This window comes from Zootoca vivipara, chromosome 9 (assembly GCF_963506605.1).
Source record: "Zootoca vivipara chromosome 9, rZooViv1.1, whole genome shotgun sequence".
Lineage (NCBI taxonomy): Eukaryota > Metazoa > Chordata > Lepidosauria > Squamata > Lacertidae > Zootoca > Zootoca vivipara.
In genome coordinates this window covers 60,770,079-60,892,995 of record NC_083284.1, presented here as the reverse complement: position 1 = coordinate 60,892,995, position 122,917 = coordinate 60,770,079, and the positions used below count along the sequence as shown (strand labels likewise).

At 43.3% G+C, this 122,917-nt stretch overlaps 1 protein-coding gene across 1 annotated transcript; it reads left to right on the top strand.

Moving 5' to 3' along the window:
• Positions 1 to 22,912: 22,912 nt before the first annotated feature.
• GABRA4 (gamma-aminobutyric acid type A receptor subunit alpha4) lies at positions 22,913 to 83,055 on the top strand. Its single transcript, XM_060279140.1, has 9 exons — positions 22,913 to 23,004; positions 23,229 to 23,347; positions 52,976 to 53,043; positions 55,205 to 55,425; positions 55,525 to 55,607; positions 57,200 to 57,343; positions 59,941 to 60,093; positions 71,882 to 72,141; positions 82,484 to 83,055. The coding sequence occupies exons 1-9, from the start codon at positions 22,922 to 22,924 to the stop codon at positions 83,015 to 83,017; spliced, it is 1,665 nt and encodes a 554-aa protein (XP_060135123.1). The 5' UTR covers positions 22,913 to 22,921; the 3' UTR covers positions 83,018 to 83,055.
• Positions 83,056 to 122,917: the final 39,862 nt, after the last annotated feature.

Here is a 122,917-nt window from a genome sequence, read left to right as displayed (position 1 = left end):
GAGGCCATTGTGAGGACTGAAGGTCTCTGCCTTCCCACAGTTCTCTAAGTCTCTTCCTGCCTTGGTTCCTTCCCAAGCAATTTGAGACTCCTCACTCTCTTCGTCCCTCTTTAGGTTCTGAGACACCAGTGGGGAGGGGAGATAGTCACCATAGGAGGGGAGACAGCCTGGCTTCCTCACTAGTCTGACTCATTGCTGCCTCTCCAGCCTCTGCTTCTGCCTCTGGTTCTGGACTGCTCTCTGCCACAGACTCTTCCTGCTCACTAAACCTTGTTACCTCTTCAGCTTCTGACACCTCCTCCTGCTCTCAGTCTGCCCCTGTGTCTCCCTCTGACCACTTTTCTTCATTCCACACCATTCCCCTGTCTCTGAGCCTTCTTCCCCTGGGGGTTCCCTTGGGGGTCCCCCAGCTGATGTTTCATTGCCACTCCTCTGCATCCAGCCAGTCCATGACACAAGGACTGCCTTTGCCTGTATGAATCCTATCAGATCCCTTATATCAACATTCAAGGCCCTTCTCTGTGTGCTTTTGAGAAATGTTCAGAGGGTGGCAATGAAAAAACAGGGTTTTTCTCTCTCTGGTGGTCCCCCAAATTGTGAAATCGTCTTCCCAAGGAGGGCTGCCTGGCACTGATTTTGTCATCATTATGATTCTAGACAAAGACTATTTTATTCTCATCGATGTTTTGGTCGTTTATTTCTGCTATTCGTTCTTACGCACTTTTCAGATCCATCGATTTCAATATTGCTAAAATGAATAGGACTTAAAAGTGTTGGGCATGGGCTACATTGAGCTCCTCATATTTTCCTCTTAAATATAAAAAAGGGTTAATAACTAGCCGACGGGCTATATTATTAATAGAGCACGTAAACTTCTGAAGGCAAATGCAGTTGTCCCCATATGAGAAAGTGTGTCACACTTCTATTTAGTCCCTGCCCCAGATTTGTTGTCCAAGGCTGATTAGCAGATGACACATTGCTTCCTGAGAAGGCCTGTATTACTCAAAGTATCACTTGCAGAGAGATGTCTCCGACATAGCAGTCGGAAGCTGGGGTGCCTAATAGAGCAGACTAATATTATTATTTTTTGCCCTCGAAAAACTGCAATTAGAACATCCTCTATGTCAGATTTATCCATCTTGAGGGATACTAGTTAAAGCTCCCCAGCTTTAACTGGGATACCCCAGTCAAGCAATCAGCTGGATGTTGTGTGTCTTTCATTGGCTCCCTATCAAGCTAGTTAAAACAGAGAACATAAGAGCATAGGAAGAACATAGAAAATTCCATCTAACCCATCAGCGGCGCAGCATGCTTTAAGAGTGCCTGGGTTGCGTGCACACTGAGGTGGTTGGGGCATAGGGTGCGGAGGGCGAAAGGAGCGCACTGCTAGCCAGCCCAGCTCTTGCTGCATCGACACCAGCTCTGAGTTGCTTTGCGAGGCTGGAATGATCCCAGCCTTGCGAAGAGTCTCAAGGAGGGCACAGTGGGAAGGACCCCATGCGTCCTTCGATCCCAGCCTCACCCTCAAGGGGCTGGGATTGAAGGGTGCATGGCTCATGCATTCCTTCTCACAACGCGCTCCCCAAGCCGGCCCCACTTTGCGAGGTCAGGGTCCGGGGAAGGCAATGTGAGAAGGACACAACAGCAATGCGACCTTCGATCCCAGCCCCTTGGGGGTGAGGCTGGGAACAAAGGGCAAGGGCGTCTTTCTTAGGCTGCCCTCCCTGAGCCTGCCCTGTGCCATTTTGCCAGATCCCAGCCTCGCAAAGTGGCTTGGGGAGGGCAGCATGAGCTGTGTGCCCCCCCCAGGAAAAACGTGCCTGGGGCTATCGCCCCAGCAGCCTCCCACACTACACCACTGTAACCCAGCATTCTGTTCTCAAAGTTGCCAACCAGAAGATTATAGGAAGCCTGCAAGAAGTACCTAGGTGCAACAGTGTTCTCCCCACTTGCAATTCACAGTGACTCATTAGCTATTTACTAGTCAAAGATTCAGGTCCAGCCCTACCATTAGGCAGTGAGACAACCATCTCAGGCGATGGATGCTGAGTAAGCATGCAGGGGCAGCGAAAGGTGTTGCAAAACAGGGCTGTGTGTGCCACATGGCCTGGCCTGTATCCCTTTAGGTAGCCTGCAAGTATGGTGCTTGAGGGGATTGGCATTTTATATCAAAAGTTGGTAAACCTACTGACAGGTCCATGTATGCAGGACTCTGCTGTGCTGTTAAAATTCATCCTGTTAAAAGTTCGCCCAAGGCACTTCTAAATGCATTTTTTAAAATAGATTGGCATAATTTACTTGTCCTATATCCAGTACCCTGTGATTTTTTTCATCCAAGAGAGAGGGAGAGAGAGAGAGAGAGAGAGAGAGAGAGAGAGAGAGAGAGAGAGAGAGAGCAGCCAGCACCATTTCTTCTATCTCAGCAAGCCAAGTAATCAGCGAAGTGGCAGAGTGTTTTCTTCTTGTGCAGGCAGCCTGGTGACTAAGCCGTTCCAAGTCTGCCATTTCAGCCCAAGACAGTTTATTTCCTTGCACAGCATTAATCTCATGTGCTATGATGGCCTATATCCATATAAGAAATGTTTAGAAAGCCGATTACGGATTAACCAACCAGAGGGATGGCACAAAACTCATAATATGGAGAGTTTGGGTTCAATACCGACCTATATGGTAATAATGACCGTTCCCCATATAAAAGGGGTGCACATTTTGCGCGGTCGCGCGCAGCCCCTGGGAGCCCTGGGACAGCCCTCAGCAGTTCGGAGGCTGGCACCACCTTCCTGGGCTGGATACCTGTGGTCTCCACCCACACAGCCAGCTGTCCAATCCAGCCAGGGAAGGTGTTGCCAGGGGGGGATTGGCCAGGTAGGAGGAGGTAACCACCCAGTGCACACAGCAGGAGGTGAGACATACCTGGGAAGCAGCTGAAGGTTCCAGAGCTTTCCCACCCTCCACTCCCAAAATTAATGCTTATATTACAGGTTAACCCCTTTTCTTCCGCAGGCGAACACGCACGCAGGCGCTGCTACGACAAGGCCGCTGTTGAAGGGCCGGAAAGCACTTCCCCTGCATTGGCAGGTTTCGCCTTTCCCGTAGCAATTTGTCACAACTTTGGTGGTTGCAGGCCTTGGGCGGAATCCTTTTGTCATTTACCAAAGAGGGGGGGCGAGGGGGAGGTGACCCCTGCCCCTATTGCGGTGGGGATACCAGGGTTCTCATTAAAGGGGTCTAGGGGGGAGGCATTGACCATATGCCCAGAGGTTGTCATTGCCCTCTCCCTCCAGTGGCGGTGAAAAGGGGGGTGGGCTATCTGCTTGAACATATGTTCTCCAGAACTAGCCCAACCCCCACATATGCTGGATAACCCGGAAATTACCCAGACCCCCGGCTGGGGGCTGGGAAGGATAAACTCCCAATGCCTGAGCCAAGGTCTCCCTATATCTGAATCTTAATAAAGTTGTAGCCAGTTTTAATCCCATAGAAAGTTGTCTGGTGTCGTTATTCCGCTCGGGGGCTGCCTGGGGTTTTGGGGGACTCCGCCTGACCATGCAATATTCAGCATTCGTAAAGTGCCTTACATGTTCAAGTCACTCGACAAATATCACATGATTCTGATTTCATCCGCATCCTTACAAATTATGTAAGCATAGTTTTCGGTCTCCAGTTTGCAACCTGTAGAAAGCCAGGCATAGGTTATGGATTAATTGAGCACTCCATCAACACTCTGACATTCTTGGGCCACTGCTGTGGCCTCAGCACATTGGTAGGTTCCATCACTGGCCCCTGCCAGCCTAGCACTTTAAGCAGAGGTAGGTAGGTGTCCAGTTCCGGCTGCCATTTTGAAATTCCCACAATGCCTCAGTGAAACACTATACCGGGAGTCTTGTGGGAAATGTAAAGTTTGCATAGATGCAGCTGCCCAGCATGTTGCCATCCCAACCAGCTAAGTTGTCCAGAACCCACTGATGAAGAAAAGGACCCACCGTAGAGCACTTTGTTCAGGATGCCCTCAAATCTGGAGCCAGCCCTAAATTGACTAGACATCTAAATTGACTAGAGCAGGCAAACTTTTACTATTCTTACTGGAAATATTAGGCATTTGAGATTGTATCCAGGGGTGGCTTTGCCCCACTGGAAAGCATTTCTGCTCAATGGACCTCAGGTTTCTGGAACTCAGGGAGACTGAGGCAATACAGTGGAACCTCGGTTTATGAACACCTCGGTTTACGAATTTTCGGTTTACGAACGCCGCGGACCCATCTGGAACAGATTAATTCACTTTCCATTACTTTCAATGGGAAAGTTCACTTCAGTTTATGAACGCTTCAGTTTATGAACAGACTTCTGGAACCAATTACACCCATGCTTCGGGTTAAGTACACTTCAGGTTGAGTACTCTGCGGACCCGTCTGGAACGGATTAATCCACTTTCCATTACTTTCAATGGGAAAGTTCACTTCAGTTTATGAACGCTTCAGTTTATGAACAGACTTCCGGAACCAATTGTGTTCATAAACCGAGGTACCACTGTACTAACCGAGGGAAGTGCCAACACAACCCACTGATGTGGATGGGAAACAGTAAGATAAAGCTCAGTTGAAAGTGTTCACATGTGGGTGGATGTACACATGGAAAAAACGGATCTTTTGCAACACATTAACACTCAAAGTGCTCAGGAAGAAGTAAAGAGTCTGCTCTGGTGCATCAGAGTGAGCTGCTGACATGTGTGGGAATGTTAAGGAAGGTACGGTAGGAGAGGATATATTGTTTTGATATCATCTCTCCTCACTCACGCTAGTGAGTAAACAGCAGAGCACACCCCCTTTGCAACTTATTGTAAGCAAGTTGATGATTCATTAGTATCCTTTAATTAAGCAATCCAGTCTGGATTGTTCGCCTTTATTTCCCTCTTAAAATAATAATAGCACAACACAGTCTTCTTTAAAAGTAAGAATAAAGTTTTACTCACATTCCGTTCACAGCAGTGATCTGAAGGCAGGCTTAATCTTGAGGTTAAAGTGAAAAGAAGTCTGAGCTACATCTCAGACTTTCTGCTTGTGGGCTCCATCCTGTGTGAAGGTTGAGCCATGCGCCGGCTAAGAGTCAGGAGATCAAGAGTCCAAGAGTAAGAGAGTAAGGGTCCAAGAGAGAGATGGTTGCATGGCCACTACTTGTATCTGCTCGGCTAGGGTCACACCCTTCTACCTGGTTGCACACAGGGGGAGGAAGCTTCAGAGCAGGTATGACAGGAAGTCCTCCCTGCCTGGAGCTACATTCCCCCCATGTGTCAATTCTAGGCAACAGGAAAATGTTGTACTTGACTGCTCTAGTAATAATACATCCCACAATGTGAACATCGGAGCACTCCCTCTGTGTCCCAACTGTGCCAATGTGCTTAGTTCCTGGGAATGAAAGAGGACAGTGCCAATGGCAACTGCGTGCAACAGGCACCACCTTTACATACTAGGCTTGCCATATGTCAGGAAAATTCCTGAGATGTCCTGGTTTTCGGGTTTAAAAATGGCGCCTGGGGAGAATTTCGCTGAAATGGCAAAATGTCAGGGAAACCCCGGATGTATAAAGAAGGCTGATCGCCGAAGAATTGATGCTTTTGAATTATGGTGCTGGAGGAGACTCTTGAGAGTCCCATGGACTGCAAGAAGATCAAACCTATCCATTCTGAAGGAAATCAGCCCTGAGTGCTCCCTGGAAGGACAGATCGTGAAGCTGAGGCTCCAATACTTTGGCCACCTCATGAGAAGAGAAGAATCCTTGGAAAAGACCTTGATGTTGGGAAAGATTGAGGGCACTAGGAGAAGGGGACGACAGAGGACTAGATGGTTGGACAGTGTTCTCGAAGCTACGAACATGAGTTTGACCAAATTGCGGGAGGCAGTGGAAGACAGGAGTGCCTGGCGTGCTCTGGTCCATGGGGTCACGAAGAGTCGGACACGACTAAACGACTAAACAACAACAAATGGCAATGCAATGGAAAAAGCAGCAGAAACATCTCAAAAAGCTTAAAATCACTATTTTTGGGGTAGGTTTCCCCCAAAATGTTCAATTTGGGTTTGTTCCTCCCTTTGCAGGTGTCAGGAAATTATACTTTTTGAAATATGGCAACCCTATACATGCTGCCAAATACACTGTCAAATTCATAAATGCCAGAATGGGGGAGGAAGACCTGCCCTGTGGGTCAGCAACCTACAACTGTGGGCTTAATGTGACCTAAATTCCAAGCTTCTGTCAGGAAATGCAGGAGACACATTTACTGAGTCAGATCCATTGGTCTCTAGCAAACTCAGTACTGTCTATGCTAACTGGAGCGGCTGTTCAGGGTCCTAGACAGGATACAATTCCTATCCCTACCTGGAGATGCGAGGAATTGAGTCTGGGACTTTTTGCAAGGCGGATGCTCTTTCACTGAGCTACCTACATTGACTTTTGGCTGCCTTGCACCATCACCCAAAGCCTTCTATTTTGGTATGAACGTTGATCACAATGAAGCATGCCTTCCATGCTTCACATTTCCAACTCAGTGTGGGGGAAAAACAGCCTGGGGGCCTAATTTATTAACTGCAGCCCAATTATTGAAGATTGCTTAATTTGCCTTTAATGTTCAGTGACTTCATGGCAGAGGGTTTTGGTGCTCAAAAAACTTCGCTGCAAATGGTGAGCATGTTGCAGGATCTGTTCAGAACCATGCTATATCATTACTTTATGCAACATTAAATTAACAGCCTGGTGTTCCTTAATTGCATCAGCATGTTATTGGCTCTCTTGGAGCACTGGAGATGAGGAAGCTCTTCGGGGAATCACAGCTGATTAATGAGAGTGTGTCAAAACTTGTCAGAAGCCAGCGACCCCAGTATGTTTCCCCTATGGGTGGAGATGATAATGAATGAGATATGAAGAAAGGAATGGGGGAAGGGGCTATAAGGAAAAACTGCTCACACCCTTATCTAATGCATGCTTATTGGGAAGCAATTTCCCCTGAGTTCAATGGGATTTGCTCCCATCCAAGTGTGTGTATAGTGCCCTGGCTCAACCAGTTGAGAGAGTGTTCTGGTAATGGATACTAGGAAAAGATGGTTCAGATGCTGGAAGTGTGGGGTTTGCAGCCAAATCACAAATGCATGTTTTGCTAGACAAGCACGGGGCTAGTACACAGAGACTTCTCTCTTTTTTTGGAATTTAATCTTTATTGATTTTAAATATTAAGTCCCTCCACCACAAAAAGAAAAACAAAGCAGATCCCATCAAATACAAAGAAAATGTTACATATAAAATAAAATTCATCCATATATTGAGACTTCCGTCGTTCTCAGTATGGGTCCTTCGTTTTCTTGTTGACTGCATATTTGTATATTCTTTAACTTAACACAACTTATCCATTGTACACAGAAAGTTCTTAAACTTCCTAGAGAGGATCCTTTGTGTGGCCCACTTCCCCTGCCTCCTCTGGGTGAGAATTCTGTAACAAACAAGATAATCCTTTACACTTCCTTCTGTCTCTCTTTCCACCATGCTTTCAAGCTACACAGACATGTTTTTCTGATGCTCCTGGCTTCAGCCAGTGTTTCTGAGACTACCAACCTTTATTTTACTGTAACTTAGAATTATTTTTCTGCATACGACTTTTTATATTTGCTGCCTGCATTGAAATGTAAGTAAATGTGTTTTTGTTTATCATGCCAAAATGGTGATGAAGAGGGGGAGGTCAGCAGACCACAAATAAAAGGGCATAAAAGGGTGTGATTGCCTAATTCCATGTTTTAGTAAGGTGCAAAGCTACAAGTGCTTTACTCTGCTAACAGCCTTCAAAACCCACTTACTTTTTGTATGTCTCCCACACAGCTAAGAAAGGAGGTTTACATTTTAATCTACAGATATAATCCTCAATCCATTTCCTACAGGAAGTAGATGTGGCTGAAGCTTGAAAGCAGCAAGGAGTTACAAAAAGTTACACTCCATCTTTGTACATTGCAAGGCGCGGTTACACTGGAAAATCATTATGCCACCTGGCAGAATTTTATCTTGTAAACAAATAAACCCTACTTAACAATAGCAACTTATATTGCCTTCCCGTGAGATCTGGAACTCAAGAGTTAACTTTAATTTTTGAATACAATATGTGATTTGTGCCATTCTTTGTCCCTACGCTTCCTAACTGGGTTTCTCTTTCACTCTCTTTGGATCTGAAGGAGGAAACACCAAAGAAAAGATAGTAATCTATTCTGGCACTTTGGGGACAGGGAAGTGTGAATGGAGAAAGTTGGAGAAACAGAAACTGGGCTATTGGCAAAGCAATTAATACATATTAATAATATGTCTGTGGAAGAGAAATCCCCAGGAGCTTAAGAATTGGTCTAAGTAGAAAGAAGGACTGGTGGATGCACACACACACACACACACACACACACACACACAGTTGGATTGATGTACCCTTGAGGAGTAAGACAAAAAATGGGATAAATTTGATTTTAAAATGGAAATATAGTTAGATAATATTCAGCTCTGTATTCCAGCATATGAGCATGATTCCTTTGTCTGCTTTTTGAATTAGCTGGTGCTTCAGCTATCACATCCCCAGTTTAAAACTGGTTTGCTTGGGAATTGAAGTAATGTGATTAAGCAACTCCTGTTTTAATAGACATTTTGCAGATCTGGCTTGAGGTTCCTTGTGCTACTTGGTGGTCAGTTTGTCACCCCCCCTTTTTTAAAAAAAATAGGAAGTAGGATCACCTGGATGGGTGGATTCAGACGACCAGTTTTCTTCTACGAAGATGTACTGACTTTTGACGTCTTATTGTATTTGAAATAAAGGAACACAATGCATTTCAAGGACCCCCTCTAGAATCCCGGGAACTGTAATTTACCCATCACAGGGTTACAATACCGAACATCCTTAGCAATCTACAGTTCCCATGTTGTTGTTGTTTTTTTGGGGGGATGTGCCTTAAATAGGTAGTGTGTATGCTAAACAATTCATCTTATAAGGTTGTGCCAAATCCTCTGCTCAGTTCAGCTATTGAGGGGTGTGAAGGATTATTGAAAGGATTATCTGTCAAATGGAGAATTACCGTTGTGATGGCAGTGATCCTCTCCACTTCATTCCCCCCCTCCCTTTCAATCTCTTTTAGTGCCCCAACCAACCAACTTCAACACTGGGCATGCATGTATGTTTGGGGAACAGCTTAAGAGTACAGGTATTTATGGGGTGTGGCCAGCAGTCCCAATAGATTTGTCTTTCCAAATCCATGCAGCCAAAATACCTTAACCCACCTCTCCCCACCCAGGGCCGGCCCTAAGGCAAGGCTGGGTGGCGCAATGCACCAGGCGCCAGGCCGCCAGGGGCGCCGCGCCCGCCAGACAGCCGCGCTGCTCCCGCTTCGGTCCTTTCCCAGCAGTGACAGCGGAGCTTCCTCTGCCGAGGAGCAACAAGGAAGAGGAACAGGGCTACCTTCCACCCACACTCCGCGGAGCATTGTGGGGCAGCGTTGTCTGTGCTCGCTGTGACTTGAAGGAGTGTGGGCAGGCGCTCTGTAGGCAAACCTTCTGACGGGGCGGCAGCTAGGGCTCCCTGGACTGCAGCCCCGCTCTGCCGCTTCGGCCGAGCAGGTGGAGGCGGAGCACAGCTGGCAGCGTCCCTACCTGTCACGCCACGCCCTCCGGCTGCCCACTGCGCCTGGCCCTGCCCAGCGGAGCGCAAGGGGTGCTGGAGGGATCATCGTGCCACGGCACCCGATATACTTAAGAAGGCCCTGTCCTCACCCCTATTCTATACTCCTTTAATTTATTGTTGGAATGGCATTTTATGTGTATTGTTAAAAAAAAAAGTTTTAACAAAGCAGGTATTTTACAACCCTCAGAATAGCCTTGTAGGATTACCATTTTACAATTTTGCAGCACTGCAGGTGGGATTAGGGCATGGTGATTTGCTATTATAGGTGAACAGACATCTGAACCCAGGCAATTGTACACCTGAGTGCAATACTCCATTCAATGCGTCCTTTCACCATAGTGGGGCTGATCATTATGCACAATGTTGGGGGGGGGGAGGAGGAATTATTTTATTTTGTAGTGAGGACCATGTAGCAATCATTGTAAGCTGGAAATCAGACTCACAAATCCCATATTGAGTCCACTATTATTGTGAGCCGACCACACCGCTGAAAAATGCCGCCGCTGTTGTTTTTCTGATGGGATACTATAATGGAGTTCTTTTCAGAGCTACATTTGCACACACTGCTCTGTTCAGTAACCAGCAGATGGTAATCAAGAGCAGATTGGAAGCATGTCCGTTGAGATTTAAGCACAATACTTCTGTGGCATACTGAGCGTTTGCCAAATGAAGTTACAGTTTACAAGTTCAGTTCTAAATGCTGGATTGCTCAGCTCTTTCTAGTTCATTGAAGTGTACGGGAGTCTGAATTGTCTGGCCTATTTGGAATTACAGACCTTCCCCCCCCCCCCGGGATGTCAAATAAGTTTACATCTGCTGTCAAAGCATCCACTCTGTTGCAAAGCGAACTGATTGCCTGTCCCGACTGAGGGATGGCTTGAATTTGAGAATGCATAACATACATTCAATCACGAACAACTTATAAGAGGTAAGATTTTGGGCTGGGGAGGGGGTCCTTCACTACAGGATGCAATAAATGTGATAGTAGTCATGCTGGTCCAGTAAACTGGTGAGTATTAATGGATACTGCCAGATATAAAATAGTGGCATTAAATCTTAAGATGTAAGATTTAGAATGTTGTAAAGGAATTGGGCTGTGTTCTCAGAACACTCTTAATGGAGATATGAACAGTGTTTACTTTCTAAAATAAGGGATTCTGGTTCTTGGACCTAATATGTTCACTCAGAAAATGTTATTTGAAGCCATATGGTAAACTATCCTAATATATAGTGTTTAAAATCCGATGTTCCCCTTTGATATAGCAAATTACCTTGGTTAACCATTATATACACTGGCTGTGTGGATATTTCTCCTTGACATTTTGTGGTACTATCCATGGAGCTTGGTCCATTAGGGCAAGTGGAGAACTGCCCCATTGACCTCAGTCTGTCAATCTTCCTGCCTGCCAGTCTTCCTCTTCCTTGGCCTTGCTGTTGTCCTTGTAGAACTCAAGAGAGAAGTGGATGTAGGGTGGGTGGGAATTAGGATCAATTGACTCTCCCTGTCACTGGGTCAGGCTCCACCTACTGTTTGGGTTCCCTGTATTCCACACTACGAAGCTTAATAGACACCAGCTAGAAGGGGAAGAAATGGAGGCAGTGAGAGATATTACTTTCTTGGGCTCCATGATCACTGCAGATGGTGAGAGCAGTCACGAAATTAAAAGATGCCTGCTTCTTGGAAGAAAAGCGATGACAAACCTAGACAGCATCTTAAAAAGCAGAGACATCACCTTGCCGACAAAGGTCCATATAGTTAAAGCTATGGTTTTCCCAGTAGTGATGTATGGAAGTGAGAGCTGGACCATAAAGAAGGCTGATCGCCGATGCTTTTGAATTATGGTGCTGGAGGAGACTCTTGAGAGCCCCATGGACTGCAAGAAGATCAAACCTATCCATTCTGAAGGAAATCAGCCCTGAGTGCTCACTGGAAGGACAGATTCTGAAGCTGAGGCAACAATACTTTGGCCACCTCATGAGAAGAGAAGACTCCCTGGAAAAGACCCTGATGTTGGGAAAGATTGAGGGCACAAGGAGAAGGGGATGACAGAGGATGAGATGGTTGGACAGTGTTCTTGAAGCTACCAACATGAGTCTGACCAAACTGCAGGAGGCAGTGCAAGACAGGAATGCCTGGCGTGCTCTGGTCCATGGGGTCACGAAGAGTCGGACATGACTAAACGACTAAACAACAACCACGGAATACTATTTACCAACTATGGACATAGTGTAAACTTAAGCACTTATAAGGGCAAAACTATATCTTCCATGAAAAACAGGGGGTCTTCAAGAACCCTAGGCTGCACTTGTTTGCAAGCCTCACAGGTGAGTGAGGAATGGATGAGCATGGTAAGCTCATCTTAAATGTCATTGTTTAAAGCAAGTAGCCTCCTCGACTTATGGAGGCTTTCTGCTTCACACAGTCACCCTGCATGAGCTGGAGGGTCATGGAGATAGCAGCATGGTATGTTCATGTGTGAGCTCAACATGCTCGTCTCTCCTCATGGCTAGGGTTTACCTGCAAGCAGAGTGCCCAAATGGGGATCTGGATTGCAGACAAACTTGCTGGCTCAAATAGTGAAAGGTCCCTTCCAGAGGAGCGGCACGAACATTGTATGGAGGTTGGATGACCTCAGCTATTTATCAAGCATTCGTCTAATTGTTCTGTGGGGAGGCTCTAGATGGCTTTAGGCAAGCACAACCCCACACTTTCCAGTGCAGTTCCTTGTCCTTGCCCAATCTTTGCAGAAAGCGGGTTTGTTGCTCAAGAGTGCCCAAATCGATTGAGCAGCCTGAGATTGTCAGAACATGATTGAATCCCAGCCGTAAGTGGCAACAGCCTGGAAGCACCTGAAGCCACCATATTTTAAGAGTTTGGCTCAGAATGGCACATGATCTGGGGTGACTGTTTCTATCCATGGAGTGTGAGCAATAATGTGCTCCCCTTGCTAAACTTCCGTGAGAATCAAAAGCTTTGCCTTTATTGGTGCATTCTGGAGTTCACATTTCAGGTGCGACTTCCTCTAGTCTAGGGAAAGGGGAGCTGGGAGCTGGGTTGAAAAGTCTGGAGCCGCACCAGTTCTTGCTTTCTAGCTGAGGGCAAAGGCGAACGCTAGGTCTTTGTTTGGCCCACTCTTTGCTCTCACCTTCATGGCCACAGAAGGAAATGTGGCCTTTTCCCTTCACTGCCTCGCCTCTGCCTGCCAGCCCCTTTTCCACAGCCCTGCAGCAGTGTGTGAAAACTGCAGAGGGATTGTAACAGTTGCTCAGGGCAACAGGAATTTATGATACGTTTTGCATCATAATTTAGAAGCCTCGGAAGGGGAACATTGTGTGCTGAACAGCTCTCCCCAAGACTCCTCCCAAACACCCTAGCCCTCCCTCCCTCCCCCACCTCTTGCTGCAGGCTATCAGAAGTCGAAATAGCCATTTAAGAAACAGCTGGGAGAAACCAGGAAGTAGACAGGACGCACTCTTTTAGGCCTCCTTTGTTTCATCTGCTTCCTTCTGTTTCTTATTTGTTCTTGCTTCCCTGAGCACTAGCAGAAGAAATGATCCCCTGCTCTGGATATTGCCAAGCGTATTGCATTATCTTTCAAACAAACAAGCCAAACAAAATATCATCTAATGGAACTTTCACAGCAATCCAAGATGGAGACAGATGCCAAGCTACCTTCCGCTGAAGATAAGTCTATATTTCCACAGAGGTTGTATCTGACATGACTGCCAGCAGTGTTGAGAGGTACCATTGGATCAAGACTTAGGGGGCAGAGGTCCAGAGCCCCACTCAGCAGAATGAGCAGGAGGGACCCTGGACACAGCAAGGCTGCGTTTATGGATGGGGGAAGAAATCTGAGTCAGTGCACATTCATAGGCAAAAATAAAAATCAACTGGATCTGCATTTTCTGAAATGGTATGTCAACAGAAACACAGCAATCCTTCAACATCCACAGTTCTCTAAGCTTGCCATGGAGTTTTCTTACCAAATAATGTGTGCAAAAATGCATATACTCAGGGAGTGTGTTCATAAAGGTGTATGCTAGGGAAAATAACATTATATTAGGGGGAATTGCTTGCAAAATATGCATCTTAGGATAAACTGCATGCAAAAAAAAACATTCATAGGCAAAAAATAAAAATAAATAAAAATCAACCGGATCTGCACTTTCTGAAATGGTTTGTGAACAGAAACACAGCAATCCTTCAACATCCGCAGTTCTTTAAGCTTGCCATGGAGTTTTCTTACCAAATAATGTGTGCAAAAATGCATATACAGTGGTACCTCGGTTTATGAACACAATTGGTTCCGGAAGTCTGTTCATAAACTGAAGCGTTCATAAACTGAAGCGAACTTTCCCATTGAAAGTAATGGAAAGTGGATTAATCCGTTCCAGGCGGTCCACGGAGTAACCGTTCATAAACTGAAGCGAACTTTTCCATTGAAAGTAATGGAAAGTGGATTAATCCGTTCCAGACAGGTCTGCAAAGTACTTAAACTGAAGCGTTCATAAACTGAAACATGGGTGTAATTGGTTCCGGAAGTCTGTTCATAAACTGAAGCATTCATAAACTGAAGCGAACTTTCCCATTAAAAGTAATGGAAAGTGAATTAATCCGTTCCAGATGGGTCCACGGCGTTCATAAACCGAAAATTCATAAACCGAGGTGTTCATAAACCGAGGTTCCACTGTACTCAGGGAGTGTGTTCATAAAGGTGTATGCTATGGAAAATAACATATTAGGGGGAATTGCTTGCAAAATATGCATCTTAGGAAAAACTGCATGCAAAAAAAATGTGCGTGTTTTTTTTTTTTAAAAAAAAAAAACCCCACAAATTGCTGCTGGAACGTGGAGAACTCAGTTTAAGAATGGGGAGAAAAACTGAGAGAAACTTGAAATTGATTCATCCCCGGCTACATTTAAAGTCAGTGAGGGCACATCATCATCTAAAGACCCCCTCTCATAATTCTTTTGAGCCCAGAGCCCAAAACTACCCACCTGAAGTACTAGTAAAATCTCCAGGGCAACTTTACACAATCCATTTCCCATGGAGTAGAAAGAAGGCACAAAAATAGCATGTGGTGTAATAATCCTTTAGTTTGAAAGACAGAGACTGAGCAGCCAAGCAGCCAATCTTAGTCCCAATCTGCATGTGGCCCATAAACAACAGTGCCATCCCTTGGACCCCAAGGCTTTGAAAGTTTAGAAAAGCTTTTGGGGTTGTTTTTTTTTAAAAAAAAATATTGACAAACCTCAATTCCTAAAACAGTTCCTTCCATTTTCCCTGGCCAGCCTAGGTGGTGTGATTCTGTTGCCTGCCACCCCAATCTCTCAGCGATGCAAGATTCCAGGGGTTCCAGGCTCTCACCAAAGGTTCAGTTTCATCGGAATAAGGGACAGCAGAGACTGTGGTATCATTATGATATATGGTTTATTTACATACATATATACAACTTGAGCCAACAATGGAGAGCCTCACAGCATCAAGACCCCAAGAAGGTCTTGCTTCTCCCATAGCCTCTTAGCAGAAATCAGGCATGTCTCTGTCTCTCAAGTGCCCAGCCTGCTTCTAGCCTCTAGTTCACACACTTCAGCCCTGGCTTTTGTCCTTCTAACTAGCAGCTTAGTTGAAGGAGGGGCCCCCACCCATATTTCCTCTGACATGGAACCACTTCCTTTCTTACCTTAATGGCCCATATTTAGAGGGCATTGCCAAGAAATGTGTCTTGTTGAATTCAGAAATTAGAAGGCACTCAGGGGTACAGTCTCTCCCCACACCCCCAAACTCACAACACTATGTTCAGTGAGCAGGATCCTGAGGTGCACAGTGCAGCCATGATCTGAAACAAAGTTTTAACCCCACAAATTCACCACAACCCTCAGCCCAGCATGTATTCTGATGTGAGCACTCAGGGCTGATTTCCTTCAGAATGGATAGGTTTGATCTTCTTGCAGTCCATGGGACTCTCAAGAGTCTCCTCCAGCACCATAATTCAAAAGCATCAATTCTTCAGCGATCAGCCTTCTTTATGGTCCAGCTCTCACTTCCATACATCACTACTGGGGAAACCATAGCTTTAACTATACGGACTTTGTCAGCAAAATAGTTTTGCCAAATATGTTTTCAGTACATTAAAATTAATGGGTGTAGCTGAAGAACAGAAAATATGAACCCTATGACTGATTTAGAATTAGAGTGACTTGGACGCTGAAAGGTGGAGCAAACAGAGAGCCCACGGCCTTTGGAAGAAGCATGAGCCCGAAACCAAACTGAGGTATGTAACCTGAAATGGAAGAAAGGGGAAATCACTAAGGAGGAGTATACATGAGTTGCCAACAGTTGCAGGGTGAATGTCAGGTGGGCTAAAGCTCAGAAAGAGCTCAGGCTTGCAAGAGAGATTAAAAATAATTTTAATAGGTTTCTTTGGCTATGGTCAAAGCAAGAGGAAGAACAAGCAAGCGATAGGTCCTCTGCGGGGAGAAGATTGAAAATTGCTATTGGGTGACAGACAGAAAGTGGAACTGCTCAGCACCTACTTTGCCTTGGTCTTTGTGGGATGGAACACTGGTGTCACGGTCCGGTCGGCGGGCGTCAGGACCAGAGGCAAGATGGTGGTGTAGGAGCAGGAACAGGTGCAGGGCTGAGGGTCCAGCAGCAGGCAGTTGCAGGGTCAAGGAGCAAGGCAGAGACGAAGGTCCATGGGGCAAGAAGCAAGGCAAAGGCTCAAGGAACAAGAAGCAAGGCGAAGGTCCAAGGGTCGAGGAGCAAGGCGAAGGCAAAGCAAGGGTCCAAGGAGCAAGGAGCAAGGCGAAGGCTCAAGGAACAAGAAGCAAAGCAAGGGTCCAAGGGTTGAGGATCCAGGCGTCGGCAAGGCAAGGGTCCACGGAGCAAGAATCAATGCGTCGGCAAGGCAAGGGTCCAAGGAGCAAGGATCAAGACATCAGCAAGGCAAGGGTCCACGGAGCAAGGATCAAGAGGCCAGATGCAACCAGGCAGGGAAAGCATTGCTGTGGCAAAGAGCTGAAGGGAAATGCTGAGCTTTTATCCCTCCCAGCTCCTGCCACCAGGTGCAGTGAGATAACAAGTGGCCTCACCTGAGAGACTACTCCTTGCCTCTCCAGCACAAGCTGAAATCTCCACCTGTGTGGCCACGCCTTGCTTCTCCAGCACAAGCTGAGGCAGGCCCCAGTCCTGCAAAGCACCACAGGCCCCAGAGCCTGACTCCTGCCCATACTCCTGACAACTGGGGCAGACAAGTCACAACAGTTCCTAGAGTGTCCACTAACAGGAACTCACCTGGAGGGACACCTGATTAAGTTCCTGTTCCTCCAGATATGCAGATGAGATGGATTAGCTGGGACAAAAGCCCCTAGCCAGCAACCATTCTCTCTCTTAGCCTTCTCTCCTTCGATGGGAACACATCTCCAGAGAATCTCTAGTTAGGATGGTTCTCCCTCTTGGCCTGCAGCCAAGAGAGAGACCAGATAGAGCCCTACTTTACTAAGTAGACTCCAGATGTATATACTTGTAACTTTTCTAAGCAAGCCTGCCTTTCTGAGATTATGCTGTTAACTCAGGATGAAACTATAAGTAAACTCTATCTTATTTTATAAACACTGTGTTGTGTGTTTCTTTTAAGAGGGACAAAGGGGACTTTGCCAGGAAGTATAATATTGTACAGGTTTCAGCAAACCTGAACGCACATGCTTTTGCTGCGCACAAAAGGGGAATGTCACTCTGCTGATATTGGAAGCTTGCTAACACAAGCTTGGATAGGATCTATCTAGTAATATATCCTAACCTGCATCCCTAACATTCCCACAGTCTTCAACCAAAAGGAAAGCGATGCCCAACATGGTGATAAGAGAATAAACAACCTAAGGAAGGAACTGCAGCCCAAGAGAGGAAGAGAGGTGGTAAGGGAACACCTAGCTATTTTAAATGAATTTAAATCTCCAGGGCCCGGTACTAAAGGAGCTTGCGGATGTAATCTCAGAGCCTCTGTCTATAATCTTTGATGATTCTTGGGGAACAGAGGAGGCCCCTGCAAAATGGACAAATGTCCCTATCTTCAAAAAGGGGGGGGAGAAAACCTGGGTAATTACCAACTGTTGTGCATGACAATGATACCAGGGAAGATCCTAGAACAGATCATTCAACAGTAAGTTGGAAGGTACCCCCAAGGTTCATCTAGTCCAACCCCCTGTAATGCAGGAATCTCAACTAAAGCATCCATAACAGATGGCCATCCAACCTCTGCTTTAAAACCTCAAATGAAGGGGAGTCCACAACCTCCCGAGGGAGTCCATTCCAATGTTGAACAGCTCTTACTGTCAGAAAGTTCCTCCTGATGTTTAGTCAGAATCTCCTTTCTTGTAATTTGAAGCCATTGGTTTGTCTTCTACCCTCCAGAGCAGGAGAAAACAATCTTGTTCCCTCTTCCATGTGACAGCCCTTCAGATATTTGCAGATGGCTATCATATATTCTCACAGTCTTTTCCAGGCATAGCAACCACAAGGCCAGTAGCAAGTTCTTCTAACATCATCAATCAGGACACCTCCATACAATATTTAGTGCTGAATTAATCTAGCACCACTTTAAGGAGAGTTCACTGCTTCCTCCCATTATACAGTCTATGGGTGAATTTGTGCATTACAAAGGCATTAGGAGCATTTCAAAGGCATTAAGAGCAGTCACTGTTGCAGCACTTGCCTTACGGGAATCCTTTCCTCCTGACCTTAGATAAGCACCAACTGTGTTAAACTTCCTTCAGAGTTTTCTGTTTCCATGGCCTTTCTCTGAAATGTGACCCAAGCAACATGCAACATTGTTCAATGTGATTTTATTTTATTCTGAATTTCATGTGGCATATTGCATTCTTCCGTTGTATGCGGCTCTGAATTTTTAAATCTGTGTAATTAACTAACTAAAATTATGGTTTTTATTTAATTGCACCTTGTGAAGTGCACATGTGTTTGATGAATGTACTGCTGCATTTTTCTCTATATGACAGAATCCAGTATAACAATGTTATATGCCCTTTGGTTGTATCTGAGTTTATTTCCAGTAGACCTCGGTACACATTTTTATTTTTATTTTTTTGTATTGATGGGGAAATCTTTGGCTATGATATCTATCACTGGAAAACAGTCACACCGGTTTATTGTTTTGGGTACAGAAAGGATGGTACAAGAAGAGGAAGTCAAAATTAGACATTTTATGAACAGGTGGGGCTTTCCTGTTAGCTGGAGGTGCAGTATGTCAATATCTGAAACAGATACACAAGGATGCAGGCCACTGCTTTCTCTAATTCCTGAATGGTGTAAGTGTGTGTGTGCATGACACACACACAGAGAGAGAGGATCAGGGAAAGCTATAGGCAAGAGAACAGAACCGAGTCATCTGGACTGCAGCAGAGCAGAGCAGAGCACCCCCTTTGCTTTTGTGATGAGAGAAGGATTGTGGCTTGTTGAGAAGGTCTCTCTCCCAGCTCATCGGACCAAATGATCAAATAACTCACAGCATTTCCAGACTGCCACTCTTCCCCTATTCAATCACATACTGGCAGGTTGCACAAGAAAGTTGATTTGGAACTCTTGCGTAACAAAACCCACCCGCCTTTTTCTCTTTTTTTTGCAATAAGGAAAGTGATGGCGAAATGCACTGGGGAGCATGAGATGATAACATTTGCTCGAGGCAACATTGTCTAACCTCCCTGCAGACAAATCAGAATGAATGGTTGATTCAACAGCCATTCCTGTCACCCTTGATGCAAGCAGAGCAAGATGACTGCTCAATAAAAGGTTGCTTCCTTTGCCTGTCTAAAACTTACAACATTCAGTTTCACTGGATGGTCCCAGGTTCTAGTATTATGAGAGAAGCAAAAAAGCTCTCCTTGTCAACTTCTCCATACCATCCATGTATAAATTTATACACTGCTATTTGTTCCCTTCCCTAAACTAATAAGCCCCAAATATTGTAGCTTCAGACTTTTCCACACAGGGAAGTTTTTCCAGCCCCTCGGTCATTTTAGTTGCCCATTTCCCGAACTTTTCCAAGCTCTACCATAACATTTTAATGTGCAGCAGTGGCCCCAGAGTGAACTGCTAATCATTTCTGTTGCCACCCATTACTCTTTCCACACCCCTCTTCACTGGAGCAGAAACAGGCAGGCCAGATTTGGTCTTAGGTCCTCCAGTTGCTGATCCCCAGACTAATGTGCATCCAGGACTATAAGACTATAAATCTCTTTTCCCTGTTTTGAATAATACTGATACACTTCCATATAGCAGTAACAGAATTCACACAGAATACTGTATGCAATGAGATCAAATCTAGATGGGACCTAGCTGAATTTCCTTTGAAGGAGGAGGAGGAGGAGGAGGAGGAGGAGGAAAGAAAAAAGAAAGAAAGAAAGAAAGAAAGAAAGAAAGAAAGATGCAACCAGAGCAAATAAACCTGCAATCTTCTCAAACTCAACCAGGCCTTTGTTTTAAAGAGTTGCTTATCTAGATGGAAGCCCTTCGAATGAACAATAAAGTGAAGTAAATTTTAAGTACAGCATCACAGAGTCTCTCTCTGTGTTCTTTATCCAAAGGACTCAGGAGGGCACCTTTAGAGGAACAAGATCTGAAGTGCAGTCTGAAAGAATTCAAGGGTACAACAGTACTGAAGATAATCAGATTCCATTTCAAAGGCAAAAAAGAAAAGAAAAAAAGTAATGAGACACTCATGTGAACTGGTTGGTGATGCAGGGATAAATGAATCATTTAAGCTGTAGTTCTCTACAGACCTACCTGGAAGGTTAGCCTTACTCGGCTCGGTGGAGCTTACTTCTGAGTCGACATGCACAGGATTGTACTATTCAAGTTCTACCTCTCTACTCCTGTATTGAAATAACGGGTGGCCTGCTGTGGGTTTGGCTGGTTCAAACTGTTTGCATGAAGCACATTTCCCAGAAGAAATCCAGCAAGCTCTGAAATATTTCTAAAATGGATCTGGGAAAGTGTCACCTAATCCCTTGGTGCTGGTGTGATGGAAATTATTTGGGTCACCAAAACCAGGGCTTGATTGTGCCGTTCTAAAGGCACTTATCTCATCTGACTACCACCCTCTCTGAAGCTGACATCTCTCTGTTGAGTGGCCAGGGATAATTAGCCGGATTATATGCATTTGGTAGGGAGAGCACTGTTTCATTGCAGTACACTGGGAGGGGTCGTCTTTCTCTAGCCCCCTCCTCTTTAATTTTGTGCCAGGATCTCTGTAGGAAGAAATTGCCTTGTCACCCAGCCTCTCCTATCAAAGGAGCGCACATGTGTTCAACCCAGCTCTTTATTCTCCCCTGGTTTCATTGTCTTTTTTTGTCCCGCCCTCCCTCCCTCCCTCCAAAAGACAATCAAGACAAATGAAGACTTCATCACCATGATCACGGCCAGGACATCTGGGAAGGAATGGGAGAGAGACAGAGACATGCACAGCAGAATAGCTAGAGAGAAACTGTGACAGCAAGTCTGCGTCATTCTGGGATGTGGGGTTTCGAAGCAGAAGTGAAAGTGGTAGCCTTGCCCGTAGGCAATGAGGCTGGATAATGACAGGAAGAGGAGGGTGAAGGTCCCTGGGGGCCATTGTGATGGAGGAAAGGGAAGACAAAAAGAGGCAGTTGATAGGTGTGTGTGTGTGTGTGTGTGTGTGGTTTGAGAATGGGGGTCCTTGCTGGAATTTGCAAAATGACTTTTCTTCCCAATTGCTATGTGTGTGCTCTCTTCTCTCCCATAGGAAAAAAAATGCTCTTGAGGGATACTACTGGCAGTTTTTAATCCACATTAAGGAAGGAAAGATTAGTAGTGCTGTTGCTGATCAGCTTGCGTTTTCTAAGGAGTCTGAAGCCTGTCCAAAGCGTGTGGCTTGGAAGTCTTTCCTACTGATCCCAGATGTGTAAAAGTTGGTCATTTTGTATCCATTGCTTGTGAAGGGAAGATGCTAAGCATATGCTGAAAGCCACTCTTTTCTGGGCGTTTCTTATGTTTCAGGACACATGACGGCCACGGGAATAGACTTAATAAGGAGATTCATGTTTAAGCCTAAATGGGATCTCTGGAAAGTCTTCAGTTGCAAAGAAGAGAAGCTTTAATTAAACCAGTTTGCAAAGGGAGTCCTTCGGACTTGATGGTAGCGTAGCTCACAGGCAGAGCACAATGCGAAAGGTCCCCGGTTCGATCCCAGACATCTCCAGTCAGGGTTGAGAGAGAGAGACTCATTGTCTGACATCCTGCCGCCTGTTGGCAATACTGAGGCAGAAGAACGAATAGTCTCCTCGCTATAAGCCATCTCCTTATGTCCCCAAGTGGGAGGGCATAGCACTTGGAAGAAAAGGCGCTCTGTACACACTCCGAGGTGCAGGATCATCAATATGTCATTACCATCGCTTAACATTTCCAGAGAATAAGGAGCCCCGGGCTGAAAAGAGGTTCTGGGGCGGGCCTCTTGACGGAGTAGCTGTTCGACTTGCCGCCGCCCCAACTCTCGCTAGAGAGAGAAAAGTACAGCATACACCCACAAGAGGGGCCCTGAAATCATGTTGCAAAAATAATAAAATAATAAAAATCCTCCTGGGGCGGAGTAGCGGGGCGGAGTCAGCCAGGAGAAGGAAGAAGAAGAAGAAGAAGAGGTGGGGTTTGGAAGCCTGTTGCCCCCTGGAGTGGAGGGATAGGGACTTGAGAGCGGTGGCAACTTGTGCGCGCGTCCTGCGTCTGAGCGCGCCAGGCGTTTGGCAACCGGAGAAACCGACGCGATGTAGGATTGGGGCGGCGGGGGTTTGGCTCAGGGGATCGGGGCCCCAGCCCAGCCCAGCCCAGGCTCGCCCGCTCACCTCCTCCTCTGCTTTTGTGGATTGGCGTATGCCAGGCTCCCTCGCTCGCTCTCCAAGGCGAGCAGCAGGCACAGCGGGCGTGTGGCTGGGAAGAGCGGGTGCGCCGGTGGTGGTGGTGGTGGGTTCGCTTCCCTCCTCTCCACTCCACCCCGCTCCTCTTCTCTCTCTCTCTCTCTCTCTCTCTCTCTCTCTCTCTCTCTCTCTCTCTCTCTCTCTCTCTCTCTCTCTCTCTCTCTCTCTCTCTCTCTCCACCCCCACCCCGCCCGCCCGCCTCTCCTCCTTTCGCGGCTGTGTGATCTCTTCTCTGGACAAGGCGTTTAGTGACGGGGGAACGTGCTACCAGGCTTAAAGTATGGCAAGCAAAGATGGTTTCTGCCAAGGAGCCAGCGATCGCGATGCCTTGGGGTCTGTCTGTCACCTTCCTACACTTCCTGTGCCTGACGACCTGGTGAGTAGCAGGGCAGCATTCCCCCCCCACCCCTCCGTCCAATTCCCTGGCACCCCTTACCTGATGCCCCGGATTTTGGAAGGGGAGAGAGAGGAAGAAGGTGAGTTGGCGAGGGCTAAATCAGAGCTACCACCTCTCTCTCTCTCTCTCCCACTCTCCTCTCCTTTCTTCTTGCCTCTTTCCCACTAAAATGCTTTTGTGTTTCCACCCCCACTCCCTTGTAGCCTCACCGTGCTCCCGGGACAGCTCAAAAAGGAGGAGAAATTATGGCCGGAGAATTTCACGCGCATCCTGGACCGTCTCCTGGATGGTTATGACAACAGGCTGCGTCCTGGATTTGGGGGTATGGTTACTGTGTACGGTCCCTGCTGTCTGTGCTGAGTCTGCCTGTGTGTCTTGTCTGTGGGGGAGATTCGCCTAGGTATGCTTCTGTGCCTTTCCGAACCAAAACAAAAACAAAGTAATGATGATGGTTGATTTTTCTCTTGTTGTGTGCCTTCCACAAATCGTGTTGAACCCATTTCCCTCCTCCAGCTCTGCTATACTGTATCTGATCACTTGGATGGGGAAGGGGGAGGGGAAGGGGAAGAAAAGGGAGGGAGCGTCTTCTGATTCTTGACATCCCCCCCCCTCTACAAAAAAAAGAGAGAGAAGAAGACAGAACCACATTCCAGATTGTGGCACCCAAAGCTGCTCCTTCGATGCTCAGAAACGCCACAGCCACCCACTGGTTCTAGCACAACTGCTCAGACCAGTTTCCTGGGTCCTGTTTTGGATTTCGGTGGCAGCTTGTCAATCAAAATTCCCCTACATGCTTAACATGAGTAGGAAGTTTTGTCTCCTCCTCCTCCGAGTTCACATCCTTGGTGATCCAGCAGTGGCAAGGCGGCGCTGGGGAACATTCCTCCCTGCCAGTTTTGGCTACCTCCTCTCCCCTGCCCCTCTCTGATTCCGCCACATTAAGCAGAGAAAAACAGGGATTTAGCAGCTGGGCCCCCATTCCCCCCCCTCCCAACCTCATCTGCAGATTGTGTACATGGTGGTAGGAGAGAAGTTGAGAGTTGGTTGCCTGGATCCTGCCACTTTGGGGGCAGCAATCGCTTGGCATTCTGTCAAAGGAGAGCAAATGCAGCTGTGGCTTCTCGATTAAAAACACACCCGCACACTCTGGCAGTGAGGCTATGGGAGGTTTTTGTTTTTTAAAGAAATCTTGCACCTGCATCTGATGATCTTGGCAGCAACGTTCACATTTAAAGCCCCATCCTTTGCAGGCGATAGCAGCAGAAAGTGGAACGCCCCCTTCTTCAACTCGCATTTATGCCCCCCAACCCCAATACATGGGGACCTCCACATTTTGTAGCAGCCTCTCATCTTGGCTTTGCTTAATTGCTGCCCTCGCTGTGTTCATTATACTTGTTCATTTTTCTGGTTTAGCAGGTTGGGGGGCTGAACTTTGAGTCAACCCATGGCCAGATTTGTGGGTGGAGGTATGGGTTGTATTTGTGACCTAGGAGGTGCAAAAAGTCCCACAGGATCAAGCAACACTCCGCCTCCCCCTTTGCTTCCATGACAAAGTGTTGAGGGCTGGCTGCAGCTCTTCCTTCTTGCTGGAAACGGGCATGTGTCAAAATGTAGGATGAGGCAATGGAGTTATTTCTGAGGCTACTATGCAACCAGCACTGAGCAAAGACTTTGCTGAGGCTTGTTCTGCGAAAACATTGTGCTTCTTTCTTTAAGTGCTTAGTTTAGACATGTGATACACCTACGCTGGCATCTATGCCGGTAATTTCCAGATATGCTGTTACCCAGTGCAGTCCTAATGGGAAGCAACTTGGCACTATCAGCTCCTGCTGATTTTAGACATCTTTTCAGTAGAGTTTGGCTGCTCTGAGTGAGGTCTGTTGAAGAACATGAAGCGTAGATGAACCTAACCTTATGAAAACATCACACTCACTCAGCAACACAACGATGGTTTTCTAGTCTCTTTTAGACATTTCTCTCCAGTGTGCATGCACAGATATTGCCTGACCCCAAATCATATAGAGGTTTTGCATGTGTTTTTGTGAGATGATAGTTTTTACTTTATCCTCTTTGGTTAGCGTAAGGTTCTGAAAACTTTTGAGCTCCAAGAGAAAACTTTATCAAGAAGATTAACAGCAGCAAATTTTCTCTAGCTCAGCTTCAGAGAACCATGGCTCAATTTAGTCATAAAGAGAGCTTTTGGATTTGTGGCTCTCGAACAGCAGCTCCCCATGTCACATGGCAAAGTCCTTTTGAAAATGAGGGAGATTATAAAAGTGGTTTGGGATATGGCATGCAGGACTACTAGTCTGAGATATTTGCTGCCTGAATCCAAGGACAATAAGATGACCAGAATGGTAAAAAGGTAAAGGTTAAAGGGACCCTGACCATTAGGTCCAGTTGTGACCGACTCTGGGGTTGCAGCGCTCATCTCGTGTTATTGGCCGAGGGAGCTAGGTTGGCAGGAGCTGGGACTGAGCAATGGGAGCTCACCCCGTTGCGGGGATTCGAACCCCCGGCCTTCTGATCGGCAAACCCTAGGCTCTATGGTTTAACCCACAGCGCTACCCGCGTCCCAGACCAGACTCGTAGCTGGATCTTATTTCCAGCACTGGCGATGGGGCATTATGCTTCCATAGAGAGCAGCAGACTAGCTTAGGGAGTGCAGGCTGGGCCAGGGAGCAAACACATCTCTGCCCCCCCCCAGCACCTTGCTGCCACTCCCTGGCTCTCATGATTGGATACCTGAGGAAGCTGCCCCACACTATCCAATGGTAGGGCCAGTCCTGATGGCATAGGAGACTACAATTCAAAGGGATGGGGAGGAATCAAAAATTATACTGGACCCAACTGCTTAGGCACAGTATGAACTTATGCATGTTGCTCAAAACTAAGTCTCGCTATAATCAGTGGGGGCTGCTGTCAAGTAAGTGAGTTTAAGACTGCAACCCTAAAACAGTTCTTTTGCCTATAGGTGGAACAAAATCAGACAACTGCGTGTAACGTTTAGAATATTTTCTCTCATCTCAGCTATTTAATTGCTTCAAACATGCATGTTTGCTTATTGAATAGCATACGTGGCGCTTAAAGAGTTTAAGGTCTTTGAGTTATATAATACTACTACTACTAATAATATATTATTTATACCCCGCCCATCTGGTTGGGTTTCCCCAGCCACTCTGGGCGGCTTACAACAGAAAAATGAAATAAAATAATCTATTAAACATTAAAAGCCTCCCTAAACATATGATGTTCTACTGACCCAAGAACTAAAATGAATTGCTTCCTGCTAGTCTGTCCCCCGGCCATGTATCTCAAAAATGTTTAGAAGGCTAAAAATGGTGTACACACAGAGTTAAGTCCAGTCACGCCAGAAGCGGTTTAGTCATGCTGGTCACATGACCTGGAAAGCTGTCTGAGGACAAACGCCAGCTCCCTTGGCCTGAAAGCGGAGATGAGCGCTGCACCCCAAAGTCAAATTCAACTGGACTTAACCATCCAGGGCTCCTTTACACACACCCACACACCCTCAAAGTTATAAGCTTTTTGTCTCTAAAGTGAAGCAAACATTTGCATTAATAAGCAACTAGAGTCCCTACATGACTGAGAATCAGCTACTGAAGTGTTGAATGAACAGATGTATCAGCTTGTGGCACCACAATGATGTGTCCCACAAACCATAGTTGGCCCGCTAAAATGCACGATCTCATCTATTTTACATCTTGTGCAGATTTCATAGTCAGCTGAGAAAGAGGCTGTTGATCTTTCTGGAATAAATGCCAATTTTAGGGTCCCGTAAATGATTATATGTTACTTTATCTATCTGAGGTTACATAAAGTCATATAATTGAGAGGTACCCTCAGGGGCCATTTGATGGTTGGAGAGTCAGTGGTTCAGATAAATAGGAGTATTGCTACACAGGATTCACACTGAGATGAGTCTAGATTGGGGTGGGATTCCTGTGACAAAAAGATTGCCTGTCTGCCTAATTTCAAAGTAGGGCAGCCATCATCAACAACATCAAGAAAAAGAGCAAATGCATAACATAAAAATAAAGGACATAGATTCACATATAATTTTCATGGGCTGATATATATGCACAGAGCCCATTTTAGAAATAATTGCTATAATTTAAATACATCTCACCAGAATGGGGAAAACTGTGACCAGGTGTCTTGTTTACTTGCTCATCTTCTCTCCTAATGATAACTGCTGATGGACAAGTTCAAGGCTTCTGCCTTCACTTAAATATATATTTAAATTGGGTCACACTGGGCAGCAGGGGTGCCATCTTGAATAAAATATTGGGGGTAAGGCCTACCTCACATAATCGATCACAGGACGCGATGCATGCACACCAATTGAATGGCAATGTCCATTAAGTTTGGGGTCCACCCCGCCCACCTCAAATGTTTTATTGGATGGGGGGGGGGCAAAGGGACCTTGGTCCCTAGGAGTTGTCTCCTATGCATAGGAGGGTGCTTCCATATAGAGGCCTGCCACATGGGCGTTCTCTGTCAAAATCCCTCTGCAAGCAACCTGTTCAAACCTCTGGGAAGAGTGATCTCTTCCTCACCAGTGACCTGCTAGGCATGGGGTAGAGGAGGGCTGGCAGAAAGAGAGAAAAGTGGATGGCAGAGAGAGAGAGAGGGAGAGAGAGAAGGGGTGGTTTGATCCATTTTTCAGTTCCCAACCCTACTCACTGCTGGCTTTGACCCCACCCACAGTTGGCTTGCAGCTCCTGTAAGATGGTGACCCTTGAAAGGAGAAAAGGTTGCCCACCCCAGTCCAACATGGTGCAGATAGTGGATATTTGGGCTGCTTCAACAATTACAGTTATAGGCGTACACCTTAAGAAGAAATGTGTGTAAATGATACAAGCATGTGTTTGGGAACACTTTGTCTCATACAGGTATGCCCGCTTGAGAGGTAAAAGGGTATGTTTGGTGGCAAGCCCGGGTTATAACTCCATCCCTGTACTTTGTAGGCTTGGTAGGCCCCACTCCAAGGGGCTTACAACCTCAAAAGAGACCCAAGCCGAACAGCAGAGACAGAGGAAGGAAATTTAGGTAGGGTAAACATGAGAGTAAAGGTAAAGGTAAAGGGACCCCTGACCATTAGGTCCAGTCGTGACCGACTTTGGGGTTGCGGCGCTCATCTCGCATTATTGGCCAAGGGAGCCGGCATAAAGCTTCCAGGTCATGTGGCCAGCATGACAAAGCCGCTTCTCACAAACCAGAGCAGCGCACAGAAACACCGTTTACCTTCCCACCTATTTATCTACATGCACTTTGACATGCTTTCAAACTGCTAGGTTGGCAGGAGCTGGGACCGAGCAACGGGAGCTCACCCCATCGCGGGGATTCGAACCGCCAACCTTCTGATTGGCAAGCCCTAGGCTCAGTGGTTTAACCCACAGTGCCACCCACGTCCCAAACAGGAGAAGTATGTGCAATTATTTCAAGTGCATGTACTTATTTTAGGTACATGTGACTTACAATGCAATGCTAGACATGCCTTCTTGATAGTCGGTCCCACTAAGCCTTATTGCTGGACGGGTGTGCATAGAACTGCAGTCTCAGATACAGTACTGTAGTAGGGTATTGTGAATAGGGGTTTGTTCCAAAGGCTTTGCAGAAAAAGAAGAGTTCTGAGGAGGGATCTGGAGGAAGTTAAGGTAGTTGGCCTCATAGGTGTAATTCTAGAGGTGGATTCTAGGCAGCATGGGAGAAAAGACAGAGGAGTTTTGGGGAGCATTTGGACAGCTAAGGGTGGTGAAGCTGGGTAAGTGAAGGTTTGTTGGGATACAAGCGCAGAGAGATGAGGACTCTAAAGGTAAGAACAAGACACTTGTGCAAAATCTCATTACCAACAGGAAGCCAATGCAATAATTTAAGGATGGGCTTTATATGGTCTGAGTGATGAGGAAGGTGGAAAGTTTTGATAGCAGAATGATGGATGGACATAATGAACTAAGATGACACAGTGGAAGACCACTTCAGGTGTGGAATGGGGCAGCTGTTTCTTGTTGAATGAAGATCCAGCAGCAGACCTGGGGTTGCTGCCATGTAAATGAATGAAGCAACCCTGTAAACTAGGAATGTTGGAGAACTACCATGCCTAAGATAGGGTTTACTTTATGTTCACCTTTGGAATGGAAGGTAAATTCAATGAAAGCCCTAGAAAGAAAACCTTTGAAATCCAAGTTGGGTGTTGGACCATTTTTGTTGCTTCTTTGTCCAAGCTCAAAACAGTGAACAGTTTTTAAAGCTCCTAAGAAGCAGATTGAATAACAGACTCTGATTTGAGGAGAAAGTATTGTCCTGTATTGTCCATTTTTGTATAGTAAAGGCCAGGGCCGTCTTAAGCATATCTGGCGCCCTGGTGCCGTGGTGTGAAGATCCCTCCGGCGCCCCCCTGTTTCCCAGCGCCTGCCGCGCGGTGCCCCCTGGTGCCCTGGCGCCCTGCGCCACCCAGCCTTGCCATAGGGCCGGCCCTGGTAAAGGCACCTTTCTGCTGAATTAGAAAGAACTCATATTATGATTTAATTGTGATTGTATGGCAGTGTACAAAGGTTTGTTTCTTTGACATAACTCAGAGTAGCAGCAGCTGATTAATCATTAAAATATTCTTTTTCTTCTTTGTTGTTGTTGTTTTTTGCTTTTTTGCTGACAAACTTTTATGCCAAAAGTGTTTCACTTTTTCCTTTTTTTTTTTTGGAAAGCATGTAATTCACCAATGAACACATAGTAAACAAATGTCAGAGACCATGGCAAGATTCAATGAGAAGAGAACATTTAATGTTAAAGTTGTGTTCCAGGTTGACAAGCAATGGAATATTTAATGTGGCTGCTGAATTATGTTCTCCAGTACATTTAGCTCTGGTTAAATTCTGTACAGATTTCACAGAAGCTGGGTTGACATTGCCAGATTCTGTGAAAGTACCTGTGTGGCAGTTGTTATTATTCATAAAATCACAGAATCATAGAATTGTAGAGCTGGAAGGGTCCCTAAGGGTCATTTAGTCCAACTGCCTGCAATGCAGAAATCTCAGCTAAAGCATCCATGACAGATGGCCATCCAACCTCTGTTCAGAAGCCTCTTCTTAAACCCTCTTTTTAGTTTCATTTCATTTCATTTCATAGAATCATAGAGTTGGAACAGACCACAAGGGCCATCTAGTCCAACCCCCTGCCAAGCAGGAAACACCATCAAAGCATTCCTGACAGATGACTGTCAAGCCTCTGCTTAAACACCTCCAAAGAGGTCTCCTTGGCACCACACTCCTTGGCAACAAATTCCACCGTCAAACAGCTCTTACTGTCAGGAGGTTCTTCCTAATGTTTAGGTGGAATCTTCTTTCTTGTAGCTTGAATCCATTGCTCTGTGTCCGCTTCTCTGGAGCAGCAGAAAACAACCTTTCCTCCTCTATATGGCATCCTTTTATATATTTGAACATGGCTATCATATCACCCTTAACCTTCTCTTCTCTGGGCTAAACATACCCAGCTCCATAAGCCGTTCCTCATAAGGCATTGTTTCCAGGCCTTGGACCATTTTGGTTGCTCTCCTCTGGACACGTTCCAGCTTGTCAGTATCCTTCTTGAACTGTGGTGCCCAGAACTGGACACAGTACTCCAGGTGAGGTCTGACCAGAGCAGAATACAGTGGTACTATTACTTCCCTTGATCTAGATGCTATACTCCTATTGATGCAGCCCAGAATTGCATTGTCTTTTTTCATTTTAACTTTCTTTTATTTAGTGTTAGGGGACGGGTAGTAGCTCTTGTTGGGGACACATTGTGCTCCTTCTGGGGGAGTTTGTCCACCTTTGGTCCGTACCCTGCACTTAGCTTTCACCTGTGACTCCTAGAAGCTGTAAGCACACCCAATATCAAAGAGCAGACTTATCTGCAAGGGCTTAAGACCTATATGTGGTTTTTTTAAAGAAAAGAAAAGGTGAAAGCACTTTCTTGAGGGGTCTGGGAGAGACTACCAATGAGGCAACTTTTCCACTCCCCATCTCTCTCTCTCTCTCTCTCTCTCTCTCTCTCTCTCTCTCTCTCTCTCTCTCCATTGGACTCCAACATTTTACCTCTATCATACTTTTGCCTGTGTCCATTTAGCTTAGTTTCAATCTCTCCATCCCAACCCCTATTAAAATCGCACTGGCATGAAACATGTAGAGGCTGAAACATAATGGGTCGACTTCTGCTGTTAGACACCTTGGGTAGGATCCGGCCAAATTTTAAGTCACTTGGCTTTCCTGCTGAAATTAACGGGCCTTATATGTGTTAGCATGGCTGGGCTGTGCCCCTTGCGAATTATAAATAAAACCCAACCAGTTTATTATAACAAATCGGCATGTAACATTCTTCTTTCTAGGTTAGAGCAGAATGAAGTGTAAGTGTCTGCTGAAGCCTGGATGTTTTCCAACCTCCCCCCTCCCTCCCCCAGACAAACATTTCCTTATCAGTAATTTTGTCATATAGTTTTCCTGGAAAGTGGAGATACTGTTGGCTTTCTGCTGATCTCCTAAAGATGGCATGTACCCAGATTCAAAGAAACCTGAAACTGTCTTGGCTTCAGTAGAGATTTCATCAATTGCACCATTGCCTCTTAAAATTAGTCCCAGTCAGTACACTTCTTAGCATTTGTAGGGTAAAAGGCTGAAAAATGAGTAGGAAGTGCTACCAGCTTGCTCATCTAGAGAAGGGGATGTGTACCACCCTGCTTTTTAAAAGTGGGTGTATGAATGGTTCTAACAGCCACCAGCCCAACCCCGAGGCACTGTTAGTTCTAGCCACCCCTGGTTATCCACCCTCTGCTTCTTCTCGGAGTTCATACCCAAAAGAGGTATTTTTTACTGGGAAACAGAGAGAGACAAAGGCATTAAAAGACAGTCAATACAGAAAAGAAACCAAATGATAAAAAACACCCTAACTTCTCTTTCGGCTCTTCATTGATAGTAATTTGCTGGGCTGGAACTTATAACTTTGGAAGTACTGTATGAATGTCCATTCAATTACAACAGGATTGGAACCATGATAGGTATTCTCCTCTCCAATCCTCTCTCCACCCCCCCTCTTCCTCTATGTTTTAGAGGTGAATTTTACTTGATCAGTCAGACCAATGGGTTGGGCTTTGTGTGCCCAGCCACATACCCATCACCCCAGGAGCCAAGGCCAGGAAAGACAAGACACAATGCAGTAGTTATGGGATTAAAATTAGGCCACAACGTTATTAAATTTCAGGTGTAGGAAACCTTGGCTTAGGCATTGGGCGGGTATCCCTCTCAGCCCCCAATTGGGGACTGAGGATGGGCAGGGGCAAGGCAGGAAATATGGGGGAGACTGCAAAACTGATGTTTATGAGCTGCCCCCCCACTCCTCCAGTTCTGGGAGTGTGACCATACACTGAGCACTCATGGCCAGTGACTCCCTGTGAAAGCCCCTCTAACGGGGCCCTACTAAAATCACTGTGCGAGGGGTGCGTAACCACGCTACCCCTCCATTCCGCTGATGGACTAAAGAATGCCACACAAGGCCCAAAACCACAAAAGTTGTGACAATTGCTATGGGGAAGGCAAAACCTGCAGAATCTGGGAAACAGCAACCATTGTGCGACTGTCGCAATGCCCATGGACCTGAAAAGGAAAAGGTTAACCTGCAACAACCTTAAAACAGTTAGAGTTAGGGTACGGTGGGTGATGCTCTGCACCAATGGTGGGAGCCTCCTTATCTGGCCCCAGCTCCCCTGGCCACCACCGATTGGCTAATTCAAACCAGGGCCAGGTGACAACCCTACAGCCTTTGTTGCCATCCCAGGGGATGGAGCAACAGCCAGCCAGCCAAGGTGTGTCTCCAGGAGCCTGGGGAGCCTGCGGCGGGTCGCAAACGCTGTCTCCCTCGATGGGCAAGGTGGTGAGCACTCATTACTGTTACTTGCAGTGACCAACCAGCGTGGAAGTTAACTTTGAAGCTGGACCTTCCTTCTCTATTGTTAAAAGGGAAATGAAGCAGGAAAAGAGTCATTGTCTCTCAGGACATAGAGATTCCTTAAGATCACCAATTAACTGGGCATTTATTCATCTGGCAGGAAGTGTATTGTGATGGAATGAGCAATGAGTGTAAGACAGCTCTCGAACCACTCTTTATTTGATTTTTTTGGAGTAGGTGACTCACCCATGTGATCCTAACAAGCACTTTGGATCAGCTGTTAATTTATAGCTAGATAGGATCTCAAAATGTAACTAAGTTGTGTTTTCTCTTCTGCACTGTTACCTGAAATATTTTTGTAATGTTGATGGATAGTAGTGATTGGGATTTTCATGCTGTAGTGCAATTACAGTTCTACTATAGCTGGCTACCTATTTGGACATCTGGAGGGCTTTTATCATAAATTCAATCTTGGATGGAAGTACTGCTTCATATTGTATTATCAATGTGAGCTTGCAGTGTTTATTGGCACCGTGTATTTTTCTTTCCTTTTTTTTGTTGTTGTTTAGTCGTTTAGTCGTGTCCGACTCTTCGTGACCCCATGGACCATAGCACGCCAGGCACTCCTGTCTTGCACTGCCTCCCGCAGTTTGGTCAAATTCATGTTCGTAGCTTCGGGAACTTTTTTAATATCATGTTTTCTTGGTCTTTTCTTTCTTTCTTTTGTTCAATTTGTTTTAACCCAGTTCTACTATAGTTGGTGTAGGTGGGGGAATGAACCCACCAAGAGTTCTGAATCTGTGATTTTCAGGATACCAAGGAGGGATTTAGGCTTGTGTTTAAAGCTATACTTAAGGAAAAAAACTACTGGATAACTAGCCAGAATATAAGCTGATGCAGGCCATATGATAAAGATAAATCCACGTGACTCCTGTAAAATGTTGTCAATCATAGCTCCTGATCTCAGTAAGAAAGGAATTCAATTTGCTGTAGGTCTCTTTCAGAAACACACATAATTTCTGGCTTCTCCTTCAACTGTATATGTTACAAATGTGAAACAAATGCCAGTCACTGAGCATGACTAGTTTGGTAATTTAAAGGGGGGGAATTGAGACTTGATGTCAAATATTAAAAAACAACTATGTTTCATATTTAATTATCAATATTTGATAGCCTATATTTTGTAATTGCATACCAGTTGCTATTTTATGTTTGTAATCTGAAAGCTGCTGTTCCTTAATAGTCATTAATTTATCATGTAATAGTAATTCTTTAAAATCAGCATTGGTTTGTGCTAAAAAGAGTCGCATTAGTTCTTTGCAACATCTGGAACAAACTCATTTATATCAGCCCTTCATTACAACACTTTACTGAAATACAGAAACATGGTCCTAGTTCGTTCACCACAGTAAACCATGCCGATCCCTGCCTGATTTGATCCTCCCCACTGGTGGGTGGGAGAAACAAACCATGATCCCTGGGCTTAGCATCATAATTTGTTTCATTCCAATCAAACCTAAATCTCTAGCCAGAGTTTGCTCTCGATTCAGGGTTTGTTTGGAGTGAAACAAATTATGATACCCAGTTTGAAGGTAATATTAAGCCAGGGATTTTGGGTTTGTTTCTTCTGCACACTAGTGGGGAGATGCAGGGCAAATGAGATATGTACATTCACAACAAATCATTAACTCTGGTTAACCATGGGGAACAATATTTATTGGCCACCAGCTATATTTCACCCAGTATTAAGGAAATGGTTGCATTTATGAAAAAAAGAGAGAAGACGAGATAAAATGAAAGACTTCTTGACATCAAAATCTTTGGCTTAACAATATTGCTTTGGAAGAAGTTGTTATCTTGGTTTGCCTCAAATATCTATCATCTATCATCTATCATCTCTTTCTCCATCATCTATCTATCATCTATCTATCTATCTATCTATCTATCTATCTATCTATCTATCATCTACCTACCTACCTACCTACCTACCTACCTACCTACCGTATCTATCTACCATATCTATCTACCGTATCTATCTATCTATCTATCTATCTATCTATCTATCTATCTATCTACCTATCTACCTATCTATATCTATCTACCATATCTATCTATCTATCTATCTATCTATCTATCTATCTATCTATCTATCTATATCTACTGTATCATCTATCTATCTATCATCTATCTATTTAAATAAATGTGGCATATTTCACTGAGACAGGATGATGCACAGCACTTGTTCATTAGCAGAACGCCTGACACTACATTATTCAAATGTGTAAAAGCAAGTCAGACTCTCGCCAACTACATTATATGACCATGAAGTATAGCTGTAAGTTAGAAAGAGTGAGTCTCACTCAAATAACTTAAGTGGAATAGTTTGCTGATAGATTCCTGCCAATGGGCTGCTCTTTCCTTGCATGAAAGAAGATACTGTATCCTCGCGTGGTTGATTCTGTGCCTGGTGCAGGGACCTGCAGAAATAGCTTAGTTTATGGAGCTTCCCCCGCCAGCTCCTCCTAGTTAAGAACTAGGGGAAATGGAGCTGTCCATCTTCTGCTGATCTTCTGTATAGCAAGATTTTGGAAAAACCTTTCAGTACCTTGGACAAGGCATGTATACAGACTGTCCGAAAGAGCTTTATTTACCTCTATAAAAAGAATAGGTATACTCTTTGATTTAGGAGGGCATTTATGAATAAAGAACTTATGCATTGTGAACTGGGAAATTTCCTTTTTTACTGACTGCAGAATTTACAGCCTCTGTATTTTTTTTAAAAACTCCATTTTATTGCATTTTGACTATCATGCTAGCAGTTTGATACATCAGTGATGCTTTATTATCTTTAATTCTAAAACACTCCAAGCTTCTCATCATGAATTTAGAGGGAGAATATGAATGTGGGAAACAAACAAAATGCCCCAAAGTCTCCAGGATTTGCCATATATTTGGAGTTGGGAGAGTCAAGACAGATGAGGCGAGAACAAAGATCATGAATTAACATGCTAAAGTGTCTACTTTAATATATTAACTCATTTTCAAATGACTCGCAAACTGAGCAAAAGTTCCTTAATCATTTCTCAGACCCTGTGTTTGATTTGTAGTGGGAGCGGTCATTAAAGTCAGTGGGAGTTGAGCCCACCAATTTTTGCGGGGGGGGGGGATCATATTTATAGGCGCCATGTGCACAGATGTATTGATTGGTCCTTGAAAGCCTGGCGTCTCAGCAGTCATTCACTGATCAGCCATATCTCTACCTTAGAAGCAGGGGAGGGCTATAGTTCAGTGGCAAAGCAACTGCATTACATGCAGAACAACTGAGATAGACCCCTACCTGAAACCCTGGACAACTACAGCTGTTCAGTCTAGAGTAATGATATTGAGTTAGGTAGACCAATGGGTTGACTTAGTATTTTCTTAAGAGCCTTTAACTACAGCTGTTCAAATTTACAATGTCACAGTTAACTTTCAGAATGTAATTCTATGGTTCCTGGGTGGGCACCCCAGGGGTCATAGCATTTTGCTGATCTTCCTCTCCATTTGCCGGTGGGGCATGAGGTCTGCTCGTGGTTTCCCCAACACATTCCTGAAAAGGGAGGGCTATAAAAAGCTCAGCAAGACTTGGTGGTTCCACCGTCTTCAGTTTTCTCTCTCTCACCCCCTTTGGATTATGCTTGAGTGCGCGCTCACACGTTCATCAGTTCCTTCCTCATAGCTGAGATATGCCACCATCTCAAAATTGATGGCTAACAAAATTGATGAGCTCTCAGTAAGGAAAACAACAGTCATCTTGGGCCAATCTCCCTATCAGAAGGAAGGCCAGTCCGTAGTAATGACAGAAAGAAGCAGAAACGTCAGGGTTATTATTCTAACAAAAAGGTGCATCGAACAATTAAAAAAACAACAACCCAACACTTCAGCAATGGATGTGTGAGGAGCAAATGGGGTAGCCATTTTGTGGCCGTGGTCTATCTATATCAATTTAGGCTGCTGGCCTTGTTTCTCAAACACTCACTGTATGTTGGTTGTTCAAGCTCATAGTACACCAGTGTTATAATTCCACCTGCTTATTTGGCTCCTTACATTCCCCATTGCTCAGTTTTAGAATGGCTACCAAATCACTGCATAGTACAACTTCTTGTGTTGTATCCATACTTCCCAATGCTTTCCCAATATTGGGAAATATTGGGATATTGGCAATATTGGACCCCAGTTCCCCTCAGACATAGTCACCATGGTCAATGCTAGGGAAGATGGGAATTGGAGTTCATCAACTTTGGAGGTACCCAGGATCTATACCCCTGTCGTACTGAATTAGTCATACCAAAAGTTTCACCTGAGCTGTCGATTTACTAGACAAGCCGCTAATAATAATAATAATAATAATAATAATAATAATAATAATAATACAGACCAACCTTCTAGGGTTGTTGTAAGAACTACAAAGATGTTGCATGCGACGCACTTTGCCCACTTGAAGTTTGATATATACCTGCCAAGAGTGATTATGGATTGGTTATTCTATAACTATAATTAGGTTTTTTTTATGGTTGATTTAAGTGTTAAGTGTTCTCAGGTTGGATTTGGTGTCTGTTCCTCACAGATACTGATTAAAGGATGTAGCCCTGACACGACTTACAAGTTTGCCTTCTCTTCAATGGGATTTGCAAGCTTGTAAGTATTACCCAGATGGTTGCCTTAATCTTTAACATGCCATTTTAATTGTTACTAATTTAATGCAACAGCATAGCTTATCCACTCCCACTTATCACTAGAGTTTGCTGTTCTTTCAGAAGGAAATAATCAGGGGGACTGCAGTGATGCTTATAGCCACACACACAAAGCGCTCAGTAATTTCTAAGTGAAGGATTTGGGACAAAAAAAGGATGGGGGACTGGTACATGAAAGCAAACTTAACAAGAAAAGCTGAATGTGCACTTTAAACCACACTCAATTCACATTTAAAGCACATGGCTCCTCCCCCCCAAAAAATATCATGGGTGCTGGGAATTGCAGTTCTGTAAGGGTACTACAGTTCCCAGCATTCTTTGGGGGAAGTAATGCGCATTGGATGTACTTTAAGCGTATGGTGTAGAGAAGGCAAAAAAGGATGTGGATTTAGCCCTGCTTTACCAGAGAAACCTAGCTAGTCAATGAGCACACATTTCACCTGCCAGGGAATGATCCCTTGTGATATGTGGGAAAGAAAACTGGATAAGAATGATCTACGGTGAAGTTCAGTTTGTGTTTACTCAGAAGCAGAAACATTTTCTCTAAGGAAAACTGTCGTTTTTAGCGGAATTCACATTGTGGTATGCCTAGGATTGCTAAGCCCCACTGAACACAACGGAGCTTCCTTCTGAGTAGGCATGCATAGGACAAATGCCGAAATACAATGTTGCAGTCGCCCAACCCCTATCTCATAAAAGCAGTCTAGGTGTTAGGCGCAAATGAGCCTTGAAAAGCCTCTGCATTCTTTTATTTGAAAATGAAAAACATTTTTGGAAAAGGCCAAGTCTGGGTGGAGGGGTAATTATCCTGTTTTCTGCTGACTGGTATTCTGCTCCACTTAACTCCCTGCTTCCCCCCCTCCCTTCTTATCTATTTATTATTTTGAAGATCGTTGGCAAGAAGTTATTGTGCATACTGGGAGTTTTGCCCCCAGTCCTGATCCATAATATGGGTTTAAATATACTGACCTACCTTAAAGGCTTCTTTTAACAATTACCGTGATGATATACACGAAGTGCTTTGACAGCTCAGAGAAAATGTAATAATTATAATACTCCAAAGAACTTCACCCTTTGGAAAACGTGACTCCATTTACCCTGGATCAAAAGACTTTCCTCTGCAGGAGTTCTAACCCTTTTATTTATTTATTTAAAAAATATGATTTGATCTTAAGTTCCTTCGCCAGTAACCAGACAGATAATTGCAGCAGGGGTGTGTACGTGGGTGTAATGATAAATATAATGAGGGGCTGGTTCAGGAGCTTGCGAACTGGGAAGCAACTACATCATTTGATGCTGATTGTTTTAAACTTTTTAAAATGTTGTATTTTGAATTGCTTTCACTCGCTCTGGGATGCTAGAGTAAAGAATAGGTAGTAGTACCGGTAGTAGTACTAGTAATAATAATAATGCTTGTAAAATGTTTTGTGTGGGCTATTCATCACCTGATGAAGCCTCTAGCCAGCTTTTGGCCCAGTCATATTTTAACCTGCCCAAGAGCTAATGTCATATATGACATGCAGTTGCCAACACAGGGGTCCTTTTGGACCCAGAAGAGGCTGGAACTGCAGGAGGAATGGGGGTGGAGCGGAAGGTGGTATAATGGGGGTGGGGCGCACTTATATGCACTCCACCGATGTGCATGTGGGCTGGGAACGGAACCCCCATGTGAAATGCTCCCCACACCTGTATTCAACGCAAGCTTTGATTTAAGCCTTGAGAGCTAGCCTGTCAAAAAGCAAGAGAAAAATGGGAAATGCAAAGAATGTGGTTTTCTACGATTCTTCAGAGATAATTTCCATACAACAAGTGTTCCAAAAATTCATCCATACAATTGGCTTCATACTTTTGTTATAAGCTTATTCTGCTTACCTGAAAAACAAAATTGTCAGTGTCATTTAAGCTACGAAGTGAAGCTGATCGGTTTTCCAGGCAGCTGTCCAAATGGCAAAACTGGATGACTCAGATGACTGCTAAAAAGATATGGGACCAGTATTTACCTATACATTGTCTTTCTTGATTTCTTTCCCAGGTTGGTAGTGACTGAAGTTATTACCATCTGTCTACTGCTCAGTGACCTTGGCAAAATTAGATGGTATTCTTAGCACTGTCCCCAGTGGACAGGTGTCCTGCTCACGAAATTGGCCCCAGTTATCAACCTTTGTTGGCATCTTTCGCTGATAGGCTGAGTGTTGAATAACAGTGAAAAGCAAATCACCTCATAATTTCTTCAAATGACCTTATTTGAATCAGGAAGACGTCATAGATGTGGTTGTGGTCTTCAGTATATCTCCTCTAGAGCAATGTTTTCAAACTTCTTTTCCTTGGGGGATGCTTTCTATGTAGACATCATATTTTTTTGTTTATTGAGGTGTCCCATGACATACCTGTTGTGTAACTTCTGCATGTGGTGGCCAATGAGGTGCTTTACAGATGAACTCCCATCAGGCCAATGGTCAGAGATTCTAGTCCAACAACATCTGCAACCCAACGCCATGCTGGCTACTCTTGCTTCATGGGATTCTGGACAGGTCCTCGAGCATGGTCTCAGCTTGCGAGGGGAACTTCGCGGAGAGGTTGATATTTGCCTTAAAGGTAAAGGTAAAGGGACTCCTGACCATTAGGTCCAGTCGCGGACTCTGGGGGGCTGCAGCGCTCATCTCGCATTATTGGCCGAAGGAGCCGGCGTACAGCTTCCGGGTCATGTGGCCAGCATGACTAAGCAGCTTCTGGCGAACAGAGCAGCACATGGAAATGCAGTTTTGGTATTTCCTTGGTATTTGTCTTGGTATTTCCTTTTGTAATTTTAATATCTAATAAAGGTTTATTAAAAAAAAAAAAAAAGGAAATGCAGTTTACTTTCCCACCGGAGCAGTACCTATTTATCTACTTGCACTTTGACGTGCTTTCGAACTGCTAAGTTGGCAGGAGTAGGGACCAAGCAACGGGAGCTCACCCCGTCGCAGGGATTCGAACCACCAACCTTCTGATCAGCAAGCTTTAGGCTCTGTGGTTTAGACCACAGCGCCACCCGCGTCCCAATATTTGCCTTACCATCATATTAAACACCACACACTTGTCTGAGACTACTCACTGCAGAAAAGAAAAACCAATAATGGCATACAAACTCTAAGAAGAGGTTTCTTATGACCTTCCTCCCTAAGGAATATGCAGGGCCCGCAGCTTCAAAACCATACCAATAAAGTAGATCTTTTTGGTACCGCATAGACTATTCAGCAGCAGGGCTAAAGAGCTTCTGTGATTCTGAAGAACTGCCATACAAGCATACAGTTTGACTACAACCTCCTGAGAACTGCAGTTTTCTTTTTTTAAAAAAAATGCAAAACCAGATTCCTAGGTAGTGTGGCTAAAGATATATAGGCTTGAATGTGTGTGGAGAAACCATTTCAAGTCTATTTTTGCAGCTATGCAGACCAAAACATCATTTTAGACAAAGCAAGCAGAAAATACGTATACGCTGACTTCATAGTTTTGCGGCTGTGGCAAACATTTGCTCCTCTAGTGTGTGTGTGAGTTCCTTTTGCATATAAGCCATGCTCAAATCGATGCACAGGTTCAAAATCCCATAGAAACACTAACAGCAAACTGAAAGATTAAAAACTTAAATTTAAAAAGGGGAGATCGGAGAGCACCATACTTACATCCTAAATAGTTGGGATCAAAATACTTCCAGGAATAGAAGTGGTTTCATTAGGGCAAATGAGGTATTGACCCACCAATTTCGGTGTACCCTCAGTAAGCCCCAGGCTGCCTCGTTTCTTGCTTGCGCCCAGTCAGAGGGTGGCTCTGCCTGTCATTGGCTGTGGTGCTCCCCACTGCTGACACCTCCCTGCCTCCCATCCTACCAGCCCAAATGGGCACCAGTCACTACTGTCTGCCCACACCGGACTTCTGGGGAGCTCTACTTGATTCCCCTCATTTGTCTGCCATACATGTTGTTGGAGGGGATTCAGGAAAAGGCCGCCTCTGTGGCAGCACCCAACTGATAGCACTCTCTTTCCCAAGAGAGCTGTCTGTGTTGGTATATTGCACAAAGTGAATTTTGTATGTTTGTGCATGCTGGCAGGCCTTTCTGGTTACTGAATGCTAAAAGTTTATCTTTTTTATTATTATAAAAAATCTGCTCTTTCTGTAAGCTTGTGTCTCTGTACGTTTGTGCTTTAAATTCTGGTGATGTTCACCACCCTGGCATCCTGGAGACGAATTGGGGAAGCAGGATATAGACATTTTTGTGTGAATTGAATGCATTACGAAAAAAGGATAAGTACCATACCTTCTTAGAGAAGTCCTGACTTTGCCTAGCGCCAGTAATGGGACATGGTGCAAGGTCACATTCAAAGAATTATAAATGCTAAGTGTTACTTAGTGCTTTCAAGTGCTCAAAGAGATTCAGATAGGTTATATAATCCTTACGCATCACTAAGCGACACCAGTTCTTGAAGAACAGGAAGCAGCATATTAGAGATGCCCCGTAAGGTGCGCAGGACAAAGGCTCTTGCAGGCTTTCAAGAGCAGCCCCTTGAATTGGGCTGAGAAACTAACGAGGAGCTAGTGCAGGCAAAGAAGACTTGGAATACTAATGAATTGGAAGTCTGTCGCTGCTCTTGAGCAACCAGCCTAGATATGTTGAGCAGGAGAGAGAGAAATGCAACTGTCTCTCCCCTCCCCCCCCAGTTAGCCCACTTATAGAAGCATTTTATATTCATAAATATTTATTATCAATTTAAAGACGCAATTTGCTGGGAAGTTACAGATCTGCCTGCTCCAAATGGCCGTGCTTTTCCACACCGAAACTGTCCTTTTCCTTCTTCTTCTGTTCCCAGTTTGCTTGTTATAATCTCAGCTGAAAGTGAGAGGCACAGAGTGAGGCTTGGCAGCCACCGTGAGATGGGGGGTGGGGTGGGGCAATCACTGGACACTCTCCCTGTCTGATGTGAAACTGAGTAATAATTGGATTTTGCACTCAGTTGCTTTCCATTCTTTGGAATGTTTGTTCCTCTGAGCTGTGATTCATACTTGACAGTGCCCATTGCAGTGTGTGTGTAAAGCTCCCCTACTATTTAGCTGACATTAAAAATGCTCACCACTGAATCTATAAATAGTTCCTAGAATGCAAGAAACGGGGATTTTTTAGAAGGTCCACCAAGAAGCAGCTTTTAGTTTTCTCCAACCCAGCATTTGCTTGCTCTTGTGTAATAACTGTATACCCTAGCATCTGAATGTTCATCTCTATTGTGAGCAGATGTTTTCTTTCTCTTTTTAATGTGATAATAAAACCGTTTCCCTCAGGAACACCTTGTTGCGCCACTTGGCCTGGGTACGTTAAGTTCTAAACCAAAATAAATTTAGGTATTAAGGATAAGCAGGTCCTGACTGGCATTTCATGTTTGCGTCTCACACTTCAGCATGCAAGCTGGCACCCAGGGTGTTGTGTACTGTCTGAAATGGTGTTAAATTCCTCTTTGAATTCCTAAAAATTTCTTCACTACTTTTGGTCTCACGCTTCAGAGTATGGGTACGCCCTTAGGAGTAGCTTGGATGTTTCCCATTGCTGGTTGTTTACTATACGGGTTGCATGCACCGGGGTGGTTAAAAGTATATTATTATTATTTAATTTTCATAGTGCTTTTATGACACATGAAATTCTAGAGAACAACACATTAAGAAAGAGAGAGCAGGTCTCTGCCAAAAAGAGCTCACAATCAGTAGTGCAGGAAGCAGAGGGAGGGAAGCAATAGAAGGAAGGTGGGCTTTAAAAAATGTATCTATAGAGGCTTTAATCAGTGTTTTTTTCAGTTGATGTGCACTGAAGTGCAGTTCTGGCACCTCTCTGGCGGGCGCCATTGCTGGCCAGCACTCCCCACCCGCTTGTTGCCTTTACATACGTCTGAGAAGCTCAAAACGGACATTTCAAGTCAAAACGGAAGCTGGCCAGCTTGTGCAAGTCTACACTTTGTCAAGATCTATGACTCTACCTAGCTCCTAGCCACATTTGGGCAAGCTATGGGGTGGAGCCAATTTGTATATTCCTTTTTTTTTTCATTCTGTCTCATACTATGTAGCACTGGCGAGTTTTAAGCTTTCCAGCCAGGCCTCTACCATTGCACATGTTTTCTTCTTTGGAGATCACTCGTAGCTGAGTAAGATTGTCTTCCATGAACATGGTCTTAACAGTGAGTCCATAAGTGACTGTGGAGGCCAATTCTGGATCCACACATCCAGTGGCGGAGCTTCATGCTTCGCTGGCAGAGCTTCATGCTCCGCCACCGGGGGCGGAGAGCAGGCGCACTGCCCCCAGGGACGTGGCATGCATTCTGGGGGCGGGGCGCACGTTTTGGGGCGGGGCGCGCCACACACAGGGGTGGGGCTCACTTTTTGGGGGCAGGGTGTGCCGCCTGCAGGGGCGGGGCACCCAGCATGGGTGGGGGGGTAGCCGCAATGGCGCCCCTGGGATCGCACTGCCCGGGGCGGCGCGTCCTCACTGCCCCCATCTTCCTACACTACTGCACACATCCTTCCACAGTGGGGACATAGGTTTCCGGGTGGGAGTTGATCATAGTGAGGGTTTGCCAAACGTGCCTTCCTCTTAGCACGTTTCTTCCTTTTGTCCTGAGTTTGAGCATCTTCAAAGTCTATGACACCTTTGGTAAAGGCTGTTCTCCAATTGGAGCGCTCGCAGGCCAGTGTTTCCCAGTTGTCAGTGTTTATACTACATTTTTAAAGATTTGCCTTGAGAAAGTCTTTAAACCTCTTTTGTTGACCAGCAACATTACACTTTCCATTTTTAAGTTCGGAATAGAGTAGTTGCTTTGGAAGACGATAATCAGGCATGCGAACAACACGACCAGTCCAACGAAGTTGATGTTGAAGAATCATTGCTTCAACACTGGTGATCTTTGCTTCTTCCTACACTAACATTCGTTTGCCTGTCTTCCCAAGTGATATAAAAATCTTTTCAGAGACACCGTTGATGGAATCTTTCGAGGAGTTGGTGATGGTGAGTGGCGGAGCTTCATCACCACCAGGGGGGTGGAGAGCAGGTGGGGGAGGGGCTGGCACGCCGCCCGCAGGGGCATGGCACGCATCCTGGGGGCGTGGCACCCAGCGCAGGTGGAGGGCAGCAGCAATGGCACCCCACTGGGATTGCGCTGCCGGGAGCGGTGCGCTCCCCCCCCACTCCTCTTCCTCCACCAGTGATGATGGCGTTTATAAGTGGTCCATGTTTCACAAGCATACAGTAAGGTTGGTAGTACAATAGTTTTGTAAACAATCATTTTGGTTTCCTTGCAAATGTCCCTGTCCTCAAACACTCTGCACTTCTTCTTTTCCCCCCAAATTTTTTTATTCATTTAATAACATCACTAAATAAAACACTACACAAATAGATGCTACACAAAACAATACACAACATTGCAAACATACAAACAAAGGGTAAAAACAAAAATCTCTTAACAATTCTTATTACGGTATTTTCTTAACCATTTTAAGGTGACTTCCTCAAATCCCTCCCATCTGTGCTTCAAATTAATTCAATCTTTAGCAACTTCTATATTTAAAACTCTGTACTATATTATTAACTTACTTTCCATAATTTCTATATTTTCACTCTTCAAATCATCAAATCATGTTATCTTGCCCTTATACCATAATTTCTAAAACTACAACCTATACTACTTCCAACTCTATCTCAAATACTCAAATATTGCAGTATTTCTTTAAATAGTCTTTAAATTTCTTCCAGTCTTCCTCCACCACCTCTTCTCTCTGGTCGCAGATCCTCCCGGTCAGTTCAGCCAGTTCCATATAATCTATCACTTTCATCTGCCAATCTTCAACAATTGGTACTTCATGCGTCTTCCAATTCTTAGCTATCAAAATTCTCGCTGCTGTTGTGGCATACAAAAATAAAGTAACATGTTTCTTGGGAATTTCTCTTCCGACTATGCTCAATAAGAAGGCTTCTGGTTTCTCAATAAATGTGTTTTTCAACACTTTCTTCAATTCATTATAAATCTTTTCCCATAAGTCTTTACTATGGGGCAAGTCCACCAAATGTGGTAAAAGGTTCCTTCTACAGCATTACACTTCCAGCATTTATTATCATGTGTATGATAAATTCTTGCAACTTTAACTGGTGTTAAGTATCATCTATACATCATTTTCATCATATTTTCTTTCAAAACATTACATGCTGTAAACTTGATATTCTTTTTCCACATTTTTTCCCAATCCTCCATCATAATATTGGGCCCCACATCCTTTGCCCAGTCTATCATCACTGATTTCGTTTGTTCATCTTTCGTGTGCCACTCCAACAGCAATTTATACATTTTGGAAAGATTCTTTGATTTCGAAGCTAACAATTCCATTTCCAATTTGGATCTTTCTGTTTGAAAACCAACTTTCCTATCCATTTTAAACATTTCATTAATCTGATAATATTGTAACCAGTCATCAACTTGATCTTTCAACTGTTCATAAGATTTAATTTTAACTTGGTCTCCTTCTTCCCACAACAAACACTCAAAATTGGGAGAAAGCCCCACTCGCAGAGCTCAGGCAATGCTGGATCTCGGCATCAATGTTGGCCCTTGTGGAAAGATAACTGCCTAGGTAGGAGAAGTGACCAGCATTTTCCAATGTTATACCACTGAGTTGGATTTGTGGCACTGCAGAGGGGTTGTTTTGTCCTTGTTGGTTCCACACTTGGGTTTTTTTTTGGATGTTGAGTGATAGGCCAAGCTTTTTGTAGGCTTCTGCGAATATATTTAGAATGGTTTGGAAGTCATCCTCTGAGTGTGTACACACTACATTGTCATCAGCATATTGAAGCTCTATGATGGAAATTCTGGTAACTTACTCTTTGCTTCCAGCCTACTCAACTTAAAGAGCTTTCCATCTGCTGATATATGATTTCTACCCTGAGTTTCCCTTTGACAATGTGTAGGATCATGGCAATGAAAACAATTAATAGAGCTGGGGCAATAACACAACCCTGCTTAACACTTGATCCCACTGTGAATGGTTCACTTTGAGAGCCATTGTTATCTGCAATTGTTTCTATCATATTATCATGGAGGAGCTGAAGGATATTCACAAATTTATCTGGGCAGCCGATTTTCAGAAGGACAGTCCATAGGGCATTATGATTTACAGTGTCAAAGGCCTTAGTAAGGTTGATAAACACCATATACAGGGGATGGTTTTGCTCTCTGCATTTTTCTTGAATCTGTCAAGCAGTGAAATCATGTCCACTGTCCCTCTAGAAAGTCGAAAACCATTTTGGGATTCAGGAAGGGTCACCTCAGATATTGTTAAGAGACGGTTTGCTAAGATCCTTGCAAGAATTCTGCGGCCGCAGCTAATAAAGAGATGCCTAGATAGTTTCCGCAATCCATTCTATCACATTTTTTTTTAAAAAAAGGTTGATAATTTTGGCATCCCTAAAGTCTGCTAGGATCCCCTCTCTCTCCCAGATTTTTTTGATGAGCTTGTGAAGTTGTTGTGTTCATTTCTGCCCACTTTGAAGACTTTGGCAGGTATTCCATCAGGTCCGCTGGCTTTGAATCAAACAAAAGGAATCCAATGGATTTTCAATGACAGTTGAAGCATTAGTTCTGTGTGCTTTGGCATGTTAACTTGACCACTGATACAAGATCTTCAGGTGTATAAAAGAGAACCCAGCAATGCAACAGCTTTACACACATAGAACCAAATGCCCTGCAATAAGCAATAAGTTTACGACAAGGACATCCAAGCCAGATGTACAGTGAGTCCAAAATGGCCTTGCAGGTAAAGTAGGGAGTCTAATTTTGTCCATAGGCCAGAGGTTTGTCAACCCTGTGCTAAGCGAATAAAGTCATGTTCAGAAAAGCTGTCATTCCAACAGGAAGATGTGGGGACTTTCAGGAGTTGATTTCAAGCAGCTGCACAATCTTGATGCCTTATGAATTAAAAATGGAAAGTCAGAAAAAAGAGATAGGAGGTGAAGACTTTTGAACTAGAAAATTGCAGGAACTGATTGAGGTGACTGTGATCTGAACATAGCTTGTATATTGCTGCTTTGTTTGGAAAAGCTTCTAGTGATTCCTGCATTCATCTTCTTCCTAACTGAACTCTTAGGTGTAATTTACAAACTGTGAAGTGAGGTAATTTTATATGCTTTTGTTCTGTGTTCAGTTAGCAGCTAGAAACCTCCATATCGGGCCAATGGGAAATAATAATTTCACTTTTCTCATTGTTTATGCTTCCTTTCTACATTTTGACACTAAGTGACATTTGCGCACACAACAATGTTAGGCACAAGGCAAATACACTTTACCTTTAAACAAAATCTTCACAGTGTTGTCACATTGTGCCTGCTAGGCTGCGAGAGTTGTTTAAAAGAGCCCAATAAACTCAACAGCCTGGAAGTTTGAAGGCTTTGAAATATATGGAATGTCTTCTTCTTTCGTATAGCCAAAGAGAATAACAACCAGGGACGAAACAACAATGAAGCTAATGAAGCTTAAGCTTCAGGGCTAATCCTGGTGGGGCCCCAGAAGCGACTTTATTCCACACTGCTTAAAATTTTGGGGGTCTAGTAGACCCAATTAGAGTCACATGACTCAATCTGAGTTGTATATATTTGCAGTGGTGTATTAAGATGGGGGCGGTGGGGGCGTGCCACCCCGGGCAGCAGGCTGGGTGGGGGGCAGCAGGCTGGACGGAGCTGGATGGGGCTGACCACCTTCAATGGCCGCCGCCGCGTGACGCGGCCGCTGCCATCGAGGACTTAAGCCCCGATACGAGCGAGACTGTCTCACTCCGCAGCTTGCTTGCGGGGTTTGCTGCGTCGCCATGTCACAGGCCTCCTGTGCGTGCATGCATCGTGCTTTGCGACTCATGCATTGTGTGTCACAATGCGTGTGTCATGACGCATGCGTCGTGATGTGCGACGCATGCATGCGACAGGTGCCCTGCCCCCTGGCAGGGTGACTTCGGGTTTGCCGCCGCAGTATATTTGTTGTATATATTTCAACCATCCCAAAGTTTGAGAGTCAGTAGCACAGATGTTGTAAAGGTGTGCTGATCTGCCATGGAACAACCCCATCGCAGAAGATAACAGTGGTTACCCAGACCTCATTGCTGGTTGTGAAAGGGCTTCTGTGGCAGTTCAAGGCTCAGGGCCCCAAAAATGTAGCTCCATCACTGATAACATTGAGATTCCTGCATTAGACATTTATGTTGTGAACTGCCCTGAATCTATGGATGAAGGGGTGTGTGTATACCGTGTTTCTCCTAAAATAAGACACGTCTTATATTTATTTTTCCTCCCAAAAAACACACCACGGCTTATTTTCAGGGGATGTCTTTTTTTTTTTTTGGTGTCTTTGCGGAGGGGGGAGAGACGGAGCGAGGCGAAACGGTGTGTGTGTGTGTGCAGAGCACAGACTGCCCACCTCGCGGGGGTAACCTCCTGCTGCTGCACCTGGGTAAGGAAAAGGGGACTTCTCCCTCGCGCGCACGCACGCACAAGAGCACCAGAAGAGTGCTCTTCGCGCTGCACTGTGCTCCCCGAAGCGGCAGCACGAAGAGCCCGGTGAGAGGCAGCTGCGGCTGCAGGTGAAGCCCGGGATCTGCGTGGGCGACTGGGGGCGAACGCACTGAGCGCTGCGGCGGTAGCGAAGAGGCGCCCGATCAGCTGAGAAGCGGGCTGATCGGGCGCCTCTTCGCCACCGCCGCAGCGCTCAGTGCGTTCGCCCCCAGTCGCCCACGCAGATCCCGGGCTTCACCTGCAGCCGCAGCTGCCTCTCACCAGGCTCTTCGCGCTGCGCTGTGCTCCCCGAAGCGGCTCCCACCCCCGGCTTATTTTTGGGGGATGTCTTATATTTATTCTACTAATTAAAAGCCTGACATGGCTTATTTTTGAGGACTGTCTTATTTTAGGAGAAACACGGTACTAACCAACCAACTATATATATATATATATATATATATATATATATATATATAGTATATGACCGAGATACACAGTTTTGCAGCAGAACCCATCTGTATTATTATCCCTGTTCACCTGCTAAAGTCATAAGAACATAAGAAAAGCTCTGCGAGATTGGACCAAAGGTTGTCCCCATGTACTATAAAGATTTTGAACCTGGAGAGAGCATGGTGGAGGTTCCCGCTTGCCTAGCTAAAGAATTCCATCCAACCGCAAACTTGCCTAAGTGTAAGTCTGTGTGCCTTTCAGGGGGGTTGAAGTAATATATGTGTTATGGATAATGGTTGCTCATATCTTTAAGGGGACAGGAGGATGTGCCCAAACATGCACCAATAGATCCTGCCTTTCAAATATACTGTACCTACTTGAGACAAAGTAGCTTTTGGAGGCAGCAAAGAATGTTTTTTCTTGTTGTTGTTGTTGTTGTTTGTTGTTGTTGTTGTTGTTGTTGTTGTTGTTGTTGTTGTTTTTAAACAAAATCTAATAAGATTAAATTGTTTTGTAGAAATATTATGGACACTGTTTGCTATAATCTTTTGAAAAACTAAAATGGTGCATAGGGTATTAAGAGGCTATAATGGACAATAGATGCTGGTGACTTGTTTTCCAGCTCAGTATGTGACATGCTGGCTACGTAACTTGGCTTAATAAACCATAACTTGGCTTATTAAGACAAAATATGTATGAGCATTTTGACTGCACGCCCAGCCACTTTGCTCCTTCTTTTGCTGCAAACTATGATTAACCAGGACATTAATTGTGGTCAAGGATGTTAAACTCAAGTGACTTGGAGGGCAAATTCCCCACCCAGAAAATGCTTGGAGGCCACAGTATTCTCATCAATAAATGCATGTCTCACCTTCCAAACACAATGCATTCCCAGGAAATCATTTGTTAAGTGAGCATTCACATAGATAAAGGTAAAGGGACCCCTGACCGTTAGGTCCAGTTGTTGACGACTCTGGGGTTGCGGCACTCATCTCACTTTACTGGCCAAGGGAGCCAGTGTACAGCTTCCAGGTCATGTGGCCAGCATGACTAAGCCACTTATGGTGAAACCAGAGCAGCGCAGCACACGGAAACACTGTTTACCTTCCCACCGGAGCAGTACCTATTTATCTACTTGCACTTTGAGGTGCTTTCGAACTGCTAGGTTGGCAGGAGCTGGGACCGAGCAACGGGAGCTCACCCCATCGCAGGGATTGGAACCGCCGACCTTCTGATCGGCAAGCCCTAGGCTCTGTGGTTTAACCCACAGCGCCATCTGTGCCCGAGCATTCACATAATGAGCCATTATTTCTTATGGGAACATTTCTTTTTTTTTTAAACATAATTTTTATTGATTTTACAAATTACAAAAGATGGTACATACATATACACCTTTTCCACCTTCTTCCCACCCCCCTCCATGGGTCCTCCCCTGCCACAGAAGTATCCCACGCAGGTGAACAGTCAGAAGTGGTCCATTTTATGATTGGGTTTCTGTCCTCCTCCCCCTCCCCTGCCCCCGAAGCCCCCCCCTGCCACCAGGGAGCACCAGTGAACCAGGGCAGTACGCAGGAGTTCATCCATCCAACCATCTATTGTCATACCAAAAAAAAAGAAAATACAAAAAGAGAAAAAGAGAAAAAAGAGAAGAAAAAAAAAGACAAAAAGGAAAAAAGACAAAAAAAAATTCATCATAATTGTTAAATTCATAATTGTTAAACCATATTTTGTGGGCTTCCCCACCCTCCCCCCTTCCCCGGTTTTCCTCCCTTATTTATCATCTTCAACAGTTTCATAGTTCATATTTTATAACATACACCTTTATATCTTGTACCACTTTTAAACTAACTATTATCATTTTCGCCTATTGTCCAATCACTGAGAAATCAAACTCCCATTTTTTCTTCCCGTGCCTAATTTTTACCCCTCTATAGGCCTCCATATTTTCACCTTTTTCCAGAATCAATTCACTTTTTAAACCTATAATTATTCCCAAACTAACCTTACACCCCCCCGAGTACTGGCTCCACCCCACCAATCCAGCAAGTTCCATAGTCAGCAGTCCAGTTATAGTCCTATTAACCCATCCTTACAATCACAACTTCACTTTCCCTTCACCCCACCCCCTGTTTACAGTCTTTTGCCATCCAGGCCTTATGGGAACATTTCTAATCCATGAGCTCTCTTCCTGCAGCCAACCAGCAGAAGAGAGACAGAGGAAAAATCTGATTTGTCTAATGTCTCCTGCTCCCTGATTTGTCTGAATTATCCTGCTTGGTGATTTGTCCAAATCTTTCTCCCCACTCCCTCTCTCCATGGTTTTTGCCTGAAAATGGCAGCCCCTGGCCAGCAAAGCACAAAAAAGTAAGGAAGTGGGACGGGCAAACTCTGGCTGTTTGGATTTCCCTTATCAATTAATTACTTCCTAATTGTTGGTAAGCCAGTTTGCCATTGCACCCAAACTGGCAAACTATGGCATGTACCTACTTTGCAAAATGGGATTGTAAAATAGTATATGATTTTAGGGTGTTATACTGATTTGCAAAACAAGCACAAGCCATAGTTTGCCAGCTTGGATGTAACTGCAAAATATGGTCTGTGGCAAAAGGCATGGTCTGCAGCAGATGGAGCACAATAGTGGAAGAGGGATAGGGAGTGTGACGAAGGGAGCAACTGAGTATAGGGTTTGCTCCTCTAGTGTCAAACCATGGTTTGGTGTTATATGTGAACTGAGTCTTTGCGAATGCAGTTGTATATTCCATTAACCCAGGCTTCCTCAACCTCGGCCCTCCAGATGTTTTGAGACTACAATTCCCATCATCCCTGACCACTAGTCCTGCTAGCTGGGGATCATGAGGGTTGTAGGCCAAAAACATCTGGAGGGCCAAGGTTGAGGAAACCTGCATTAAACCAATTTGAAGCATGGTTTGAAGGACCAGACCACTTTTCTCCTTAAAAAGTGCTTTTTCCAGACCTTCATGTGCATGTATTTTCTTGCCCATGTCAATAGGAGACAACACATTACAAAAGCATTTCTGAATTATACCAGTGTACTTACGTAAGTCAAGAGATGGCATGAAAATCAACATTATGCAAGAATTTCCAAGTTCAGCAGGCTTGGTTGGAAGAACATGCTGCCTGCGCATTTTCCTCCGATTAGTCAAATGAATCGTCAAAGTGACAATTGCATAAGATGTGGCTTTTTTTTGCCAGTACAATCTTTCCTGCTTTTAAACCTGAAACATTCCAATTTTCCTTGCTTACTTCCTTTTTATATATACTGTATTAGGTCCTGTAACCGAAGTCAAAACAGATATCTATGTCACCAGTTTTGGACCTGTTTCTGATGTAGAGATGGTAGGTATCACTCACTTTCTTTGATTTTGTAGGGTTGAGGTGGCGGCGAGGAAATGAACCCCAGGAATGAGTGAACGACTAATTCAAATGCCTTTGTGCACTGCTGTCAATCATGCAAAGTAGGGAAGATTAGCAGCAGCCTAATTTTCAGGCTATTATTAGACGAGGCAGCCCTGATTCTGGTCCTCCCATGCAGGCTGGATTTAGACCAATTGTGTGTGTGTGTGTGTGTGTGTGTGTGTGTGTGTTTTGGTTTTTTTAAAATCACTTTCAGCAGATTTACACCTGCCATGGAAATGATATAGCCAGTTCTTTGGAGAATAGTCCCCCAATATAGAATAATTCATAACCTTGTTGGATGTGAAGGACAACAATGGCAGGAACAGATGCATTGGATACTGGCATCAAAGACTTAGTCTGAGCCACGGAAGTCTGAAGTCTGTGAACTGTGTACACACTGTATTAAGCAAAAGATGTCCATTTCTCTGAGTTGCCTTAATTTGGACAATTTATACTACTGCTTTAAGTCATGGGGAGGGGCAAGAAGCTAATGCAGAACTATAAGGCTGTGCCCACAGTTACTAGAAATCTTATTAATCTTCTGAGGTTTCATCAGATATTGCCTGTTCTCATTCCAACAGTAAGGACTATAAATTCTCTCAATAGATAAACAAATACAGTGGCACCTTGGTTCTCAGACTTAATCCATTCCAGAAGTCCGTTCCAAAACCAAGGTGGCGCTTTCCCATAGAAAGTAATGCAAAACAGATTAATCCATTCCAGACTTTAAAAAACAACCCCTAAAACAGCAATTTAACATGAATTTTAATATCTAACAAGACCACTGATACATAGAAGGAAAGCAATAATCAATGCCCTGTACTATAAAATAAATAGGACAGTATTGCAGATGATAAAAAGAAAAATTTGTTCTTACCTGGATAGTCATTGTTTGGACTTTTATCCATTTCCGAGGTCACACAATCAATCAGTCAGTCAGTAGATGAACTGAGTTCCACACAGTCACAAAAACAAATTAACCAACAAAGCCTCAAAAACAAAAACGCAAAATAAATAGCAAAAACAAAAGTGCCAAACTTAATCTGTTCCAGAAGTCTGTTTGACTTCCAAAATGATTGAAAACCAAGGTGCAGCTTCTGATTGGTGCAGGCACCCCAGGAACAACAGCCAACAGCTGCTGTTTGAAAACTGGAACCGGGTTTTCGGTGTTCCATCTTCCACACATTTTCTCTCCTGCTGCTTGGAAGTCGCAGCAAATGCATAGTTGTGACTCTAGTCTATGCCTTGCTCAATCTGTGCATTTTCCAGTGCATGTTTTTCAAGTGCCCAATGATTTTACAATTGGTTCGCTAAGGTTTCAGACCTAGTCACATTTATTTGGGGCTAAGCCTGACTGAATTTTGTGGGACTGACTTCTAAGTAAATATGGATAAGCACTCCATCCCTACACACGAGCGTTGATTTCTTTCAGCTGAAAATATCAGCTTCGTGTGCATATCCTTTTCCATATGGAATTGCCCTCTCTGCTGAGGTTTGTACGCATATGCTCTGGAGCCTATTTGCTCTAGATCTCCATGTGACATTTTTTAGTCCTGTGAACACATCTATGAAGGCCATTGGAAAGATGTGTGTACAAAAGTGGTGTCCAAATAAAGGTCTGCATGATCATTTTGTGACATGCTACTTCCCATTTGGATTATCCCATCTGTGTTTTATTTGTTGAAATTAGATAATATTCCTTTGATTTTGGCTGAAACAATTAATCATGTAGCCCACTGCATATTTTAATTTGTCCATCTGTTAAAAAAAATAGCATGGACATGAAAACCATTAACATATGTTAATGAATTAATCATTCTGTTTCCAGTTCTGTGCTAGAGTACAAGTTTAATTGCGTGCTTCTTGGCATTCTATTCGATTATAGTAATTATTTTTGATTGATTTAATATGTATAGCAATTTATTTATATGACTAATGTGGAAAATTAAAGTATTAAAGGAGTACATAGTTCTGTTTAATTGATAGAAATGTGTTTAGGGAGTTTACAGTTACCAGTGACTAATTTGTCCTTGAGGGATATTCATAGAAAGGATATGCTTATAAAACATATTAAGTTTGTGTCTCTTCCAAATTACTGTAGGAATACACGATGGATGTTTTCTTTCGCCAGACGTGGGTTGACAAAAGATTAAGATATGATGGTCCCATTGAAATTCTAAGACTTAACAACTTGATGGTTACCAAAGTGTGGACACCAGACACTTTCTTCCGGAATGGGAAAAAATCTGTCTCACATAATATGACAGCCCCAAATAAGCTATTCAGAATCATGAGAAATGGTACCATCCTTTATACAATGAGGTAGTTGATTTATCTATCTTTCTTTCTGTTCTTTTATTTTTCTTTGCATGAGAGAGGCAACACATCATCCTGGGGCTAATTCCATTTTGTTCCTTATAGGCTCACCATAAGTGCTGAGTGCCCCATGAGACTGGTCGATTTCCCAATGGATGGTCACGCCTGTCCTCTGAAATTTGGGAGTTGTAAGTCACATAGACCCTCTCTGCTTAACGTTTTATGTATGAAACTGGTCAGATAATAGCCAGAGCTGCATGGCTTAGGTCAATTGAAATTAATAGCAGGGGATATCACTGGACTGGGTGAGAAATGGCAGCTTAAAACAAGGGAGAAGGGAGTTGGGGAAAAAACTCTGCTGTGTTAGCTTCTTGGTGTTGGCTACTGTGTGGTACCCATCTCTGCCATTTCTCCTTGTTAAAACTTTTGTGTGTGTGTGTTAAAAACAACCACCCCTCATGTTTCTCCATCCCTGCTTTACTCAAAGCTGTGCTGCTATTTAAAACCACCATCTTCCTGTCAGTGTTTCTTCATCCCTGCCTTACTCAAACTTCTGCTATTGTTTAAAATAGCCATTCCCCACCCCTTTAGGTTTCTCTCCCTTCTCACTGTACTCAAAGCTCTCCCTCATACATTTCTAGGCAGCTCATGTGACAGAGATAAAGGTTGTGGAGCCCTCTAATATTCCATAGTACAATGTATTTCACTCCTGTTACCATGTGTTTTCTTCAACGTGAAGTTCTAGGAGCAATGTAGTAATTTAGAATATATATATTTCATTAACAAGCAGACACCCAGATGTGTACAACACCCACTTAACCTTCCATTGAATAGGGTTGACAGACTCAATAGAGGACAGGACTTCTGTGCCTTTAATTGCCCTGCTCTCCTTTGAGTCTGGAAACCTTAAAGAGAAACCAGCAGACCCTTTGTTTAATTTCCAAGCAAAGGGTCTGCTGTTTCTCTTTAAGGTTTCCAGTCTCAAAAGAGAGCAGGGCAATTAAAGGCACAGAAGTCCTGTCCTCTATTGAGTCTGGCAACCCTACCATTGAACCTTAACAAGTTCAATGGCAGGCTTGCTCTTAAAATTCTATTCATCTTAAAGATACAGTAACATATATCATCATGGGGTGTGCACACAAAGGGGAATGCAAAATTGGAGAGTGCAGGAGACATGGCTGTGGGGGAGATCTGGGTGTAAAGAAGAGCTGAGAAAAGTGAGGAAGCGGGAGGAAAAGTGGGGTGCTGGTGAAAATGGGGTGTTGCAAAAAAAAGAGGGGAAAGGAGGCAAGGGAATGGGAGAAGTGCCACGGAAAGATCTGCGGAATAGAATGGGATGGTGGCTTCACAACTGATTGGAAGGTGAAAATGAAGCTAATTGCTATGGGTGGCTTGAGGAAGATCCAGGAGTTTACCAACAGGGTAGCTTGTGTTCAAGAGGAAGCTGCACAGGAGGAGGGAGAGGAGACGGAGGCATGGATATAGGGGTGAAGGTGAAAATGGCTGTAAAGTGGAGTTGCTGCAGAATTGAAGAGAGGAATGGGATTGGGAAGGTGAAAGGTTAGCTTGTATGGTTTGGGAAGAGGAAGCTCTAGGGGTTAATATGGGGCGAATGGTGGTGGTGGAGCTGGCAAGCAGAGTTGAGCAGTGGTTCACTCCCTCGTAAAAAAATAAAAATAAAAATATTAAGGTGACTGGCTAATCAAAGTAAAAAAAACCTGAAGCACTCCAAACACCAATAGGTCAAGAACCAATGCTTTAATTGTATGTATTTTTCCAGATGCATATCCAAAGAGTGAAATGATTTACACGTGGACAAAAGGACCTAAGAATTCAGTGGAAGTTCCTGAAGAGTCTTCCAGTTTAGTTCAGTATGACCTGCTTGGGCATACAGCATCCACTGATACTGTTAAATCCATTACAGGTAAGAATCTAGTTGGTGATAATCAACTTAAGGGGTGGAATTAGCGGTGTAATTTTGTTTTAGCCAAAGATGTTTTGGAAATCTCAGTGTAGCCTAAGAGGCATAATAAGCATATGACAAATCCTAGACCATTTATCTCCAGGCTTACACTAAAGCAGATACCCTGTTGCTGCATGCTCTCTCTCTTCGGAAGGCAAAGTGAAAATGGTTGAAAATGCAAGATCGTAGCTACTGACATATTTCCATAGCTGTGCTGCTGGCAAGTGTTGATCTTTGTGATTTATCATGCTACAAATTGCATGCAGATTGTCCAAATAAATCCCTATTAGGATTGCTGCTGGAGCAAACACATTAAACATAACAGCTATTACTGCTGTTGTTTTTTTAAATATATTTTTGTGTAGTGATAAAAAATAGCAACAGGCAGCAGTGTGAGAAGTGGCAGTGTTTAAGATCTGTGGGTGTTTTTGTTTTTCATTTTTAAAAAATGATGGCTGTTGGTTGGTTGTATGATTGTATTGCTAAACGCTCTGTTATTGGTGCAGTTTGAAACATGCTCTAGCAGAGATCACGACAGAATTAAGCAACAGAGGGAGCAGATGTAGGCGACAGATTTCCGAGTGCCGTTATTGATAGCAAGATGAAGCAATATTTTCCTAATGTATTGGATATTATCTGTAAGCGAGATATCACTGATCTATAATGGAATATCAGGCCAAGATTCTTCGATTGCTCCTTAAGAAGGTGTCTCCATGATCTTGGTAAAAATCTCAGTATGTAGTTATAAAACAACTAAATCCTGGGGTGCAATGGACTTTCCAGCAAGATACCTTTACATTTCCCTCCACTTCTTTTAAAATTGAGTTTGAATAGCAGCCCAAATCCGGAATAATAGTTTCATACCAGAATTTCCACCAGAAGGCTCAGGTTGTTTATAGCTTTCCTTTAAGTGGGTGGGTGGTACGTGGGAGGAGAAGATGGGTGGAAGTGAGGCAATTAATTGAGCATTTTGATCATGCTTTGGGTTTTGGCAGGCAATTTCTTTTCACTGTGTGGAATGAAGAACATTGGTCCGGTTCTATCTTGCACACAGTTGCACTTTGGAAAAGACCTGACCCACCGTAGCCTTAATGAAACGCCTGTTCTTAATGCATGCCCAAGACTGGAGAAACAGGGATGGAAAAACAGTGGTAGGCATGTGGCCAGCTACAACACATCTGGTCAACTATGTTTGGCTCTGTAGACTAGGACATGAGCATGGGAGAAGGCATGCAAGCCAAGCCTGCAATATGTTTGATAATCCTTAGCTCATTCCTGTCTTGGCTTCGAAATTCGTTTGCTCTTGTGTGGTGTTTTTTGGTAGGCCCTAACCCTTACTCCAAGGGACGCGGGTGGTGCTGTGGGTTAAACCACAGAGCCTAGGGCTTGCCGATCAGAAGGTCAGCGGTTCGAATCCCCGCAACGGGGTGAGTGGGGTAACCCTCACTCCAAGGGACGCGGGTGGCGCTGTGGGTTAAACCACAGAGTCTAGGGCTTGCCGATCAGAAGGACGGTGTTTTGAATCCCCGCAAAGGGGTGAGCTCCCGTTGCTCGGTCCCTTCTCCTGCCAACCTAGCAGTTCGAAAGCACGTCAAAAGTGCAAGTAGATAAATAGGTACCGCTCTGGCAGGAAGGTAAACGGCATTTCCATGCGCTGCTCTGGTTCACCAGAAGTGGCTTAGTCATGCTGGCCACATGACCTGGAAGTTGTACGCCGCCTCCCTCAGCCAATAAACCGAGATGAGCGCTGCAACCCCAGAGTTGTCCGTGACTGGACCTAATGGTCAGGGGTCCCTTTACCTTTAACCCTCACTCCAAGTAGGATGGAGAGCCATCCCATTTAACCACCTCACTTCATTTTTTCCCCTTCTACTTTGAGCACTGGACTGGTCCCAAGGTCCCAAGGTCCCAAGCATACTTTCCATACAGCCACTATTATGGAACATTTTCCATTGCAGGCCCCACTGAAATGAATGGGTACTCAACTACACAAGCCCAGGGAGGTGCTTTTGTGCCATCCCCATCAGCGAAAGGAAGACATTTTCTCTGTGCATCTGTTGAAAATATCATCCTGAAGTAGTAATTATATGTTTTCCAAATGCTGCAGTATCAGAACAGACAGCTAATATTTTACTTATACTTATTTTTTTTTCTCCCTCCAGCGTATACATACATATCTTTATGGTACATGAAAGTGTGAGGGATGTCAAACAGTCCCTATTATTTCATGTTTTACATCCCACCTCCTGGATAGTATTTTAAGATCTACATACTTTCATTGGACTCAGTATGGCTTTTGTTTATTATTATATATCCTGTTCTTCCTATGTGGAGCTTGGAGTGACTCATGTGGGCTCCACTGCTGCCTTAGCCAGGCTGAAACTTCTTTCACTTTAGTGAAACTTCATGTTTTCAGAGTCAAACAAACTGAATGCAATTTGAGTAGCTGGAGAATATGTTAAAATAAATCTAAGAATGGGTGTATTGAAAGTTTTTTTGTTTAAAAAAATATTGCTTCTAGGTTGCAAACCATCACTTTTGGCTTTCCCCCCTTTAAGGTGAATATATCGTTATGACAGTACACTTCCACCTCAGACGAAAAATGGGTTATTTTATGATACAAACATATATCCCATGCATCATGACTGTGATCCTCTCCCAAGTTTCATTTTGGATCAATAAGGAGTCTGTTCCTGCCAGAACTGTTTTTGGTAAGTCTCACCACTGACTTTGTATGTCTTTTTTAGTCTTTTTGAGGAGCCCAACTGATTTGAATGAGAGATTTGGCCAAGTAAGGAGTATGCCCTCAGGCTCTGAATTTGTAATGTCAGCTTCTCTTTCTCCTCCTGCCTTGGTGAGAGTGAATTGAAAAAGCAATTAGGAAAATCGATTACTTGATATTAGAACGAAGCACATTAAAATGCAATTTGAAAGAGGATGCTCCAATTGACACTGAAAGCAAGAGGAGACAACCGGCATGGAGGCAGCACACAGGGAGCTGAGGGGGAAACCTGGGTTTCTGACAAAGGAGAGGAGAATACAGATATGGCTGAAGCAATTTCCTAAAGAAGATATCTTTCTAAACCTCAGCATTGCCATGCATTGGAGAAGGATTAATCAAGTGGAGACCATTGAACCAAAAGACCTATTAAGCAGTACATTTCAGAGAGAGATGAATAAAAGAGGTTAAAATTAGGCCTGGGATGGGCACACTTTCCATATGAAAGAGAAATCTGAATATGTATGTATTACTTAGCCCTCCTCCATTTCATCCCAGCAAGAAATCGCAAAAGGAAACTCCAGTGGCGCCTTTTCTTGTTGAGGCTGTAGAAAGGTAATAGGTTTTACAGAATTGAAAGTGCTTTGATATAGATCCATTTTTGCTTGTGGTGTGTAGATTTATTCCCACCTTATCCTATGTTGTCTCTGCTCAGACAGGTTTCCATAATAAATTAAAGCCTGAGAAATAGGCTTTATCAGAGACGACGGTGTTTCTTCGATGTTTTTATGGCTCTGCTGTTGATTTTGTCCTTATATTGTTGTACTCCACCTTGCTTGATTTTTTACGAAAGTGCAGATTATTAAATTCATGAATAAATAAATAATGGCTTGATAGATTCAGAAATCCATATTAGGGCAATGCCTTTATTAGGCTAACTAAAAGTTTTTGAGTTGCCCTGAACTCCTAATATGACTTGATCAGTGTTTCCCAAACATGGGTCTCCAGCTGTTTTTGAACTACAGTTCCCATCCCTGACCACTGGTCCTGCTAGTTAGGGACGATGGGAGTTGTAGTCCAAAGAAAAGCTGGAGACACAAGTTCAGGAAACCCTGATTTAGAGGGTTGATTGGGGACTCTCCCTGACACACAAACACCCCACCTAAATGACCCAGGCAACAGGATTCTAAATTGGATGAATTTTGGACAATCCCCCCCTCCCATATCTGACATAACTATCTTTAGTGGGATAGTATTTGTATGTGCACCCAGCAGGCAGGTGATGATGTATATGCTGTGAAGGGTTGTGGTGGGTAGCTGTCAATTACGAAGGGGGTTTGGGGTTGGCTTACCCACACCAAGTGGAGCTCAGAAGGATGCAAAGTATCCATGGTAACTTAATATTGTTGCCTTTGACCGTCCTGTACAAGTCATGCTGATGAGCATTTAGCAATGTGTTTACTGTACTGTGTGTGTTGCCAGAGAATTGTTTGTTGTAGGATGGGTGCTGCTCCTGCAAGCAAGCTTCTTGAGCTCCACACAATGCCATCCAAATGCCAGCCTGTATTTTCCCCCTTATTTACCTAACAAGCCTAGAAGTGTCTACTTGGAAGTCCCACCTAGCTCAATGAGGCTTACTCCCAGGAAACCAAGTATTGCAGCTTTAATCTAGACTTACTCTTTCCATGGAAAATCCAATCAGTTAAAAAACCTTGTTGTTGTTGTTTAGTCATTTAGTCGTGTCCGACTCTTCGTGACCCCATGGACCAGAGCACGCCAGGCACTCCTGTCTTCCACTGCCTCCCGCAGTTTGGTCAAACTCATGTTGGTAGCTTCAAGAACACTGTCCATCTCATCCTCTGTTGTCCCCTTCTCCTTGTGCCCTCAATCTTTCCCAACATCAGAGTCTTTTCCAGGGAGTCTTCTCTTCTCATGAGGTGGCCAAAGTATTGGAGCCTCAGCTTCAGGATCTGTCCTTCCAGTGAGCACTCAGGGCTGATTTCCTTCAGAATGGATAGGTTTGATCTTCTTGCAGTCCATGGGACTCTCAAGAGTCTCATCCAGCACCATAATTCAAAAGCATCAATTCTTTGGCGATCAGCCTTCTTTATGGTCCAGCTCTCACTTCCATACATCACTACTGGGAAAACCATAGCTTTAACTATACGGACCTTTGTAGGCAAGGTGATGTCTCCGCTTTTTAAGATGCTGTCTAGGTTTGTCATCACTTTTCTCCCAAGAAGCAGGCGTCTTTTAATTTTGTGACTGCTTTCATCATCTGCAGTGATCATGGAGCCCAAGAAAGTAAAATCTCTCACTGCCTCCATTTCTTCCCCTTCTATTTGCCAGGAGGTGATGGGACCAAAAAAAACCTAGTTGCCAATAAACCATTGGTGATATTAAGTTCCCATCTGAACGCACCCTGAAGTGATACATTTGTAGCAATAAACCATCATTTGCTCAAAGGTGAAAATGCTCTAAAAAAAATACTTTATAGTTTCTATGGGTTTTTTTTTCTAGCTAGCAGTCTTTCAGTAAGTTTGGAAAATTCCATCGTTCCAAGAAGTACAGTTCATTGTTTCCCACTTTGGTTGTTCTCATTCCCATCAAAGGAGCTTCAGGCTTCCAGTGAGCACTGCCTTTGTCTCGTTAGATTTGATTATAGGAGAAGCAGGGTCTTGCGTAGCCACTCAGATTACATTTCTCCATCTTCAAGGAGGCATGAAGAAGCTCTTTATATTTTTAATGTTTACAGAGACCCAGCAGCTTTTGTCTGGGTGAAAAGTTTTCAATGGGAAGCTCTTATAAGTACAGCTGATGCCAAGAGCCAGGGATAGCTAATGTGAGCCAGTTTCATGTAAAATAAACATGAACAATGGTTCAGGGTTTCATCATCCCCCCACCTTGCAAAAATGCTTATGAAACAGTGAGGTGTTCTAGGTGTGAGACTGGAGGAAGGGCGAGGCCCAGCTAAGACATTTCTCAGTCTGAGGCAAATATTATCCTCCCCATGCCATTCCACTTCCATCTGCAAACTAATCAAGTGTCTGTATTTTTCAGGGACAGTCCCAGTTTTATGGAAGCCGTTCCAGTTTCTGATCTGATCCTGGAATATTCCACTTTTCCTTAGGACAAGGGTGCCCAAACTTTTTTCAAAGAGGGCCAGATTTGATTAAGTGAACATGCGTGAGGGCCGCCCAAAGTTGTTGAGTTTTTGTTAGGGTTGAAGTTGAAGATCTTTTTAAAGGATTTTACCTTAGGACATATACTGCCACAGGGGCTGGATTAAATCGACCGGCGGGCCAGATTTGGCCCCCGGAACGGACTTTGGACATGCCTGCCTTAGGACGCCCCTATTTTCATTGGAGAAATGTTGGAGGGTATGGTTATGTGACCCCGAGCCAAGGAGATGAGTAACTATACAACCTTCAGAAAACATCTGAAGGCAGCCCTTTATAGTATGGTTACCAGACACCCCCATTTCCCAGGGACAGTCCCCGGATTTACTAATCTGTCCTCGGATAAAATCCATCCCCAAATGTCCCCGGATTTCATTTAATATCCCCGGATTTATATTTTAAGTGTTATAGATTTATTAGTAGGGAATGAATGTTGCGTGATTGGTTCAGTGGCACAAGACACATCATATGGGGGCAAAATGGCAGGCGCCACAGCAATGAGCAGCTCCTGAAGCCAGCCAGAGCCAACTGCGCTACCAGGCTGGCTCCGGGCTGCTGAGACTGCCACTGCCTCCACCACTGCAGAGGGAGAACCAGGGATGCCCGGCGCGTCAACTGGGGAAACCCCTGACAAGGTCACCGGATTCCCCCCCCCCAATAAATTCACACACACATGCATTAATTACGTTTTAAGGTTTTTGGCATTATTTTGGCCACAACTTTATTAAAATACAATCAAATGTGAGTGGTTGCTTAGGCATTGGTTAACCCATCTGTCCCCCGCCCTGGGACAGATTCTGCACTGACTTCCTTTAGGCATTTTGTGGAAGTCAGTAGGTAAACATTCCCTGAGGGAGGATGGAGCTGGATACCTGAGGCCCTTCTTTTGTCCTCCCTCAAATGTTCCCCGAGGCTCTGTGTTAGGCCCAATCCCCTAACGGGGTACTGACGAGAGCCCTTTGAGCCCCAGGATTCCTTTAACGGAATACCTCTATTTCCAGCCTTTCCATACTCCTCTTACCAGCCAATTCTCTTACCAGCCAATTTTAACCAATGCCTAACCGCCAACCTTACAAGTTGTGACGATTTGCTATGCAGTAGGCAAAAACCAAATGGCAACAGCCAAACAGCAAAATTCCTACTGGGCCCCTGTCCCAAGGCAGGCGACCCCATGACAGGCACAGCAATGTCAATTCACAAAACATCCTTTAAAAAGGAGGTGGGCGGGCGGGAAATCTGAAGCGCTTGGCAAAAGTGAAACCAATATGGTCACGCAGTGGGTTTTATAGGCTAGGGGCCGACCCTTACTCCAACCTGCAACATGCTTTTCTACCTAGCAACAGCACTAAAATGCCCAGTCATCCAGTGGCCATCTTGCCTAATCTGCCTAGCAACCCCCAGGGTCATCCTGATTCCCCTCCCGCAATGCGTGCTCTCCATAATTGGAGAACCCGTTGTGTCCCTGGATTGTTTGAAAAAAAATCTGGTAACCTTACTTTATAGGGAAGTTGCAAAAAAATAATAATAATGCTTTATTGTGTTTTTATATGTGTTGGAAGCTGCCTAGAGTGGCTGGGGCAACCCGGTCAGATGGGTGAGGTATAAATAATAAAATTCTTATTATGGGATTTTTATTTATTTTTAGTCATTTAGTTGTGTCCGACTCTTCGTGACCCTATGGACCAGAGCACACCAGGCACTTCTGTCTTCCACTGCCTCCCGCAGTTTGGTCAGCCTCATGTCATATTATGGGATAGGATGTCCCTATTTTCATTGGAGAAATGTTGTAGGGTATACTCTCTTTCCATATTCCCAGTAGACTTCCTGCAGAAAGATTTAACAGATAAAGAGCTTCCTTAAAAATTGCCAGGTGATAATCCTGCCATTTCCCCTCCAAGCAGCAATGTGAATTGTTCCCATTAATACTGATGTCACCAGTTTTTATTTAGATTATGCGAGGAATAAGAACATTCACAGTTTAGGCCACAACATAAATATATTAGCATTCATATCCCAATTAGGCAATCTGATACTCTCTTTAAAAAAGACTTGAGTTTTTAATAGAATACAGTACACGATAGGATAATACTTGACAATTAAATATCTGGGGAGCACTTCTCTGCTGTGCTTCTGTGTATATACCCAGAGAGAATCAGGAGGATTAACAGTAGTCTTTTGTTATGTTTGAAATTACTATTTTAATCTGAAAGGCCCCTTCAAAATAAAACGTGTAAGTTCCCAAATAAAGGAATTGTCTTCCAGTAGGATACAATCCTTGTCTACATAATGAAACACAATTCCTCCCCCCCCCCCCCCGTGCTTTCTGCCTGTACTGCCCAACTCCCCAGCATGAGATCTGGAAAGCGGCTGCCTCTTGGAAGCTGCCAGGAGGGAAGCAATTCTTTGGGGTGATCCCTCATGGATCTGAGGCCAAGTCTCCAAACTTTTGCTCTGCTGGACACAGCAAGGAGAACAGTGTTACAAAGGTTGGATGCCACCCCCCAATCTCTGCTAAGCTGTGGCGAGATTCCAGGGGGTTCCAGGGGCTCACCAAGGGTCTGTGTTCCCATGAGAGATAGGATGTGTCTTTAGAAATATAATTTATTTACACCTTTAGTCAGCATGGTCAGCTCAAGAGGGGCTTGTTCCCCACAGCCGTATAGCACTGGAGCCCAAGGTATCTCACCCAGCCTGCCTTCAGCTATCTCAGCTATCCCCAAGCCTCACGCCAAAGACCCCAACCTTTTCTTGTGACATCACACCCAGTTACTGTGGCAACCTTCTGAATTCCATGTCTCTGTTCAAACCTCAGGGAAGGGGGGGGGGGGAAGGACAGTTATTGTGCATTGCCAATGGTCTTCAACGACCCTGCATTGTTTCTTAGTGCCCCCAGTTTGGCCAGGTTGTTGATGTTGTCGACTGCTGAAACATGGTATCCTATTTGCTGATGTAGTTGCGCACCCCTTACAGTATCTGATCTTTGTTTTATGAGGCATCTGGCCTGCCATTGTTAGAGGCACCAATCTCGAGTAAGGAAAGCTGCTCCGAAATGAGAGTTTTCTACCCAAGATCCCTTGGGATCAGCCTCATTTCAAGGGACTGTAGTCTAGCACATGTTGAGGTCACCTCCTCTCTGCTTCCCCATACTCTTGCTTTGGATGTTTCTCTTAATTTCTTTATTCTCTTCTGCATCGCAAGGCAGATGGGAATGTGCATACCAAACCTACACGTCAGGTGATTCTGAATCCATATTAAATATGTTTTTATATGTGTTGTCAGATAATAATAATAATAATAATAATAATAATAATAATAATAATAATAAATTGTTTATACCCCACCCACCTGGTTGGGTCCCGTCCCCCCACCACTCTGGGCAGCTTCCAACACACATTAAAATACATTAAAATATCACAGATTAAAAACTTCCCTAAACAGGGCTGCCTTTAGGTATTTTCGTAAATGTCAGGTAGTTGTTTATCTCTCTGACCTCTAATGGGAGGGCGTTCCACAGGGCGGGTGCCACTACCGAGAAGGCCCTCTGCCTGGTTCCCAGCCAGATGGGCTAAATAATAATAATAATAATAATAATAATAATAATAATAATAATGTCTCAAGTGCGCATTGTGACACAGACACAGTTTTGAAAGTGTACAGTCTAAACACAAACTTTCCATGTACAGCTTTCCTTTGCTGGAATGGGCACATGTGCGCATGCACACACATGCACATAGCATTGCAGAACAGAGAGAGCCTTTCCCCGAGGTGGTTATGCTCTGTACTAATTCAAGCTGCAGCCTCAGTCCAAGAGCTGTAAGTGGATTGTTCCATATCATTAGAGCTATATTACAGAACTGTCGGGAGGAACACTGTACTGCTGTATTTGATCACATACCGCTGTCTCCTTGGCTGCTTTATTAAAATGTATAGTCTCTCATGTTATTTTAAAGCAATATTGAGTTCATTCTTCCTCTCTGCCTTCTGGTGGAGAAAAGGAGAGAGAGAGAGCCATAAACAGAATTTGCAGTGGAATCACTGTCATTTAGAGCTCTGAGCTTCAGTGGAGCCTTTTAGGTTTGCAAAAAAATTGGTTTTTAGCACACACACACACCCTCCTCGGATAAAACACTTTAATTGCTATTGGGGTCAGGTAGACCACAACTAAGTAAGATTTCTTAAAAAGCAATAACAAGATGTATTGGACCAAGGGTTTCAATCTGTGGTGGTATGTCTTTAAAAATACAATGGAAAACCATAGAGCACGTAACACAGCAGGTTTCAATTGCTAAAGCAGGCGGAAAAATAATCAGTTGACTGGTCCACCAAGACCCTTATCAATTTTCAAGAATGAAAACTTTTTTGACCACAATCAGAGTTCTAAGCATTCTTACACCGAAGTAATGACTCCATTTTAATGTAAAAGTATGAATTTGTTTTCAGTGCTTATAATGAGTGCATGCAACTGTATTCAGATGATATTAGGGTGTGTGTGTAATGGCAGCCCCCATGTTAATTCCTGTGATGTCTCATGGATCCTGGCTATCTCTAGTAGCTAGGAATAAAAATACAGAATGGTTGAGGCCATAGTTTTAACTTCTGCATTAGAACAGAGATATAGAACAATGAAGGCGAGAACAAGCCATCTCAAGAACAGTTACTTTCCTAGAGCAAATTTGGCCTTTAATGGAAATTCTGGACTTTGAAGTCATTTTATTTTATTTGTTTATTGTTCTGTATCATATTGTGCTTATCAGTATTTTAATTCATGTGAAGTGTCTTATTTGAGTTGATTCAGCAACTGAAAAATTTCGTTGTTCCCACAAGGGGGTAATGACAATAAAGTTCTATTCTATTCTATTCTATTCTAGTTATGGTGCTGTTAAATGAGAGTTTGCACCACACTGGAGTAATTGAGACACTAACCATAGTGTGGCATTGTGGCTAGAGTGCTGGACTAGTACCTGGGAGACTGAGGGTTCAAATCTGCACTTGACCATGAAGCTTGTTGGGTGACCTCTCATTGCCTCTCAGCCAAACCTCCCTTTCAGGGCTGTTGTGGGGATTATTATTATTATTATTTTTTAAAAAGACTTTATTTCAATTCTTTAAAAAGATTACATAAAACCATAAACAAGTAACTGATACAAAATTAAACAAAAATGAACAAAAATGAACAAACTATAGAAATATAATCAGAATTAGACATCGAGCTTATCAAATAGCTGAAATTAAAGAGAAAGAAAAAAAGAACAAGAAAAATTTACAAAAAGGTATTATGTAGCAAATATTTTGGATAATCGATTATAAATTAGATATATGTTAATAATATATCAATCCTATATCATAATAAAAAATGTTAAGAAAAAGGGAAAAGAAAAAAGTAAGAAAAGAGAAAAGGGAAAAGAAAAAAAGAAAAAAAGAGCGAAAGAGAAAAAAGGGGAAAAAATGCTTCCTGTTGTTTGAATACCGCTTTCCTTTACATAATTTCTTTTATCTCGCTTTACTTCAGTTATTGTTTGTACATGATCTCCAACCTCCCCTTTATATCTTTCAGTCTAAGCAAATCACCAAATCTACATTTAATCCTTCTTTTTTTCAAAAAGTCCTCAACATACTTCCATTCTTTTTTACAAATTTGTCTGGGGGTATTTCTGATTGCTGCTGTCATTTTTGAGAGATTCATAAATTCTACTAGCTTCTCCTGCCATTCTAAGATAGTCGGGATTCTCTCCCCTTTCCAATGCTGTCCAATTAGAAGTCTTGCTGCTGCGGATGCGTAGAGGAGAATGTTTTTCCTGTCTTCTGGGATGTTCTCTGGTACCATGCTTAATAGAAATAACTCTGGTTTTTTATCAAATGTTATTTTTAGCATCTTTTTTAACTTTTCATATACCAAATTCCAGAATTCCCTAATTTTCTTGCACTGCCACCAGCAATGATAATAGTTTCCTATTTTTTCATGACACTTCCAGCATTTGTTCGAGCTTGTTTTATAGATTTTTGCAATTTTCTCTGGAGTGAGATGCCATCTATACATTAGTTTTAACATATTTTCTTTTATTCCTGCACAGGCCGTGAATCTCCATCCCTCTTTCCATAGTTTCTCCCATTGGTTGCTATAAATGGGTCTCCCAATATCTTGAGCCCATTTAATCATGGTTGTTTTAACTATTTCATCTTTCATCTCCCATTCTAGCAAATAGTTGTATAATTTAGCCAATGGTTTTTCATTATTTTCTATTAAAATTTCTTGCAATTTAGATTTCCCCTCTTTAAACCCAATTTTTCTATGTTTTTGGAATAGGCTCTGTATTTGACAATAATGAAGCCAGCTTGTGCAGTGCTCTTTCATTTGCTGGTATGTTTTTAATTTTAATTGTCCATTCTCTTTTATTAATAATTCCTGGTAGGTTGCCCACTTTCTTTCTGTATTTTTACTAAATAATGTTGTCATCTCTGGGGGGGAAACCCACCACAGAATTTTGGATTCTAGGATATCTCTATTTTCTCTCCATATCTTCAATAGTGGCTTTTTAATGACATGATCTCTAAACTCTCTATAACCTCCTTCTTTCTCTTCCATCAAATAAGCATGCCACCCTTGGTTATTTCTAAATCCTTCTACATTTAATAATTCTTTATTATCTAATCTCATCCATTCTTTAATCCAACACATACCAGCCGCAGCATGGTACAGGTTAAAGTCTGGCACTCCCCAGCCTCCTCTTTCTTTGGTGTCGGTTAGCAATCTAAATTGAATTCTTGCTTTATTTCCTCCCCATATAAATCTACTCAGATCCTTCCTCCAATTGTCGAATATCTCTCTTTCCCCTATAATTGGAATCATTTGGAATAAAAAAATCATCCTAGGTAATACTGACATTTTAATCGTTGCTATCTTCGCGGAGAGGGTTAGTTTTAAATTGCTCCACCTCTCTAAATCTTGTTTGATTTCTCTCCATTTCTTTCCATAATTGTTTTCAAATAGATTCAAATTATTGGCTGTTATTTCTATTCCCAGGTATTTTACTTTTTTCACAATTTCCCATCCCACTTTTTTTCCTAATTCTTCCTCTTCTTTTTTCCTCATTTTTTTGTAATTATCTTTGTTTTCCTTGCATTTATTTTAAAGCCAGATATTTCTCCATATTTTCGTAAGTTCTCTTCTAGATTCTTGATATTTTCTGTGGGGTCCTCTAGCATAATAATAACATCATCGGCAAAGGCCATAGATTTGTAATTCATTTTCCCTACTTTCACCCCTTTAACTCCTCCATCCTCTTCAATTCCTTTTAACATAAACTCAATTGATAATATGAATAAAAGGGGTGAAAGTGGGCATCCTTGTCGCATGCCCCTTGTTATTTCAATATCCTCTATTACTTCCCCGTTTATTATCAATTTGCCTTTTTGTTTCCCATATATCGCCCGAATACCTTTTAGAAAGTTCCCTTCAACTCCGATGTTTTCTAAAGCCTTCATCATATATTTCCAATTAACGTTGTCGAAGGCTTTCTCAGCATCCAGGAAAATAAAAGCTACACTCTGCCCAGGATTCCAATCTAAATATTCTATCAGGTCCAATAATATCCTCACATTATTATTCATTTTCATTTGGGGCAAAAATCCTTGTTGATTCTTACCGATTATTCTATTTAATATATCTTTAATCCTGTTTGCCAGGACCCCTGCAAAAATTTTGTAGTCTACGTTCAAAAGGGATATGGGTCTAAAGTTTTCTACTTGGTCGTGTTGTGGGGATTAACTAAGGAGAAGGAGAACCATGTATGCCACCTGTCGTGGACTGGCTGGATGATGAAGAGTGGTAGGAGGCACCAGCTGGGAGACCCCCCATGGGAAACCCCAGGGGAAGAAGGCTCAGAGCCAGGAAATTGATGGAGGTCAGAGGGAGAAGAGGAGGAGGAGGAGGGATCGGAGGCTGAGAGGCAGCAGGATAGAGTGAGCAAGGAGAGTTGGTGACAGGGAACTGTTGTGACTCATAGGCTAAAGCAGAGGGGGTGGGGGCAAGATGCTACAGAAAAATCCCAGGAGCCTGCCTCCCCTACTGTGATGAGCTCCCCTCTCCACTAGTCTCCGGCAGAGGAGGGGCCTTAGAGGAAGTGGAAGGCGAGGACCGTCAGTCCTGGGAACTAGCAGAGCAAGTCCTGCTGGGAGTGTTGCTAAGTTGTATGCCATATTCTTGAATAAAGAATTAACTGCACCAATAGTCTCTGCTTCCTGTGTGCCGACAGACATCTGGACCCAGCCCTGACACTACCTTGAGTTCCGGGGGAGGGGGAGAAGGGATATGATTGCAATCAATCAATCAATCAATCAATCAATACCTCACTCATGTAGTGTTTCATCCTCCCCACTTTAATTTCAGCTGGGGTCTCATGTATCATAATGCTTTTTAATGAAATCACCACACACTCCTTTTTGGTAAGGAGAGCGTTGAAACGCTTCCAAACTATTTCAACTTGTGCCATTTTGTATTCGGCTATGGCGCCAAATATATTGGAGTAATTTTTATTATTATTAAATTGATCTGATTCTGAAATGCATAAGAGGAGCGTTGCTTTGTTTCTTTTCCTTTTACAGGGATAACAACGGTTTTGACCATGACAACTTTGAGCATCAGTGCCCGGCATTCTTTGCCCAAAGTATCCTATGCCACTGCCATGGACTGGTTCATTGCCGTGTGCTTCGCCTTTGTCTTCTCTGCGCTGATTGAGTTTGCAGCTGTCAACTATTTCACTAACATTCAGATGGAAAAAGCCAAAAGGAAGGCCGTGAGATCTGCCCCTGAAGTTCCAGCGACTCCTATGCAGAAGGAAAATTGTGCCGAAGAGGCACCCATGGTATTTAGTCTATTTAATATGCATTAGAACGTGACTAGTGAAATGTTGACCAAAAGTGCATTTCAAAGCTGGGTCAGGGTTGAATTGCACGGTCAGCTTCCATTCTAGGGTGGTTTGACCCCATCTTGCTTTCCGTTGTCCTCTAGCTTCCTTTCAGACTATTACTTTTGTCCACAGCCTAGACTGCACCCTTACTTAAACTGGCTTCTTTGCCTTTTCCCTTCAGACTTACTTGACTGTAGCCCATTTCAGTGTTACTAAGGCAGAAAGCAGTGCATCTGCAACACCAGTAGCAATTACAGTGGTACCTCGGTTTTCGAACGTAATCCGTTCTGGAAGACTGTTCGAGTTCTGAAACGTTTGAAAACCAAAAACTCAACAGCCGACAGCTAGGCCTCAGGATCTTGCACTCAGCAGCAGCCACGTGGCATGTTCGACTTCTGAGGCATGTTCGAAAACTGAAGCATTTACTTCGGGGTTTATGGAAAACCGAAATGTTCGTCAGTGGAGACCTTCGAAAACTGAGATACCACTGTACACTCTTTTTCTCCCCTTAAAACCAGACCTCTTTGCTTTACTTCCTTGTCGCCATTTTCCTAGATAGGAGGTCTGAAAGTCAAAATTAATAGATTATGTTAAAGAGTAAGCCGCTCCATGTAGCATATTTAAACTTAAAAGTAAGCTTGTGGGGCCCTTATTCAGATCAGGATCACTGCATGTGGGGAAGAAAGATTTATTTATTATCTCCTGTACCCAGGGCCATCTTAAGCGTAGCTGGTGCCCTGGCACCGTGGTGCGAACTGTCCCTCCGGCGCCCCCCTCGTTTCCGAGCGTGCGGCTGTCTGGCGGGTGCAATGCGGCTTTTGCAGGCACTGCAGCGTGGCGCCCCCCTGGCGCCCTGGCGCCCTGCGCCACCCAGCCTTGCCTTAGGGCCGGCCCTGCCTGTACCATCATTCCCACCCTCCCACTTGCCTCCATGCTCTAAGTAGCAAATAGAAAAAAGCTCCCATGGGCACCAATGGGAGCTTCCACTCGCCTTTCGCTCCTTGGTGTTGGGCTGATTCTGGGGGAAATGAAGGATTAAACTTCCCTTCTCCGCATGCTGTGGTCTCAGTCTGCATTGCACCGCCATGATTACTTTAAAGATTGGTTACTGGACTTGCTGTGGGCTTGTTTCTTGGATTGGCTCCAACCCATGATTCTGGGACTCATGGTGTGACCAGGATTTTCAAAGCTAGAAAGCTTTGAAGCTGGGAAGGAAGGCTTCTCACAATTTTATCTTTCAAATTGGTGCCTACCATGTGTCAAGAACATTTTGGGAAATCTTTTCCGAGACCATTCTTCAGGCTGCATATCCACAAAAAGTTTCCCTGGCCCAGTCCAAAGAAAGTGGAGTGGATTGGATCCTGCAGGCAGAAGATGGAATTGTATACAGTCCTTGTTTAGTGCCATGTTTTAAGGGTGCGATAAAACAAACAGGAAACGCAGAGGCTTTTATTTTCATTTGACGCATCTAAAGGAAATTACCCTCCATTAAACTGTTATCGGAAGCAGACATCCGTTTGAGACATTGCTGTATAAAATGAAGCCTCAGCTCATTTAGGCTGGCCCTGAAATAAAGCCACATCATCAAAGTGCTATCGCACCATGTGAACTGGCCGTCAAGGCTGGGCATCAGGTTGCTGCCTGTACTTTTCACTCAGACTCAAAATATTACAGCAACAGAACAGCTGCCCTATCCAGTGCATGCTCAGCTCAGGGGTGAGGAACAAGGGTTTAAGCGGAATCCATCCCAAGCGGAAAAGGTTCCTTTGCCATTCAGCCAAGAAGAGATACACAACAACAGGGCTGATCAATCCGACATGTCATGGATCTTGTAGTCTCCTTCCTCTCCACTCCCAGCCCCCCCCACTCAGTGTTCAAAGTCTCCCCTTGGGATCAGCCATCTTCTCCCCCCCCCCCGAAGAATACTCCTGGGAACGATAACAGAGTATCATTCCCAAGGGTATTTTATTCCCAGGAAAGCCACAAGATTGCTGCAGCCAGTCAAGATGATGCTTGATGTGGTGGCAAGCCTTTAAAAAAGAAAGTGGTGAGCAGGAAAGGGAAAGGACTTTGACTGCCCCATATTAAAACATCACCAGAAAAGAAGAAGTATATAAGTAAATAGGTAGCGAAAATGACATGGATCTGCATATAATATGAAAATTTATATGTATAGATGTGTGGTGTAGTGTTTGGTGTAGTGTGGTATAGTGGTTAAGAGCAGTGGGCTCGTAATCTGCTGAACTGGGTTCGATTCCCCACTCCTCCACATGCAGCTACTGGGTGGCCTTGGGCTAGTCACAGTTCTCTGAAGTCTCTCAGCCTCACTCACCTCACAGAGTGTTTGTTGTGGGGGAGGAAAGGAAAGGAGAATGTTAGCCGCTTTGACACTTCTTAGGGTAGTGATAAAGTGGGATATCAAATCCAAACTCCTCCTCCTCCTCCTCTTCTTCTTCAATCCAGAAATAATTACTATAATTTAAATAATAACACATCTTACCATAGTGGAGGAGTCTGGGGCAAGGTGGCCGGCATGCTTATTCAGGTGCTGTTGATGGGGAACTTCAACGCCTTTGTTCTCCTTTCTTATGGCTCCTCATTTTAAAACTGGACTTGGGCCAGGCAGCCCTTCATATAGAGGACTCCTTCAGTTAAAGGATTGTCATCTCTAAAGCAGGACACAATGGCACCCTGTTGGGGCCATCCATAGCCAGTCTCATGTGATGTGAATGCAAACCTAACGAAAGAGTTTGATAGGACTTGGAAATAATTTTCAACCTTCTGGTTGCTTCTGAGATTTACTTGTACTTCTGTAATTAAACTCTTCCCTGCCCCCACTCTTTCCACCGCAAGTACCAACATTTGGCCTAAAGCATAAGCAATTAATTTTTTCCCTTTGGTTAACCCAATGCAATAACTTCTCCTAACAGGCCTCCAAAGGCTATAGGTTTCACATGTCCCTTTGTAAGCTAATTTAACTTTGGTTACTTCATTGTATATGCACAAACACAGCCCTACATTGGTTTTACTAGCCCCTTCCTTATGGCCACTGCAAAAGCAATCACCCTTTCTTGCATTCCCCGCAGGTTCCCCCTCTTTTATTTGTCCCCAGCTTCTCATAAAATAATAGCATTAAAACAAAAGCTTGCTGTGGTGCTTTATCTAAATTGTTTTTCTTTCATTACCCATATTTTTGAGGCAGCAAGTGAATAATTGGTTTCCATGAACTAGAAAACCATGCAAAATTCATGGGCCCAATTCTCCAGTCCAGCAACAAACTTTATTTCTTCTGAAATAAAAATGGGTTACATATAAGAGTTCATTTTGCCTCTGATTGCTTCTAGGTTCAGAGTTTCTTTGCTGGGGCGAAGTCATAAGAAGTAATTGGCTTGCAGGAGTTCATATTTATAGCATGCAGTTTGAAGATAATTGAAAAGAAAATACACAGGTGGAGTGTAGCTTGGGAGAAGATGCCTCAGAAGATTTGTAATAGGAAATACGGATCCAACAAGATTGATCTGAAGGTCTTTTTGCTTATGGTGACATTTCGAATTAGGCTTGTTAATCCATTTGTAGGAACACAGGAAACTTCAGATGTCTTCTAAAGGTTGTATTGTTACCTATCTCATTGGCTTGGGGGGTCGCATAACTCCATACCCTCCAACAATTCCCAGATGAAAATAGGGACATCCTAAGGAAAAGCAGGGCATTCTGGGATCAAATCAGAAACAGGGATGGCTTCTGTAAATCAGTGACTGTCCCTAGAAAATAGGGACACTTAGAGGTCTGGGTCGCTCCCATTCATAACTGAAGGCACTGCAATAGAAGCCTCTGCATGCAAGCAGAGGCTGAGCCACTGAGTTACAGCCCTCCCTACATTTAATTTCTAAGAAGGAAAAGCACTTAATTGCTATCTGGAGGGTTAGTATGTTTTTGCTACTTGCTACTTATGGTATAAACACCATGTTTTGGATTGTATGGAGTGTGCGAGGCTGATAGATGGATGCTCGCTCTTGTGACAAGGGGTTTTTACCTTGAGGAAGGTTGTTTTGCCCCTTCCAACAGTCTTGTCACACACACACACACACACACACACACACCCTCAATCTTTTGTGGCTTCCCCAGTGGTTTTCAAATTATGTTCTGTGGAACCCTGGAGTTCCTCCGAAGCTTATTGGGAATCCTTAATGAGAAGATAAAAATTGCTGAGCAAGTTATTCCAAAAGGCCTATCACTACTCCTGCAATGTGCAACTACAGGGAACATGGGGTATTATTTTATAATTCTATTCTAGGGCATACACTCTGTTTATATAGGGTGACATCGACTACCTTGCCAGTAGCCAGGATGAACTGAGTGTTCACCTAAAAAAACTTCTCTGAATTATTCACAGTATTCAGGATTCCTTTCTTCTTCTCATTAAGCATGCTGGCTGGGACCGATGAAAGATGCAGTCCAAAACATCTGGAAGGCACCACATTGGCTACCCCTGCCCTAGAGAGATGCTATAGAGATGCTCAATGAACCTCCTAGGGGTTGAGGGTTGGGTTTTTTTTTGCCTTCCTTGGACTTCAGAACAGGAAGTTTGTCAAGTATCTTACAAGCCACAATAGAAGGTTGATAGGCCATGTGAGGAGTCTGGCTTGGTGAGTCATAATGTATAGTGTGAGAGTAAATACCAGTAGTGTTAGCAAAGTCACTTAAATGATGCAGGTGGAGGCTGGAGAAAAAATAAAACCTGATAGCAAATAATAATAACAAGAACAACAGCAACAATAATAACAACTTATACCCCGCCCATCTGGCTGGGTTTCCCCAGCCGCTCTGGCCGGCTCCCAATTGAATATTGAAAACATAATACAGTGGTACCTCTGGTTGCGAACGGGATCTGTTCCGGAGGTCCGGCCGTATCCTGAAGTTTTCGCTACTGGAGGTGCCGCTTCTGTGCATGGCATGGTTTAGTGCTTTTGTGCATGCACGCCTGGTGGTAGACCGCTTCTGCTCATGCAGCGAAACACTTGCAGGGGTGCCGGTAACGTAGCCCAAAGTTCCACTATATAGCATTAAACATTAAAAACTTCCCTAAACAGAGCTGCCTTCAGATGTCTTTTAAAAGTAGGATAGTTGCTTATTTCCTTGACATCTGATGGGAGGGTGTTCCACAGGGTGGGCACCACTACTGAGAAGGCCCCCTGCCTGGTTCCCTCCTCTCACAGTGAGGGAACCGCCAGAAGGCCCTCGGCGCTGGACCTCAGTGTCCGGGCTGAACGATGGAGGTGGAGACGCTCCTTCAGGAATACTGGGCTGAGGCCATTTAAGGCTTTAAAGGTCAGCACCAGTACTGAGGACACTGGCATAATTTGAGAAGAAAGGAACAGAGAGGTCTTGTCTTTCTTATTTCAGACTTTGTACATCAGAGGGAGACATTCAACCAAACATACAAGGAGGAAAACTCCCTCTGAAATACAGAACTAATCAGGACACATGGTACCTCAGCAAATTTATGCCCCTCTTCTTGGTTGCTAAGCAACACCTCCAGCCTTATCCATTTTGGCTAGTTGACTTCAGCACTGATGGAATTAACCCTTTAGTTGTGCCTGAATAGTGAATGAAGACATGAGCAGGGAACTTGGGGGGCGTGCAGCCCAGTCCCACTCCGGCCTCCCCATGCCAGACGGCCCTCCCAAGCCTCCAAAGGGGGCTTTTTTGTGTAGACTTCCAACAAACAGAGCATTGGAGGACAATTGTGAGTGAAAGATAATTAGCATAACAGGAAACATTCTGAAACATCTGTGCTGGCTTTGGAACAGAAGTTAAAACCCAACCTGTAGTTGCTACATGGGAAACCAGCCTAGATAAGCAAAGAATAAACTCTGCTAGTTTGAATTGCCACTAACTTCATTTACTTTGAAGCAGACACCGAATGTTAGAAGAGGGTTTGCTGGAAGCTGACCTAATTTCTAAACTGTACTCTCCAGGGGTCCATGACAAGGGTTAAATATTGTGCTAATAAAGATTAGGAGATTACTAGAAAAGAAAACATTTTGCCTTGACCTGATTCACAAGGAAATGCTTTATCACAAGAATTTGTTTTTTGTTTTGTTTATTTAAAGAAAATCTGTACATCTTTAAATATACAATTTATTGGAATAAAAACAAGAAGAACCTAACTCAGGAGCATGAAGAATATAATAATGATTTTCATGAGAAATCCCACGTGGGAGCCTAACTAGTTATTTTGGAGGATATGTGTCTGCCACCAGCATAAGGCTTTCTACCCATCTCGCTGCTGATTTTTACCTATTTTATTTATTTAATAAAATGCATACACTGCTTGATTGTAAGAAAACTTCTGGAATTTTGTGTCTTGCTCTCTAAATCTACTGTGGGATGCTTTTTACTTGTTCATTTGGTTCCATTGTTTGTCATTTTTGTGGTGCTGATTAATAGGCAGGTGAGCTACCTGCTGCAAATCTCAGCTTTTGCCGGGATGCACAGTTTCAGCTCATGCTAAATTTGCAATCTGACTTCATTGGAGTGCAAAATTGGCTTGCTTGTCATAAGCTGCTAATACAAGCAAAACAATCTAATACTTCATTTTCTGGCTCAAGTGGAGGATTATGATGGCTCAGAGGACTTTCTTCTTCAAAATTTGCACTGCAGATGAACAGCTGTTTCTAATGGGCAAACCTTGTTAAAAATCAAAGAGCATGGATTGGCTTGTACTTGAGCACCACGTTTTCTTGATAACAAGCGGTCACACCTAGAGAATTTAGATGGTGAGGAGGAAGCAGCGGAGGATCTGTGAGTTGTTTTTGCAAACAGAGATTAGTAACTCCCCCCCCCTTGCCGCCCCTTATTGTATCAAGATGGATTTTGAACCATAAGGTGAGACACACAATCTTATTGAACTGAGCTGCCATAATGTTTAACAATAGATTAGACAGATTTGCAGCAAATTATGCCAACGGCATACTCCATTGCATTACACACGGTCAATTAAATGTGCTTCCATTTGGAAAGAGACGGCTGCGGCATTAATTACAATATTTATACATGCCTGCAAGGAAGTTTGCCTAGTTATCATACCTTTGTGCCAAATAGAGCTGATAAGATTTCCACAAGTGACTGTACTGATGAAAAGAGCATCTTGTGTGAGCCCTTGGGAGAAATCAAAAAGTTAAAACTTTGCTGTTTCTGGCTGTCAAACACACACACACACACACACACACACACACACACACACACACACACCCTACCTTTTCAAAACAAAGAATATTCAAAATATTGTGTTGGATAGGTAATGACTAAATGTTTCTGGAGGGGGCAGCAGGGGGAGATCTCAGAAGTCAATTCTGCTTAATACTGCAAGTTCTGGCCTACTTGAAGTAAAGGCCAGGAACAAAATGTCAGCTGAACATCTCTGAGGAAAATTAAATCCCCCCCCCCCCGCGCCACACAATAAGGTGCTTTGGATCCCATTTCGAAAGGAAAGCATTTGCATTTCAATGTATTTTGTAGTATCAAAGGTTACCCTGTTCATAAAAAAAACCATCCCGTTCATAAAAAGAACACCCCAACCCTGCATAATCACCACTCTAGTAATTAACAATAATAACATATCAGGCTAGGGTCCTAGAAACAAACCTTTCTCTTTTAACGGTTTTTATTTTTCCCTGTTGTTATTCTTCTTCTATCTCTTCATGTAGTGCATTCTCAAGTGGAGAAAAGCTGGCAGTAGGCTTAATAGCAACAGGGTTCAAAAGACCACGTGCGAGAGCTCTTATACATTATTGTGGCTGTACAAAATCATATTTTTGGGTTCCTCTTCAAATGTAAATGATTTGTGCTGGAAACAAATTATGTTTCCTTCCTAACACCCTCCCCCCAATATTGTGCCATCATGTAGAGCGCTCAGTGGCATAACCAAGTTTTCTTACCATTTAATTACAGTACTCTGTGTTTTCAAAGATGTGAAACAGTGCCACTGGATTTCTCTGCATGTTTGAAGGCTTAAGTCGCTTTATTGTCGAGGACTTCTTAAGTAGCAATGAATGCTCTGCTCTCAGAGTGTTATAAACGTCTATGCACAATTACACAACCTGTGTGTACTTCCACATGATACATTGCTCTTTCCCCCCTTTTGAGATGAAGCTCAGTTGTATACATGTATATCCTTCCATATGTTAGGTTGTACATGTAACAAAGGGACTCTACTAAGTGCATACCATTCTGCAGGCATGCCATTCTTTTAACTCTCCTCAACTTTGCCTATGCTTCTTTCCCCTCCCCTCCCTCCCCTCCCCTTCCACTTACTCAAGCCAAGGGATAGCCAATGTGGTACTTGGGATGTTGATGGACTCCAGCTCCCGTCTGCCCCAGCCAGGATGACTAATGATGATGGGAGTTGTAGTCTAACAGCATCTGGAGAGAGCATCACATTGCCCCCCTCTGCTCTAGCCATTGTCATTCCCTGTCCCGTTGCGAAGCCATTGCCTGTCATTGCCCTTCATAGGGAAATGCCTGCAGCACCTGCTTCCAGACACAACTGTATCAACTCTCAGTTCACAACCAGAGTGTTTACAGCTCCTTTCCCTGGTTTAAATGACCATGAACGCCTTAACAAATCAGCACATTGAAAAAATGGAGATGGATTTATACATCAAACTGCATGTTTGTACGTGTAGAGGGTTGGTGGCATCCTTTTCTGTCACAAGGCAAGACAAGAGTGCAGCTCTGGGGGTGAAGTCAAACCGCTAGAGAATCACAGCGCCTGCTGTGGCTGCAGGCCTGGGCAATGTGCATGGACCTAAATGTATGCATGGCTGCAACCAAAGATAACAAACCTGTACCCATTTACCTGCATGTAAGTTCCTTTGAACTCAGAGACACTTAATTCTGAGGAGGCACATACAGAATTCTGCTGTATGTAAAACCATCAGAAGCAACGCTACATACAAAAAGATATCCACAGTGTTCAAGAAATTTCACAGACTCATCAAATTCCTATGTTCTTTGGTACTGCAAGAGACAGCATTACTTTGGGTCGAGATTTATTTTGTCAGGAAGAAAGAATGCTCAAATGAGTTACATCATTGGCGTTTATTCAATTCAGATTATTATTCTTTTTTACTCCCTGAAAATTGGAGCCACATTTAGCCATAGCTGTGAGTATTAAGGTCAGTCACACTGCACCATTTCACACTGGGCTAAGCATACAAGCGCTGCCAGAGGGAAGATTGGCACGTTCAATCTCTATGAACAAGCTTTACATCCAGATTTGAAATTCAGTCCGCATGAACTATGCAAACTACAGTGTGCTGAAAACATTTCCTACCCGGGGCTTTATTAAAATGGGCATAGAGTTGTGCTAGAACACAGCTGAGTACCTGGGCTATTTCTAGAAATATCGGTGTGGCTTGCATGACATGGATCTTTCCCACGGATATTGTCCCTGCTGTCAGAGCCATTCAACATATTACAAGAATGAGGTTGTAGACAGAAGTGGTAGAATAATGGACTGTACCACTTCTGACTGCACAATGGAATGTCCCCTCACACTGAGAGGTATGTCAATTGTATGTAACCTCCGTCTACTCTATGCAAAGTAGCTCTTCAGGCTGAAAGTTCTAGCATGACCTTGATCTTTAGCATGACCTTATTACATTTTGGGAGGCCTTTATGTAGGGGAGCATATAACTCCCTGTATTCTGCAGTATGAAGTGCTACAGTCTAGAATTCTACCGTGATATATCTTTATGTAATATGCCGAATAGCTTCTGAATCATCAGCAACTCAACCAAATAGCTGTCTAGTGTCTACACATCACAACGAAAATTTAGTGAGATAGTTTTCTAACTGTGATTGTCTAACTGGCCATATGGATATGTTGCTATGTAATGGGAATAAGAGATTTCATGTTGACCAGCAAATTTGCACTGAATGCCCTAGCCACATTCCTAAATTTCAGGATTTTGCTCATGCAAAATTCTTTCTAAAGCCGCAGATGTTCTTTTTGTGTCAATTTTTTTTATTAAACTTTAAAATCTTTAGATATAAATTCCAGATCCCAAATTTGTTATACATTTCTCTTTAAAATTTGACCTCCTGCTTTCCCATCCGTGCTGTTCTTAATCCCATCCCATTTACACATTGCATTTTAACAAACTTTTCATCTGAGACATTCTCTTCTATTTCATATACCATCAAATTTTCTACCGCTGCTCATATTTCAAATCCTGCTCGCGATTTGATCTGCTCATGATATTTTCTGATGTTGTTCTTTTTAATATTGCAGAGTACGGACTCGAACTCAAATGTGAGAAAAAGAACTAATGCCACCGTACAGGCGGAAACGGAGAGTGTCAGGAGAATTGATACAGGAAACAGTACCATGCCACCTTCAACGGTAACTCAGGGGCCTTCGGACGCTATGCCCCGATCTCCTTCAGCATCAAGTCCGAACCCCTTCAGCCGAATTAGCATATCAGAAACATTGGCTTCTGCAAGAGCTACTCCTTCAGCACCTCCCTCTACCCCAGTTTTAACTGGATATATACCCCAGCAAGCCACGGCTGGATCTCCAACCATTCATCGTTTACTTGGATCTAGACTGGAGCAGATTCAGACTACAGCAAATACTTTGGGGGCGCCTTCAAAGTCGTCAGTCGTCGCTCCTCCTCCTCCTCCCCCACCCTCAAGCTCTGGCACCAGTAAGATAGACAAATATGCACGCATTTTGTTCCCCGTCACCTTTGGAGCATTTAATATGGTCTACTGGGTGGTGTATCTATCCAAGGACACGATGGAGAAATCGAAAAGTCTAATGTAGTCTTGCTGCTATGTAGTAGGTTTTTTCTGAAATTTATTCTACACACATTTGAATGCAGAGTTTCTTCTTTTAAAGCTATTTTTTAAAAAAGAAACCTTTAATGCTTATTTTATATATAAAAAAGCTCTGTGCTCGTTTTCCCATGGTAAAGGGCAGACATTATTAGGTAAATTAACGCAGCAAAATGGAGGGGCAGGGAATATGAACACTGTCTTCCAGGCCTTCTTGAAATGGTGTTCTGTTTGAACAAAAATGCATGGGGCCATTGGGAAGAACAGAGATGGGAAGCAAATAAATTATAGTGATATACAGATACATGCATACAATAAATGTGGTCTGGCTTTCCAGAAAGTGCGCACCAGTAAGTAGAAGCTGATGTTTTTGTGGCCTAGCTGCAGGACTGTGTTCTCTCCTGTGAGTTGGGGTGGCTGTGAGTTGGAGGTTATTTGTACCTTTGCTGGTAAAGACACACCCTGGAAAAAAAACATGCATTCATGTAGTGGAAAGCAAAGCAAAAAAAACTTGCTGTATGTGGGGAAGCTTTAGGAGAAAAGAGCTATGCAAATAAGGGGGTAGATAATTTCCACTAAGCAAAATGCACAGGCAATTATGTTTTTGAACGAAGCTTGGGTGGGTCTCTGTAAGACACTGGCACAAAATCTTTTTGGCTGGCAAATTAGGGTCATGGCCAAGCCCAATTTAAGTCAGTTCTACTAATATGAATGGGAAACAATAGTGCTAAGCTTGAATTGGATTGTATAACCTGTCTAAGTAAACTGGAACTCGTTTCATTTAAATCAACTTGCTAGTTGCATTGCCCTGCATTTCATGTGCATACTCCATAAATCATTTAAGCATCATTCTTGCATTTAAGTTATGTTAGGTTCGAGATCACTTAATGTTTACCCTTCAACAGTTGTTTTATAGAAAAGGAGTACCAAATGGATGGCTTTGCCCCTCTACTTTCCGTGATATTTTTGTTTTTTTCTTCCCTCACTTGCCAGGATGTTTCCCCTCTTCACTTGCTTTGATGTCTTTGGCTTACATTTCTAATACATCTTAGTTTGAATATGTGAATATTGAACCAGGGCCTGGTTGTTGTTCCTGTTTCAGTGGCCTTAGCCACAGTAACTTCAGGTCTTTCCACCGTGGCACTGGGACTGCTTCCTGTGGATTTTAACCTAGGTACTTCTGTGACAGGGATGTGGGTGGCACTGTGGTGTAAACCACTGAGCCTTGGGCTTGCCGCTCAGAAGGTCGGCGGTTTGAATCCCTGCAACGGGGTGAGCTCCCCTTGCTCAGTCCCAGCTCTTGCCAACCTAGCAGTTTGAAAGCACGTCCAAGTGCAAGTAGATAAATAGGTACCGCTCCGGCAGGAAGGTAAATGGCGTTTCCGTCCGCTGCTCTGGTTTCGCCAGAAGCGGCTTAGACATGCTGGCCACATGACCCAGAGAAACTGTCTGTGGACAAACGTCGGCTCCCTCGGCCAGTAAAGCGAGATGAGCGCCGCAACCCCAGAGTCGTTCGCGACTGGACTTAACTGTAAGGGGTCCTTTACCTTTATACTTCTGTGAGATTTGTATGTAGGAACCTATGTTTCCCACATGTTGAACAGCCTCTATCTGACCGTGGAACTGGGTCATGGCAAAACGATTCCCATACCAGTGTCAGAACATAATAAATGAGCCAATTCTGAGAATACTGTGTTTTAAGCACTTCACTGGTTTAGCCGAATTGTACAACCTACAGCCCAAACCCATAAATATTTAAAATGTGGATTAGTGACAGCTACAATCTACAAATGTTAAGTTTTGGCAACACTGCAGCAACATTATGATAACATTGCACTGGAGCAAACATTTACGACTTCTGTGAGCTAGTCCTACGGGATTGCTTTGGAGAACTGTTTGTGTTGCTCTTGAGTTACAACTCTGAAAAGAAAAGAAAGATCAAGCTCGGAGAGTTTTGTTTCCATCAAAATTGCATCTCTCCTCCTGTCTCTGCTCATTTCTGCATTTCTTCTTTATCTGTCCATGCGTCTCCCCACTTCCTGGATTGAATGTTTCACCAATAGGCAGTCAGCCAATATGGTACAAGAGGGGTTGGTCAGCACATTGACATGGGAAGAAACTATGAATACTTCCTTCAACATTTCGGCACGTCTGCCTGTAATGCAAGTTGTGAGGGTTCAGGCGAATGAATAACCTGCTAGGATCACCCCTAGAACACTACAGTGGTACCTCGGTTTACAAACGCTTCAGGTTACGAACTCCGCTAAGCCGGAAGTAGTTGCACGCCAGCAGCACAGTGGCAGTGGGAGGCCCCATTAGCAAAAGTGCGCCTCAGGTTAAGAATGGTTTCGGGTTAAGAACGGACCTCTGAAACAAATTAAGTTGGTAACCCGAGATACTATTGTACTTCGGTCTTCTCTCGAGTAGTGTCTTCAATGCCTTTAAAAGCAGGCAGCTGTTATTGCCCATGTTTTCTAAAGATGGACAAAGTCCCTTTTTAAAAAAGCCTGTTTCCAAGTTTTCTTCTTATAGTTCACCTGGTTTCATACTGTTCTAAAAAGAGCCTTCTACTGTGCCATGAAGAAGCACTGCCCATCACTGCGTGACTCTTGACTGTTTTCGATTATGCATAGTGCAGAGAATGTGAATAGAAACAAGTTTTCCTCCCTTTCCCATAAAAAAACTAGAACTTGGGGTTCTAGTGAAGCTGAAAGTTGGAAGATTCAGGACAGAGAGGAGTGTTGCCATGCTCAGGTGTGGCTGGCCACGATAAGAAGAGGATGCTGGACTAGATGGGTGCTTGGTCTGATATTAAAGTTATTTGCATTCTTTCGGCCTCGGCCCAATATACCCAAAGGAGCGTCTCCACCTCCATCATTCAGCCCAGACACTGAGATCTAGCTTTGAGGGCCTTCTGGTGGTTCCCTCACTGCAAGAAGTGAGGTTACAGGGAACCAGGCAGTGGACCTTCTCGGTAGTGGCACCCGCAATGTGGAATACCTTCCCATCAGATGTCAAGGAAATAAACAAGTATCTGACTTTTAGAAGACATCTGAAGGCAGCCCTGTTTAGGAAAGATTTTTATGTCTGATCTTTTATTGTGTTTTTAATATTCTGTTGGGAGCCACCCAGAGTGGCTGAGGAAACCCAGCCAGATGGGTGGGGTATTAATAATAATAATAATAATAATGATAATAATTCTACTTCTGAAATGGGGGACTTCTTGTTCTAATGGAGGCTCCCCATGCATTTCTGAATCTTGATCTTCCAGGGTTTTAAAACATGTGGGGCGTCTCTGTGAGTATAGGAGGTGCCTCACTTCAGAAGTAGGGTTGCCAGACTCAATAGAGGACAGGACTTCTGTGCCTTTAATTGCCCTGCTCTCTTTTGAGTCTGAAAACCTTAAAGAGAAACCATCAGACCCTCTGCTTGGAAATTAAACAAAGGGTCTGCTGGTTTCTCTTTAAGGTTTCCAGACTCAAAAGAGAGCAGGGCAATTAAAGGCACAGAAGTCCTGCCCACTATTCATAGCTGCCAAGTACCCCGTTTTCCCCGGGAACCCCCCTCTTTATTCTTACCTTTTCCCGGAGTCCCCCGTATCACTTCGTCTCCCGTTATTCTCCCTTATATTCTCCTGCTGGCAGCCTCCCCCCCCCGATTTGCCCATTTATGGGCACCGAAAATGGCTGGCGCCGGCTTCGAAAGATGTGTCTACGCACTTCCGGACATGCGTAGACGCGACTTTCGAAACCGGCGCCGAGCATTTTTGGTGCCCACAGATGGGCAAAGCGACACCGGAAGTTGCGTCTACGCGAATACCCACAAATACAACTTGTTTACTGGTTACTCCAATAAAGCATGCAAAGTTGCTTGCTTCCCCTCTGTCTGAGATGACCTGGGCTTCATTGAAGTAGTTTCTAGTCAGATGAGACACAGATTTTCTGGGTGCCTCAGAAGCCTGCAATATTGCTGTTAAGGTTGCCTTCATCACCAATCTACATTCTTCCCTCATCTGACATGTGCCCTCCCTCTCGTACGTCTTTCTTCATTTGAATGGTGATTGTCATTTCATGAGCTGTCACTCCTCACCAATGGCCATTTTTAAAAATGCTGGGAAATAATAATAATAATAATAATAATAATAATCAAATTTTATTTATACCCCACCCTCCCCAGTCAAAACCGGGCTCAGGGCGGCTAACACCCATAAAATTACAATAAAACATAAAAAGCAATTAATTAAAATACAGATTAAAATACAATATTAAAATTTAAAATGCAGCCTCATTTTAAGTAGTCCATAAATCCAAGCCATGAGAGAGGAAAACACAGGGGTCAGACTAAGTCCAACCCAAAGGCCAGGCGGAACAGCTCTGTCTTGCAGGCCCTGCGGAAAGATGACAAATCCCGCAGTAAAGCCGCAGATTCCCTACATTTCCCCACCCTATAACTCTGGGATCAAGCACAGTAGTGTCTAGGAAGTGGCATACTATAATAGGGCAATCAATATCCCCCTGGGATATTGTACAACTTGAGAATGGAAGTAGCCCCTTATATATTTGAATACAGAGCAACAATTCCTGAAAACAAGCCCCTTCTCTCTTAAGAAGGTTTCTGAGGCTATTTTCAAATCTTTTTCCCTGTCATTTTACAAGGGTTCATATAAATACCTCTAATCACCTGTGTGCTTACATCCAAAAAACACAGATAAAGATAATTCTATTCCAAGTCAAGAAGTAACAATCATCCTTATCATTTTTATACAGTGTTTTTTTAAGTGTTCCGAGCTTAAGTCTCTGAGAAGCAAAATGTATTATTTTTGTTGATGTATAAGCACCGCCAGCTGAGCATGTTTGGTTTCCAGTACTGAATCTGCTGGTGCAACAGATATGCTTTAAAAATATTTTCTATTGTGTTGCTTTGTAATATGTAATTTGATTTACTTTTGGGGGACATCTTTCTGTATTCTTGCATTACAAGGATTTTCAAAGCAAATCAGTCTACTGTAATGTAAAATTTGAAGTCGAATTGTGTCTTCAATCCTTTTGAAGAAGGCAATGAGAGAATCCTCCTTTTTAATGGGTAAATTAGCTTTCCTTTGTAAATTAGCTTCTTTTCCTTTGTAAATTAGCAAATGCATCAAGAACCTCAGAAACAGATGCAATTCTGCGTGGCTTCAAAAAACTTCTTGAATCCAGCCAGGGATTCTTCAAAGAGCAGTGTGAAACTCTCATTTTATTTTATTTTTTTTTAAAATCAAACATATGAATCATATAAACTAGAGCTCCTTGTTATCAAGAGCCCCTTGGGAACATGAAGGGGTCCTCCAGTGGATTCCATCCATAAAAAGGCATCTTTTGTGAGGACTGGTACTTTCACATAGGGGTTCGATATAGGATCATTGGTGGTCTGTGCTCATTGGGAATGTTAGGGCAGAAGGTAGGGAGACCAACAGTAGGTGGAGCCACATCAACAGACAGGGCCAACTAATTCATCTTTTGTCCCCATTTCCCTCCCTTTTGAGTTGTGCATGGGAAAGGAGATGGGAATTGAAAGACAGTATCCACCCCCAGCCTCCAGTAAGTACCGGTAGGTGGAGAGCTGGCTGAGAACAAAGTGAGGTTGGTGACTCAGTAACTCATTTGACCAAGTGGACCAGCCTCCAGTATATGCACTCAGCATGTTTTGTGTGATTTTTCCAATTCCAGCTGCACAAAGAGCAAAACAACAGGGTTCTCACAAATGGTGCCTTCTCATGATGCTTCTGAGAGGGGCTATCACCAGGGCCCTGACAAATACACTTTGCTGCCGGGACAGTTAATGTCCTGGCCAGAGCAACTCATGTTGCATAGAATCTAAGGACTCATCTACACCCGTTGGTTATAATGTTAGAAATGCATTATAAAAATGTGACACCCATGGGTGCTGCAGAGCAGTGATCCGCCGGCAATGGAAAAATGCATCGAGCATTATATAACATTATTTTTAATAATGTTTTTACGGATCGATGTAGAAGATCCAGCCCAAGTGTTGCTAAGTTATTTCAGCACTTGGGAAAAAAACTCACTAGCACCTCTTCTTGGGGATAGAAATACAACAACAATAAATGAATTAACTTCATCACAACCACAGAATTACTTAGTGAATCCTCCCTCTGCCTACAGAACTGGGCCTAAATATCTGGGATCAGCCCAATGTAGAATGTTTCATCAACAGTGCTCAATCCAGCTGTAGATTGCTAGTTAGGACTTACTCCCCTTGAAATCAATGGAACAAGTTAATAGTGACTAACTCAAGGGTAGTTGCTTTTAATGGGGCTTAGTTCTTACTAATAGAAGTTGGATTAGGGCCATTGGCTTGGGCCCTAAGATAAGTTGATTGAATTGAAGACAATTTCCCCGTCTCTTATTTCCCCCTGCACCTGGGGGTAGGTGGGTGGGTGTCTTCCAAAACAATGTGAGGGGGGGGGGCAGGTGGGAGAGGGAGGAAACACCTCAAACCAAGACTGGATCCTAAATTAACTTAAGGAAGTTCATGGAAGGAAAGTTTCCTCCAACAGCACCCTTCCATCCCCATCCCAAATTGTTCAAGAGGGCAAGATCCAACTCATAGTCCTTAGTAGGCCTGGAACACCAAGAAGGTTTGCCATGCTTAAGTCCTATTGAAAGGAATGAGCATTGAGTTAGTTCCCCCACTGGTTTCAATGCACCTACCGTAAGTACAACTATCTTTCTCCCAATATGTAGAGTTACAAAGTGTGTGCACAGCCACAAGTTGTACATCTTAGCAAGCAGAGCTCATTTGCAATTGGTTCCTTTTATTCCCCACCCTCCATATTTCTATTTGCAACATCAGATGTCTTGCAGGCATTGAGAAGTGAAGGATAATGAGACGAGAGAACTAATGTGTATTATGTGTACTGCTATAATTACCTTTGATTAGTTTGTTGATCTACTCTAATTATTATTTTTTAAAAAACTTGTTTCCGATTATCTGGTTTCAGCATGCTTGCTGTACACTTAACAAAATCCTGTATCCACATTGTCTTCTGGAGTGACTTATCAAAAGCCACTGTTTTATTCTACAAGGACTGTATAACTGTGGTTGTCATACAGAACAAAAGGTGTTTCTTTTCAAGTCACTGTTATTTATAAGCATGTTTGTTTTATTTTTATTATTATTATTAAAAAAAGATGTGGAATGTTGATTGATGGAGAAGGCAGAAATCTGCATGAATTGCTCAACAGGACTCCCAAACTCAGTCACTTTACGTGTTAAAATATTGTAACTTGGCTTGTTGACTCTTAATTATGACAGCTTGTTGTCCTCTTATGTGAGAACATAAGAAACCAGGGAGCCTGGAAATCATGAATATTTTGCTTTCCTCCGCATTTCAGCTGAAGGGGCTTATAAACCTCATCACTGCGCCAATTAATGTCAGAGTCTCCCTCCCCAGCAGCTCAAAGCTTATTCACTTTCATGGCAAGAGGAACCATGAATAATGTATTTCAGAAGGGAAAAGATGACTATGTATGTGCTTCATTGTTTAGGTTGAATTGGAAGAGAGACAATCTTATTGTCTGGGGTTATTTTTTGTTGCTGCTGTTCCTTTCAAATCTAGGGTTGGGAATATTGGAGACAAGAGCCTTTTAGGAGCTGACAGTAGTATGATAGAGACATTTGTGGTTTCCTTTCTCTCCTTGTTGCCTCTGGCCCAACTGGTTTTGCAGGGTTTTGAAGCACTACAAAAACTTTAAAAAATAATACTTAGTTTATAGTTATTCAAAGTGTTTGGGTCTCATTCTTAGACATCAGCTGGTGTTGTTTCCATCTTTGCTGTGGTGGTAGTCCATTGAGGACAGGGCCCAACCAGTTTCCTTGTTATATCCCACACTCTTAAACGTTGTTATACTGAAGATGGAAGGAAGAATTCAACATTGCCCTAAGGTGATCCTTCCATCAGGGAAAACACTTTTACCTCCCCCCTTCCCCACCACCAAAAACATTCAGCGTGATCCACACAACTTGCAGGATTTCTGCATGCGGATTTCAGCAATACATCACAAATGTGGTTCACCTACACCAGGCATCCTCAAACTGCGGCCCTCCAGATGTTTTGGCCTACAACTCCCATGATCCCTAGCTAACAGGACCAGTGGTCAGGGATGATGGGAATTGTAGTCCAAAACATCTGGAGGGCCGAAGTTTGGGGATGTCTGACCTACACTATCATGGATTTAGTTTTAAAGCCAGTAAACAACTTGTATGAACACGCTGCAAATGTGTGCAACTAGATATTTGTACCATGTTCATTAGGAACAACTCTTGGGCAAGAGTACTGTAGCATTTTAATACAATTCACCCGTTCATTCCCATTGAACCTGCACAGGTGGCATGATAATAATAATACTAATTTTTTTTAATAATAATAATAATTTATTATTTATACCCCACCCATCTGGCTGAGTTTCCCCAGCCACTCTGGGCGGCTCCCAATCGAGTGTTTAAAAACAACACAGCATTAAATATTAAAAACCTCCCTAAACAGGGCTACCTTCAGGTGTCTTTTAAAAATGGGATAGCTGCTTATTTCCAGGCATGACATCTGATGGGAGGGTGTGATTGTGTTGACTGTCAGAAAAAAGAGCTGTCCTATGCCCAGTTAAATGCTTTCTGGAATCAATAGCACAAAAACATCTCTTTAATTTGTCAATGTGTATTTTAAATAGAGGTAAAAGGTGCTTCTTAATACTGAGTCAGACCAATGCCTCAAGTAGCACATTGATGTGGACTGGCTCCAGCGGCCCTTGAAGGGCTCAGGCCGAAGCCATTCCCTGCTCTACCATCTGAAGTCTGTTTTACATATGCGGCAGAGCCTGTGGCACAGTGGGGAAGATGCAATACACTGCAGGTGGAGAAGGCCACATTTTGGTGTGCACCTTGTATAGAAAAAAAGCGCCCTGCACAGCTAGAGAATTAGCACAATAGGAATGGGCTGTGTCACAACATTCTCCCTGCTGTGATAGTTTTGTATATGCAGGGTGTTGTTGTTTAGTGTAGGAGAGCTTTCAAAGTGGCACTGACTACCTGCAGTGGTTTGGTTCGCTCTACCATCTGCCCTCTTATCTCAACCCCTTAGATCAGGCCTCTTCAACTGGAGATGCCAGTGATTGAACTCGGGATCTTGTACACAAAAAGCTGTATGTTGAAATAGCCATTAACTGGAAGTGCCAGTGATGTTATACACACAAAACTATATGCTGAAATGTTAGATGGGGGTGGGAAAAGACCTGGAATTGTGGCAGAGTAAAAGAGGAGCTATCAAAAATGGAAGGCCACAGATGAGATTTCTAATATTTGCCATTTTATAGCAGTTTCAGCAGTCACATTGACAAATCTCACTGGTTGATGGTAGGCCCAGCCCTACAAGAAATTACCCCACGGAGTCGCCAAACTCCAAACTTTTACTGGATATGAACTCTGAATTTCTCAGGCACTGGAATCTTGCTTCATAACAAGGAAAATCTTCACAATTAGCAAAAAGAGAGCCCTGTTTGCTGTCATGCCCTATTCCAGTGTGTGAAGATTCTAGGGCTTGTGAAAAGCCAATCAGAGCAGCTTAAGGCATGACATCAAGTTGGATACCTGAATCTCACCTTACTAACCAAGGTAGATTTCCATTTAAAAGGGGGAAAACACTGAGACTGGTAGACAGACAATACACAACCACATCCTAGACATATCCTGATCAAGAAGAATTATGCACTGAATTATGCAGAGGAAATCGAACTTCTGCACAGTCTAGTTTGGTTGTGCTAATTTCAAGCTGGGATGATTCTTAAAATGGAGTTTGGGGGCTGTTTGAAATGGACACAGCTCATTCACCTGAGTCATCAAGTCCAAAAGTGTCCCAGTTCATTCATCACAAGTTTGAGAGAGACTAAAGTTGCAATTCTATACACACTTTCCTATAAGTCCCATTGAACCAAATGGGGCTTAATTTTGCAAGGACATGTATAGATTTGCACTGTACATGTGCAATCCTGGTGAGTAAGGCCCATTGAACTCAGTGGAACTAACATTTGAGTAGATCCGAGTATAGGATTGCATGGTAAAACAATGTGCCCAGCGGATTAATGAGTAAATAATAATGGCGACGATAAAATAATCCAGCTAATTATTGAATCTGAATGTATACATTCAGTCTCGGTCCCCTGACCCGAACCACAAAAATCTGGAGTGGTGAAAATAATTGTAAACTTGTTTTGGTATTGTGCAGCTTAATTGTTACCTTACCTGTATTATGAACATCTGTGTCTTTTGGGGGGGAAACGAAATCCATCTTGAAAAGGGAGAGGTTGTGCAAAACTGTTCCTATTATATTCCAATGTATGCTGCTGATGTCAATAAAATACTATATTGTGAGAGTTCTTAACCAGTGTTGGCTCCAGCTTCTGGAGGGCCCTTGGTCAAGACATCTTCCATGGGACCTTCTCCCCAGATGAGCCCCCCCTCACTGTAGTAGTTCCATACCCTCCAACATTTCTCTGATGAAAATAGGGACACCCAGGTCTCAGCTAGATTGGTAAAGGAAAAGCAATTTATATGCGTTGTATATACAGATGGCGCAGTGGATTCCCATTTTTCTCTACCTGTTTTCCCTGTTTAAATTTACAACACATGTAACACTTCTTCTGTGTGTCTAGATACAGCCCCGGTGCTCTTTTTTTTTTCTTCTAGAAAAAGAGGTGCTGGAACTCACCATAAACACATCCCTCTTTCTCTTAGAATGGCAATGGTGTCCACTTGAGAGGTGCTGGAACTGAGTTCTGGTGAATTCTGTCGGGGGGGGGGGGAAGCCCTGGGGGCGTCCTATTCCATATCCTGCAACATTTCTCCCATGAAAATAGGGACCTCCTAAGGAAAAGTGGGACATTATGGGATCAAATCAGAAACGGCGATGGCTTCTGTAAATCCAGGACTGTCCTTGGAAAATAGGGACACTTGGAGAGTCTGCAGTTCCAGGGAGCGTGTATCAAAGGCCCCCTTCTGGTGTGTGCATGTTTTTGGCTTGGTGAGACACAAGTTGTGCAGGTCTATTCAGAGAGTACATCGTTTTATTTCCCCCCATGTAAGGCAATTGGTGCTATTCTGTCCTATGGAAAATCATCATCATTATCATCACCAACATCTGCTCTGGAGATGAGCATCAGGACAGAGACAAAGCCTGCAATGATAGGATCCATCTAAGGGTGCAATTTGTCTTCTTGCAGTATCTCTTTTCTCTTCATAAGAATACAATTTTTGCTCAAACTTCTGTAACCATGGGACTTAGAACTCCTTTTTGTAGTCATGTTAAATCCTACATCCCACTGATTTATCACTAAGATGTTGCAGATGGACAGGTAAGAGGATGGGCTTCATCAGTGAGATGGTGAATGTTAAAGTGCTATATAATTTATTGAAGTGGCACAGAAGTTGGCAAGCCTCCTAATATTATTGTCAAGATGCAGCTCGGTCCATTAATCAGCTAAAAGCTAAACAAATTAAGCTAATTCTATGCCTGCAGTTGAAACCACTAAATGTACATTTTCAACATCATTCTGAGAAAAAAAATACATTTCCTGTTATTGTTGTTGTTTTCATTCTCTCTCCACACCTCTCATTTATACATTCTTTGCCTTAAAAATATATATGGAAATTTGAAAACGATGCTTTATACTTCAATGTGTTATATTATTATTATTATTATTATTATTATTATTATTATTATTATTATTATTTGCATGCTCCATGCTACCACCGAATGTAGCAGCCCAGTATCGATTTCTGTCTCTGTAATGTGTTGTGCAATTTGCTATGTCTTCTGATGTCATAGGAGCACAGGAAATGAGCTAATACTCAGTTGAAGGCAGTATGCCTCTGTATACCAGAGAACCCGATTACTGTATGTGAGAGTGCAGTTACACTTCACTTGTGTCCTGCATATGGGCTTCCCATTGGCATCTTGTTGGCCTCTGTGATATCAGAGTGCTTTTCTAGATGGGTCTTTGGCATGATCCAGTAGGGCAGGATAGAAATCTTACAAATAAAGAAACAAGGAAGTTTCTTTGGTACAACTCAGGGCCAGCCAGCATGAAAAATGGTAAGCCAAACAATTATAAATGATACTGAACGCCTCTCGCTGTGGTTTGCTTTAGGATCAATATGTTCTCTCTCACCCTGATGCTAATTAGTGTTCAATATAGATGACACCCTGTCTGCTTGATAGATTTGTGGCTATGGGCTGTTGTTTCCTTTCACAACATCCATGTCCCATTGAGTGCCAGTTGTCCACAAATTAGATGCATGAGTTACTATCATTTCATATTGTTCTGCGGCAAGCCCGCATATCCTGGGCACAGGGTAAAAGCAGCACACTAGCCATGTGTGGTGGTTCACCAATGGCTCCAGTTTTTCGTTTTTGGTTGGGAACTGTAAAACTGGGAAGAGGAGCTTTCAAGAACATAGGACGTCATTATGACTGGTGGGTCATGGTGCATTACACTTGGCAGATCACAAAATTGGGCAATGAAGTTCTTCAGAACGAAACCGATCACATAATAATGTGATCTGGCCTTCTGGTTCTCTCTCTGCATGTATAACCCCCCCCCTCCAACAGACCACCATGAGGGACATGAGTGGCACTGCAGTCTAAACCACTGAGCCTCTGGGGCTTGCCGATCGTAAGGTCAACCGTTTGAATCCGTGCAATGGTGGTGAGCTCCCATTGCTCTGTCCCAGCTCCTGCCAACCTAGCAGTTCGAAAGCACACCAGTTCAAGTAGATAAATAGGTACTGCTGTGGTGGGAAGGTAAACGGTGTTTCCCTGCTCTCTGGCTTCCATCACGGTGTGCCGTTGTGCCAGAAGCGGTCTAGTCATGTTGGCCACATGACCCGGAAAGCTGTCTGTGGACAAATACCGTCTCCCTTGGCCTGAAAGCGAGATGAGCGCTGCAACCCCATAGTCGCCTTTGACCAGACTTAACCATCCAGGGGTCATTTATAGTACCTTTACCTATTTACCTGCTAAAAAGCCATTTTGGCAAGTTATATCTATTTAAGCTGACTGGGGATAAGGACACCTGCAGGATTACACATTCCCCATCCCTGCTTTAGTTTAGGTGAGATCTGGCTCTTGAAAGCTTATCCCACAATACATTTAACAATCTTTAAGGTGGCACATTGTTCTTTGGGGCTTTTTGTTGCTGCTGATAATTCTAGTGTTGTATTAATTGAGGTGGAGTCTCTAACGTGAGGGCACTAATTGCATTCTTCTCTGCCCTCTCCCAATTACTTTTAAGAAGTTCATTTTTCTGTTCAGAGCTTTTAAGGGAGGTGTGTTGGGTGTTCTTTTAAGATGTGTGCTATCCTCTCTCTATGCCAGCTAATTAGGAGAAAGTTGATGTCCTTGCCGGAATGCATGTTAATTTCAAACAAGCTCCCTTTGGTCATTTCATTGTCTCACTTCCTGGTCTGGCTACCTGGAAACAAGGCTCGTAGGTGAACAGAATATGGAGTTTTTGGGGTGCAAGGTCATGACCTGTAGATGCCAGGTGAAGCTTTAAAAGAATTAAAGAGAGAAGAAAATTCCTTGCCTCCTCCCTTCTCCCAGTCCATCATAGACCTAGGTCTCTCTGTTCGACATTTGAGCCTCTCCTTGTGTCATACCCCCTCACTGACTCTGTTTCACTACCACCTGAAATGTGTCACCGAGCTTGTGAATTTGAAATATGTGATATTCGCCATATCCTGTTGTTTCCAAAGGCATCAGCCCAGAGTTAAATCCAGATGCAGAAGGTCAAATTAGGAGTCTGCTTTGGTCAAAGAAATGACCAGTTTTGGAATGAAGTGTAAATTACACTTGGCCTCTTCAAGCCCTCTAGCAGCGGATGGAGCTGCGAGGCACAGCTGATCAAGAAAACATAATAGTCTTAAAGCTGGGTGTGAAAATATAGTATTACTATATCTTCCTTCCTGTAAATTGAAATAAGCAATGATTGTACAGCCCCCTTCTTTTGTAATTTCCCCTCTTTATCTGCAATATGGACATAAAAGTTGGCTGTGGATATGAACTCTGGTGGGCTAAAATTATTTGGTAGCTCCGTACAGTGGTAGAACAAATCCCTTAGGCAGAAAGTATTATTACATTTTGTCTTCCTTACAGGACGGAGTCTCAGAAGGAGAAGGAGAATAACGTGCTGCAATCTGAAGATGTGTACAGGAAAGAGCAGTACGAGTAAACCAATATCTCTGGTTGAGTTGTCTCAAGATGCTGCCTCTCAGCTTGAAACTAGTCCACGATCAGTGCTTCTATGCAAATTTCCTCGATCTGTGCTAAATATTCACTTCAGTTTTAGCTTTTAATGCTGCAGTTTTGATGTGCAATTCCTCCTGTGCAACAGTGTTTGGATATTCACCCTCCCCCTGCCCCAAATCTGCTCAATGCCACTGTAACCTCTCTGCCATTTTGGTCCTGTTTTCCCTCCTCCCTTACTGCTCCACTCTTTTTCAGAATTGTGGTCACATGGACTATCCCGCCCAATCAGAATTCACAGACTATCACCCAGTTGAAGGCAATTGTCCTCAGCAGATGAAACGAAAACAGATTTGGCTGTGGAATGATGGGGGAAGTAATGCTAACTGAGGGCAGTTTAAATAAATAATATTGTTTAAAGGAGCATCAACCCCTCACCTCCAAAGCACTAAGGAAAGGAGGCATTATTGAGCATCACTAAAAATGTCTGTGAAAGAAGATGAATAGTTTTGTCCTAGAGCAGGCATGTCAAACCTGCAGCCCTCCAGATGTTTTGGCCTACAACTCCCATGATCCCTAGCTAGCAGGACCAGTGGTTAGGGAAGATGGGAATTGTAGTCCAAAACATCTGGAGGGCCGCAGGTTTGACATGCCTGTCCTAGAGATTACAAATTATAAAATCAGGTTTTTTTTCCCCCAGCTGGAACTTTCCGGGACTTAGTTGAACAATTATTAAAGGTAAAAGGGACCCTTGACCGTTAGGTCCAGTCGTGGACGACTCTGGGGTTGCGCGCTCATCTTGCTCTAGGAGCCAGCGTTTGTCCACAGACAGCTTCCGGGTCATGTGGTGAGCATGACTAAGCCGCTTCTGGCGAACTAGAGCGATGCACGGAAATGCCATTTACCTTCCCGCCAGAGCGGTACCTATTTATCTACTTGCACTTTGACGTGCTTTCAAACTGCTAGGTTGGCAGGAGCAGGGACAGAGCAGTGGGAGCTTACCCCGTCACAGGGATTCGAACTGCCGACCTTCTGATCGGCAAGCCCTAGGCTCTGTGGTTTAGACCACAGTGCCACCCGCATCCCTTGGGCAATTCTTATGTGGATGCTATTGCCATTATAAGGAAACAAGGGAGGCATTCATGGTGAGTTCTGGCACCTCTTTTTCTAGAAAAACAGCACTGTATAAAATATGTGTGAAAGAGAAATGAGTCATGTTAGTTCCTGGACAAATGGATATGCCATTTTGGGAGTGGAGAGATATGGAAGAAATTAGTAATAATCCCCCCCACCTGGATGCAACTCTCAGGAGAATGCAGAGCAGGGAGGGAGGGAGGGAGAACACACATTTTGTCTCAATGCTTTCTCTCTTAAATGTCACCAGGTGGCCCTGAGAATTGCCTCTTCCAACAGCAACATGGTCAGGACATTCTCCTGATTAATCTTTTCACAGGAATATCCAAACCGTATGCCAAGCATACTTGTGTTCTGTGATGGAACCGCTGGAAGAAATATTAACGGCTCCAATCAGCCCAAAGTTCAATTGACAGATAAGTCTGATCACTGCATTTTTGCAGGATTCAACACTCTGGCTTTGCTTCTTTCTAGTCACCCCCCTGAGCTGAGTAATTCTTGGCCCTCTATACACCCTTACAATGGAGTAAGTCCCATTGAACTCATTGGGGCTTACTTCTGAATTGACATGCACTGGCTTGCACCGTAAAGCTAGGAACTATGAAATTTTACAAGGAAGACTTTCTTCCACCTTCTTTGTTTTCACCCCTGGTCAGACAAATATTTTTCACATCCTCTCCCTTCCCCCACCATTTCTAGGTGCTATACTAAAATAGCCAACTCTCTTTAAAAGATTGTCCTGACTTCATAGTACTCCACAGAACAAGGCACAGTATTATTTAAAGCATGGATTATTTGTATTATTTATTTCATTTGCGAATCGTTTCCCATGATGCATCCCAAAGCAATTAACAGTACAAACATCAGCCGTAAAAACACAAACACATTTTCTAGTCCAATGCAGATAAAAGACCAGGGTTAAAACCTCCATTTAAAAGCTTGTTGGAAGAAGATGGCAGAAGATAGTAGAGGTAACTATGGAGATAAGATGTGGCCCAGCTTCTGTTCCCAGGCAGCTTGGCCTCAGTTTCCTTCCCACTGCCCACTTTTTCAATCCATTGGGGCCCTCTTCCATCCTTGCAGGCTCATCTGCATCCTTCCTTCCTCTTTTTCAGTTCAGTCCTATTCAACCCAGCTCTGTGGCCATTCTCACAAGATGCACACCCTAATTATTGGAGCCTTGCGGAATGTGATCCTTGCTAGCTCCTTTCTTTAACACGAAGTATGCTGATTGCTAGGGACGCAGGTGGCGCTGTGGTCTAAACCACAGAGCCTAGGGCTTGCCGATCGGAAGGTTGGCGGTTCGAATCCCCGTGACGGGGTGAGCTCCCGTTGCTCAGTCCCAGATCCTGCCCACCTAGCAGTTCCAAAGCACGTCAAAGTGCAAGTAGATAAATAGGGACCGCTCTGGCGGGAAGGTAAATGGCGTTTCCGTGCACTGCTCTGGTTTGTCAGAAGCAGCTTAGTCATGCTGGCCACATGACCCAGAAGCTGTCTGTGGACAAATGTCAGCTCCCTCAGCCTATAGAGCGAGATAAGTGTCGCAACCCCAGAGTCGTCCGCGACTGGACCAACTGTCAGGGGTACCTTTACCTTTACCTATGCTGATTGCTAGGCATGCAAATAAATTTGAGAGGAGGTGAGTGGTTGGTATAATGGTTGCCGATATCATAAAAGGAGCTGGTGTTTCCATTAAGCAATTTTCCAAAGCAAATCTTAGTGGGGGAGGCCCAGGGCTTATTTTCAGCCAGAACCTCTCTGGTGGGCGCCATTGCCATGATAAGAGAACAAGGGAGGCGTTCGTGGTGAATTGTGACACCTCTTTTTCAAGAAAAATAGCACTTGAGGTGCTCTTGGAAAAGTGAAAGACTGAGAATTCTCAAAATCCAGACCTTTACCTTCTCCCCATTCTCAGCTTTCAGACAATGCCTCTTCTATCCACACCTGAAAAGCACTTTGAGAGGATGAGATGGACAGGCTTTCAGAGGTGTGATACATTATGACATAAGACCAAAGTTAAAATGCCCTAGATACATTCTGAATCCTATTACTCTTTTGCGTGAGCAATCTTTAAAAATTCAAATCCTGATGTTTTCAATCCTGACTGTCACCAGAATTTGTAATATGAGAGGCAGGCTGAAAAACATAAGGATTTGGGTTTTTATTTCCTCCCAGAAAGACTACCCTTGAAAAGCAGTCCATTAACTTTAGACTGCTTTGCATCTGTTTTTACCACAGCTGCTTTTGCAAATTTAGCTGTGAAGCGAAATAGACTCCAGTGTTCTGACACTGAGCTTCCTCCAGAACAGGCAGGCTTGGCTAATCTTTTCCATCTCGAAGCAATCACTACGCCCATGGGAAGTGATGATTTTTACCTATAAAACCTGAAATGGTTCTGAAGGACAATATCTCGCGTACTGCATCTCACCATATGAACCTACCTGGGCACTGCAATCATCATCTGAGGTCCTTCTTTGTGTGCCATGTCCAGGAGAGGTCTGGAGGGTGGCAACACAAGAACAGGCCTTTTCTGTGGTGGCTCCTCACTTGTGGAACGTTCTTCCCAGGGAGACTTGCCTGCAGCCTTTGTTACATATTTGTAGACATCAGGCAAAAACATTCCTCTTCTCCCAGGCCTTTGTCTAATTAAATGAACTACAGGCAAATCTTGGTTGTCGAACTGTTCCAGAAGCCCGCTTGGTTTCCGAAATGTTCGACAACCGAGGCGCAGCTTCTGATTGGTTGCAATAGCTTCTTGCACTCAAGTGGAAGCCACGTTGGACGTTTGGCTTCCGAAAAATGTGTGAAAACTGGAGCATTTACTTACGGGTTTTCTGTGTTTCGGAGCCGGCAGACAGCACTATGCTGTTGCTCACCAATAAATATGATCTATTTGGGTAGAACTGGGCATGAGGCAAAAACAAAAAGAGGTCTGTTGAAACAAAATGCCATCTAACCTTAAGGTTTACTGCAACTTATTTACTGAATATCTAGACCCAAGTATATTCTAAAGTTACACTGCTTCCAGATTTTGAAACTCCATCCCTAGAGAAGTTAGACTGGCTCCCTCCTTGTTGTCCTTCCCTTACAGATGAATAATTTCTTGTACCAGCAGGCTTTGGGGAAGTGACTGCTTTTAATGAAAGGGCTGGTGCCATGCTCTTCCTATTGTAATTATATATATGTTTTAAACCATGGGTAGGCAAACTAAGGCCCGGGGGCCGGATTATGGCCCAATCACCTTCTAAATCTGGCCTGCGGATGGTCCAGGAATCAGCGTGTTTTTGCATGAGTAGAATGTGTGCTTTTACCGTATTTAAAATGCATCTCTGGGTTATTTGTGGGGCATAGGAATTCGTTCATTTATTTATTTTTTCAAAATATAGTCCAGCCCCCCACAAGGTCTGAGGAACAGTGGACCAACCCCCTGCTGAAAAAGTTTGCTGACCCCTGTTTTAAACAGAATATATGTATATGTATATATCTTATCCATGTTTAATTGTTTTTTCATTATTATTTTTCTGTGTTTTACCTCTTCTTCTTTTTTCTTTAAACTGCCTTGGGTTCATGTGAGGGGGAAAAGTGGGGTGTAATAATAATAATAATAATCATAATAATAATAATAGCTTTATGTGAAGTTGGCTCAATCCCCCCATTTCAGTACTAACACATTAATAATCAACCGCAGCATATACTGACTGGTTTATCTTCACTTCCTCGACTTACAGGACATTTTGGGGCATGCTTTAGCAGGGACAGTCCCCTTGGCAAGTTTGTACTGCTGTGATAGCTGTTTATTTTGCGTATAGATGCTGAGCTGGGGGAACAAGCCAAGACTGTGACAGACAATGCTAGTGAAGAGCGTAAAAGGAGCTCCGCTGGTTTAAGCCAAGGACCTATCAGGTCCAGCATCCTGTTCTCACAGTGGCTAATTTGATGCTTATGGAAAGCCTGCAGGGACAATTTGAGTGAAACAGCACTCTCCCATTTGTGACTGCCAGCAATTCAGAGGTATACCGTCTCAGTCTGGAGGCAGCAGCATTCGTTTCCCAAGTTTGCGTCTTGTCCACTGTTTGTAAAACTTGGCTTGACTTCTCTTACTGCCTCAACACAAACTGTTTTCCTATGGCACACGGACACATACAGGAAGCAGATTCCCCCCCCCCCGTCATCCTGCCTGGTGGGTGTGATCTTCAGGTTCTCAGCTGCCAATGGCTTTTAAAGCAAGCAATTAAGCTGAACAAAGAGGGGTCGCCTCTTCACTTGACACAACAGAGTAGCATTCCCATAACCCACCACTTAATTCTCGAGCACGGCAACTTCCTTGCACCCTTATACATGTTAACCCTCACAGCAAATCTTTTGAAACAGATATGCATTCAAATTGATGTCAAGAATGATAAACAACCATTTAAATACATAACTTTAGCTGGAAAGTACATGTTTTGATGAATGCATAGAGCTCCTGTAAGCTTTCCAACATCACCTCTTTATACCTGTTCAAAACAGAGGTTAAAAGCTGCTCATCTAAGTAATGCCTACCAACAGCAAAGTTTAAGCGACACAAATATAAGCAAAGCCTTCTATTTCCCCCTTATATTCTGTCTGGAATGACATCATCTAAAGCAATACTGACAGGACTGGAGACAGCTTGCTTGCCGCATCCAGTATTATTATTTTGATTATTTAATTTCCCTCCTTTATTTTATAAAATATTCCGGGCCCGTTTTAGCCGATGCCACAACGGCAAGTTTTTTGAAATATAAATATTTTTTAAAAAACCATCACCACCATAGGAGTAGCCTTCAAATCATCTTGTTTATATTCTTTGTAAGGATTCTATTCTCTCCCAGCTGAAGCATCCTTTTGCGATGCTCAGAGAGTTTAGCTCAAACGTTCAGCTCAGAATGCCCAAGATAATAAGTTTGGAACCGGAACCAGAAAGGATTTGGGATTAAATTTCATCTTCAAAATGACTCAGTACAGCAAGTTTGGCTGCGCTCCTGGCCCTCCAGATGTGGTTGACCTACACAGTGTCTGTATAATACCTGACCATTTGTAGTTGAGTTTGACAACATCTGGAGGGCTACAGATTACCCACCGCTGTGCTCCAGGTTCTGCCATGGGTAAGAAACAAAATTCCTGACTTGTGGAATTTAGCAACTATATTTTGTAGACGTTCATCACTTTGATTAAAAAACACACACACTATTCTTTGCTTGCATTATCCTTTTTGGCCCATTCCCTTCTAGACAAGGGCCACGTGGTCACAGGCCATAGGGAACTATGTGTCAAGTTGTCAGACATACAACCTTAAAGGCCTGCGACATGCGTGGGAGCTTAGGCCTAGTGAGGGATCTCAGCCCAGTAGCATTGGATAGATATTCTGAAGTAGCTGAAGTCTGTTTACATTTTTCAACTCCCAGCCATCACTTTTGTAAGCAAATGCACCTTTGGGATGGGGCGATTTGGAGCAGAAAAGAGGCAAGAGCAAGGGTGTTGAACTCTTTCTCTATTTTCTTCTGAGCTCCCAGTCACACACCTGGAAGCTACCCCCCCCAATTGGTGGCTTCCAAACATGTGCAGTTACTAGGACCTTGGAGGTCTATTATCAGGTTTAGGAGCTCTCCATGGTGCTGATACTTGTCTTTTTGTCTGTGCATCCAGAGCAGGGCAAGGTTCCTCGATCCAAACCCTGCTGTCCTTGCTTAACAGTTGAAGGATGAGCAAACAGCGACACCCAGGACCCTTAAAAGCCAGTGCCCTTAGAATAGGGGGAATGTTCTTACAGATTGAAACCAACAACTTGATCTTTGCCAGTGCAGTCATTGGAACACTTTTGTGACCAGCCAATCTCAGGATGTGGATTCCTACACTTTGCACCATTTTCAGTCATAACAGAGACACAAACAGCAATTCTAAATAAAGCACTTTACTACAGATCTACTACAGATCTAGCCATCTCCTCTCCAAACTACTGCTCTGTCAAATAATCATGGTAGTTATTTATGAGTAAAATGGCTGATTTGCTCTCCCTTTCAGCAGCGCATGCTGATGCTTGAGAAGTGTTAATACAGTACAGCAGATAAAACTTGATTTATTGATCCATTCCACTCTCAGACTCGATACGTTTAAGTACACTTCTCATCTTTTCTCCCAGACCCTTTTCACCTTATACAGTATTCTTCATATCCATTGAAAATGACACACTCCATTCTGTTATATATTCTTAAAGCCGTGGCTTTATCCCTGACTCTCTTCTCTCCCTTCAGTTCCCAGGCAATTGCCAAGTCATGTTGCTTTTCCATTTACAACACTGCAAAGCTACAGCACACTCTCTCCACCCTGTTGATGGAAACTCTGGTTCACCCTCTGTTCATCTGTCACCTTCATTACCACAATTTGTTCCTTTGCAGACTCCCATTGTCTCTTCTCGGTTCCTTCACCTCTGTGGAACCCTGTCACATCATTCATTCATCTTTCTCATCACCACAATCTGACCACATGGTGGGCCTCCTTAAATCCCCACTCTGGCCCTGTATTCTCTATATGCTCTGTATTCTTGCACATGCGTCCTGTGGCCCTCCAGCTCCTTCAGTCCTCAAGCTCCACCAACCCCAGCCATTTGAAGGTGTCCTGCTCCCCTTAATGCAGGGCTGGGAAACCTTAGGCCTATCTACAAAGAGTGTTTGAGGAACCTGAAATCCATTCTTCTGGGACGGAATACTATGTTTTGTTTTGATATCAGCGCTTTTCTGATGGCAGCAGCCATTGCTCCAATGCTGACCCTCACCTTGGAACTATTTGCATGCCTGATAACGTAGCTCATTTCACATTAAGAGGCAAGAGGCTGAATTGTTTCATTCATTCATTCATTCATTCATTCATTTAATTTGTACTTTGATGTTCCTCTCAAAGAGCCCAAAGAGGGCAGCAAACATAAAAATGTTAAAACAATACAATTTAAAATAAATATATATATTAACTGTTTTAATATCACTTGAAAACATTTAGAACACCTAAAAACATTTAGCAGGCATGGTCTCATGGGATAGAGAGAGGGAGAGGTCTGGGCAAAGGTGTCACTAGAAGAGAAGGTGTGGCTGGCATTCATCTTTCTCCTTGGCTATCGTTTAGTCGTTTAGTCGTGTCTGACTCTTCGTGACCCCATGGACCATAGCACGCCAGGCATTCCTGTCTTCCACAGCCTCCCGCAGTTTGGTCAAACTCATGTTCGTAGCTTCGAGAACACTGTCTTCTTGCAGTCCATGGGGCTCTCAAGAGTCTCCTCCAGCACCATAATTCAAAAGCATCAATTCTTTGGTGATCAGCCTTCTTTATGGTCCAGCTCTCACTTCCATACATCACTACTTGGAAAACCATAGCTTTAACTATACGAACCTTTGTCGGCAAGGTGATGTCTCTGCTTTTTAAGATGCTGTCTAGGTTTGTCATTGCTTTTCTCCCAAGAAGAGGCGTCTTTTAATTTCGTGACTGCTGTCACCGTCTGCAGTGATCATGGAGAAAGTAAAATCTGTCACTACCTCCATTTCTTCCCCTTCTACTTGCCAGGAGGTGATGGGACCACTATAGAGTCATCTAAATGACCACATTTCTCTATTCATTTGTCTCTCACTAGTATGTGACACACGTATACACACATACATGCACAAACTCAGACATTTTCCAACAGGTCGATCGCGATCTACTGGTCAATCCCTGGGAGGTTCTGGTATATTGTGACCGATCGCCAGTTCCTCCATCTGGCCCTGGCCACTCGCCCCGCCCTCTAGATCGCTATACCGAAAGACAGAGCTCTCATTGCGAGGCTTACTGTCTCATTAGTGTTCTCTTGGTGAGCAACTTTTAAAAATTCTTCATTCTCCCAGATCCCTGATTTTGTTCCCTAAAGAGAGCTCAACAGTGTTGACCTCACCCCCCAAAAACGTGACGTTCCTTCCTCAAAAAAGCTCAACAACTTTGACCTGAACCCCCCAAGAAACAGGATGTTCCTTCCTCAAAAAAGCTCAACAACTTTGACCTGAACCTCCCAAAAAGGGGTAGATCACCGCCAGTTTTAATTGTGTGAGTAAATCGCAGTCTCTTGGAAGTTGGCTGTCCCTGCATTAAAATATTCACAGGCAGGTTGCTGCCATATGTCCTCTTTTTCCAGGACGCGTCCTCTTTTTCATGGGCATGTAAAATGAGAGCCATGATAGCGATCCATAGTTAAAAGTAGATGTTGGCAAGTGTGTCCTATATTTTGCTCTTCGAAATTTGCCTATTGAGAAAATAGCGCCCACCATTTTAACACACCTGTCATTTCCACACTGTGTACTTTAAGACTATGCACACTTGCCCAGGAGTAAGCCCCAGTCAACTCAGATATGCCTAGGATTGCGCTGATAGTTTTACTGCCTGTATCCTGGGCTCTCTCCTTTCCCCGCTGCCAGCTGCCATCTCAGCAGGAGTTAGCATCTTTATCCATCTATTGTAGTCATTTAATTAGCTGGTATCTTGCTACTTCTTGTTTGAAGTTTGCAGTTATAGTGCTTTTTTCCCATTCATCCAGCCAGAAAGCTTAAATAGGTCAAGTTCTAAACTACTAGATAAGTTTCATTCTTGACTGACTCATTAATGCTTCTTTCTTCCCGGGAAGAAAGAATGCTTCTTCAGCCTCTCTTCCAACAAAATAAATAAATAAATAAATAAATGCAAATCTTATTTTAGGTCCCAGTTTTGGTACGGTAGAATATTTAAGGGTTCCTCTCTCAAAGGCAAGCTGTCTTTCAGATTTATAACCACAGTAACCGAGGAGCCTGTTTATTAAATCTTGCTTGACAGCTGTTTCCTTACTAAGATATTTTGCAATTGAAATCAGGCTGAACAGCACTGAACTGGTTAACATTGTGGGTGGGAATATGTATGACCTAGGTGGGCAATCATTACAAATGCCTCTTCCTTTGAACCTCTCATTGCTTAAAAAACAAAAGATCAAGCAAGCCAACAAGGCTGCCTGAAGTACATTTATAAAATTAATGGATTTGCCGTCTTATGTATAAAATCCAGCATGATGAAACCTATGGTGCAAATAATTCAAGACAATTCCAGTATAGTCTTCCTCTAGAAATAAGGCATGCACCAACAAGGGAAATTCAAGTGAAGGCTGAAAACATCTCTGTTCAGAGGTTTTTTGACCTCTTGGTTGTTATTCACTGATAACAGAGAGCCAGTGTGGTGTAGTGGTTAAGAGTGGTAGACTTGTAATCTGGGGAACCGGGTTCGCGTCTCCGCTCCTCCACATGCAGCTGCTGGGTGACCTTGGGCTAGTCACACTTCTCTGAAGTCTCTCAGCCCCACCCACCTCACAGGATGTCTGTTGTAGGGGAGGAGGGAAAAGGAGATTGTTAGCCGCTTTGAGACTCCTTCGGGTAGTGATAAAGCGGGATATCAAATCCAAACTCTTCCTCTTATTGTATTTGATTATTTTAATTGTGTTGTGATGTCTATATCATATTTTAAAACGGCATGCTTCTCAGTACAGTATCAGTTTCTGGGAACCACAGAGGGACTGCTCTTGAATCTGGTTGGCCATTTGAGAACAGGATGCTGACCTAGATGGGCCACTGGCCTGATCCTTCCCATGTAAATTCAGTGTATGTCCTATGCAACAACTGTGGCCAGAATTCTTTTAGCCCCAAAATGGATATCTGAAAGATCATTGTAAGCAATTAACATCACAATCAGGGTTGTCTGAAGACATGTAATGAGAATTTTTCTGTCCTATATTTATTAAATTTTTAAAGATATTCTGTAGTGAGTGTAATTATAAATGTATAAATTGCAATGATATAAAGGTTAATTTTTTTATAATAAATCTTTATTGTGATATAAAGGTTAATTATGAAAGCCATGAGGCGGGAGGGAAGGTAGTCGATAGGCTCTAAGGCAGTATAGTGGATAAAGATGATGTGAATGTATAATATTAAAGGGAAAATAAATCAAAATTATATTTTTAAAAATTCAGTGTATGTCCAACAACATATCCAACACTCTACTGTGGCAATCTATGCCCCATAGTGGCGTGTCTTCTCACAGAAGAACATTGACAAGGTTCTAAGTAACTCCAGCATTCTCCAAAACACAGTTTGAAAAACATTGATCTAGCAAATTAGACTTCCGTTGCCTTTTTCTACTTCCAGGTTCTGTCCGCTTCTATTGCTCAGCAGGCATCACTATCCCAGCAAATAGGTCTAATTTTAGAGTGCCTTGAAAGCAGCCAATTCAGGTTAAAAATAACTCTTTGTATCATTTAAATAGTGGATCTCTCACATAAGGGGGCTCATGTGAGAGGGAAAGAGAAGGGAGGCATTATGTGTGAAACTAATCGAGAATAAAAAAAAACCCACTGAATTGACACTTCAGGGAATAGGGCCATAGTCTATGCCTCTCTCAGAGTTAGGCCATCAAGGAGACAAGATGACAGTCAAGTCCTCTGATTCTCTCTTCCATCTGGGAACCTCTCGACTGGAAGCTTGCAGACATGGGCACAATCTAGGGCACAGTCAAGTGTCAAGATACTCAGACCCCTCCCATTTGTTCCTAAGCTTACCAAAACCAGTTTCTCTGGAAATTGCTTCAAATGTTTTACTGAAACAGGAACTACCAATTTACCCTTCAGATTATTTTGCTTCAATTGTGGCAAATTTTTGTAATTTTTTTTGTCCGTTAGCATGTCATATCATCTACACCTACCTTTTTGCAGTTGACAGAATATCGACCCTTTGCTGCTTTGATACCCTTACATTATTTATTCATTATTATTAATCTAGGTTTTCAAGATAGCCTACAAAAGAGAACCATAAAACAAATATAAAACAGATCAAAAGCTTCAGAAACAAAAGCAGTTATCATAGCAACAGTAAAAATAAAAAAGCAATACAGTCATACCTCTGTTTAAGTACGCTTCCGTTTGAGTACTTTCAGTTTAAGTACTCTGCGGACCCGTCTGGATCGGATTAATCTACTTTCCATTACTTTCAATGGGAAAGTTCGCTTCAGGTTAAGTACGCTTCAGTTTAAGTACAAACTTCTGGAACCAATTGTGTACTTAAACCGAGGTATCACTGTATATATAAAATCAGTTTAAATCCTGGGCAATCTTTTTTTAAAACAACAACAACACATGGATCTCCAGGCAACCCTGGTGGCATATAAATGATAGTAATTATTATTAAGAAAGCCTACAGAGTGGCAGGGATATTTAGAAAAGGACCTCTGGTGCCAGACTTAACAGGTAGGTACCTTTTTTATAATAAAAAAAGAGGGGGGGGAGGTAACATTTTCAAATAATATATCCCCTCCACAGACACCTCTGTGGTGATGATGGCATTAAAATATCCTGCCCTTCTTCAATAAAAGAGAAAAAGGGAGACCAGAGTGTATCAAAGGTATATTTATTTGCAGATGCCTTTGATTAGTCGCCAATGGTATGTGAGGTGTTCTGATGGAGCAATACTCCAGATATTATTAACCCAAGCCTCTATTGGTATATTAGAGGTTTCCTCCATCATTGGGCAATAACTAGTCTAGCTGCTGTGAACAGGAAGGAAATAAATTTGGAGTTGCAAGGCGTGTGGGATTCCAATGCTACCGAAAGATCATTTTAAAGGAAATTTCCTGGAGGCGAGCCGAAATTGTTTTTTGAGATAGATTATGCCATATAGATTCCAATGCTTTTTCACTTATGCTTTGATACCCAATGAAAGAGTTTTTGCTAACATGAACTAATTAGTTCTTAGTTAACTCTGGTACGCACATGCACATATATCATTTCATTTCTATGCATTTGATGACTAGCAAGTGAATGTAATTGAACTGAGCAGTGTGTCTAAGAGAGGACATTAAATAATATCTGTCTGTGGTGTGCTAACTGTGATTGCCCATTCTCACCTGCAAATTATTAAGTGGTGACCATGTGTGCACGAACCAGACACCAGCTTCATTTATTTTTGTGGGACACACTGGTTGGATACATTTTTAAAAATTTCTTACAGGCATTGACTATAGAGATTTGGTTGGCAGAAGCAGAACCACGATCAGGAAATGCAAAGTGTAGGGAGGGAGTATATCTTGTTTAATAAAGGTTGCATCCACAAAAAATGTGTAAACATTCTCTGTGAATACCTATTATTTGATTTTGTTTTTCTGGTATGCAACATAGGCTATTGCATCTATCCATCCATCCATCCATCTATCTATCTATCTATCTATCTATCTATCTATCTATCTATCTATCTACCTGTCTATCATCTATCATCATTATCTATCTATCATCATTATCTATCTATCATCTATCTATCTATCATCTATCTATCTTCTGTCTGTCTATTTATCTCTCTCTCATCTACACACACACACACACACACACACACACACACACTTTCTAGTTTGCCTCCCGTTTCAGAATGATAGGGGTACACCTTTTCTGCCTGATTTACACAGCAAAGAACGGAGAAATAATGCCTCACAGTTGAAGCAAAACAGTGATTAGTGTTGTTGAAGTTATTCCTGTCAGAGGCGATGCTTTGTCAAATGTCCCCTGTTTTATAATGCTCATTATGTCCTCTAGTGGCGGGAGAAGCACAGAACGACTGAAGCAGATTGAATATTGAAAGTCAGTAAACAAACAAACAAACGGAATTTGGGTTGGACATTGTGATACTATCATGGTGACTAGAGTGGAGCGAGGTTGCGGCTGCACAGTCAAGAGTGCCAGATTGACCCACCAAATTGACCCACCAGTGTGTTCACGCAGCCTGAGTCTCATCATTACACTGCCCCAATCCAGTCGCACCCAGCGTGAATGTGTTGGGAAGGCAGCTTGGCAGCTTTGTCCCACCACAATGACTGCTACAGATGCCTATAGTCTTCCTTATCTCTTTTGCTACCTTTCCAGCATTCTCAATTATTCCATTCCATTCTTTTACCCTTTATTTAGGGTCACACCAGGTATGGCAATAAGCATTTTCTTTGAATCATGCTTATTAGACCGTGGTGGAATCTACACACATATAAAAAAACGCTGTGAAAATGCTTTTCTTAAAAAAAAAAGTTTTGAAAAATACATTTGATTTTGCATAGCTCACTGTTGCCATCTAGTGTCTCATATCGCACTTTCTTGTTGTTGTTTAGTTGTTTAGTCATGTCCTCGTGACCCCATGGACCAGAACATGGCAGGCACTCCTATTGCACTTTACAACACATTTAAAATGTTTTACTATTTTACTATGTTTTACTATTTGCAGCTGTGTAGATGAGTCCCATGTCTCCCCCTCCCTTCGAAGCAGTCTTGCACTGAACTGAAACTGTGGCACAGGTGGGAAGGGGGATTTAATCCTTTCTCCCATGCTGTTCTCTGCTAAAATTCTCCCTGAAGCAAGCTATGTTCACCAATTTCCCATACCCTCCAACATTTCTCCAATGAAAATCGAGATGTCCCATTCCATTATTATTATTATTATTATTATTATTATTATTATTATTATTATTAATACCCTGCCCATCTGTCTGGGTTGTCCCAGCCACACTGGGCAGCTTCCAACATATAGAAAAACACAATAAAACATAAAACGTTAATATAACTTCCCTATACAGGGCTGCCTTTAGATGTCTTTTAAAGGTTGTATAGTTACTTATTTCCTTGACTCAGGAGTCGCTTAACTCCATCTCCTCCAACATTTTCCCAATGAAAATAGGGACGTCTTACCATACCCTCCAACATTTCTCTGATGGAAATATGGAAGTCCTAAGGCAGGCATCCCCAAACTGCAGCCCTCCAGATGTTTTGGCCTACAACTCCCATGATCCCTAGCTAAGAGGACCAGTGGTCAGGGATGATGGGAATTGTAGTCTAAAACATCTGGAGGGCCGAAGTTTGGAGATGCCTGTCCTAAGGCAAAGCAGGACATTCCAGGATCAAATAAAAAGACCAGGACAGCTTCTGTAAATCCAGGACTGTCCCTAGAAAATAGAAACATATATCTTCTCACATGTTACCATAATACATCCTTTTATCTACTATATTGTTTCAGCAGTGAGAAAGCTCCCAATAAAATATTTGTTTTGTATAAGTAACAGAGGAAGACTGACATGTTTCAAATGGTTCTCTTTCCTATATCTTAAACTGTACAAATTCTGTAAGCTTGGACATTATAGTGACATACCATATTTTTTTAAAACACATTTTCATCAGTGGGCATCATGTGGTATCAATTAACATTTCCCCCTATTCTTAAGTTTCTAGCTAAAATAGAATGTTTTAGTCACGGTTCAGTTTTCAAAGAACCTGTAAGAATTTAACATTTTAAAAATATATAAAATATATTAAGTAGTGGAGAAAATTCCCTGCCAGCCCTCATGAATTCTCCACCAGTGAACTCAAATTTCCGCACCAGTAAAGTGTCGTTTCCGGTTAACTCGGTTTCCTTCTTGAGTATGAGGACATGGGTCCTTTTGCTTCTCTGCCCATCTGTCACATCCTGTGCCCTTCTCAGTAAACTCAACTGCCCCACAATGCCCTTTTCACACTTCCCTCTCCATAATATACCGTTTACAGCGCCACACAGACAGGGGATACAGCAAATGGCAAGAATGCCTGTTGAAAACAACGAGTCCTTATCTGAAGGCCCATTAGAAATCATGAGAGCTGTGAATGTCAATTGAGATGGCATGGCTCGATTGAAATAAATGTAAGCATGAAATTTGATGTGATTTTTTAACAGCCCAGTTGAATAACTTGCTGTCTTAGAATAGGAACTGGACAGAAAAGAATCTGGAAGAATTCCTCATACCAGTGGAGTGCGGTGATTTGTTTTTCTTTTTTGTAGGGGAACAGTAAGGCCAGAGATGCCAGCTTGCAAGGGTAATTGGGGGTGGGGGGCAACATCATGATGTCACGCATGTGAGCACCTCACCTTCCTTACTAAGGTGGGCAGAAGCTTCCCTCTGATAGGATGCTGGAACCCTCCTGCCTCTTTCCCCAAACCGGATGGGCTTTGGGGAGGTGCCAGAAGGGCTCCTGGACCCTGTCGGAGCATCGCGCCTCCCTCCTAAGACGGGCAGAAGCATCCTGGCTATGGGAAGGAGGCACCTGACTTTACTGCTTCAAAACTCTAATTTACCAGGAATATTTAGGGGACCAGCCTGGTCCCCCTAGTCCAGTGACCACACACCACTGCCTCATACCTAGACTTCTGCATTGTTCCTGATATTAGAGAGGCTCAGGGAAGAACCTAACCTTGCTAAATACATGTAGATCCTGATAATGGGATCAATATTTGCAAACTGCTGTGGAGTTAAAAATACCAGCAGTATATCCTCTTATAATTTGACACAAGTGACAATGATAGATAATATATATATGCCCCATTAAAAGCTAACAAACATAGAATGCCAGGGTGTGGGTGGGTGGCTGGGGGGAGATGTGAGCTCTGGATCAGGGGACCCTGCTTCAAAAAGAAGAAGATCTGGCCACTCAGAAGCATATGATCAAAAGCATGCTTAACATTACACCTGCTTTACCCTAAGGCTGTACGCACACCCCTGTTTACTCTGCCTCCGGCACACTCCTGCTGCTAGTTTGTGAAGCAGCGTGCACACCAAGTTAGCTGCAAGACACATATTTCCTGTAGCTCCTTGAGAAATACTGCCTCTTCATGCCTTTCCCATCAAGCCAGCTTCGATCTGATATGAAAATGAAAGCAACACAAAGACATCCACACCTTGTCTCCACCCAGTGGTTTGGACAGATTGCGGGCGAATTGCAAACACATCAAACTACTGCTGTGTGCAGCAATGTGGAAATGTTATTTGAAATGCCATGGGGTGGTGGTGGTGGAGGGCCTTGCTAACGCGTACACAGCTTCTGCCTGAGGTGTGTAGCCTTGGCGGCATGCAAATAGGTCAGTGATGAGGGTGGGGATTGGTAGAATGGCTCCTGATGTCACAATGGCACTAGTGTCATCCTTAAGGATGGGGGGAAAGTGATATTTCCCTATTCCTAAGAGGAAGAGGGTTTTTTTGTGGGGGCGGAGTCTCTTCCTAGTGAAAGTTGGAAGGTCCTCCAAGCACAGCCTCACACCTTTCTCAGGGTCTCTCTCTCAGCCGCACCAAAAAAGTGACTCAAAAGCAGGAGATGGACAGAGAGGGTGGCTGGTGTGTGCAACATTTTCACGGAACATTTTCACTCCTAGTATGAAGACTTAACTTGGTAGCACAAGAAGTCATAGAAGTCAGCTTTTTATAGCTAGACCAAACAACGTATTGCCCATAATTTTGTATTTAGTGGAGACAAGGTCATATGTACGAGATAAAACCCTATGGCAGGAAACAGGCACTACAGACTGTGATTCAATTTACAGTAAATAAACTCAAATCAAGGCAACAGTTCCATCAGGTAATCATCTTTGTAGCCTTCTGGGTCAGTTTTCCTAATAATGGTTTTCACAGACAGGCAGACACCTCATTTCTCTTAATTTCTACCTTCTTGTCAGTCCTTTTCCAGTAGTGGATATTTGTTTTCTGCAGTGGGGCTGATAAAACAGCAGTAACTTTTCCTCAAAAGCCAGTCCATGCTCCTTTTTGTTTTGTATGGAATGCCTCTGAACAAGGTACCCAGGAATTTTTGAATTATTACTAAGGATGCAATCCAAAGCATTCTTGCTCAGAAGTGAATCCCGTTGAAATCAGTGGAATGTACTTTGGAGAAAACTAGAATCAGGTAGTAAAATATATATTATTATTTGAGAGCAAAAAGGAACCCGGAACTGTGCAAAAGCACCACTAAAATAAGCAGGATTTGACTTCAGAGCTATCTTATAGAACTTTAAATTTGAATAATTGTCCAATTTAAACCAGTGTGTCATTTTAAATGTTCAACCATATCTTAACCATTATCTGTTGCATTTGCAAGCAGTGTTGCGTTCGGTTTCTGTTGATATTTTGCAAGCTAAAGTGTTTTATGTAGTAGCCGTTGCTAGCCTTATCCTTAGTGAATCTGTCTAATTGTGTTTTAAAGCCATCTAAGTTGGCGGCCATCACTATATCCTGCAGGATCAAATGCTGTTGTTTAGCTAGGCATGGTGTGAAGAAGTCCTTCCTTTTGCTTGCCCTGAATCTTTCTGGAGAAGAAGAACAGAGGATGGCAATCTTGCTGCTTCAGGCTCACCCTCTCCACTCCCCACGGCTTCCAAAGTCGCCCCACATATTCTTGCTGAGATGCAGCAGGCCAAGAAATATCAAATAAGTTTCATATTTGTTTGCAGCTACCAAGGAATGACTTAGTGACAGCAAGGGTTGTCATTTCAGGAAATTCAGAACTGTATAGACCACCCCCATGGGGGGTAATTAAAGGGGCTGGGTTCTTTTCCAGTCCCACTCCTCCTCCTCCACCACCATGCACTGAATCATTCAGAAGCCTTATCTTTTGAGGGGGATCCTGACACGGCTGACACATGATGACAAAGTAATGCGAGCTGAAAATAGGCCCTTCTAAATCGGTACGCAGCGTTCAGGAACAAATATGAATAGCAGGACTATTTTGGGAGCAGAAATATTCTGAAGCAATTACCTAAGAAATATAATGATGAGCGAAGAAGCCCAGGGATGATGACAGATGTCAACCAACTAATGCTCTGCCTTATTTTAGCGATTGTGCCGCAAAAATGAGATGCAGGTGTGGCCGCGTGGAGGTAAAACAAAAGGCTGCAAAAGAGGCACAGCTGGAACATTCTTAAAGAGAGCCAAACCAAACTGAGATGGAGAAGCAAAAGAGAGACGGGAAGTAAGAAAGTTGGAAGATAGGCAGGGGCCAGTAGAATCACAGACCCTCCAAGTGTCCCTATTTTCCAGGGACAGTTCCGGATTTACAGAATCCGTCCCAGTTTCTGGTTTGATCCCGGAATGTCCCGCTTTCCCTTAGGACGTCCCCATTTCCATTGGAAAAATGTTGGAGGGTATGGAGTTATGCAGCCCCCGAGCAAAGGAGACAAGTAACTATACTAGGGTGACCATACGTCCGGGATTTCCCGGACATGTCCGGGTTTTTTTTGGGGGGGGGGGGTCAGCACCCACATCTGGGTGGATTTTTGCATTTTGGAATAAATGTCTGGGTCTGGGTGTGTGTGTGTTATTTTTTCGTTTATGGTTTTTTTAATTCACATGCTCAGAAGCATAGCTGTCAAGTTCTCCCTTTTTAAACGGGAAATTCCCTTATGCTGAATAGGCTTCCTCGCGAGAAAAGGGAAAACTTGACAGCTATGCTCAGAAGGCGCTATGCTTCGAGTGACCTGAAGCAGCCTTCCTGCAGCTGTGCTAGGCCCTGCACTGCTCCCGGTGTCTGCCAAACCTGGCACGGCTTTCCTGGGGCTGTGCTAGGCCCTGTCACAAAGCCTTGAGCGACATCCCCGGGGCCGCTCAGCCTCCCATTGTGAGCAGGAGGCTGAAGACAGCAAAGGTAAGAGACGGGAGGGAAGAAGCGGGCAGCAAAAGGGCAAGGAAGGGTTTAGCGGCAGGGAGGGGGCAAGTGAGGGAAATGAGGGGTGGTGTGTGTGTGTGTGTCGATGGTGTGCGGGGGGGGGGGTCCAGGTTTTTGATCCCCAGAATATGGCAACCCTAAACTATACAACCTTTCGAAGACACCTGAAGGCAGCCCTGTATGTTTAGTGTTGTTTAATGTATTATTATGTTTTTATATATGTTGGAAGCCACCCAGAGTGGTTCTGGCAACCCAGTCAGATGGGTGGGGTATGAATAGTAAAATTGTTATTGTTAAACAGGACGTCCCTATTTTCATCAGAGAAATGTTAGAGGGTATGCAAGTGTCCACACACACACACACACACATCCACAGCAGGATGAGCAATCACTTCTGCAAGTGGGGGCTGTGAGGGAGGGGGCTCCTCCCACAACCTGCCTGGTAGGACTCTGCAAAGGAGTCGTGTTCCATTTCAGTGCTTGTGATTGTGGGGTGTGATACGTTAGTAGCAGTCAAGTAGAAAATTCCTTGTTTTCCACAAATCACCTGTGTGCTGGAGATGTAGTGGAGAAAAGATATCCTTTATGCACATGTGGTGGAGTTGCCCCACCATTTGTAATTATTGGAATATGATTTATGAAGAACTCAAAAAACTACTAAAACATACATTTCAGAAAAACCCCCAGAAATATTCTTATTAAACATAATACCAGAAGATATTAAAACAACAAAAATAACATTGTTAATGTATGGATTAGTAGCAGCAAGAGTCCTAGTGGCTAGAAATTGGAAATCTAAAAATTTACCCAGCATAACAGATTGGCAAACTCTGATGTTAGAATATTTACAGTTGGCAAAAACAACAGCAAGGATAAGAGGACAAACGAGACAAAAAGCACAGGAGGAATGGAAGATGTTCAAAGAATATTTATTGAAAAATAGAATATCTGAAACCATAATAGCAGACTTAGGCTGAACCTATTGTAAATAGTAAGAAATGAAACAATAAGTAGATACAGTATTCACAAATGTGCGATAAAATAAGAGTAACATAAATTACAGAGAGAATAATTGGAAGAGCTGTTTTTAAGGTCTTTTTTGTTGTTGTTTATACTTTCTTTTCTTTTCTTCGTTTTCTGATTTTCTTTTTTTTCTGCTTGGTAATTTCTGTGTGAGTTTTTGTATTTTTTGTATGCATTTTTCCTTTTTTATATTAAGTGTGTATTTTAAACTATTAAAACAATAAAGAATTTAAACGAATAAAAGAAAAGAAAAGAACATTCCTTATTTTCCTAGAGTGGATATGCGGGGAATGTTTGGTCCAGTCAGTCAAAAACTTCTTGTTTCCTCCTGGCTGGGACATACTTCCTTTGCATGTGACTAGAGGTGGGCGTGACCTTACCTGTCTAGGTAACAAAAGGGACAAGGCACACAGCACTCTCCCTTTTTTACTTCCTCCGTCGTTGGAGCAGCTTTTCTCTAGAGATGCTCTGTGGGCTTCCAGCCAACAGAGGACACTGGGATTATCCCCATGTGGGATAGCTCCACATGTATATACTTTGTAACTAAGTCTGCCTTCAGGGATCCATCTGTGAACTGAATGTGAGTAAACTACTTTTATATACTTTACACAAGATTGTGGCATGTTTATTATTTTAAGAGGGATACCAGGAACCTGATAGTGAGAGGCTTACACAAGCCTGCTACCCGCTACCCGCTGTGCATTTAAAAGGGAAATGTGAAACTCTGCTAAGTAAAGGAACTTGCTCAGTTTTGGGTGAGATCTCGCCCAAAGTCATGTGAGAGCTTGTGTGCTCTTGTACAATTTCTGGGGAGATCTGAATCCCCTGAGCCCTTTTTAAAAAACAACAGAGGAGTAACCTGCATGGCTAGCATTTCTAGCTGCCTAGGGAGGGCAATGAAATACCAAATGAATGGACTCTGATACACTGTTGTGAAAGGGATGCAATGCCTTACTAAGAAAACGGACAGCTGTAGCAGTTGCACAAGAACTTTCGCTTCTGCAAAGGAACTTTCCCTCCCCCTCCCCCTCCCCTCTCCCCAATCTGCTCAGGAGAGTTGGAGAAAAGCCAGAACAGACAGGGGGCATTTATTATTTCATTTTACTATAACACCACTATTTAATATTGTGAGTAGGAGAGCAAGGGATGGAAATGTTTGAAAGGCATCAACGAAAATACCTTTAGGTTCACACATTTGCACAAATATGCCAAAATTATTATTATTGGTTAAAAACAACACAAAAGCAAATTTTCTACCATTTGCTGATGTCCAATATCTGTTTTAAATATTGTATTTTTATATTCTTTGAACCCACCCTGGGATCCTATGGTAAAGAAATCCTAATAATATTACAATTGATCACTTTGCTACATTGCAGGAGCTGGCCCTGCCTTTGTGGATGAGTCACACTGAATGTGGCAATCATTTTGGCTACATGTTATTTAAATGAAACAATAAAAGTATACCCACGTTGGCAGGGCAACACAGCATTAAATATGGAACAGACGGACACAGAGTGGATGTGAAATTATAATTTCTTGTATTATTAGGAATGTATTTGTTCTGCATTTTGTAGTCATGGAGATGGGCAAAAGGTTATTGAAGAGCACTGAAGCCCTGGACCCCACTACTAAAAAGCTTGTGCAGTAATTATTACTCCTCTGACTTCTGAGAATTCAGCAACCATTGCCTGTCTGCTTTCAAGTCTATCTTTACAGCTAGAAAATCTAGCCACTTTTTAAAAATCTTTAAAGAGAAAGCAGAAGGTGCTGTGAGTGTCTGAGCAGGGGTGACATAGATGAACTATCGCAAACCCAGCTGTGCCTGAACCATGCTGGAAGCACGATTGTGCTGACTTCAGCTCTGTAAGTTGTCACACCCTCTCTCTTCCCCTTCCCCAAGACTCCCAAAACTCAACTTTCAGGCAGAGAAGGGTAATCTTCAGCTCCCCTCCTCTCTTATCTCCAAAGTCACAAGGGCCTAGCATGTAGCAGAACAAAGCACAGAGAGCACAGGGCCCTCCTCCTCAAAGGAGCGTAAGACTGCTTAGAAAACATCCGGATGATTAGGACAGTGTTTCCCAACCTTGTGCCTCCAGTTGTTTTGGGACTACAACTCCCATCATCCCTAGCTAGCAAGCCCAGTGGTCAGGAATGATGGGAGTTGTAGTCCCAAAACATCTGGAGGCACAAGGTTGGGAAACACTGGATTAGGAGACACAGAGGGAAGTGGGAGGCCCAGGTCGTCAGTTCTGGCAACTATTTTACTGCGGGCCAGCCTTGTCCGCAGGTTTTTCTGTTTGTATTCCACTTCCATGAATAAAGAAACAACTTTACTGCTCGTCTCTGAGTCTTCATGCTGACCTGTAGCTGAACCAGCCCTGGCAAGTTGTGATGGCTTGATCTACACTGATCTGAAACACGCTATAAAAACGTGATTTAAAATATAGCTCTCGATGCAGTTTTCCATTGACGGTGGATTGCTGCATTGGTGTCACATTTTTATAACGCATTTTTAATGTTATAACTCACCAATGTAGATTAGTCTACAGCTGAGTGTCCTTTCTTCTGATGAGAAGCCCCAGAACCCCCAGTATGAAATGGGTGTTCTGTGCACCCAGAGCCAGCCCAAGATATTTTGGCAAACCACAAAATAATAATAATAATAATAATAATAATAATAATAATAATAATAATAATAACAACAATTTCATTTCACTTCACATTTTATTTGTATTTCTGTATTTCTGTGCACAAGATGGTTTACCAGCTGAAGAAACAACAAAGATTGCACACTCATAACTATCTGATCCAATACAAAAATATCACAATAAAAACATAACCTAAAAATAAACAACTTAAATAAATTAATATTCAATAATTCAAGTAATATTCAGTAATCTGTATACCACCTTATACCCATAGATCTCAGGGCAGTTCACAACATAAAGTTACCAAACAACAACATCATACATACATACATACATACATATGGAGGGATGAGTGAAGAGCCAAATCGGGAATAAGGAGAGAATGAAGACCCACATCGGGATCTGCTGTCCCTGTGGATCCTGCCACCTGAGGTGGTTGCCTCACCTTGCCTAATGGGTGGGCCAGCCCTCTGTGCATATGGGTGTTTTACAAGCATTATCCAATGTGAATGCTTGCAAGGGAAGCATTTTAGGACGATGCCATCCATGCATCTATCCACCCACCCATCCATCCCATTTATATTGCTGCTCTTTGGGAAATCTGACAAATCCCTTGCCTGGGATCGCCAGAAAGCTGAAAATCACTACCGGTATCTTTTACCAGATTTTGCACGCTCTCTGCTCTCCCAGAAAATCCTCCCATTTTCACAGCCCACTGGGGCTACACTGAAATCAGATTTAAGAATAAAGGGACCTTGTGGAAGTGACAATAAATTTACCACTGATAGAACACCAGCTGTACATATTTAACTGATTATAAGGAAACAGGGAGAGAAACACAACACAATTAGGTTTCCAACCAAGTGATTTGGTGTGTTCTGGCAAATGGAAATGGAGTCAGCAGGAGAGAGATACAGAGAGAAATCTGCTTCTGAACCTACAAAGAAAAACATATATTTTTCTTCAGAAGAGACTCTTCAGACTCTGAAGTTGGTCAAACTGGGAATGAGTGTTTCTCCGAAAATAAGACACCGTCTTATATTTATTTTTCCTCAAACAAACACACTATGGCTTATTTTCAGAGGATGTCTTATATACATTGAACGCTTAAAAATCCTGCTATGGCTTATTTTATGGCTACATCTTATTTTCAGAGAAACAGGGTATGAAAGCTGTTCCTGCAGCTTTCCAGATGTTGGACTTCTCTGGATTGGTAGGTATGTCCTTCTCTTAGACTAAAAGGCCTTGGGGTTGGGTGGGATAATGTAGTAAGCTTTAACTTGAGGGCTAGTGGAGTTTAGGTAAGCCAATTTAATGAGTCGTAGTTAATTTTTAATCTTGTGTATTGTTCTTCTGAGTAGAAATAACTTTATAAATTGCCAATCCTAATCTATTTTGTTTTCCATGTGACCATTACAGTCGTACCTTGGAAGTCGAACAGCTTAGTTCCCAAATGTTTTGGCTTCTCAACACCGCAAACCCGCAAGTGATTGTTCTGGTTTGCGAACTATTTTTTAGAAGCCAAATGTCCAATGGGGCTTCTGATTGGCTGCAGGAGGTTCCTGCAGCCAATCAGAAGCCACACTTTGGTTTTTGAATGTTTTGGAAGTCAAACGGACTTCCAGAATGGATTCCGTTCGACTTGCAAGGTACAACTGTATTTGCATATCCTCTGATTATTTCTCCCATTCCCAAGATTCACCATTGTACGTCTTGTTGATTGCTGTTTGATATTATTGTCCCCATTTCTTTATGATAAAGTGAAATTTCTTTTAAAAATTGGAATATCTCAAAAACTTTGAAAAACCTCTTAATGAACAAACACAGCCTGTGAAACCTTGCACTGTTCAAATATATGAAAGGATGTCATATGGAGGAGGGAGAAAGATTGTTTTCTGCTGCTCCAGAGAAGCGGACACTGAGCAATGGATTCAAACTTCAAGAAAGAAGATTCCACCTAAACATTAGGGAGAACTTCCTGACAGTAAGAGCTGTTCGGCAGTGGAATTTGCTGCCAAGGAGTGTGGTGGAGTCTCCTTCTTTGGAGGTCTTTAAGCAGAGGCTTGACAGGCATATGTCAAGAATGCTTTGATGGTGTTTCCTGCTTGGCAGGGGGTTGGACTGGATGGCTCTTGTGGTCTCTTCCAACTCTATGATTCTATGATTCTATGCTATCTCACTCACAACTGTGAAACAGAAAGCCATTGCTGGCATAAATCAAACCCATTAAGTCTTAATGAATCCCCTTTAT

Excerpts from the sequence above, each read along its gene's own strand:
- GABRA4 (XM_060279140.1), top strand. The coding sequence starts at position 22,922 with ATGGTTTCTGCCAAGGAGCCAGCGATCGCGATGCCTTGGGGTCTGTCT. Across the intron at positions 55,608-57,199 it reads TCCTCTGAAATTTGGGAGTT|ATGCATATCCAAAGAGTGAA; the intron begins GTAAGTCACATA and ends GTATTTTTCCAG. Across the intron at positions 57,344-59,940 it reads TACTGTTAAATCCATTACAG|GTGAATATATCGTTATGACA; the intron begins GTAAGAATCTAG and ends CCCCCCTTTAAG.